Source organism: Mytilus galloprovincialis, chromosome 12, assembly GCF_965363235.1.
Source record: "Mytilus galloprovincialis chromosome 12, xbMytGall1.hap1.1, whole genome shotgun sequence".
Classification (NCBI taxonomy): domain Eukaryota; kingdom Metazoa; phylum Mollusca; class Bivalvia; order Mytilida; family Mytilidae; genus Mytilus; species Mytilus galloprovincialis.
The window spans coordinates 71,566,904-71,692,183 of record NC_134849.1 but is presented as its reverse complement, the minus strand read 5'-3'; the positions used below and the strand labels follow the sequence as shown (position 1 = coordinate 71,692,183).

The 125,280-nt window shown below is 33.0% G+C and overlaps 1 protein-coding gene and 2 long non-coding RNA genes across 7 annotated transcripts; all 3 read right to left on the bottom strand.

Moving 5' to 3' along the window:
- Positions 1–11,093: 11,093 nt before the first annotated feature.
- LOC143054737 (uncharacterized) lies at positions 11,094–16,158 on the bottom strand. Its single transcript, XR_012971810.1, has 2 exons — positions 15,923–16,158; positions 11,094–15,709 (listed from the first exon to the last, which is right to left on the bottom strand). It is a non-coding gene; the product is annotated as an uncharacterized LOC143054737 (long non-coding RNA).
- Positions 16,159–24,862: 8,704 nt separating this feature from the next.
- On the bottom strand, positions 24,863–115,638 carry LOC143054736 (solute carrier organic anion transporter family member 4A1-like). 5 transcript variants are annotated; one of them, XM_076227769.1, is made up of 16 exons: positions 115,580–115,638; positions 110,025–110,158; positions 109,392–109,503; positions 78,486–79,341; positions 50,710–51,157; positions 46,530–46,632; positions 45,297–45,335; positions 39,774–39,895; positions 36,476–36,655; positions 36,073–36,162; positions 34,769–34,973; positions 33,956–34,086; positions 33,832–33,866; positions 32,093–32,259; positions 31,410–31,474; positions 24,863–30,020 (listed from the first exon to the last, which is right to left on the bottom strand). In XM_076227769.1, the coding sequence occupies exons 4-16, from the start codon at positions 78,756–78,758 to the stop codon at positions 29,599–29,601; spliced, it is 2,280 nt and encodes a 759-aa protein (XP_076083884.1). In that variant the 5' UTR covers positions 78,759–79,341; positions 109,392–109,503; positions 110,025–110,158; positions 115,580–115,638; the 3' UTR covers positions 24,863–29,598. The 5 variants fall into 5 exon arrangements, with proteins under 5 accessions (XP_076083884.1, XP_076083881.1, XP_076083885.1 ...); XM_076227766.1 differs by lacking the exon at positions 33,832–33,866 and having other exon boundaries at positions 33,921–34,086; XM_076227770.1 differs by lacking the exons at positions 33,832–33,866; positions 45,297–45,335 and having other exon boundaries at positions 33,921–34,086.
- On the bottom strand, positions 93,548–96,792 carry LOC143054734 (uncharacterized). The gene is made up of 2 exons (XR_012971808.1): positions 96,261–96,792; positions 93,548–93,623 (listed from the first exon to the last, which is right to left on the bottom strand). It is a non-coding gene; the product is annotated as an uncharacterized LOC143054734 (long non-coding RNA).
- Positions 115,639–125,280: the final 9,642 nt, after the last annotated feature.

The window sequence follows — 125,280 nt, the reverse complement described above, 5'->3', positions numbered from 1 at the left end:
CAAGTCACATGGTCCTGTGTTAATCATTATGTTTATGTTGACACTGATATTCCTTAAAATCTTTAAACATTTTGATAGTGTCAAGTCACATGGCCCTGTGTTAATCATTATGTTTATGTTGACACTGATATTCCTTAAAATCTTTAAACATTTTGATAGTGTCAAGTCACTTGGTCTGTGGTCATCATTGTGTGAATGCTGACACTGATATTGAAAATATCAATTTGTGTTTAGTCAAATAGTTTGTGGTCTTCATTTGTGTATGCAGAGACTTATATTCCATAAAAATAGCCATAAAAATATTAATGGGGATTATCCACATGGTCTGCGGTCATCATTGTGTGTATGTTGACAATGATTTTCCTTAAAACAAGAGCATACACTGAAATGTCTAGCCTTCTTTACTAACCAATGATATTATGTTGATAGTCCTAAATATAAAGCTTTACTTCAGTATCACATAAACTTTACATGATACAAGAAAATGAGGCCAAGGTCAGATAAACCAAACTGGAAATACATGAACACCTAACAATCACTCCATACACAAAATATTGTTTATAGTTTCTAAGGGACAAACTTATACAATTTTTTATGCCCCACCTACGATAGTAGATGGGCATTATGTTTTCTGGTCTGTGCGTCCGTTCGTTCGTCCGTCCGTCTGTTCGTTCGTTCGTCCGTCTGTCCCGCTTCAGGTTAAAGTTTTTGGTCAAGGTAGTTTTTAATGAAGCTGAAGTCCAATCAACTTGAAACTTAGTACATATGTTCCTTATGATATGATCTTTCTAATTTTAAAGACAAATAAACTTTTGACCCATATTTCACAGTCCACTGAACATAGAAAATGAAAGTGCGATTTTCAGGTTAAAGTTTTTGGTCAAGGTAGTTTTTGATGAAGTTGAAGTCCAATCAACTTGAAACTTAGTACAAATGTTCCCTATGATATGATCTTTTTAATTTTAATGCCTAATTATATTTTTTACCCATTTTCACAGTCCATTGAACATGGAAAATGATAGTGCGAGTGGGGCATCCATGTACTTTGGACACATTCTTGTTTTTAAATAAACCAATGAGTCATGAAAATGAGGTCAAGGTCAGACATACATGTACACTACTACACCTTACAATCAATCTATACATTAACTATAGATTGCTTATAGCAAAAAAAACTGAACACTGAGTAATGAACCATGACAATGACGCCAAGGTCTTATAAACAGTGCCAGACTGGCATGTTTCCACACACCAAATACAGTTGACTATTGCAAATAGTATTAGAAGCAAAATCCCACCAAAACTTAACTTTTACCACTGAACCAGGAAAATTAGGTCAAGGTCAGATGACACCTTTCAATTAAACATAAACACCTTGCAATCATTTCATACACCAAATATAGAAGATCTATTGCTTATAGTATCTAAGTATAGATACAATATTAATAGAGTGTGCATAGTGCAATGCTTAGATAGTTTCCTTGATGGAGTATAACACAAATGCTCTGAATGTCAATCTTTAAGAATTGCATAGTGGTGAGCTATAAAAATGTAACTAATACATTGCTTTAATATTGATAGGGATGATTTCAACTTCACCATTTGGAATTTTTGGTTTGATAGCTTGCTTGTGAGCAGCAACCCTCTATAAAAGAAATATAATCCCGGGAATATCGTATCATTTAAATACTCCGTATGCAAGTGCTGCTGGAATGTTGATACATAGAAATGGGAAGTTTACAGTTTGAGAGTTGTAAAGTTTTGTTTTCAACCGACCCTTATTGTCAATTTCTAGAAATGGGGGCAGACTTAACTGTATCTGTAGTATCCTTAATCTCAAGTTCGATGGGATAGATGAGTTCAACATAGTAACTAAATTTCGAATTACTTAGTGAGAGAACATTATCTTATAACAGAAAGTAAAGTTAAAGGATACTGCTTACTTATTATTTTTCTAACTAAGAATTTCCTGTATGACAGCAGCCTCATACGAATAAAGAAGCAAGTCTTCAAGAAGAGGGACACAGTTGGTTACAATGGGAATGCCGTTTGTTGTTAAAAAAATGTTTAGTTCACCAAACGTAGCAATTATGTTGTCAATCAAGGAATCAAGCATCTTGATAATGTCAGTTTGTTTAAATCCGAGTGATTTTTTACAAAGTAGGATTTATCCCTCCCTGGGACAAACTAGTTGTATCTACGTTGGCCATTTATTTTAATGAAACAAAGCAATACTAAATCTTTCAATTTGCCTTTGTTTGTTGGGGAATACTTGTGTAAAGTGTAAACAAGTCAAATATGTTAATAGTATTGCAAGACGAAGACATTTAATAGTATTGCAAGACGAAGACATTTCAGATAATATTATATGTACTCTTAAAGATCTTTGAAATTTTTTTAGTATCCCCATCTGATTCACGCCACCTCCAGAATATCTATAATAATGTACCTAGTGCTATGCTATAAGAATGGACTTAGAGCTAAGCTATAAGAATGTTTCTTATGTATTGTTAAAATAATGTACTCAGTGGAATGCAATCAGACCACACCTAAGACCCAATCTCGTGTAACGATACCAGAATACGCTCAGTGTTTTGCTATATTATGCATTAAGACTACTTAATTAGTGTACTGTTACAATAATTTTTCTAGTACTACGCTTTCATAGTTTTATGTTATATATATATTGACTGATTGTTCGTTGCTTAATGTCCAGTGGCAAATATTTCATGCATGTTCATGACGATTTTTATGTTATAAGAATGTACTTATTTCTGTGCTATAATGATTTACCCGTTGCTTTGATTTCGTCCATTTTAAGTCAAGCCGGTTAACAAATTGGACCTCGTTATTTCAGTAGTATAGATGTTGTGAAAGAGGCTCAGTCATATTTCACGTACTTCTTATTTAGAATCGTTCTTTGTTGCATGATTTGTCTGTAGGCGTTTCATGAATTGACCAAAAGTTAATTGATCAACAAGGCTGTGGTCAAATAAATTTTGTGAGTAGTTTTATTGTGTAGATGGTGTGTCTTATTCTGTGGGTTTTCATTGGTTCGATGTTTTGTGATACTTAATCGAAGAGTTTTTAATACTAGTAGCATTTGTTGCCAGACAAACAAGTCAGAAATGTTATGAAGAAGAAAAGGATTTGATGTAAAATTTGAAAAAGTTCGAAAAACTACATACACAAGGTAGATATTTACCCTTTCATTTTCCTTCAGATTTTGTTTTGTTTTATGAGAGACAAATAGTGGTACATTACATTTCGAAGTGTGATAGATTACATTCTGAATCGTGATACATTCCGATTATTTTTTGCTGCTAATTTCCATCTTAAAGTTGCCACAAGGCTAAAAATAATTTTTCACAATCCCCGAAAAAAAGGGTCGATACACGATGTACAAGGGTCGGGTTTACAGAATTGAGAATAAGGGTGAGGGGGTGCAGAATAATGTGCCCCCCCCCCCCAAAAAAAAATCAGCCAAACCGTGAATAAAGTATAGAGAATTATTATCAACATTGTACATTTTATTGGTTTTTTTTTACAACGACATTGAATATTTATATTGCTATTATTTTGTTTTGTGATTTTTCCGGATGCTTTTCTTTATTACAAATGTTACATATCTATTGTCTATGTTATTATTGTTTGTATGCTACATGCCTGGACCTAATTTGGCGTATAAAACATCTATTATATTCTATTCTAATTGACAAGGATTGAACGCTGAAAACTGTGGTTATCCATAGGCGGATCCGGGGGGACCTGTGGCCGGGCCCCCCCCCCCCTTTTGGTGGGAAAAATTTGGTTGATTATATAGGGAATCACTGAAGCATGACTCGAGCCCCCCCCCCCATTTAGGTCAGTCAGCCCCCCCCCCCCCCCCCCCTTAGGAAAAGTTCTAGATCCGCCGTTGTTATCTTGTTTATTGTTCTATCACTGTTAACGGTCTTATTAAACAAACGGAGTAACTTCCCTTGTATTATTCAGATTTAAGAAGTTGTCGTATTTTCAATGAATCGTTATAATAAATGAATGAATAAATAGAAACACGTATTCACACAATTCTGAACAAATCTATAGAAAGATCTTATGTACAAGTCCATTAACGCAAATATATTTGCAGTAGAAATTAATAATACAAACCAATTTGATTAGAATTAAATTACATAGTTCATATTTATCATTTCATCGTAAGCGATTAGTCGGAGTCGACTAGTCTTTGCTCTTAAAAAGATATTTGAAAACCTGTCATCCTAAAACTGGGAGACTCTTGTGAACTGACCCCAGCAAAACATGTCCGTCGATTTTTTTTTAAAAATCCCATCTTTCATTTGCGCAACAAGGTTATATGGGTGTATGGCATTTGCGCCGATTTTTAAAATTGTCATTCTTTCATTTGCGTTGATTTCAATTTTTCATTTGCGCCCATTTCATATTTGCTCCTAAAGGACAGATTTTACATATCTAAACTTCGATGCTCGAATTTGAAGTTACCTATTGAGACGGGTAGATGGGCGGGGATCGCGAGGGAAAATAGAATATGTACATTATGGAATGAGGGAATAGGGGACGAGTTTCATATATTGTTTACCTGTAAAAATGCTGATGTTTCTGCTCTTAGATCAAAGTTTATACCAAATTACTATGTAATGAATCCAAGCAAGAACAAATTCACTGGCTTGTTGTCTATATGTAACGTACAAGTTCAAAGGAAATTATCAATTTTCGTAAAGAAAATCATAAAATACTTAATCTAATTATACCAATTGTCTTTTAAAATATACTATGTATTTGTGTTTCGTTTGTCCTGTCTCTATGTATTATCTTAATATGTTTGTATATATTGTCCTCTTGTACACAAGTATGTGTCTGAGGTTATGAATAAAATCTTGAAAAAAAAAGAAAAAAAAATCCTAAATGCATTTATAGTTAAACACAGGTGAGTAAATACTTGTACATGTACTATACCTTGCATGTATATTGGTAACATTTGGTTATAAACGTTGTTCACTTATGTTTAAGTTAAGAAAATCCATTCTGTTTTGTATGTTTTTAATGATTTTAATGTTGTACATATATTTTTAATTCGTCATTTTAGTGAAAAAAGAATATACGCAGAATGCTTTTATCTTAGGTTTTAACTTCTTGATTTCAAAGTATGTAATTGTAAACATAGTGCGTTTGAATAATGACTTATCCTGCTCAGGATAACAACTGATATGGACAGAATTTAAACTTTACTATAGTGTATAATTTTTAAAACTGTCTCTCGCAATTTTACTCCTTTTTGAATAATAATGTTGAGAGAAACATAACTGTGTTTTAACGAAGTTTTAGCATACCTTGTATGGTTTTCTGAGGAATATGTTTTATTATGCAAATCAAAACTGTCTTTATCATTAAAAAGTCTTTTTTTTTTTGAATATTTGTTTATACTTTGAAAGGTTTTATTTTTGGCGCATATAAAATATAATTGTTTGTGGCGCAAATGAAAGATTTTTTTGGTGCATTGGCGCAAAAGCAAAGCACCGTTATGAATATATGTATCATTAGTTAAAATGTAAATATTTCAAGATATTTCTCTTATATATATTCAAACAATTGACAACAAATTATTTGAGATTTTTTTGTCCTATGACTTTCTGTCCGTTTACATAAAATTAATAAAAAGTAATAAATGTGAAAATATGAAGAAAAACAAGAGGCTGTCACAACGACAGCAAATCGGATTTATTTTAACATTTATTTGTGTGCTGGCAATATCACAAGATCAATTACTGATGAATGGTGAAAGTGAAAATCGTCAATATCAAATTTGACCTCCATTTTGTCATCAGTATCAACATATTAAAATTTGAAAAGCTTAGATTGAATGGTTCATGAGTAAATGCAACAACGTGAATGGAAACGCCATTTTACGATCTTTCAAGAACCATAACTCCTGAACGGTAAAAGTCAAAATCGTCATTATTGAACTTGACCTCTATTTTGTCATCAGTAACAACATATTAAAATTTCAAAAGCTTTGGTTGAATGGTTCATGAGAAAATGCACGGACACGACGGGAAACACCATTTTTCAATCTTTCAAGAACCATAACTCTTGAACGGTAAAAGTCAAAATCGTCATTATTGAACTTGACCTCCCGGTGATTTTGTCATCAGTAACAGCAAATTAAAATTTCGGAAGCTTTGGTAGAACAGTTCATGCGTAAATGCACGGACACGACTGGAAACTCCATTTTTCAATCTTTCAAGAACCATAACTCCTGAACGGTAAAAGTCAAAATCTCCATTATTGAACTTGACCTTCGTATAGTTGTCAGTAATAACATATTAAAATTTTAAAAGCTTTGGTTGAACGGTTCATGAGTTAATGCACGGACAACATTTGATTGCCGCCCGGCCGCCCGGCCGCCCGCCGTACATCCCCAAATCAATAACCGACATTTTTGTCACAAAAATCCGGTTAAAAATTGAGTCTGTTTAGTGAAGACTTTCCGAAAAGGGGGTGGGGTGGGACAAATAAACCGTTTCACATGGGCGTTCCTTAATTTTAATGGTTTTTAATTCATAAATTGTTGTATGGGGTCACTATTAGAGATAATTTCACCTTTAATAGCTTGATTAATTGTTTATTTATTTAAGCCGAATATAAAAATCTCTATGTTGAGAGAAAATCTGTCATTGAAAATAATTAACAGGTCATATAAGTTGTGTTTGCTTGACCCATATGGGTGTATTTTGCAAATAAAATTAATATAATTCTATCAAATTACCCATATCATCTAATTAATACTATCAGTCTCCAAAATCCTAGTTTGACTGACTTTTGTTGTTAATTATAAATTTCAAATTAATTGAAGGATATCTACAAGCATAATATACTGCAGAAAAAAATTGACTCATTCATTCAGTTATGACATAAACCTATCATCTATCGAAGGTATTTCAAAAAGGCCTATTCGACTCTTAGCTGATGAAAATGGAAAGTGCTCTCGCTTTGTAGATTAATTCATTTACTAGAATAGCCACGTGCATCAATCTAAATTTTTTTTACCACACACGTGATGTACCAATATCATGAATATGCATGATTAATGACCAGACAAAATCTTATTGCTAAAATAGAGAGGACAAATCCGATACTCTACGGGATTGAAGGACATTTACTGGGTTTGGATTGTCCTAACCAATGAATAAACTTTGATTATTCACGTCTCGTAATTTCTTCCAATCAGGTAGCAAGAAAAATTCACGCACTATATATAACTGTCCATCGTTCAATTCTATAATTTTGACAATGTTTGAATGACCTCATTGAAACAGCAATCGCACAACAACAAACTAAAAAGAAAGAAAAGACTTCCTTAGTGTACAAAACATGTCATTTAACTTTATTCTTAAATCTCAGTACACACACTAAGCTGTTAATCTCAGTACACGCACAAAGCCGTAAATCTCAGTACACACTAAGCTGTGAATCTCAGTACACACACAAAGCCGTAAATTTCACTACACACACAAAGCTATAAATCTCAGTACACACACACAGTCGTAATCTCAGTACACACACAAAGCCGTGAATCTCAGTACTAGTCAACACTCTGAGACTCGATCTAAAGTGTATCGATACTTCACTGACTTGTATTTTCTTAAAAATTTAAAAGCCGTGGTCAGTTTTTAGACTAGTCCCAATAATTATGACATCTGGTACGTTTTCTTTATAAAAAAAAGTGGTGGATGCCGACTTGCAACCAAACTAGTCAATCTTAGTACTGGATGCCTCATTTTAGGAAGTTTCCGTCAGTCACATGTCCCATGTCCTTGACCTCATTTTCATGGTTCAGTGACCACTTGAAAAAAAAGTTAAGATTTTTTTGTAATGTTAAATTCATTATCACTGAACTAGTATATATTTGTTGGGGGCCAGCTGAAGGACGCCTCAGGGTGCAAGAATTTCTCGCTACATTGAAGACCTGTTGGTGACCTTCTGCTGTTGTCTTTTCTATTGTCGGGTTGTTGTCTCTTTGATACATTCCCCATTGCCATTTTCAATTTTATCTCTTATTATAAGTAACAGGATAACTATATTTATTATGCGCGTACCTTGCATGGTCATCATGCCCATCAGACAGTTTTCACTTGATCTTGACCTAATTCCATGGATCAGTGAACAAGGTTAAGTTTGGGTGGTCCGACAAGTCCATATCTCAGATACTATAAGCAATAGATCTAGTATATTGGGTGTATGGAAGGACTGTAAGGTGTACATGTCTAGCTGGCAGGTGTCATATGACCTTGACCTCATTTTCATGGTTCAGTGGTCAAAGTTAAGTTTACGAGTTAATATTGTCTTTTTTTTCTAATACTATATGCTATATTATGCAATAGGTCAACTATATTTGGTGTATGGAAATATTTTATGATCTATTTGTCAGTCGTGCATTTTTTATTTCACCTTTATCTCATTTTCACGGTTCATTGCTCAGTGTTAAGTTTTTGTGTTTTGGTCCGTTTTTCTTAAACTATAAGCAATAGGTCAACTATATTTGTTGTATGGAATTATTTTTAGCTGAACCTTCCTGCCTGGCATGGTTCATCTGACCATGACCTCATTTTCGTTTTCTTGATTAATGTTAAGTTTATATGACAGTTGTAATCATTTTTGAAAGCTTTATATTTAGGACTATCAACATATTATCAATAATTAGTAAAGAAGGCGAGACATTTGTCTAAAAAAAAAAGGTAAAAATAAAATGCATATTGGCCTATGTACAAATAATGAAGGCAAACATAGTTTAATTTTGCTACCCAAATAGGTGTCTCAGCCACTTACTAGATCATATTCCATAGGTGCTCTATTTATACACAATTATAATTTTATTATAAAATCCACATTAATTTTATATATAAATAAACTTTTTAATAACTTTTGGTATTGAAGCGACAAATTCCAATCCTAAATAAACAATAAAAACAACATTTAAGTACATAGACATTTTTTTCTTAAACCCATTTCACAGCAAATATCTTAGCATTTGAACTTTTGTCTATTACCCATTTGTTGCAACCAATTAATAAAACTCCATTTTGATCAAAATTGAGACAGAGTGGTAATTCAATACCTAAGGATTTTATATCCTTGCATACAATGACCTCCCCAACAGAATTTAACACATGTATAGCATGGTGGTTTTTATCTGAAACTAAAATCATATCAGAAGAAGTTGATGTTATGTCAGTAGGATGAAATTTACCAGTATTTAAATTGATATCACAACCGTTATATGTCCTTAAGAGTTGTCCTCCATAGTCTATCACCAAGACCCTCCCTTCCAGCTTCACATTTAGACAATCAATAATATAAACATTGTTATCTAAAGTTATAATTTTCCAAGGTTCTGTAAATAGTCTCTGATTATCTTTGTCGAACTCATAGGTATGTTGAATATCACCGTCCTGATTAAGAACAACAACTTTTCTCACTCTGTCTACTGTAGGGGGATATGTGACAGGGCTACTTCCAGACAAGCCTACATATATTTCATTATTTTTCGAAACATGAACGCTTATGGTTTTTAGGGGAGAAAATGACTTGAATGATTTGAATTGTTTATCTTTGGAATACAACTTTATATCACTTTCCCCTGTTGCTAATAGAATTTCATCATTCTTTGATTTTGCCATATCACGTACAAGGATACGGAAGTCTTCCTCTACTATAATGTTATTTTCTTCGAATTTTACTTTTTGTAGTTTTATCTCATTATAGCATGAAATGAATGTGGTATTGTTATCACAGTTTAGTATGTTCCGTACATTTGAAAAATGACTTTGATAGCTTCTGACCAGTTCTAAATCAGGAACTGCATACAGGTCACCAAATAGTGCACTTCTTGTGTTTTGCTTTTCGTATTTCCAGAAAGGAATATAGTTTTAAGAAAATCACAGTTAAGACTTTCCACTGATATTTCTGGCAATGTTATATCCAGTGCTTTTCTTGAAGAGAAAATTTCTGACGCTTGATGAGATTGCAAGGTTTTTTTCAAACTTGTTTTCCTACTTGATAGGTCCTCTTGATTCTTTTGTATGTCAGACAGTTCTGCTTTGATCTTATTTTCTGTGGGTATCCATTTTGATTCAAGTTCCAGTATAAGTTCTTTGGCATATTTTGATACTGTTTCTATTATATCTTTCTCATTTAGTAGAATTTTATCTTTTATTTCTTGAATTTTTTTATCACCATCTGTAAGATTTTTTTCTAGTCTTTCCTTTTTATTTCCAAGAAGCTGATGACAAGATTCAAGTTTATTTTGTAAGTCCTTCATTTCAGAAAAAGCGGTATCATAAACTTCATTCAGTTTTGTATAATCGTGTTTTCTATGGGAATCTATCAAACAGTCAATGCAAACTGGTTGGTCACAATCTGTACAGAATGCGCAGCATGTTTGATCACTATGAATTGTACATGGCATTGTTTTAAGGTCCACCTTATGAATTGTCCTTGCAACTTCTTCACTTCCAAAGTCTTTAAGATTGATAAGTTCATGTTGATCGGATGATTTAATTTTACTATGAATCTTAGTTATACAAATTTGACACATAGATACATCACAGTTTATACATTTCCACCGTATATCAGAGGACTCCTCACAGAACTGACACAAAGCTGGTGTCTGGGCTTCCTCTATAAGCTGTGAAAATGCCATTTCTTAATTATCTCAGAAAGTCCTTGATGCACTTGTATATATGTCTAAAAGTTACAGGTAAATTACTTCCTTGTTAGAAGGTCAAGGATAAATTTAGTATAAAATTAAATGCTATCTAATGTAGTTCATATAATGTTAACTTACTATAGTGTATAGATAATTGTTATGGAATTTCCTGGTAGTGTGTACTTCTTCTTTGCTTTACATATCCCCTTCCTTAAATTAAACAAGCAAAAATAAATATCAAGAGCAAAGAAAATGATAACAAGACGATATATCATGACATCTTTTAGTTATCACAGTTTTATTTTCTATTTATCTGTAATGGCCTGACCATTAAGTATAACCGACGATTGGGCTCAAGGAGAAAAGACTATCAGGTGCTGATACTTTAATTATGAACCAATCTGACATATGGTAAAAAGCTGAAAAATATAAATAAAATACAATTTTACAATGTGTTCAATTAATGTTATTATAACGAAATGTCAAAGGTAATTGACAGCACAGTCTGTTGAATGCGAGAAAATGTTGTACTTTCAAGAACAGATAAATTCCAGGTATTTCACGGAGAAAAGGTTCAAATATGTAGAGAGCAATTTGAAGGGTTCAAATACAATGTTGTGAAGTTAACTCACTCTGTGGTTAGCCACGAATTGTGTCCTAGATGACGTTTGTCCTTTGAAAAGTTCTCCAGAACTGGTATGACCTTGCAATGTTCAGTTTGAGATCCGTGTGAGCAGGGGAAAGGTATCGATGATACGATGTTTTAATGTTCTTATAAGGTTAAAGATGAATAATCCTCCTAGACTGGAACACATAAACAGATTAAGAATATAATCAAACGAACTATATAAATTACGGAACGGTGTAACAGAATACTCCCCGTCTGATGTCTATCTGATATCACTATTCCATTATCGAAAACAAATAAAATGTTAAATATATAACAACAGTACAAATATTCACTTAGAAGTAGTCCAACGGGAGGCTGGGTTTTTCACAGCTTCTATCCTAGATATGGCGGTGTTTCCGACGAGATCGCGGCGATCTAAGATCCAACTCCATGGCTGTAGTTCTGATGGAAGAATCTCCTTTCGACATGGATATGCAATCTAACGAGGACGTCTTGCGAGACGGATGCTTTCCTTGACGTTTACGGCGTACAGTAGACCATCCGGTACCATGTTCCTTTTCTCTGTGACTTAAGTTGGAATTGGTTATTCTGCTTTCCTCTTGTCCTTGCGTATCCAAAGGCGAATTGAAGCTTTCTATGGGAATTGAATGTTTTCGGATGTACTTTTCTTTGTCGGCATTCACTTTTGGTGGCGTTGTTTCCGAAGTGAACTTTTCGGCTTCTGCAAATCTGACGATAGAAGTCGCTGATTTCGTTTTCGGTTGCCCATGTAAATGGGGATAAAGTTTAGACGAATCAGTTTGAATTTCATTTGACTGGGTGTTGGTTTTATTACACTCAGGTAATTTCTTTGTCTGTGGTTTCACAACACTGCAAGTTGGATTTGTTTCCTTTGTAGTGAGTTCAAGGTTAACATGTTGCTTATCGGAGCGTATTTCTCCAACGATAATCCAACCCAGGTTTAACTTTTGCGCAAATGGAGCCTTTGGTGGTCCTAGACGTTGATCAAGGACATGATGTGCCTCTATAAGGTCTCTTCCAATGAGCAATAGGATTTTGCATTTTCCATCAATCGGGAGAATATGTTTTTGTAGTTCTTGCAAGTGTTGATATTGCAATATATCCTCAGGTGTAGCAATTTCGTTCCGATTATTGGGAATGTTATCGCATTCAATCAGTTCAGGCAGATTGAATCTAGTATTGTCTTGTACAGACTTCATGACAAAGCCGTTTCCTCGTTTACCGGAAGTAACCTTGCTGCCGGAGCACGTGGATAACAAATAATCTTTTGTTTCTGCCTGTACGTTGAATAGGCTGAAGAATTCAGGAGCCACGAGAGACCGGTTGCTTTGGTCGTCAATAATTGCATACATGCGAATTACTTTGTCCTGATTATCTTTGTGAAAGACATTCACAGGAAGTATCTTGGCACAAGATTTAATGCTGTTGCCGTCTTTGGAGATATCTGTGCAAGTTGAACTAACAGAGGTTAGCTTGGTTTCAGCTAACTCAAGTTGCTCCCCGCCGTCGACTGATCTAGGCGGTGAAGGCGGTGCACCCTTGGTTTGGTACACTCGATTAGTGTGTAATGCGGTGGTGTGTTGTTTACTTCCGCATTCATTGCAACTGATACTCGCGTTGCAATCACGACTTCTGTGCATAGTCGAATCACAGCATTTGTAGCAAAGATTGTTTTGCCTCAACAGTTCCTTGCGTTCCTCTATAGTTTTAGCTCGGAATGCTCGGCATTCATTCAAGGTATGCTTTGTATTGTGTAGGATACACAGACCTTGTTGTTGACTGCTGTCTTCAGTTTGCTGTTCAACAGCCGTCTTATGGACGTTGACTTTAGAGTACGTCTGAGGTGTGAACCTTGGCGTAGCGTCTTTTGTATTTGGTGTTACCTTTGAACCAAAGATGAACCCAGGATCGTTCTTAATTTTGCTCATTTCCCTGATGAAGGCAGAGAATTCTGTGAATGGCGGAAAGGCAACTTCATATTTGGACTTGTATCTTGAAGCCCTTGTGATCCACTTTTCTTGGAGTCCGTATGGTAGTTTTTCCACAATAGGATTTATCCCGGACGAAGAGTCAAAGTATGCTAGCAAACATCCCAGCTTGGGATTTTCCTTGTGATATTCTATTTCAGATAGAATGTCAGACAGTTCGTAGAGACGTGCGTTGTCCTTATTCGTCAAGGTTGGGAATTTGGCAAGTTTACTCATGAGAGAGGCTTCCAACATTTCTGGAGCACCATACCGCTCGTCAAGCCTCTTCCATAATCTCTGTATACCTATTGTAGGATTATTGGCGTTCGACGCTCTTATGCTAATGGCGTGTGTAGCAGACTCTGGACCGAGCCACTTGATCAGTAAATCGATCTGTTCTGAGTCAGAGACTTGTAACTCATCAGTCACATTCTTGAAGCTTGCTTTCCAAGTATGGAAGGATTCTGCCCGATCGTTAAAGCTTGTTAACCGGGAGAAAAGCAGGTCCTTACGTAAGAGGAATCTAGTTATCTCCGATGTGAGGTTGATTTGTTGCTGGTGTGCAACAGGGATCTCTTCTATAAAGTCTTGTTTTGTGCGTAAGACAGGGATCGCTTCTTTAACACCCTGTTTTTGGTGTTCAGTAGGGCTCTCATCCGAAAGGCCTAGTCTCTGTATGCCAGTTACTAATCCCAGATCTGGGATTAAGGTAACTTCCGGTGACTTAGTATCGGAAGGTAAGACAGCAGATGTCTGTGACAGCAAGTTCAGTGCCACTGACGGCACGAACGCTGGTGCTTCGTGACTCAGCTCGATCTTAACAGGAATTTGTTTTTTCTTTTGAGGTCCTGTTACTTCCTTAACAACAGTTGATACAGGAAGTTTATTGACGAAATCTTGCACACGCTGGAGCGGGTCTTCCTTTTCGTCAGGGAGATCGCTATACGCTTGGCTATCATCGTATTCCAGGATACGAGCCTCGGCCTCTGCGGCTGCAGCTTCTCTCTGTGCTTCAAGAAGGTTAAATTTGGCTTTAAGCTCGGCCTTTTCCCGGCTTACTCGTGCGGCTTCTTGCTGCATTTGAGCCTTCCTGCGCATAGCCTCTTGTTCTAATTGTTGTTCTAATTGCGTTTTTCTGTAAGCGGCCTCTTGTTCTAATTGCACTTTTCTGTGAGCAGCCTCCTGTTCTAGCTGAACTGTTCTCTGTGCGGCCTCATGTTTACGTTGAGCGACTTCTTGCTCAATTTCTGCCTGTTTACGACTGGCTTCCTGTTCCATTTCAGCCTTTTTGTGTGCTGCTTCCTGTTCCATTTCAGCCTTTTTGCGTGCTGCTTCCTGTTCCATTTCATTTTGTCTGAACAGGGCTTGTTCTTCTAACATTGCTTCCTGTTGTAGGATAAGGGCATGTTTTTCGACAAATGCTATCTTAGACTTTGCAGCCTCTGCCTTGGCTCGCTTTCTCCGTGCCAGGCTTGACATGTCTGACACGTTAGAGCTACCGCTGTGCGAGGTTTTCTTGCCCCTTGAGGTCTTTGTTTTAGTGGATTTGGCCTTTGTTAGAGCGAGGCGATGCTCGTGTAGTTTTTCCATAACTAGCTCCACTTTGGACAGACGTAAATCCAAAGAGAGTTTACATGCATCAATTTCTTTTTGACTCTCCAATGTTCGGGTCCTTTTCAGAAAGTCTAGGTATTCATCTGTAAGCCTACGATAATTATTACAGGCTTTAACAAGTTTGTCCTGGACTGTTAGGAGTTGCTGGAGATCGTTAGGAGGCGTTGTTACTTCCAATAACTGGGATTCAATGTCTGCCCAGAGAGCCTCTAGTTCCTGACAAAACTTGTCACGTTTTTCAGTGAAAGCTCCTTGTCCTTTTTCCGTGAGGTCACGTACTCGCCTAGCCTCGGGAGTTTCATCTGACTGTGATGTACTAGACGGATTTTCTAATAGTTCCGGGACATCTCCTTCTTGGGGCTGAATCTCTTCTTGTTGTTCCACATGACTGGGATCCATGTTGACTCAACGTTGTTGGGTTGCTGTCGAGTTCACACAAGATATGTAGTCCACTGTCAGTGTAAAGGCATGTACGTATGTACGTTGCTACGTTGTCGTTCCTTGTCTGGATATGTAAAGACAGGTTGTCGTCAATTTACTGTACGTCAAGGGATGACGCGTACATGCAGGGCTCAACAGGTAGGTTGCTGTGTAGCTGTGGAGTGGCGTTATCTGTGAGACACAACAGGCAAGTTGTAGACTTTTTACTGTAATGGCCTGACCATTAAGTATAACCGACGATTGGGCTCAAGGAGAAAAGACTATCAGGTGCTGATACTTTAATTATGAACCAATCTGACATATGGTAAAAAGCTGAAAAATATAAATAAAATACAATTTTACAATGTGTTCAATTAATGTTATTATAACGAAATGTCAAAGGTAATTGACAGCACAGTCTGTTGAATGCGAGAAAATGTTGTACTTTCAAGAACAGATAAATTCCAGGTATTTCACGGAGAAAAGGTTCAAATATGTAGAGAGCAATTTGAAGGGTTCAAATACAATGTTGTGAAGTTAACTCACTCTGTGGTTAGCCACGAATTGTGTCCTAGATGACGTTTGTCCTTTGAAAAGTTCTCCAGAACTGGTATGACCTTGCAATGTTCAGTTTGAGATCCGTGTGAGCAGGGGAAAGGTATCGATGATACGATGTTTTAATGTTCTTATAAGGTTAAAGATGAATAATCCTCCTAGACTGGAACACATAAACAGATTAAGAATATAATCAAACGAACTATATAAATTACGGAACGGTGTAACAGAATATTATCTATTGTATGACTCAAAGTGTATAAATCATGTAAATGGCCTAGCCATCCATTTAAATATTAAGTAAGAGCTTTGTAAAGAGGGGGGGCAAAGGGGGTCCCAATAACAGCAAAACAGCAAATTGATTTGGCTCATAACAGATAACAAGGAATTAAAATGGACAAAAACAGATAACAGTAAATGAAATAGTAAAATAATTCGGTCTTTGACAAATCAGTATTTCTTATTACGGATATAATCCTTTGTAATGCATTCCATTTTCTTTGACTATGTTTTTAGAATTAATTTATGTATCTAGAATGTGTTTAAATTACTACTCAATATATTATAATATTTTTTATACGCTCGTTTACGGAACGTATTATGATATACTGTTGTCCGTCTGTTGTCAACATGTCAACTCAAAAACTCTTTAACCAATTTGCATTAAACTTTGGGAAATTGTTTATATCTATTGACGTGAGCTCCCCCCTTTTTTATGAATATAAATTTTAGATTTTAAGTTTCTGGGTAATGGGTTTTCATTTTTTTTTACATAAATAAAGCCGTTAGTTTTCTCGTTTGAATTGTTTTACATTGTCTTATTGGGGCCTTTTATAGCCGACTATGCGGTATAGGCTTTGCTCATTGTTGAAGGCCGTACGGTGAACTATATTTGTTAATGTTTGTGTCATTTTGGTCTTTTGTGGATAGTTGTCTCATTGGCAATCACACCACATCTTCTTTTTTATATTTTATTAAAAAAAATTGGTGTTTTTTTTTCTCAGTTTTCTGATAATATCTCAAAAATTCTTTCACAAAGCAAGGAATTTCGGTGAACTGTTTATATCTGTTGACATGATGTCACTTTCAATTTTTATAAATTTTATATAAATTTTACGTTTCCGAGTTAACGGGTTTTATTAATTAAAAAGGGGGGATTTTAAAATGTTTTCAGCAGTTCTCATGAAAACTTTGCTGAAATGTTGGAAACTCTCTTGATTTTTATTAATTTTAGATTTTATTTTATTGAGTTAAGGGATTTTATTCATTAGAAAAAGGTGGTATTTTTTAGTTTTAAAAAATATCTCAAAAATGCTTTTAGCAGTTCTCATGAAACATTGGTGTATTGTTTATATATATTGACAGAATCTTCCTTTGTTGCTAATTAAAAAAATGACTTAAAAGAGTTTGAATATTCTGACTTTTTCTAAATGACTATTTAATGAGGTGTGTGATTTTTTCTTAATAAGACTATGAGGCAAAGTGGTATATAGGGTAGAAAAATCAAAAGTACCAATTATATGCATGCAATTTATCAAGTACTTCGAACGAATTTTGACACTCCAAAAGCAATTTATTCCACTATTTTCAAAGGCCTTAAATTATTGGAACAATTTTTTTATCAGGTACCAAGTCTACTTGTAAGTAGAATACATAGTTTTGTAGGGAAACAATAGCTTGAAACGAAATAAATCTTTGTTTGTAATGAGTTATGTCCAGCTTCGGACCCAAGTACATGGTTTGAACTTTCATTGTACAATGCATTTGGTTCTGCTTTGAAAAGAATCACAGAGCTGAGTCTATGTACCATATTATATAAAAGGTTAAGTGGTTGTTAGGACCTAGTCCTTGTGATCCTTGTCAGATATTCCTGGCCATATGTTTTCCTTTTTGTCATATCAAGAATTGTTTTAATTCAATATGTTCGTACGGGAAACAAGGAACATTATCTCATACAAAAAAATTAAGATAGTTCTAAATACATGTTCATAAAAAAAATGTAATTTCTTACAAAGGATAATCATACTTGAATTGGCCTGGACCGTATTTCTGTGATGGGTATATCGTTAATGGAATCCTTCTCTGAATATGGGATAAACATATTAGTAGTGGTAGACCCCAATGTCCAATGATCTTCAATTTATACCGAATATTGACTGTCAAAAAAATGCTAACATTCCAATTTTCAATAACAGTTAACAGCAAATACATTATCATAATAACAGATAACAAAAAAACTAAAATCCCAATAACAGCTAACAAAGAATAAGACAATAACAGCTAACAGTAAATATATTTTCAAAATAACAGATATCAAAGAATTAAATTGTCCCATAACACCATAACAGTTAAACCCCTTGCCCCCCCTCTGTAAATATTTCTTTCTAAAAATTATTTAAATGAAATGATCTGTCTACATTTAAAAGTAAATAGGGAATGCATTAGAATTCATCTTAACTGGACATATGGGCTGTATGAAACAGTTGCCATCACTATAGTCTTGGTGTCCATTGTCATCAACCTCTTAGACTTTTTAAAAGATTTCCCTCTGGTGGAATAATTTCAACCAAACTTGAACTGAAAAGATGATATACAAGAACACATGAAGAATAACAAAAAAACCAACATTGTTGTCAAAGGGAAATGAAAAGAAAAAAAGGTAAGTTTCCTGTATGTTTTTGAAAAAAGGTGTTATTTAAATAAAGCTGTAAAATATTGTTTGTCCAGATAAATAGATATCATACACCAACGGGTAATAAATGGTGCATGGTGCTTTAATGATGAATTTTGACTTATTTCATTTTTAGTTCTTGCCTTTTCTCAAAAATTATTATATAGACCGTTGGTAGAAATTGTAAACATTTAACAATATTTATACAAGATCTGCCAAAATGCTAATTTGACCCAAATCATTGAATGGTTTGTTCCTACAATGTTTAAAAGATTTTGACATCTTCTCTAAAACTATGACAAATAATTAGACCGCTGGTTTTCCCGTTGAAATGGTTTTAAACTAGTAATTTTGAGGCCCTTTATAGCTTTGTTCACTGTGTCTTAACCTATGTCTTCAACCTATGCCAACATTTGAAAAATATATATTCAAGAAGAATATATATACATATACAACTATTTTCTATTGTGAGATGCAAAATTTTCTACAACCGTTCTATATTAACGGAGAAATAAGTAAAAATGCATGTCAAAATGACGAATTGAGTTCGAACCTTAGGGAGCTACCATTTGATTTTTATGGGGGGGCTAGGATGAAAAATTTTGTCCTGCATTTTTATTTAGTTGTAATCTTTGTCTTGCCTTTTTATTTTTCACTCTATTCGGTCCTGCCTTTTTTTTATTAGTTTATCCTGACTTTTTTACCTAAATTGTCATCCTGCCTTTTTTTTTTTGCAAAGTGTCTTATCCTGCCTTTTTTTTACTCAAAACTCCTGTCCTGCCTATTTTTTTCAAATTTCATCCTAGCCCCCCCCATAAAAATCAAATGGTAGTTCCCTTACCTCGAAATTGTTTAATTTTTTCGGTCCTACTAAAAAGCGTCCGGAAGCGCCCGAAAGCGCCCGGGAAAAGAAAAAGCGCCCGGGGAAAGAAAAAAGCGCCCGGGGAAGGAAAATTAGCGCCCGGGAGAATAAAATAATAATATTTTATAACAATAAATGTTTTCCTTAAAAAGAATAAATAATCATTGCTTGTTGTGTCCTTTATATAAATGTGGATATGATGCCTGAAGTCTAATATTTTCGCAACTGCATGGTGAACATTTTTTTATGCAGATGCTGATATTCATTTATTATATCTTTTTTATGAAACTAAAACTGTTTCAATGGCTATGCTTATCAGGGTTTTAATGCTTATTTTTAAATTTAAACCAAACTCCTGCTTTTTACCCCCTTGTTTTAACTACAGTACATGTATAGTACTGCTTTATATGCTGATGTATTATGTGTAACTCTTTTAATTTTGATTAAAATAATATTTATCTGTGAAATTTAAGTCGATTTTTTTACATTTTTATACGACCGCAAAAATTTTAATTTTTCGTCGTATATTGCTATCACGTTGGCGTCGTTAGTTTAAGTAAATAGAAATCTATGAAATTTTGACACAAGGTTTATGACCACAAAAGGAAGGTTGGGATTGATTTTGGGAGTTTTAGTTCAAACAGTTAAGGAATTAGGGGCCAAAAAAGGGCCCAAATAAGCATTATTCTTGGTTTTCGCACTATAACTTTAGTATAAGTAAATAGAAATCAATGAAATTTAAACACAAGGTCTATGACCACAAAAGGAAGGTTGGGATTGATTTTAGGAGTTGAGGTCTGAACAGTTTAGGAATTAGGGGCCAAAAAGGGGCCCAAGTAAGCATTATTCTTGGTTTTCGCACCATAACTTTAGTATAAGTAAATAGAAATCTTTGAAATTTAAACACAAGGTTTATGACCATAAAAGGAAGGTTGGGTTTGATTTTGGGAGTTTTGGTCCCAACAGTTTAGGAATAAGGGGCCCAAAGGGTCCAAAATTGAACTTTGTTTGATTTCATCAAAAATTGAATAATTGGGGTTCTTTGATATGCCGGATCTAACTGTGTATGTAGATTCTTACTTTTTGGTCCCATTTTCCAATTGGTCTACATTAAGGTCCAAAGGGTCCAAAATTAAACTTAGTTTGATTTTAACAAAAATTGAATCCTTGGGGTTCTTTGATATGCTGAATCTAAAAATGTACTTAGATTTTTTATTATTGGCCCAGTTTTCAAGTTGGTCCAAATCGGGGTCCAAATTAAACTTTGTTTGATTTCATCAAAAATTGAATAATTGGGGTTCTTTGATATGCCAAATCTAACTGTGTATGTAGATTCTTAATTTTTAGTCCCGTTTTCAAATTGTCTTCATTAAATACCAAAGGGTCCAAAATTAAACTAAGTTTGATTTTAACAAAAATTGAATTCTTTGGCTTTTTGATATGCTGAATTTAATCATGTACTTAGATTTTTGATTATGGGCCCGGTTTTCAAGTTGGTTCAAATCAGGATCCAAAATTATTATATTAAGCATTGTGCAATAGCAAGAAATTTTCAATTGCACAGTATTCAGCAATAGCAAGAAATCTTCAATTGCACAGTATTGTGCAATAGCAAGAAATTTTCAATTGCACAGTATTGCACAATAGCAAGAAATCTTCAATTGCACAGTATTGCACAATAGCAAGAAATCTTCAATTGCACAGTATTGTGCAATAGCAAATATTTTCAATTGCACAGTATTGCGCAATAGCAAGAAATATCTAATTGCACAATATTGTGCAATAGCAAGAAATTTTCAATTGATTGGAGTTATCTTTCTTTGTCCAGAATAGTAGTTGAATCAACTTAAATCATTGTTTTATACAATATACAATGTATATTCACTTTTACTACCAACTGATAAATTAAAACAATCTTTACCATTCAGTGATAACAAGCACTTTTTGTTACATTTTAATATTTAATGATGTATTTAAATGAGTAGTTATTGTTGCAAACTCCATTAGAAATTTGAATGGAGATCAGTTTTGAAAAAAGGGAAAGGGGGATGTGAAAAAAAAAAATGGTGGGTGGGGGGGGGGGTAAATTTTTCTCATTTCAGATTTCATAAATAAAAAGAAAATTTCTTTTTGACATGCATTTTTACTTATTTCTCCGTTAATATAGAACGGTTGTAGAAAATTTTGCATCTCACAATAGGAAATACATTTGTGTGACAGTTGTAATAAAGCTTCATATTTAGGACTATCAACATAATATCAATGATTAGTAAAGAAGGCGAGACATTTCAGCGTATGCACTCTTGTCTAGATCACCAAAGTGTCGTAGGTTCTCTCCGAGTACTCTGGCTCCCTCTGCCATTAAAACATTGGCCGCCTAAAATAACGGGAATAGATAATCTTAGCTGGTTTGGCGAGTTTTATTTCCTTTTTGCTCTTCAAATTCACAAATTTATGCTAGTTCAAATGATTTTATATATGATTGGCGTTGGAATTTATTGGAATTATATATGTTGTTGGCTAGATCCTTACTGCGCCAATCACAGATAAAAAAAATCCAATAGAAAAATGCCATCAACAGACGATTGTCTGGACTTATACTTATGAGAGTTTTGATGGGTTTTACAGAATAGAGATTACTGGGCCAACTGCAGAAAAAAATGACACAAAGAAATAAAGAAAAGAGAAATGTAGGGGCTATTTTTTTTTTAATTCAAAGAATTGAGAAAGGGGGTGGGGCATAATGTATATATAGAGAATAGAGACAAAAATATAGAATTCCATACTCTGATGCATACATAAACGTCTGCAGTATTTAGTTTTGTCCCTTATTTTACTCAGTATATCTGTAGCTAATGTTTAGAGAACAAAGGTCACTTGCCCACTGTTAGGGCTACAAAAGTTACCTAGTTAATGTTTGGAGAAATAAGGTCACTTGCCAACTGTAAGGGCTACAGAAGTTACCAAGCTAACGTTTGGAGAACAATGGTCACTTGCCTTCTGTAAAGGCTACAAAGGTTACAAAGTTAATGGTTGGAGAGCAATGGTCACTTGCCTACTGTAAAGGCTACACAGGTTACCAAGCTAATGTTTACAGAACAAAGGTCACTTGCCCAATGCAAGGGCTACAAAGGTTACAAAGCTAATGGTTGGAGAACAATGGTCAATTGCCTACTGTAAAGGCTACAAAGGTTACCAAGCTAATGTTTACAGAACAAAGGTCACTTGCCCACTGTAAGGGCTACAAAAGTTACCTAATGTTTGGAGAACAAAGGTCACTTGCCTACTGTAAAGGCTACAAAGGTTACCAAGCTAACGTTTGGAGAACAAAGGTCACTTGCCCACTGTAAAGACCTTACAGTAGGCAAGCTAATGTTTGTAGAACAAAGGTCACTTGCTCACTGTAAGGGCTACAAAGGTTACATCATGTTTAGAGAACAAAGGTCACTTGCCCACTGTAAGGGCTACAAAAGTTACTTAATGTTTGGAGAACAAAGGTCACTTGCCTACTGTAAAGGCTACAAAGGTTACCAAGCTAACGTTTGGAGAACAAAGGTCACTTGCCCACTGTAAAGCCCTTACAGTAGGCAGGCTAATGTTTGTAGAACAAAGGTCACTTGCTCACTGTAAGGGCTACAAAGGTTATCTTGCTAATGTTTGGAGAACAAAGGTCACTCACCTACTGCAAGGGCTACACAGGTTACCTAGCTAATGTTTGTAGAACAAAGGTCACTTGCTCACTGTATGGGCTACAAAGGTTATCTAGCTAATGTTTGGAGAACAAAGGTCACCTGCCTACTGTAAGGGCTACATAGGTTACCTACCTTACATACCATTTGGGTTATTGGAAGACTCGTCTCACCGGGTCACATGTATATAAGTATAAGAAATGATTGATTGATTGATTTATGTTTAAAACAACACTTTTGGATATTTTAAGGCGGTTAGTTTTATTGTTAAAGGAAGCTGCAATGTTTGGGGTTCGAACTCACAACCTCAGTATTGACAGGATTGCGGTACAGTAGTTGAACTGCAGACGACCTTGTATCAGGAAATGCTTTCTGTCAAAAATATGTAGAGTCATAAACCCGTAATTTGCTAGTGGTTAAACTGCCCCATTTGCTTTAATTGTCTTTGTTTAAATTTATAAAAAATTAACACAGAGATATGTCTTGCCTTTTTTTTTTGATTTCAAGGATAAATACAAATTTTGAAATTAAAATGGCAATACCAAACATGCTAAATATTCAAATTCAATGAACCATGATTAAAAGTACTGGGCCTTACAATCTCATGGCAATGTGATGTACGGTACCAATGTTAATACACCTGCCTTAAGTTACAATCTCATGGTAATGTGATGTACGGTACCAATGTTAATACACCTGCCTTACAATCTCATGGTAATGTGATGTACGGTACCAATGTTAATACACCTGCCTTACAATCTCATGGTAATGTGATGTACGGTACCAATGTTAATACACCTGCATACTAATTATCTTTGTCTCTACCACCTGTGGTTCCCCATAACTGACCTTATTACAGAATAAAACATGTAACCTAAGCATACATTTCAAATTCAATAGACCATATTTGATGCAGCAAGTCAAATAATATCCATGGAATTGAGATGTGGCAATGCTAATACAACTGTATACCAAATATAATTGACCTATCACTTAGTGGTTCCCCATAAGATGACCTTATTACAGACTAATATTTCCATTCTCAATTTTAAAACATGTAAACTAAGCATAAATTGCAAAGTCAATCAACCATAACTGATGTGGTGGGACCAAATAATCTCCATGGAAATGAGATGTGCCAATGCTAACACAACTGCTTACCAAATATCATTGACCTACTACCAGTGGTTCACAATAAACTGACCTAATAAAAACATGTTAACTACCGGTCAGCAAAGTTTGAAAGTTAAGACAATAACTGATGAAGATGGGCCAAATAATCTCCATCAAAATGAGCCAATGCTAACCCAACTGCATACCAAATATTATTGACCTACCACTAGTAATTCCCAACAAAACTGACCTAATAACAAACTAATAAAATTGAGAATGGAAATGGGGAATGTGTCAAAGAGACAACAACCCGACCAAATAAAAAACAACAGCAAAGGGTCACCAACAGGTCTTCAATGTAGCGAGAAATTCCCGCACCCAGAGGCGTCCTTCAATACATTGATGCGTCCGCTGATGCTCATAACAGCATACCTGTCTCCCTTTTTGACTGAGTCAAGGCGAGACAAAATTTACAGTACCTGAGGAAAACAGTCTTTGCTTGAACTGAAATATTTGACAATCCATAAAATTACCAAAAGCTCTCTGGAAAATTCATTTTCTCATGACAAATATTTTTCTTAAAAACAAACACATAGTTAGCAAAATACTATAAATTTAATATTAATTAAACTATAACAACAAATCTTTGATAAATATAAGAGTATTTGACAAAATCTCTGCATGAATAAATATAAACAATATGATTGCACCTTTCGCACAACACTTTACAATGAATATTTTGGCATATAATAATTAATTTTGACTTGTGGTAACCAGAGAGAGCATTTTTTTCATCTGAAACCTGTCCAAACTGAAACCCAGGTCTAACTCTAAACTGGAAACATATATAATTTAACAACAAAAAAAAAAAAAATGTAAATTTACAAAATTAAATGAAACATTAACTGGTGTAATAAAAAAACTTTTGGTATCGTCTCTGAAATTCTTCAATTTGAATAGGTTTCAATAATGACAGACAAGTAAAACAACTAAAAAGCACCCCCTTTTTTGACATTCAATGCATTTGAATTGGGACATACAGTTGAAATCCCCCTTTTATTAATGGTTGGATCTGCCCCTGAAACAGGACTGCAGACTGGAGTAAATACTACAAATCTTACAAAAACACCTTGCAGTAAATATTAGATCTATGATCTCCAAGTATTTGCTTAATTCTAGTTACCACAAGTTACAACTGTGTAGAGTTTTCAACTCCATGACAAACACAAAATATAAAAACATAAGCAAATGCATGTACAAACAAACATGGTCACTTGAAGATGGAAAAGTAAATGATAACTTTAAAAGATTCTGAAATTCTGTCATTGGCAATCTAATATGGTAGCTAGAAGAAGGAAAATTGAATGATAACTTTTAACAGATTATGAAATTCCGGTGGCAATCTATATGAAGGTCATACTGGGGGTTCTTTCTTGATGAATAATGGTAAAAAAATCTGTTGCCAAATGACGTTAACGGTAATTTTTGGTGCATGATGATTAAATCTACACTTTCTTAAAAATTTGACTTATTTTGACGAATGATGTTAAACTTTTTCCAAAAATGATGGAAACGATAATTATTTGAGACATTTGACAAATCATAAGGATATTTTGACGAATTACAGTAATCTTTTAACCAATTTGAATTGAGCAGTAGCCAAAAATGACAGTTTAAGGCCAGACGGTAAGGGCATTCCTACCCTCCTATATAATCATTGAAACCAGGTTTTTTTTTAATGAAGATTTTATGGCCCAAATTGCTGTCTAGATTACTTTCAACAACAAATCCTTACAATCATATCCATAACATGCTGGAGCGTAAAATGAGGTCAAGGCTGTATGACCTTGTCAGATAGATAAATGCACCTTACAATCAAATCAAATTATAGTATGACAGCAATGACCTCTTAAAAATGGCCATTGCAATTTTTTTGGCTAAAATGCCCATTTATTTTCATATAAATAAATGATTGTACACAAGATAAAAAAAAAAACATTTCAAGACAAATTCAGGGGCAATAACTGAAAAATATTGTACAAACCTTTCTTAAATTTCAAAGAAGATAGAGTTTGTCATGCTGACCATTCTAACCCTTGCTAATTTTGGTGGTTGATCATTCTAAAGGAAAATCTCAAAAATTCATAGAAGAAACACTTTGGTTTTTATTTCATTTAATGAGAAGTCCTTAAAAGAAAAATTTAGAGTGAGTGACAAACATAAAGCACATACAAAATTAAAACTGACAATTCAATAAATTTAAATCATTCAAAAATGCACATCTAATAGCTGCCTATGACAATGCAATCAATGATGAAATTCATCCTCAGTAAATTAATGGAACTGATTATGCTGATGAATATATGGCCAGAAAATTGAAATATTGGACAGAAACCTCCCTTAACTAAGTTTTCTAAGGGAGACAACTTCTGCCAATTATATTGAATAGTATGAGTAAGCATACAAGATTGATGCAAATGAAATCTTAATAATATAACCGCCAATTTGCCATTTCAGAATCTAATGCATCATGGGTAATATTTTCAAAAGTACACCAAAAGGTTGTGATTGGTTAAAAATGTCAAAAACAATGGAAATTCAACCAATGACGTGACATTATTTTCATTTTGGGGTACGAACAATGAAATTACCCATAGTCCTTTAGATTATGAAAGGGTTAATTGGCAAACGTCAGGTGACTCTCCATTAGATGGAGGTAAAGAATCGTCCCAAGTTATGACAAATGAAAAAATTGATAACGCAGATGATGTTACTGATTAAAAAAAAATTTTAGTCACCAAAATAAATTATTTTATTTCAACATTTGTAAAATTAACAAATTATTTAAATAGATAAAATAAATCTCTCTTTTTTACATTACCAAAATGGTTGGTTGTCTTTAGGTTTATATTATGCCTTAAAAATATTATATTTAACACAATTTTTGCAAATAAAAAATCAATTAAATTCTAATCATTGACTTACACAAAAACAGCAGTTTAATTATTATAGCGATTAACTTTCTTAAATTTAAATCTTGATAACAAACAACAAATAAAAACAATATATATCATTTAAACATCATGCTCGGCTTACAATATCATATTTCTATGTACTGTACATTACAAAAAAAATCACTTGATAATAATGATCCTCTACTATTGTAGACTAGACATAAACATCCACAAATGTTTATTTATCATGCTGTATAGAATATTCAAAATCATTATTGGAAACTATTTCATTATCTCCGCAACTGACTTATGTTCCAATCTAATAAATAAAAACATATATATATATAAATTTGGTGTCACGATATCACAGTAGCATGGGTTCGAATCCCGGCGAGGGAAGAACCAAAAATTTGCGAAAGCAAATTTACAGATCTAACATTGTTGGGTTGATGTTTAGACGAGTTGTAAAAACATATATATATATATATATATATATATATATACAACTCGTCTAAACATCAACCCAACATATATATATGTTTTTACAACTCGTCTAAACATCAACCCAACAATGTTAGATCTGTAAATTTGCTGTTGAATCAATTAAATTTTTCAATATCATAAAATCAAAAAGTATTGTGAATAATGCGGTTGGGTGAGTATCAAAATATTAATAATTTGCATTATATCTGAATGCAATTATGTTTGAAATCACATTAACTTATCACACACAGTGGCGATTACAGGGGGAGGATTCCGGGGGTTGGAACCCCCCCTTTTTTTGGACGATCAATGCATTTGAATGGGGACATATAGTTGGAACCCCCCATTTGTCCTGGGATGGGACACCCCATTTAAAATGGCTGGATCCGCCCCTGCACACATGTGTCCAATTTCAAAATTGTAAAAATATTCGAATTAGCTCTCATCGCAATATAGCATTTTTGTGCTAATGTGGCGTAAAGCAAACAACAATCAATCAATTAAAAAAAATTACAAATCTGAATAATAAATGTACACAATTAGTTCTGAATTTACAGTTTATTATTTAGGAGCATGTGAATAGTGCATAGATCAAGTTAATGTCCAATAGATTTATACATATTATTGGACTGGCTGCCTTTACTATGATATGTATAAATAAATTATATAGAATATTTCTGATTTTAAAATATTAAATATATTAATCTATATATTATAAAAAGTAAAAATTCGTAAGTATGTTTAGCCTTAAATAACATCAAACTTTAATATTTACAAACTAACAAATACATGTATATAAAAACAATTCATTTTAAGTTTATAAGGCCAAAATAAAATATATATGGTTTTCTTTCCCCCAAAATGGGTAGGTAAAAATCTTGTTAAAAATATTTATTGGAGACTAATGTAGGGTTGGTTCTGGACAATATCAGACAATCATAAAAATGACTGGACTTCAATGGTGCTTAAGTAAAAATGTCCGTTATGTATAATGCATTGTGGGAAAAATGTTCATGTATGTAGTTTGAGCAGGAAACAAAACAATTTTTTTGGCTTCAATAAATAATTAGCTTTTCAGACATTTCAACTTTTTTCTAGCATCTTTTTTTGTAACAAAATCAAGCAATTCTACATACCCAGTTGAGGTATGGTTACAAGTTTACAATTGTGTTATATTGGTCAATAATCTGTTTAGAGAGCATATCTATTGGTTTTCAAAGTTATTGTTTTAAAAACCGTTGTGGCCAAGTAAAAACAGCACTAAATTTTTACTTACTTAAACAAAAATTAAAATTTGTTAGAGAAGCTAATAATCTGTGTGTATGGCTTAAAGTGTAAATAATATTTAAATTAATATTATTTTTTACTGTACATCTATTATGTTGATTGTTTCCCTGCACAGCTTTTATAAAAATGAAAATAAAATCAGGATTTGAAACGGTTTCTTCAAAAAAAATATTTGAATACATTGAATTGTCTCCCTTGTATTGGTCCAACAAACCTGAGTTTACAACATGGTTCTTTCTTGTAGGATATAACAAAAAGCTTGTTAATTACCTATCAAATTCCCCCTTATAAATTATTTAAACTACCTTTATCCCTCTACCTACCCCTCCCCCCCAAAAAAATAAAAAAAAATAAATAAAAAAAATTAAAATAATATTGTCTGCTTCTCAATCAAAGTTCTTGTTGACTACTGGTACTTTTATTTCCCAATACAAAATCAATCTTTATATCCTCAAAAAAAATCTTGCAGATAATCTTTTTTTTTTCTTAATCAAATGAAATTTAACTAAAACAATTCTAATTTTGTTAAAATAAACATCATCATGTAGAACCAGTTGATTTTTATCTGAGAAAAAAACCCATCAAATTTACATCTTCACACTCCTCCCTTAAAAATCAGTTGATTCGTTTTGCCCATTTTGATTCAATCCATTGCCATTTTTTTTGACATCACCATTGCCAAGTTTATTCAATGACGTTTCGATACTTTTGTCCCCTTGTGGATCATCTTTCAATATTTTGTCCCCTGAATTCTTGTTACTATTATGATTGGTAGAACCATTTGGTTTTGTTTTGTCTATCATTGTGCTATTTGAATTTACATCACATGGCGATGTCTTATAAAAAATAAATGCTAGAAAGAAAAATAGCGATGATAAAAATTTGCCAGATAAGGCTACTGCTAGCATGTTGTGACTCATCGAGCGATTGTCGTAGATAAAACAGGAACCATCTTCACCACAGCTGTCCTGCCACAATTTACATGTTATGTCTATCAATTTTCCGAACAAAATTGGTCCAGGAATTGAACCTGAAATATACAATAAAATTATATCAATGAAGGTCAGTGTTTACAAATGTTTTACAGGTATGCATGAGTCAATGTAATAATCCAATTTATAAAGGGACATAACTCTATAGAAAGTTAAAAGTGACACCACCCATTTTCAACCTAAATCTGTTGATAAGAAGCTAATTTTTCCATTTATAAAAGAACAGAACTTGAGAACATCAAAAGCGATGCCACCCATATGCAACCTTGACCTGTGTTTGGTGGTAAGAAGCTAAAAGTTTTCCCATTTTTTCATTTATAAGAGAACAGAACTTGAGAACTTCAAAAGTGATGCCACCCATATTCAAACTTGATATTCATTTGGTAGTAAGAAGCATTGTGTATAAGTTTCATAACATGTGGTTGAAAGAGCTAAAGTTATAGAACAGAAACTAATTATAGGACATACAGACATATATACAAGGGTAAAACTTAATGACCCCTCTGTGGCACGGGGTCATTAAAACTGTTACATTTTCAAATAAAAACCATATGTTATATTTTTGAGGCAAAAATTAAAGCAGCTATTAATGATAAGAATCTAGCTCAATGTCTTTAAAATGACACAAAACAATTTGGATCCCTAGTAATACTGTATAGTGGGTTATTTCGTGGGTGTAAAATTTCTCAATTTTCATTGAATAAGCATAGATGCCAACCCCTTTTGAGACAATCAGTAACAAACTATCAAATTTTCCGTATTTTTGAAAAGTTTTCAGTAATCATTCAAAAACTTGCATTTACCAATAAAAATTACTGACGAGTGGTTGCAAAATGATGTGCACTAAAATTTGTCGTTCAACATGTTGTCTGTAGTATGAATTCCATTCATTAATTGTTCAGATGTTCTCGAATCGTACATTTTCGTTTTGTCAAGGAGAAGTAGAGAAAGGGGGAAAGCTACTTCATAAAATGCAAGTTTTCCTCTTCGGAAGTCAGTTAGTTCCCATCAATAGGTTGATAACTCCCGAGAAACCGGAAACATTACATTGTCGTTTTCTAAATACCGGACCAGGACGGAAAAGTAATGATAAAAATCCGCTATTTACAAAATTGAACGGCGATGATTGGGAATCCGTAACTATTCGACTTTGACCGTAATAGCGTAGTTTGTATCGCAAAATCGGAAAAACTACGGAAAAATCGTAATGGTTGGCATCTATGAATAAGGTATACAAAATATTTTGGCAGTTATTATTTTGGTGGATTCAAAACTTTTGTCAATATATAATCTTTGCATGTACACTTTTAATTTGGCAAAATTTAATTTAGAGATTTCGTTCTATCAGCAAAAATAACCCACTATACAGTACTTATAGTTCAGTGTTGTACTACTACATTGGTTTTACTTTGTTCATTATATCTTACCAAGACATCTTGCTATGATCCACTGTATTCCTAATGCAAATGATCTCTCCTTTTGAGGCACACATCTGAAAACATATATGCAAACTTTTTTTAAAACATTGTATGCTAAATCATTAAGTTTCCTTCTCTGTTCCTTTGTTACTAGGTTTTAGAGAATAAAGTATTTATCCATACAAAAATACTTAATAGTACTATGAACAGTGTCAGATTGTGTTAAAGAGTATCTACTCTAAAGAAAGACAACTCTTTGAAAAACAAATACAAAGAGCAGTAACTCTAGATAAAAATTAGAAATGTTGTATGAATGCCTTCAAGACCAAACTATCAACCAGAAAACACATGTATTGAATGTAAGGGACTACAGGCAACTGAACATACTTCAACAATGATTTGATTTGATTTTTGGAATTTTAACGCCACTCTTAAGTATCGCAATTAAGCTATTTCGTGGTGGCCAGTTTGTATTGGTGGAAGACAAAATAAGTCAATTAAGATTGGAGTCAAGTGTACCAGAACAAGCAGGATTTGCACTCACAATCTCAGTGTTGACTGGCTAGTGATTACAGTAGTAACTACTTGTAGCACTCAGTGCCTTCAACAATATGCTAAACCCAAAGCTTATAGTCTACTATAAAAACTCGATTAAATCTTAAACAGTTCCTATTTGTGATTTATAAACTCACCTTAGTGTAGCAGTTAATGCAGGCATACTGGCAACAAAAGTAAGCAACATCACAAGGGCAAAGACAGGCAAAAATATAGGCAAGTAAGTGCAGGAAGCTCCACATTTGCCCATTGTCGCATGCATACCAGATGGTTCTGTAGATATACAGCTGCAATTTGCATATTGCTGCAACAAAAAATACATCTTTAAGTTATGCATGATATCATCAATACATACAATCAGGATTCTTGCAGATGTCAAGCTGAATTTTAACTGTCACAAATTCAAGTTAGGCCTTAAAGTTTTATTAAGAACCAATCAATACAAACATGATTTTAATACACAAGAATGGAGGTAATTATTTGACCACTTAAAATTCTACAATCCTTTCAAAATACTATTAATACACAAAATGATTAATAAATAGAAAGATTATCCCTGTTAATTGTCATTTGACATTAATTGTGATGAAATTATAAATGATCAGCAGCCTGACCATGCTAAATCTGTCTATGGTGCGCATCTAACAAGCATTTCAAAAAATGAGCTGTGAGGTGAGAGTTTTTGCAGTGTTTATTTTGAGATGAAAAACAGCAATAAAAGCACTTTCTTGTCGTTATTTTCATGTGCATGTAATGATTTTCTGTCATGAACAGACCTGTTTACCCACCATGATGTCTCTCAGTAGAATTGTCAGTAGTTTTGCAATGTTGTCAGTAATACTCTCGCTGAGTGCGGCAAAGCGGCACGAACCATCTAGGGGGGTTTTGGGGCATGCCCCCCCAAAATTTTGTTGAAAAATTAGATGCAATTTCCTGCATTCTGACAGTATCTGCAGTCTTATTCAGATATTTTTTGCAACAAAGATTATAACCTAATGATTTGAAAAAAAGTTGAGCTTAAGTTTGCAGGTCTGAAATATTTCATTTCAAAACACTACAGTTCAGGACCTCCTTCCACCTCCCTCCCCCACAAAAACTAAGTCCAACCCTAAAAAAAATTTCGGCAGCACCCCTCCCAGGCCAATAAAGTTGGGTTTTGTAAGAAAAGAAAATAAGAGACATGTGGGACAGATCCATTTATAAGATATGGATCATTCACATCTCCTGCCTACACATAGAAAATAGAATAAAAACTGACCTCCTGCGATTTTAGAATTGGGAAACATTAGTTTAAATGCTTTGTTGAATGTATCGGCAGATGACAGGGGTAGGTTTAGTTCTGCTATCAACTCTAACATCATAACCTCTACTTTAGTGGTGGAACGTTGCCGGTTCAGTTCAATAGTGTACAAGTCTTTGTACTTTTGAAGGCATTTCCTTTTCTTACGCGCTTGGTCTTGTTCAAAACTTTCATTGACTTTTTTGCGTTTTTGAGAAACGCCGGCATCCTGAGGCTGATCCATGCCGACCATGAAATAAACTGGATCGCTATCATTTTGCGCTTAAAAGAGCGGTGATTCCCAGTCAGAAAAGCGCCTTTTAGATACCGATTGCCGTAAACGGAAGCAATTATGATTTTTTCCGGGTTGGTAGAAAATCCGTACTTTTTCATGACAAATCCGTATTGAGTAATTTTATGAAAAAATCCGTGTAAAATACAGACAATCCGTACAAGTAAACACCTCTGCATGAATCGGTATACCAAATTTTTTACCACACATTAATCACAGTGGGGCCCCACAGAGATGGATTCCATCTCAATGATGTCGAGTTTCTACAATATTGAGACAGATATGATGGAAACACTTGTGATTACCTGAGGATTGGAGTCAGGTATCAGATTCTGACAACCTGCCTAGCTGCGTGAGTGAGGGTGAGTAGTAAACCACATTATTATCTCCTTACCTGAGGGTTAGAGTCAGGTATCAGATTCTGACAACCTGCGTAGCAGGGTGAGTAGTAAACCACATTATTATCTCCACACACAGGATTAAAATCCTCAGTGGAACAATGGCAATTGTCGCTACAAGAATCTGTCATGAAAATTCCTAAAAACTCCATCTTGGTTGACCTGAAATGAAAAAAACTTATTTAAAAAAATATTTCTTACATGATTATACATATTTGAATTCTGAATTTTAAGATTGGACAAATGAAAACTGACTTGACCAATGAAATGAGAGTGACCTCTGAGAGTAGAAACCAATTTCAAGTTGAATTTCTACGAATGAATTGAGCTAATGTCAATCAGTGTAAATGATGTTATTGAATAATCAACTCAATCTGTGACTTAAACTTCGGAAATAAACGGAAAAATGCACCAAATTGAAAGTCATCTATATTTATTCCTTGGGTACTAATTATCCAGAACTAAATGTCAGTAGAAAAAATATGATTCAAACAAATATGTGTCCCTAGTACACGGATGCCCCATCATTATCGTTTTCAGTGGACTGTGAAAATGGGGTAAAATCTCAATTTTGCATTAAAATTAGAAAGATCATATTATAGGGAACATGTGCACTAAGTTTCAAGTTGATTGGACTTCAACTTCATCAAAAACTACCTCGACCAAAAACTGTAACCTCAAGCGGGATGGCGAACAAACATATGGACGAACGAACGGATGCACAGACCAGAAAACATTATGCCCATAAATGGGGTATATTTGCCCGGTATTGTACATATACTGAAATTTGGTGATTTGCAAAGAAATATTAAGAAAACCCATAAAATAGGTTGAATTTCCTCACCCATTTAGTGCTTTCGGATAGGGTATATTCACTCCAGCAAATGGCACATTTTCACAATTAATTAAAAAGATCAATACACAAGCAAAACATGGTAAAGTCACACCAAGGCACAGTCCAATTATTCCTTTTATTCCTAGGTTAAATCGTTTCACAAGATATCCTCCTAAAAACGTCCCTCCACCACCACACGGTACAGCAACGTAACCTGAAAAAACAAATAATTAACATTTTATCTAGGAACTTAAAAAGTTATTTTCATGAGCCATAAATTATGAAATAAGCCAAACAGCCTTAGGATTTATTAACTCTGTATGGATCTATGGATTTGACCCCCTTTTTTTGGACGATCAATGCACATGAATGGGGACATATAGTTGGAACCCCCCCCTTGTTCACACTATATACCCCAATAGATGTTCTATGGCTTACAGTAGATAACTCCCTACGGATCCAGGGGCACCATGTGATGGAGTTTAACCAATCACTATAGAGGCAAAAATAAATTGTTTTATAATTAGTAATTCTTACTTCAACCCCACCATTTTGTGCTCTAACTTCAAAAGCTGCATACTTTGCTGATTGATTGGTGTTTAACCCCACCATCAGCTCTATTGTGCTATTTCATGCAGTCAGTTTTTACATATTTAACCTTAGTAGCAGCTAACTCTAATTTAGGTTTTCTATTCCACTCAGTGACAGATCATGTTCCCTCCCTACCACAAGACCACCAAAAGTTGGCAAAATGTGATTTGTTCTAGAAATAAATAAATGGGAATTGTGTCTATGGGACACAAATGATGCCCTCACTTGCATTAAAAAAAATTCCAGTTGTAAAGGGGCATAACTCTAGAAAAATAAAAGTGACACCACCAAACTTGATCTGTGTTTTGTAGTTATAAACATTGTGTATAAGGTTCGTAACATTTAATTGAAGCAAACTAAATTTAGAGAACAGATACCAATTTTGAGCCCTACTAACAGATGACTGATAAGGGTAAACTAAATTCCCCTCTGTTATGCAAAGGCATACACATATTTGTAAACTTTCTTTGTTAGTCTTGTATTTTTTTAATTTTAGTTTCTTGTGTACAATTCGGAAATTAGTATGGCATTCATTATCACTGAACTAGTATACATTCGTTTAGGGGCCAGCTGAAGGACGCCTCCGGGTGCGGGAATGTCTCGCTACATTGAAGACCTGTTGGTGACCTTCTGCTGTTGTTTTTTCTATGGTCGGGTTGTTGTCTCTTTGACACATTCCCCATTTCCATTCTCAATTTTATTCTTATTACAATTACACCTACCTATATACATAGCTGCTGTAGAAGATTGTAAAGCAAACTGGTATTCTATAAACTTTGGTGCAAATGTGGCAAATCCTGCCAAAATATTACCTAAAATAGAAAAAAAATATTATTTCAGTGGTTGTCACTTGTTGCTGTGTTACATGTTTGTCTTTTTGTTCATTATTTTGTCAATCAATTAGGTGGAAGCATTTTTCATTTGAATTTGTATACATTTGCTAAAATCTTTAACCCTACCCCTTCATTCTCAATTTATTCATAATTAATGAATTGTTATAGTTTTCTTTTTGAAAATTTTATTCCATTTTATGAGGTTTTTAAAAAAACTGGTAACCATATAAAATCCACACAACTGGTACTCTACACAATATAATACAGGGTGATCTTTTTGCTCAACACATACCTTCTGCTGCAGCTGCTAAATTTAGACACATAAATGTTGGATTTGTGAGCAGGACTTTCACTGCAGACCAAACATGGAGTAACTTCCCTTTAGTACCAGGGACTATTTCTGTTGTGGCGACTTTTTTGGTATTACTGCTATATACTTCCTTTTCTTTCTCTGCTTTGTACTTTTCTGAACCTAAATAAACCACAAGATAAAGAATTATCAAGAGTAACATTACTGTAAATTCAGAAATTATTGCCATGTTTTTATTATTGCGAAAAATGCAAGATGGTTATTATTGCAATCATCTAAACTTGCATTTTGAAATTTTTTACATGAATTAAACAGGATTTTTCTAATATCGCAAAATTTAAAATCGCATTTAAGTCTTACTAATAAATGACAAAATTGCAATAATAAATGAACGCAAATAAATTCTGAGTTAACAGTTTATAGTACCCCTTAAAAAATGAGGTACATGTAATTTTGTAGGAGTTTTATATGATTAGACTAACACTCATGTAAGGTTAGGTTGAATTTATCCCAATCTAGTCAAAATACGGAGTCTGTGTCCACACTTACAAGGATATGACAACACTTCAGTGGGTGTCCCATTGGGGGTTCTGATCCCGGATCCCGCTCATTGTTTTGTCAGATTCCTGTATCCTGCTTACACTATGTACATAAACAATTCTCATTTTTTTTGATAATTTCCTGTGTCCCGTTAGACTTCATTTTCCATTTTCACGGCACAATAATTTGATTTTCACGTGTCACATTTTAAACAAAAAATTGGCAATCCCACGTCACGCTTAGACCCCAATGAGACCCTCTTCAGTCTGGAAACTATTCCATTAGCCCATGTGTGCCCATAGATGGATGGCTTTGTTAAAATAATTCACAATTTTTATAATTTCAAATGCATAATTTAAAGGTTAAGATGTTGTAAAGACACCTGTATATTACCTGTTAATGTCTTATTCGTTTGGCAACAATTATTTTTTTGATGTTGACTACCAATACCTTGTAGACCTGGGTAGGTTGGTATGGATTTTATTTTTTTGGCCAACAACATGAGTAAAACATGTTTTAGATTTGCAAGAAAATGTCACGAGAGAAGGAAAACATTTTAAAAACAAAAAAAACAAACTAGAGGCTCTAAAGAGCCTGTGTCGCTCACCTTGGTCTATGTGCATATTAAACAAAGGACACAAATGGATTCATGACAAAATTGTATTTTGGTGATGGTGATGTGTTTGAAGTTCTTACTTTACTGAACGATTTTGCTTCTTACAATTATATCTATAATGAACTTTGCCCATTAGTAACAGAGAACTATATTTGGTAAAAATTTACATAAATTTACCAAATTAATGAAAATTGTTAAAAATTGACTATAAAGGGCAATAACTCCTTAAGGGGTCAATTGAACATTTAGGTCATGTTGACTTATTTGTAGATCTTACTTTGCTGAACATTATTGCTGTTTACAGTTTATCGCTATCTATAATAGTATTCAAGATAACCAAAAACGGCAAAATTTCTTTAAAAATTACCAATTGGAGGGCAGCAACCCAACAACCAGTTGTCCAATTCATCTGAAAAATTCAGGGCAGATAGATATTGACTTGATTAACAATTTAACTTCTTGTCAGATTTCCTCTAGATGCTTTGGTTTCATAGTTATAAGCCAAAAACTGCATTTTACCCCTATGTTCTATTTTTAGCCGTGGCAGCCATCTTGGTTGAATGGCCAGGTCATCGGACACATTTTTCAAACTAGATACCCCAAAGATGATTGTGGCCTAGTAGTTTCAGTGGAGATTTTGTAAAAGATTACTTAGATTTATGAAAAATGGTTAAATATTGACTATAAAGGGCAATAACTCCTAAAGGGGTGAACTGACCATTTTGGTCATGTTGACTTATTTGTAGATCTTACTTTGCTGAACATTATTGCTGTTTACAATTTATCTCTATCTATAATAATATTCAAGATAATAACCAAAAACAGCAAAATTTCCTCAAAATTACCAATTCAGGGGCAGCAACCCAACAACCGATTGACCGATTCATCTGAAAATTTCAGGGCAGATAGATCTTGACCTGATAAACATTTTTATCCCTGTCAGATTTCCTCAAAATGCTTTGGTTTTTGAGTTATAAGCCAAAAACTGCATTTTACCCCTATGTTCTATTTTTAGCCGTGGCGGCCATCTTGGTTGGTTGACCAGGTCACGCCACACATTTTTAAAACTAGATACCCCAAAGATGATTGTGGCCAAGTTTGGATTAATTTGGCCCAGTAGTTTCAGAGGAGAAGATTTTTGTAAAAGATTACTTTAATTTACGAAAAATGGTTAAAAATTGACTATAAAGGGCAATAACTCCTAAACGGGTCAACTGACCATTTTGGTCATGTTGACTTATTTGTAGATCTTACTTTGCTGAACATTATTGCTGTTTACAGTTTATCTCTATCTATAATAATATTCAAGATAATAACCAAAAACAGCAAAATTTCCTCAAAATTACCAATTCAGGGGCAGCAACCCAACAACCGATTGACCGATTCATCTGAAAATTTCAGGGCAGATAGATCTTGACCTGATAAACATTTCTACCCCATGTCAGATTTGCTCTAAATGCTTTGGTTTTTGAGTTATAAGCCAAAAACTGCATTTTACCCCTATGTTCTATTTTTAGCCGTGGCGGCCATCTTGGTTGGTTGACCGGGTCACGCCACACATTTTTTAAACTAGATACCCCAATGATGATTGTGGCCAAGTTTGGTTTGATTTGGCCCAGTAGTTTCAGAGGAGAAGATTTTTGTAAAAGCTAACGCCGGACGACGACGGACGCCGGACGACGGACGCCGGACGCAAAGTGATGAGAAAAGCTCACTTGGCCCTTTGGGCCAGGTGAGCTAAAAATCATACTTTTTTTCATGATTAAATAAATTACAGGTAAACGTTAGTTTTCTTGTTTGAATTGTTTAACAGTTTTACATTTGTGATTCAGGGCCTTTAATAGCTGACTATGCATTTTGGGCTTTGCTCATTGTTGAAAGCTGAAGGGTGACCTATAGTTGTTAATTTCTGTGTCATTTGGTCTCCTGTGGAAAGTTGTAGGAGAGGTGTCTCATTGGCAATCATACCACATCTTCTTTTTTATAAAAAATAAATTAGAAGGTAGGCAACATCCAACAATATAAATTATAATTTTGGCCTTATTTCAGTCATTTGGCTGCAACCTCATTCATTGATATATACCCTTTAACCCACCATTTTATTCACACGAGTACAATAAATACCTGGTAAAGATGTAGGAAATCCACAGATTGGTATTGAGATCATTAAAGCTAAAATTCCACTCAGCAAAAAACCAACCCACCATGCTCCTACCCATCTCGGACTCAGAGAATTTATTGATAAGCTGAAAAATAAATAAAAACAGAACACATTAGCAAAGTGCATACCAAACCCACCACACTCCAAACCATCTTGGACTAAGAGAATTTATTGATAAGCTGCAAAAAATAACTAGAGGCTCTAAAGAGCCTGTGTCGCTCACCTTGGTCTATGTGAATATTAAACAAAGGAAGCAGATTGAAAATTGACTACAAAGGTCAATAACTCCTACAGGGGTCAATTGACCATTTCGTTCATGTTGACTTATTTGTAGATCTTACTTTGCTGAACATTATTGCTGTTTACAGTTTACCTATATTTATAATAATATTCAATATAATAACCAAAAACAGCAAAATTTCCCTAAAATTACCAATTCAGGGGCCGCAACCCAAAAACAGGTTGTCCAATTCATCTGAAAATTTCAGGGCAGATAGATCTTCACCTGATTAACAATTTTACTTCATGTCAGATTTTCTCTAAATTATTTGGTTTTTGAGTTATAAGCCAAAAACTGCATTTTACCCCTATGTTCTATTTTTAGCCGTGGCAGCCATCTTGGTTTGATGGCCAGGTCACCGGACACATTTTTTAAACAAGAAACCCAAAAGATGATTGTGGCATAGTTTGAATCAATTTGGCACAGCATTTTCAGAGAAGAAGATTTTAGTAAAAGATATATAAAATTTACGAAAAATGGTTAAAAATTGACTTTAAAGGGCAATAACTCCTAAAGAGGTCAACTGACCATTTTGGTCATGCTGACTTATTTGTAAATCTGACCTTGCTGAACATTATTGCTGTTTACAGTTTACCTATATCTATAATAATATTCAATATAATAACCAAAAACAGCAAAATTTCCTTAAAATTACCAATTCAGGGGCCGCAACCCAAAAACAGGTTGTCCAATTCATCTGAAAATTTCAGGGCAGATAGATCTTCACCTGATTAACAATTTTACCCATGTCAGATTTGCTCTAAATGCTTTGGTTTTTGAGTTATAAGCCAAAAACTGCATTTTACCCCTATGTTCTATTTATAGCCATGGCGGTCATCTCGGTTAGTTGGCGGGGTCACCGGACACAATTTTTTAACTAGATACCCCAATGATGATTGTGGCCAAGTTTCAAATAATTTGGCCCAGCAGTTTCAGAGGAGAAGATTTTTCTAAAAGATTACTAAGATTTACGAAAAATGGTTAAAAATTGACTATAAAGGGCAATAACTCCTAAAGTGGTCAACTGATCATTTTGGTCATGTTGACTTATTTGTAGATCTTACTTTGCTGAACATTATTGCCTTTTACAGTTTATCTCTATCTGAAATAATATTCAAGATAATAACCAAAAACAACAAAATTTCCTTAAAATTACCAATTCAGGGGCAGCAACCTAACAACGGAATGTCAGATTCATCTGAAAATTTCAGGGCAGATAGATCTTAACCTGATTAACAATATTACCCCATGTCAGATTTGCCCTAAATGCTTTGGTTTTTGAGTTATAAGCCAAAAACTGCATTTTACCCCTATGTTCTATTTATAGCCATGGCGGCCATCTTGGTTAGTTGGCGGGGTCACCGGACACAATTTTTAAACTAGATACCCCAATGATGATTGTGGCCAAGTTTGGTTAAATTTGGCCTAGTAGTTTCAGAGGAGAAGATTTTTGTAAAAGTTAACGCCGGACGCAGGACGACGACGACGGACGACGACGACGGACGCCGGACGCCAAGTGATGAGAAAAGCTCACTTGGCCCTTTGGGCCAGGTGAGCTAAAAAACAGAACACTTTAGCAAAGTACAAAACAAACCCACCATACTCCATCCTATTTCAGAACTGAGAGAATTTATAAATAAGCTGTAACAGCATCAACAATTTTAAAGCATAAAACAAGGATGTGTCCATAGTACATGGATGCCCCACTTGCACTATGTTCAGTGGACCGTGAAATTGGGGTCAAAACTCTTACTGTAAACCAACTTATTTTCTTGGATACTTTATTTCGTTTTATCCTTTGAAGTTTTCTTCGTGGCTATTTAATTTTTAATATTTAATTATTTAAATTTATATGATGCAGTTCAATAAGGAAAGATCCAAGTATTACATTTTCACGATTTATAACCGCGTTATTTTTCTACTCGCGAAAAATAAGTTGGTTTACAGTATTTGGTATTCAAATTAGAAAGATCATATCATAGGGAACATGTGTACTAAGTTTCAAGTTGATTGGATTTCAACTTCATCAAAAACTACCTTGACCCAAAACTTTAACCTGAAGCATGACAGACAGAAGAACAAACGGACGCACAGACCAAGCCCATAAATGGGGTATAACAAATCCACAACGCTCAAATACATCATGGACTGAGAGAATTTATAAATAAGCAGTAAAAACATTAATAATTTTAAAACAAAACAAAACTTCCATGCTCCTACCCGCAGAAAACAAACCCAACAGGCTTCAATCCATCTTGGACTGGTAGAATGTATTGATAAGCTTTAAAATATCATAATTTAGTTGAGCACATAACAAACCCACCACGCTCCAACCATCTTGGACTGGTAGAATGTATTGATAAGCTTTAAAATATCATAATTTAGTTAAGCACAAACAAACACATGTTTAAAGCTATCTCAGACTGGTAGAATTTATTGATAAGCTTAAATACATAACAATTTTATTAAGCACATAACAAACCAATCACACTTTAACCATCTCAGACTTGTAGAATTTGATAAGCTTGAATACATAACAATTTTATTAAGCACATAACAAACCAATCACACTTTAACCATCTCAGACTGGTAGAATTTGATAAGCTTAAATACATAACATTTTTATTAAGCACATAACAAACCAATCACACTTTAACCATCTCAGACTTGTAGAATTTGATAAGCTTGAATACATAACATTTTTATTAAGCACATAACAAACCAATCACACTTTAACCATCTCAGACTTGTAGAATTTGATAAGCTTGAATACATAACATTTTTATTAAGCACATAACAAACCAATCACACTTTAACCATCTCAGACTTGTAGAATTTGATAAGCTTGAATACATAACAATTTTATTAAGCACATAACAAACCAATCACACTTTAACCATCTCAGACTGGTAGAATTTGATAAGCTTGAATACATAACATTTTTATTAAGCACATAACAAACCAATCACACTTTAACCATCTCAGACTTGTAGAATTTGATAAGCTTGAATACATAACATTTTTATTAAGCACATAACAAACCAATCACACTTTAACCATCTCAGACTTGTAGAATTTGATAAGCTTGAATACATAACATTTTTATTAAGCACATAACAAACCAATCACACTTTAACCATCTCAGACTTGTAGAATTTGATAAGCTTGAATACATAACAATTTTATTAAGCACATAACAAACCAATCACACTTTAACCATCTCAGACTGGTAGAATTTGATAAGCTTGAATACATAACATTTTTATTAAGCACATAACAAACCAATCACACTTTAACCATCTCAGACTTGTAGAATTTGATAAGCTTGAATACATAACATTTTTATTAAGCACATAACAAACCAATCACACTTTAACCATCTCAGACTTGTAGAATTTGATAAGCTTGAATACATAACAATTTTATTAAGCACATAACAAACCAATCACACTTTAACCATCTCAGACTGGTAGAATTTGATAAGCTTGAATACATAACATTTTTATTAAGCACATAACAAACCAATCACACTTTAACCATCTCAGACTGGTAGAATTTGATAAGCTTGAATACATAACATTTTTATTAAGCACATAACAAACCAATCACACTTTAACCATCTCAGACTTGTAGAATTTGATAAGCTTGAATACATAACATTTTTATTAAGCACATAACAAACCAATCACACTTTAACCATCTCAGACTTGTAGAATTTGATAAGCTTGAATACATAACATTTTTATTAAGCACATAACAAACCAATCACACTTTAACCATCTCAGACTGGTAGAATTTGATAAGCTTGAATACATAACATTTTTATTAAGCACATAACAAACCAATCACACTTTAACCATCTCAGACTGGTAGAATTTGATAAGCTTGAATACATAACATTTTTATTAAGCACATAACAAACCAATCACACTTTAACCATCTCAGACTTGTAGAATTTGATAAGCTTGAATACATAACATTTTTATTAAGCACATAACAAACCAATCACACTTTAACCATCTCAGACTGGTAGAATTTGATAAGCTTGAATACATAACATTTTTATTAAGCACATAACAAACCAATCACACTTTAACCATCTCAGACTGGTAGAATTTGATAAGCTTGAATACATAACATTTTTATTAAGCACATAACAAACCAATCACACTTTAACCATCTCAGACTTGTAGAATTTGATAAGCTTGAATACATAACATTTTTATTAAGCACATAACAAACCAATCACACTTTAACCATCTCAGACTTGTAGAATTTGATAAGCTTGAATACATAACATTTTTATTAAGCACATAACAAACCAATCACACTTTAACCATCTCAGACTTGTAGAATTTGATAAGCTTGAATACATAACATTTTTATTAAGCACATAACAAACCAATCACACTTTAACCATCTCAGACTGGTAGAATTTGATAAGCTTGAATACATAACATTTTTATTAAGCACATAACAAACCAATCACACTTTAACCATCTCAGACTGGTAGAATTTGATAAGCTTGAATACATAACATTTTTATTAAGCACATAACAAACCAATCACACTTTAACCATCTCAGACTTGTAGAATTTGATAAGCTTGAATACATAACATTTTTATTAAGCACATAACAAACCAATCACACTTTAACCATCTCAGACTTGTAGAATTTGATAAGCTTGAATACATAACATTTTTATTAAGCACATAACAAACCAATCACACTTTAACCATCTCAGACTTGTAGAATTTGATAAGCTTGAATACATAACATTTTTATTAAGCACATAACAAACCAATCACACTTTAACCATCTCAGACTTGTAGAATTTGATAAGCTTGAATACATAACATTTTTATTAAGCACATAACAAACCAATCACACTTTAACCATCTCAGACTTGTAGAATTTGATAAGCTTGAATACATAACATTTTTATTAAGCACATAACAAACCAATCACACTTTAACCATCTCAGACTTGTAGAATTTGATAAGCTTGAATACATAACATTTTTATTAAGCACATAACAAACCAATCACACTTTAACCATCTCAGACTTGTAGAATTTGATAAGCTTGAATACATAACATTTTTATTAAGCACATAACAAACCAATCACACTTTAACCATCTCAGACTTGTAGAATTTGATAAGCTTGAAAACATCACAAGTTAGTTAAAAATACAACAAACCTACCTTGGTACAACCAATCTTGGACTGATGGAATTTGGTATACTGGAAAAATCACAATTAAATCAAGCACAAAACCTATTGTGCACAGGCAAAAGTGCCAGGCATGATATATGCATGAAGGCCATTACATGCAAAAGTTGTGCATAAATCATGCGAAATATGAAGTATGCATAAATCGCATGATTTTCACATGTGGTTTTCACACGTTTTAAACATATGTATATCGCATAATTTCTTAAAAGCATGATTGACGCATGATTTTCGCACGATTATTGTGCGTGGCAAATTTACTAGTATACAACAGACTTTTATCAATTTTCCCAGAAAGACCCTGGCCGTTATGAAACAAAATAACTTTTTTTTCCTCCAGTTTCAAGGAGCTACAAAGAGGTGTATACCTGCTTGGGATGTATGTATTTTATGCACTTGAAAAAGATGGCAATATAATGGAAAATGAAATAATGCATGAATCACAGCAGAGTTCTTGATAAGTGGTGGTCCTAGGGATTTGTCCGTGGTGGTCCTAGCGGTTTGACCGTGGTGGTCCTAGAAATTTGACCGTGGTGGTCCTAGGGATTTGACCGTGGTGGTCCTAGGAATTTGACCACCACATATTTGGGAAGGATCAGCACAATTTTGGTAATTTACAATGGAAATGATAGTGAGGACCTGCCGATTTTCTTTAAGGACCACCAGGCAAAACAGATTTCCAGAACTCTGTCACAGAAGGTTGTGGATCTAACATTTTAAAAAGAGTGGTCCCGAAAAGGCAACATAACCAGTATAAATGCATTTACAATACATGTAGTTCCATAAGCCCCCACCCCCTTCCTAAAACTGTCTCTGGTAGCAGCTTTACATGAATTTGTTGAAAATGTCAACAAGATCTGAATTTGGGAAATTTTTCATTCACTAAAAAAAAGTCTGCAATTTAATAAAAAAATATCCGTAAGATAGGGTAATCACAGAAAAACCACAAATTCAAATGTTCAGTTACTTTAATAGGAGCATATTAAGAAAGGAGGCAATCCAGTTACCTCGAAGTTGATAAATTTTTTAGTTGTTAAGAATAGTTGTAGATTTATGTACAAGAATATTAATGGTTCTTTAATCATTGTTAATGGGACACAACTCCTTACTTTTTTCTGTATTTTTTTTTAACACAGCTGTGAATATATATGAATATTCATACATGTAACTGCTATCATATACATTATATCACATGTCAAAACATACCTGGTAGTACTAACTGAATCAAAATCTACATATAAATTAAGGAATGCTCCTCCTGCTAAATAACCTATAGCTGGTCCTACTATGGCAAAGGCATAAAATATACCTGCAAGTACAAATATATCAAATATTACTCATTTTAAACGTGGTATGTGACACTACAGGGAGGTAACTCTGTAAAAATCATCAAAATAAATATATCAAATATTACTCATGTTAAAGGTGGTATGTGACACTACAGGGGGGTAACTCTGTAAAAATCATCTAAATAAATATATCAAATATTAACCATGTTAAAGGTGGTTAGTGACACTACAGGGAGGTAACTCTGTAAAAAATCATCTAAATAAATATATCAAATATTAACCATGTTAAAGGTGGTATGTGACACTACAGGGAGGTAACTCTGTAAAAATCATCTAAATAAATATATCAAATATTAACCATGTTAAAGGTGGTATGTGACACTACAGGGAGGTAACCCTGTAAAAATCATCTAAATAAATATATCAAATATTAACCATGTTAAAGGTGGTATGTGACACTACAGGGAGGTAACTCTGTAAAAATCATCTAAATAAATATATCAAATATTAACCATGTTAAAGGTGGTATGTGACATTACAGGGAGGTAACTCTGTAAAAATCATCTAAATAAATATATCAAATATTAACCATGTTAAAGGTGGTATGTGACACTACAGGGAGGTAACTCTGTAAAGATCATCTAAATAAATATATCAAATATCAACCATGTTAAAGGTGGAATGTGACACTACAGGGAGGTAACTCTGTAAAAATCATCTAAATAAATATATCAAATATTACTCATTTTAAACGTGGTATGTGACACTACAGGGAGGTAACTCTGTAAAGATCATCTAAATAAATATATCAAATATTAACCATGTTAAAGGTGGTATGTGACACTACAGGGAGGTAACTCTGTAAAGATCATCTAAATAAATATATCAAATATTAACCATGTTAAAGGTGGTATGTGACACTACAGGGAGGTAACTCTGTAAAAATCATCTAAATAAATATATCAAATATTAACCATGTTAAAGGTGGTATGTGACATTACAGGGAGGTAACCCTGTAAAAATCATCTAAATAAATAGATCAAATATTAACCATGTTAAAGGTGGTATGTGACACTACAGGGAGGTAACTCTGTAAAAATCATCTAAATAAATAGATCAAATATTAACCATGTTAAAGGTGGTATGTGACATTACAGGGAGGTAACCCTGTAAAAATCATCTAAATAAATAGATCAAATATTAACCATGTTAAAGGTGGTATGTGACACTACAGGGAGGCAACTCTGTAAAAATCATCTAAATAAATAGATCAAATATTAACCATGTTAAAGGTGGTATGTGACACTACAGGGAGGTAACTCTGTAAAGATCATCTAAATAAATATATCAAATATTAACCATGTTAAAGGTGGTATGTGACACTACAGGGAGGTAACTCTGTAAAAATCATCTAAATAAATATATCAAATATTAACCATGTTAAAGGTGGTATGTGACACTACAGGGAGGTAACTCTGTAAAAATCATCTAAATAAATATATCAAATATTAACCATGTTAAAGGTGGTATGTGACACTACAGGGAGGTAACTCTGTAAAAATCATCTAAATATATATATTAAATATTAACCATGTTAAAGGTGGTATGTGACATTACAGGGAGGTAACTCTGTAAAAATCATCTAAATAAATAGATCAAATATTAACCATGTTAAAGGTGGTATGTGACACTACAGGGAGGTAACTCTGTAAAGATCATCTAAATAAATATATCAAATATTAACCATGTTAAAGGTGGTATGTGACATTACAGGGAGGTAACCCTGTAAAAATCATCTGAATAAATATATAAAATATTAACCATGTTAAAGGTGGTATGTGACACTACAGGGAGGTAACTCTGTAAAGATCATCTAAATAAATATATCAAATATCAACCATGTTAAAGGTGGAATGTGACACTACAGGGAGGTAACTCTGTAAAGATCATCTAAATAAATATATCAAATATCAACCATGTTAAAGGTGGTATGTGACACTACAGGGAGGTAACTCTGTAAAAATCATCTAAATAAATATATCAAATATTACTCATTTTAAACGTGGTATGTGACACTACAGGGAGGTAACTCTGTAAAGATCATCTAAATAAATATATCAAATATTAACCATGTTAAAGGTGACACTACAGGGAGGTAACTCTGTAAAAATCATCTAAATAAATATATCAAATATTAACCATGTTAAAGGTGGTATGTGACATTACAGGGAGGCAACTCTGTAAAAATCATCTAAATAAATATATCAAATATTAACCATGTTAAAGGTGGTTAGTGACACTACAGGGAGGTAACTCTGTAAAAAATCATCTAAATAAATATATCAAATATTAACCATGTTAAAGGTGGTATGTGACACTACAGGGAGGTAACTCTGTAAAGATCATCTAAATAAATATATCAAATATTAATTAGATATAGGAAGATGTGGTGTGAGTGCCAATGAGACAACTCTCCATACAAATAACCATGTTAAAGGTGGTATGTGACACTACAGGGAGGCAACTCTGTAAAAATCATCTAAATAAATATATCAAATATTAACCATGTTAAAGGTGGTTAGTGACACTACAGGGAGGTAACTCTGTAAAAAATCATCTAAATAAATATATCAAATATTAACCATGTTAAAGGTGGTATGTGACACTACAGGGAGGTAACTCTGTAAAAATCATCTAAATAAATATATCAAATATTAACCATGTTAAAGGTGGTATGTGACACTACAGGGAGGTAACTCTGTAAAAATCATCTGAATAAATATATCAAATATTAACCATGTTAAAGGTGGTATGTGACACTACAGGGAGGTAACTCTGTAAAAAACATCTAAATAAATATATCAAATATTAACCATGTTAAAGGTGGTTAGTGACACTACAGGGAGGTAACTCTGTAAAAAATCATCTAAATAAATATATCAAATATTAACCATGTTAAAGGTGGTATGTGACACTACAGGGAGGTAACTCTGTAAAAATCATCTAAATATATATATTAAATATTAACCATGTTAAAGGTGACACTACAGGGAGCTGCATTGGATAGAAACCTACCTTTTGAAAGTGCATGTACACATATATAAGACATTGATGGATTTCATAACAATGAAATACAAAATATAAGATGAAGTTTGGTCTATGTTTTACGGATGCTATAACACCTCAAATTTAAAAATTGTTAGACTTTCTGTAGAGATTTTATCAACCCCAACTAGGTTAACCATATTTACAGATGTATTGATATTCCTTTGCATATTAAGGTATATTTTTTTCCGACACAGCTCAAATATTGCTCAAGTTTAAATGGAATTCTATCATAAATATAGCAGTTTTGTGTTGTAGGGATGTATATATAACATCAAATGAATGAATCAATACAATGGAATCTTCTTAACTAAAATCGTGTTCATAAAAAAATTGTTGCATTTTGTAACTTTTCAAAACTTAAACATGGGAGATAACTCTTCATATTTATACTATTTCAAAACTGTTAAATGGGAGATAACTCTTCATTTTTGTACTTTTTCAAAACTGTAAAATGGGAGATAACTATTCTCTGCTTGATGAGATTTTTTTGTGGTTGTTTTTATGTTTTTTTTACTGTCTCATCACAGAGATCATGCTATTCACTTTTGATCAAGTTTTTCCCCGATTGACCATGTTGACATCCAAAACTGCTTACAATATTATTAAAATAATCATCTTAAATTAATTTAAGCATACTAGAAATTAAACTAGAATATTGATGGAGATGTTATATCTCTATACAAACTGTTTTTTTTTTTTTATTAAATCTCCTTCAAGTACCGATTTTTTTTCTTCTATTTTAACCTTAATGTGTATAAATGAAACATTCTAAGTTTTATTCTGTGTGCAATTTTAATAATATTGGTGTAACATTGTTTATGTTTAAACATACATAAAAAGGCATAATATACTTAAAAAATAATTGATGCAAGATATCCTTTATTGTAGTTTCAACATGGCATTATATTCGTGATTTTTTTTGCACGAGCGATAGTGAGGGCTAAGATAACACGAATATAATGCCATGTTTTTTTTACAATTTATCTTACCTATATACATTGATGATGATCTGAGTGGTAAGTTCTCATCAAGGTAGGTAACTCCTAACGTATACAAGGGGGCAGCACCTGCCCCATGTAAAAATTGTCCTAAATAAAACACCCATTTATAACTCGATAAACTATCTATTTTATTGTCACACTCCGTTGATCTATTATTAGATAAATGACACAAGTCTCCACTTGAAATAATCTCATATTCAGCAGCGGTAAACTTTGGTATTGAAAAAACAAATGATCCAATTGCCATGATAAATACACCTATTCCAAGATATCTAGGCTTACAACCGAGTCCTCCGAAATAACTAACAGGTATTAAGCAAAGGACAGAGGCAATGTCATAACTACTCGCTATAATCCCCGACTCTGTACTGCTCATGTCGTAACGACGCTCCACTGTAGATATCACAACATTTACGAACCCATTCACAACCATTCCCTGAAAAAAGAAATAAATGTTATGTTAATACATGTGTTTTTAGATGGCTCTCTTTCTTATTAAGTTTTTTATCCCAGCAAGTAATTTTTCAGAGCACATGAAAACTGTCAGTATAAATCATTACTGATTAAAATTTGAAATGTGTGAAATATGTTGTTACAATTTCAGTCCAATTGTCTGAAATATGTTGTTACAATCATCCATTGATTTAATTGTTTTATTTTGAGGTCCTCTATTTTTTTATTTTATTTTTTTTTAAATTACAGCGAAAAAGATGAAAATAATAGTTGATTGGGAAACAAGTCATTGCAACTAATTTCATTCCCTTTCCACTTTGCGGGTGCGAGCGCTGCCTTGTTGCAGCATTAGCCTGCTTTGTTTCAAAATCTTTTACATGTAAATATGGCTCTGAGTCTCTCTGAACACAGGTCAGTCATTTATCACCCCCTTAAGATACTAATGAAAGCCTTACACTGGAAATATTTGACAAATAGACAGTAATTCAACAGCACAAAAAGGTACAATGCAAGAATTAATTCTTAACAGTAGATTTTTAAAAATCTTTGTTCAATAAGCCATGACAACTAGTGACTGAGATCGTCAAAGTATAAGGATTAGACCTCAGTGGCGGATCCAGGGTTGGAACCCCCCTTTTTTTTTGGCCGATCAATGCATTTGAATGGGAGCATATAGTTGAAACCCCCCTTTACTCTGGGTTGGGAACCTCCCCTTTTTTTTGGCCGATCAATGCATTTGAATGGGAGCATATAGTTGAAACCCCCCTTTACTCTGGGTTGGGAACCCCCCCCTTTTTAAATTGGCTGGATCTGCGCCTGGACCTAGAGGATTACACAAGAAAGAAGTCAATGAAAATATGAAGACGTGAGAAAATCATCAAAATTACGTAACCAAACAGCCTTCAATAACGCGACTTATACTTTTACAATGAGGCAGTGTCACAAATTAAACTTCAATAACGCGACTTATACTTTTACAATGAGGCAGTGTCACAAATTAAACTTCAATAACGCGACTTATACTTTTACAATGAGGCAGTGTCACAATTTAAACTGATTGTATCGTTTGTAAAACCATCTGTTTAAAAGAGTTTTTTTAATCATCAAGAACTGAAACTTTTTGCTTGTCATTCCCGTGTTTCTTTTGGCTTGGATCTTGTCTTTCAATTTGGCAAACAGTTTTTATAACACTTATATTAGCCATTTTCACCATTTTATAAGATCAACAATCAGCTGTAGGTAATCAAATTTTAATTTAAAACTATCCAACTTTGAAATAAAATTGGTAGCCGTCCAAAATTTTTAAATTTAAAGATTGTACTAAGATATACAAATCAAAAGACATACTTAAATATAACTAAGATCCCAGCATGTTTGTAGTTTGAACACACAAATTTAAAGTACATCAGATTAAAATAGTAGAGAAAGAGAGAAAAAATAATCTTTCGTTCTTCATTTATCAATTAAACTTGGTTAAATAAATGGTATCGTGGCATGCATCTCAAATATACAAATTAATAATACATATTTAAAGTAATTTTAGCAAATCATACTGTTAAAGAGGGTGAAAAAGGGATATTTTCGTGCAACATGTTTTGTCATTTTTATTTCATGTACAGCCGTGAAAGATGTTTGTTATTCACCGTGTTTCATGAAATCAGTAAAAAGATCATCGTGCAAGACGTTTTTTTATTGTTCATTCATTAAGAAATGGCAATTTTATTTCACATTTTTCCTTTCAAATCCCCCCCCCCCCCCCTTTTACACCCCTCGTTAAAGAGTTTTCACATTAAGTTTCATTTGAATCCATTTGAAGAATTGATCTACACTTGTTTTAAGATTACATATCCTGAGGCTCAGATACTGTGATGAAAGAGTATCGCAAACTTAATGTTAAATTATGCAATTATATGAAAAAGAGGTTGCACATGCTTTAGTGCTATTAAAGGATACCCGACTTCTTATTGAAGTACATGTAATTCATGCTTTCATTACACAAGAGTGCACACGCTGAAATGTCTCGCCTTCTATACTAATCATTGATATTATGTTGATAGTCCTAAGTATGAAGCTAAGCTTTATTACAACTGTCGCATAAACTTAACATTAACCAAGATAACTAAACAAAGACCAATGAACCTTGAAAAAGAGGTCCAGGTCAGATGAACCATGCAAGGCAGACAGGTACAGCTAACAATGCTTCTATACAACATATATAGTTGACACATTACTTATAGTTTAAGAAAAATAGACCAAAACACAAAAACTTAACAATGTGCAATGAAATGTGAAAATGAGGTCACAGTTAAATAAAACCTGCTCGACTGACATAAAGATCATAAAATATTTTTATACACCAAATATAGTTGACCTATGGCATATATAGCATTAGATAAAAAGACCAAAACTCAAAAACTTAACTTTGACCACTGAACCATGAAAATGAGGTCAAGGTCACATGACATCTGCCCGCTAGACATGTACACTTAACAATCATTCCATACAACAAATATAGTAGACCTATTGCATATGGTATGAGAAAAACAGACCAAAACACAAAAATTTAACTATAACCACTGAACCATGAAAATGAGGTCAAGGTCAGATGACACCTGCCAGTTGGACATGTACACCTTACAGTCCTTCCATACACCGAATATACTAGCCCTATTGCTTATAGTATCTGAGATATGGACTTGACCACCAAAACTAAACCTTGTTCACTGATCCATGAAATGAGGTCGTGGTCAAGTGAAAACTGTCTGACAGACATGAGGACCTTGCAAGGTACGCACATATCAAATATAGTTATCCTATTACTTATAATAAGAGAGAATTCAACATTACAAAAAATTTGAACTTTTTTTTCATGTGGTCACTGAACCATGAAAATGAGGTCAAGGACATTGGACATGTGACTGACGGAAACTTCGTAACATGAAGCATCTATATACAAAGTATGAAGCATCCAGGTCTTCCACCTTCTAAAATATAAAGCTTTTAAGAAGTGAGCTAACGCCGCCGCCGTAGCCGCCGGATCACTATCCCTATGTCGAGCTTTCTGCAACAAAAGTTGCAGGCTCGACAAAAAAGGAGAAAGAGAGAGTGAAAGAGAGTAGGAGGATATTATCAATGAGAAAAAAAAGAATTTGAAATGATTTATATCTTAGTTTTTCATATCTTGGTAAAACAATATTCTTTTGTTGTTATATTCTTAAAACCCTAGTCAGGTGGTGAAAGGGTTATCAGCACTCTCAGATAAAAACTAATCAATGACAAGCTGCTGATCAAATATGAAGCATTAGTATAGTACCAGAGAAGAGCTACAATAATATTTGTGAACAAACGAGCGGACAGACAGACAGACAGACAGACGGGCGGACGGTACGACGAATGGATGGACAGACAGACAAACTGAATACAATATAGTTTCAAACCTATTTGATACTACTCAATTTTGTAGTTGCATTTCAAGCTTAACTTCAAAGTTCTGTTGCCAAGACCCACAAAGTTCTTACATTTTTTGAGATTATTTTCATGAACACTGCTATGAAATACAGGTGTGCAATGTATGAACCAACAGTTGCATTGACCAAAATATTCCATGCTTGAATAACGACATATGACATATGATGTTTAAAGAAGTGACTGCCCAGCAGATCCAAGTTTTTGAGAACAAAATATTGAAACAAGGTGTTCTGAAAGTTTTGACTACCACATTTAGTGTAATTTTAGTATTTTTGCAACGAAGAAAAAATAATGAGATCCAGCAGATTGTCTTGAAGGACCACCACGGAAAAAAAGATTTTGACACTTCCAGCAGACTTAAAAAATATTGTTTACATGGTGAAACTTAACATTATTAAGTTCTTGACTAATTCTCATATTTGTCTGCTTAACAGCACACAAGCCAAATCAGCTCCATGTAGCTTCATGTACGAACAGTTACAGACAGACAAGGTGATTGCTATATCCCCCACCGTGTATTGAGGTATAATAATACAGAAGCAACAAAATTCAGATAAGTAGCATACACAGCATAGGAAAATATCTCTTCAACTAATTCTCAATGGAATTAGTATGGATTTCTTCTGCAATAGTATGCATAATATATCATTTACGATTCTGATTGTGATAAATTCTGTTTCTGCAATAGTATGCGTAATATATCATATACAATTGACATGACTGACACTAACGTAAATTATGTAAATCTGAAGACGTTGTTTTCATCACTCAGTTCGTCAGTTTCTTATCCTTATCAGATAACTGATGTACTTCACAATTTTTTTTGTTTTTTTTTTTGGTTGTAAATTTTCATCATTTTTTAAAGCATGCAAAGAAGAATTTAAATTAACAGTTTGTAATTCCACTCTTGACTTCTGGCTGTTAAACTACAACAACTTTCATCAATTCATTCATTTTTTGTAGAATAATTTAACATTGAGGAATTTAAATTGACATTTTCAGAATTCTGGCAGCAGTTTTCATCAATTTAAACTGGTTTTTTTTTGGTGGTAAATAAATTAATTTCAAAATCAAGTAATTTGTTTTCCAACTTTTGTTTGACTTATACTTTTGTGAAAAATGATGCATTTATTGTTAATCCAGTTACAGATAGAACATGAATACATACGTCACTAAATATAATTGGAGACAATTGTTCTGTATAATGACCATATTGATACTTTTTCACAAAATTCTTATGCTTTATCAGCTCTTTGGTGGGGTTGTTGTCTCTTTGACATTCCCAATTGCCATTCTCAATTATATTTCATTAAGATTAATATTGATAGTAAGAAATGCTGAAATGTGTATGATCGCGAGGTACGAGAAATTTTACTCATAAGATTTTTTCTGAAAAGAGCCACAAGTCCTCCCTCATAAGCCATATAACTCAGAATTTTTCATCAATTTTCCAACCATATATTGTAGAAGGATTTTACAATTACCAAACAACTATAACTATTTTATCAGTTCTGCGTAATCTTTAAGTCTAGTTTTTTGAATTCATACTACAAAAGTCATAAATTTACTGATTGCACATGAATGAAGATAAAAACAATTTTAAATATTGATACAAAATAAATGCATATGGATGATATCTTTAGCCTTTTCAATTACCAAGGGACATATATTAAGTCTGTGTTATATCACTAGTATTACATAACAATCGACTAAAAACTTCCCCACAACGAAAAACAATTCTTTGTATATTGCATAACAAATGGGATAAAAAACTTCTGAACTAGGAGAGATGATTCTTAAAGGGATAGTAGCTACGATTTTGACAAAATTATGAACAAGTTTTAAAGCTGCTAAAATCAAAGATATGTACTAAATATAAGCAATAAGATCGCTAAAATGTTTTCATAAAATACAGAAGTGTTAATAATTGATAATTCATATCGTGTAGTGTGCCTATTCATCTCATTAATTATGCATCGGGTTTACTTCTCGAACTTTGCCGACATAGCGAGTGAGCTAACCAAGATATATATAGATACGAACACGTGCTTTTTGTTTTCTTATATATTTGATAATTACTCTTTATTAAACGTACATATTTGACGCCATTTATCAAATTATGTAAATAAAAAATATAACAAATACCGTCATATTATTCCAACCCAAGATTCTCCAACAATGGCGATATTAAACACTTGTTATTACATTTGTATGACCAAACCATGTTGATAATGTATACACGTGTTTGTGTGTTAAATCGGGGCCTCCATGAAGGATACACTTGAAGAATAATACTTAAGTTTAGGAAGTTGATTTCTAATTTCTTCTAAGGTGGGAGATTACTGCCCGTAAATTTATAAACATATTTTTGACAATTATGAACACGTTGAGATTTTTTTTTATGTGATCTGGAAAATTTAAGAAATGTAAACATTATGCAAACCGTCGGCTACTTTTGTTTGACTTTGCCTGCGTCGCAGGTGTTTCGAGTGATTTTAATGACCGATCTCATCGACGTTTTTTTTATTTTTAATTTACAATAACTTGTCTGCACCTCTTTTTGTTTCTTTTCTCGCTGAAACTGTTAATTCGCGTACCATTTCCGCGATAACATTCCCCTGTTCGACCATTTTCCCTTCGAGGCACAATGTGCGATTGCGCATTGGGAACTGACGAGTAAAGGTCACATGAATAAGGGTTGGGCTTAACATCGAATTATTATCTATAGATAATAAATAAATGTAGGTGTTAAACGTTAAAAAACTTCTAAATGCTTAATGGAACGTAACCAGTAATTGTTTTAATCATAATTATTTTACTTTTTGTACAAAATCCGGCATATAGATTAAAAAAGTAATTTTAACGAAAATCGTAGCTACTATCCGTTTAAGTTTATTAAATAACAATTCTTAAGTTTATTTCATAACAATCGACTAAAAACTTCCCACTATGAAAGATGATTCTTTAGCATGACTATAATTTAGTATAAAGAATGTCACAACATTCTTGTTTGTCTTGTTCTATCAATCCTCTCGAACAACTAGCATTTTATTGTATTACAGCATTTCCATCCCTGCCACCAAAGTTTTGTTAAAGGCAGATAACCCAGGTTAAATTAAGCATCTATGGCATGTGCACTCAGACTTAACGAATGAATTTTATTTTTACAGGACATTCGGTCTGGTAAGCATCCTAGCTTTACCAGACCAATTTTTTTTTACATCTAATTGTATATTATCCGACAAAAAACAACAAACATATGACTTTGTTGTGCCCTACTCCTCCCAAAAATGCACCAAAAAAAAATGATGAAAGTTGTGCACCTTTGCTTGAATGCATTTCAGTGAAGAGTAATGTCCCATTTTATTGGATTTTGACAATGTTTGTGAACTAAACATAATTTAGAGTTTCTGTATAAAATATTATTTCCTGTTTCTTCTTTCTTTTTCATATATCTTTTGGTTTTCAATTCTAGTGTTTATATTTCATAGCTGAATTTTGTGATCTGCTTGGATTTTTATTCATTTATTGTATTTAATCGGCAAACCCGGAATTATCCTTATCCGTTCCAAGAATCTGATCCGGTTTTATTTACATTTCCGGTTGTGCCAATGATGGCAGCCATTGTTGTTTTTGACAGTCAGATATGTTTTTATCCGGATTTACACATTACTGGTTGCCGATTTTCGTCATAAAGCTAGCGGTTGAACAAAATAAACATCACTGTGATGAATAATAAAGATGAAAATAAATTTGAGATCGTTTGGCAATTTTGCTAGAATGTTAGAAAAATCCATGAAAAAAAACACTGGACATTCGGACCTGAATTCAACAAAAATTTACCAGACCGATCCATTATTCACCGGATTTGTCCGACATATTTGGTGTAGTCTGTGCACTTTGACTATGTTTTTTTTTTAGTTGCAAGTCAATATTGGGCACTTGGTATATGAAAATCATGACTATAAAATAAAATTTATTAAAATTCATTTGCTGAGAAAAGCACTAGCCTAAAACCATATAACTTACTTCAATTATTGATATAAAACAGGAGTGGTGTACCCCTATGTACAGTTTATTTCATGAAGGCCATGGGTTCACCTAAATTTTAAATTATCATGGTACAAAACTTCCAAGTGTCAGGTATGGTGACCTTAGATGGCCTGATATGAATACTAATATGACAAGTAAGATTTTATCTTAAAACTTTCACACAAATGAATCAATTCTAAAGTGATGATTTCTTCACTTAAGGAAAATATATATATTTCCAGCCATCTTGTCACACTACGAAGATGAGGAATTGATCTACTCACATAAACTCATGTACTCAAGGCAAGCTTGCTTCTAGGAGACCCCAAAAGCAGCTGAATGAGTATATGCCTATAGCATTCCCATGCAGTGACAATATACAAATATTTATAAAAAATAAGATGGGGTATCATTGCCAATGAGACAATAATAAATCTCCACAAACAGAAATTAACAGTCAATCAATGTTTTGAATAAAGAGGACTTTTTGGGTTCTGCTGAATTAACTGATCTTCTACTATTTGCCATAAAACCATACCTGTCCACCTGTGACGATGAAAATGCAGGTCATGACCTGCATTGAAGAATCAAATCTCAGGTCATAACGCGTACAAACTTTTTCGAGCTGAATTTCAGTATTTATGGTACATTTTCTTATAATGTATATCAAAGATACCAAAACATCAATGCATGTTCACTTGGTTAAGTCATTTTAAATCTTATTTATTATTATTTCATTGCACTTTTAAAGATTTTTATAAATTTGTGTAACACAGTCTTATGTTCTTTACTTTCTGTCATCATCTAAAATTTATTTTTCAAATGTAATTTTAAAATGAGACTACTGGCTATGTAGCCTTTAAACATACCATGTAGAGGTATTACATCTATGAACTATTTCTTGACAAGGAAATTAGACTATGATAAAATATAGTAATACAGTTAAAGGAAGTATAAATGTAAAAAATAATTTTCAACTTTAAAAAAAAAATTATATAAAGGTATAAAAATAATGAAAAGTTATTTTTCAATATGTATTTGAATTTTATATTTTTATGATTTAATCTTTTTCACCCATAAAACGTAAATATAAGGAATAATTTTGAATGGTGACAAATAAGGGGAAGTAACTCTAGTTCAAATATGTTTGTAAACCAGTAGTGCAATTTATTTACGACCTAAAGCTAAGGTAATTGGTGTTAATTAACAGTGTGTTTGACACCAAAGCTGTCAAGTGAAGCCATGCACTTAATGGGTCACTTAATTTGACAGTTAACATAGCTAGATGAACTGCATGTTCATGGAAGAATTACGAATTTGCCGGTATTTAAAGGAATATTACTTATGAAAATCAATCTCAAGGCTAAGAAATACGGGTGAAATCGGGTCATTTACGGAATTCCCGGGTTATTTCAATGACCCGGCGGGTGTCCCAGGTGATCCCTCAGAATTGTGAAAATCTCGGGTCACACCCACAGAATACGGGTCAGTTGACAGGTATGATAAAACCAGTGTTAAGAGTGAGCCTTCTTGATCCCTCCCCCTTTTCAACACAGTTGATTCAAATCCTCAACAAATTATAAATATGCACTCAGAGAAGAAACAAATTTATATTCAATTACTTTGAGACTATTACATAACAAATGTATATCATATTATATATAACGAATGTTACATAATCCATTATTGATAATGCCCTACTGCGACTACTTAAGAGTTTATAAACAGAAGTTTCAAATTAAAGGAAATAGAATGATCTAGGTTAACCTCTACTAATGGTTTATGAATATAATGAAGTCTAGGGTAAGAAAATCCAAACGTTATCAGTCTGATGTTAATAAGTGGAACAGGAATTAATGTCTGTCTCAGTACCAGAGTTCTATCTGTTTTTGTGTGGTTGATGTTGCCTGGTTCTATAATCTTAAGTTATCAGTCTATTTATTGTTATTGACTTGTTGTATTGACCCCCAGCACAACTAGTGCTTTTTTCTAACATTACAACAGTTCCAACCCTGCCACCAAGATTTTAGTTTTATAAGAATTATTGTCCCCCTGCACGACAAATGCTTTTTTCTGACATTACAACATTTCCAACCCTGCTACCAAAATTTTAGTCTTATAAGTAGTTTTTGTATTTACTATGTGTTTTCTATTTTTCTGCGACTTTTTTAGCACATGTACCTCCTTGCTATCCTGCCTTCTTTATACAGTATAATACAACAGTACACATTTTCAAAGGTCCCTTAAAATCAAAAGCCTTAAATCTTAAAAGACCACCCTCATTTAGCAGCTAAATGGGCTTCAATCCAGATGTGCAAATTCTTACAAGAAGGAATGGGCACATTATTATAATAATTAATTTCAGCAATGATTCTTACATCACAACAATTAGAATTCCACGTAAACAATCCATTGCCCCTCTATGATTATAATAATTAAATTCAGCGATGATTCTTACATTACAACAATTAGAATTCCACATTAACAATCCATTGCTTCCTCTATGTTAAAGTCATTTACAGATATATATATATCATATGATAATCGCCTCTAATGAAGAACGGAAATCAAATCTAGATCTAGAAATGTTACAGTTATCAAAGGACACACACTATTATCAGGTGCATCAAATCTAATTCTTCTTTTTTGAAGATGAATCGATTGAAATCAAGACAAATGCTGAAAATCTGATTCAATAAAGGTACATATCATGTAATTAATGAACTCTGGGCAAATGGGGGAGGTATGTCTTGCGCATCAAATCTAATTCTTCTTTTTTGAAGATGAATGGATTGAAATAAAGACAAATGCTGTGAATCTGATTCAAATAAATGTATATATCAGGTAATTTATTATGAACTCTAAGCAAATGGGGGAGGTATGTTTTCTGCAAACATTACACATAAATTTGACAAATGAACCATGAAAATAAGGTCATCAAACAAAACCTGTCATCATGGTCATTTGGACATAAAATTGAGAATGGAAATGGGAAATGTGTCAAAGAGACAACAACCCGACCATAGAGCAGACAACAGCAGAAGGTCACCAACAGGTCTTCAATGTAGCGAGAAATTCCCGCTTATATGCATACAGTACACTAAATACAGTTGACCTACTGTTGATAGTTTATGTGAAAAAGACCTTATCATGTAGTATTAAACTTAATCACTGATCTAAGAATTGAGGTCAAGGTAAGTTGAAATCTGACAGAAAGTTTATTGTATCCTGCAAGAATCCATTATACCAAATATAATTATCCTATTTCTCACACGTGAAAGTTAACATGACAAAAATAAAAAAAACAAAAATACATTATTTTTAAGCAGTCGCTGAACCATGAAAATGAGGTAAAGGACAGATGACAATCATGACACATGGAAACTCTGTTACATAAGACATCTATATATATGAACCTTTTGAACACAGCAAGGCAATAATTATTTTGGGTTCAAAGACAGCTTCTTGCACAACAGATGACGGAAGTCTTGTAATTACTGTCTTCGTAGATACACGTCGCATCTGTTATGAGATGTCACTAATTATTACGATAATCCTCTCTTACAAAATTCCTGAAGATGACATTGTATTAACTCTACATCATATTCTTGTTTATTTCTGGAATATGTAATAAAATGTGACGTTGTTTTTTCAGTTTGTAGCAAATTGAGGCAAAAATGTCTTCTACATTTCAAAATAAAAGCTTTATACAAATACTTTCCACTGCCTCAGTCAAATAGGGCTCTTCATGGTTAGTTCGGCCACATTGAATAGGGGGCAGATTTTTTTGAAAGATTTGGAGATAGTATGAAAATACGGAAAATCCTATGCATGTTTCCAAGCAACTGCTCTGTTTTTTTCACACTGTATTTGACTCCATTATGAAAATCTGCCCCTATCCAATAGAGCCTAACTAACTGTGAAGAACCCTATTAGCACACCTTGTGTGGCATTCTGTGATTTTTGTTCGTAGGAAAGACCATAATGGACAAACAAAAGTTACCCATACTTAAGACTAGACATATCCACATTTTACAGCCTGCCCTTAACACCAGGTGCTCTAGTTATGGCTAATTAATTATAATGATGAAATTAGGATAAGTCAATATTTATACAAGCAGTAACTCCATAAACTTTTAACTACAGTGCAAGCTGATAATCATGTTCTATCAACAACTTATTGCTAAGCAAAACATAAACATTGTAGGTAATGAAAAATACTGGTGTTTCTCACCGTGCATGTTAAAATCTGGGATGAAAAATTAAGGGAATCGACAATCTTTTTATACTAGACTTATCCCTCCACCAACCCCAACCCCCCAAAAAAATATACCATTTTTTTTATAAAGTAATTTTAAATTAATTCCTGATAAGAATGTGAAAAAAACTATTTTTCTTAAATAAATGTGAAACAATACAAGATAGGTACAAACACTTTATTTGTAGATCTCTACTATATGTGCGTGATACAGGGTGATATTTATGTTTAAGAGCAATACACCTGAAATAACAGCAAGCAATATTTTAACACACTTATATATAAGTCAGCACAAGATAAACCTCAAGCAGACTTAATTGACCCATTTCTCTGTTGATATAAGATAAATTATAATTTCAATAAAAAACCTTTAATATGAAAAAAAAATCTTGATCTATGACCCTAAAACACATCTTTCTAGTTTTTTCAAAGAAGATATATAGATTTTCAAGATTGAAATCTTCACAAAAATACAGCCATGAGGTATCTTTATTCTAACATCTGAAGATGAAAAGAAAAGATAAAAGATGAAAAACATGTGAACGTTGGATAAATAACCCTGGTTGATATGTGTGTTTATTTACTATACAAATCAGCCTCATTAAAACTGATATCAGACATACATGTCAATATTTTGAAAATGCAGGTCAAGTCATACAGGCATGGAGTAAAAATAAAACATTTTTTGGTGTTATAATTAATAGTTTAGATTTTCAGAGATTACACATCTTTTCCTCCTTTAAAATATTCTTTTAAAAAAAATTTGGTCTGTTTTTAACTGTACATCAAATTCTTTATATAATTTTTTTAAATTTCATTTTATATTTTTTCATGAAAGTTGGAAAATTTTAACTTTGAGAAATTAAACATTTCTATGTGCATGTGATGTAAGTTTTTTAAATGTCATTCATAGATTTATGACTGCAATAATTGCTATCTTAACTCTTCATACAATTTTTTTTTCTTTCTTTCTCATAAATCAGTTGTTCCTAAGCACTTGAAAACTTGCAGTTTAGGTGTTAAAAAAGATGAGAATTTGATTAAAAAGTTAAAGCAGAGTTGGGTATGTTTTCATATATATTCCAAGTGAAAAACTACGAAATGTCCTCACATCTTTTAAGCAGCATTAGTCCTGCTGACCAAGGGGCAGATCCAGCCATTTAAAAAACTAGAGGCTCTCAAGAGCCTGTATCGCTCACCTGATTCTACTTGGGTTTTTGAAATCATATAAAAAAATATAAAATTTGGCTAAAAGTGACAACACAACCTCATTTATAAGGAAAGGAACATGTTTAATTTCATTCAAAAGTCCCCCACTGGCGGCCATCTTGGATGACGGATCGGCTACAAAGTAACAACACTTGGTCAGCACCTCATAAGGAACATTCATGCCATGTTTGGTTTTATTCCATTCAGTGGTTCTCTAAAAGAAGTCATTTGTATGCATTTCCCATAGGGTCCTATGTTAAACTAAGTCCCCTGCTGGCGGCCATCTTGGATGATGGATCGGCTACAAAGTAACAACACTTGGTCAGCACCTCATAAGGAACATTCATGCAATGTTTGGTTTTATTCCATTCAGTGGTTCTCTAAAAGAAGTCATTTGTATGCATTTCCCATAGGGTCCTATGTTAAACTAAGTCCCCCGCTGGCGGCAATCTTGGATAATGGATCGGCTACAAAGTAACAACACTTGGTCAGCACCACATTAGGAACATTCATGCCATGTTTGATTTCATTCCATTCAGTGGTTCTCTAAAAGAAGTCATTTGTATGCATTACCCATAGGGTCCTATGTTAAACTAAGTCCCACGCTGGCGGCCATCTTGGATGATGGATCGGCTACAAAGTAACAACACTTGGTCAGCACCACATAAGGAACATTCATGTCATGTTTGGTTTCATTCCATTCAGTGGTTCACTAGAAGAAGTGATTTGTATGCATTTCCAATAGGGTCCTATGTTAAACTAAGTCCCCCGCTGGGGGCCATCTTTGATGATGGATCGGCTACAAAGTAACAACACTTGGTCAGCACCACATAAGGAACATTCATGCCATGTTTGGTTTCATTCCATTCAGTGGTTCACTAGAAGAAGTCATTTGTATGCATTTCCAATAGGGTCCTATGTTAAACTAAGTCCCCGCTGGCGGCCATCTTGGATAATGGATCGGCTACAAAGTAACAACAATTGGTCAGCACTCCATAAGAAACATTCATGCAATGTTTGGTTTCATTCCATTTAGTGGTTCTCTAGAAGAAGTCATTTGTATGCATTTCCCATAGGGTCCTATGTTAAACTAAGTCCCCCGCTGGTGGCCATCATGGATGATAGATCGGCTACAAAGTAACAACACTTGGTCAGCACCCCATAAGGATAATTCATGCTATGTTTGGTTTTATTCCATTCAGTGGTTCTCTAAAAGAAGTCATTTGTATGCATTTCCCATAGGGTCCTATGTTAAACTAAGTCCCCAGCTGGCGGCCATCTTGGATGATGGATCGGCAACAAAGTAACAACACTTGGTCAGCACCTCATAAGGAACATTCATGCCATGTTTGGTTTCATTCCATTCAGTGGTTCTCTAAAAGAAGTCATTTGTATGCATTTCCCATAGCGTCCTATGTTAAACGAAGTCCCCCGCTGGCGGCCATCTTGGATGATGGATCGGCTACAAAGTAACAACACTTGGTCAGCACCTCATAAGGAACATTCATGCCATGTTTGGTTCCATTCCATTCAGTGGTTCTCTAGAAGAAGTTCAAAATGTAAATTGTTAACGACGACGACGACGGACGACGACGACGGACGACGGACGCCAAGTGGTGAGAAAAGCTCACTTGGCCCTTCGGGCCAGGTGAGCTAAAAAGGAGGTGGAGGTGTGTGTGGGGGGTGAAAGGGGTTCCAACTATGTACCAATTGAAAAGCATTGATCATCAAAGATTTTCATACTCTTAAATTACTTCTTGAAATCAAAATATTTAAAGCTTCTTTCATTTTACTCTATAAAACAGTTTCAAACTAATCAGATAGTTTAACATAAACAAATTGCAGCAAATGTTTTTACAAGTTAACATTTAACATGCAATCCATCATTCCAAGTGCAAAATAATTAAAAGCAGTTCCTTGATCAATTTCATGTCAGTTTCTGACCCATTAGTAAATAATTGTCTGTTTCTATAACATGTTTAGTCTATTTTTTTGAATTAACAAATCTATGGCCTTCATCTGACAAGAAACAATATACGAGCTGCGTTTGGATTGAAAACAACCTTCTGCAAGTGCAGTTATACATGTAAGTGCATAAGACTTTGAGTAGAACATTCAAGTACAAGGTAAAACATGAATATTTGGTCTGTTTTGTAGGGGTCTTCATATAGCAACTTATTTTTTAAACATTTACCCACTTTGTATAGAGATTTTATACAATCCGAAATAAATAAAGGCAACAGTAGTATACCGCTGTTCAAACTCATAAATCCATGGACAAAAAACAAAAATAAATTAAACTGTCAATTGTTCTTGAACAATTGAGAGGTCTTTCCTTTTGTAATGTAAAATACATGTTCCAACAGACGTAGAATGTATTGAAGAGGTCAAGGTCAACCTTAAAAAGCTCGAAAACACATTAAAAATCCTTTATATAAGGTTAAAAACACTAAATTCGCTATTTTGGACATGACCTTGACCTTTGACCTTTTGACCTTTGTCAAGGTCATTAGTCCCCAATGCCATTACTGAAGACCCCAAGGGTCTAGGACCTTTGGTTATATAGTAAAAGCTGATTTTGTCTTTTCAGAAACCTAAAACAGGGGTTATGCCCCTTATAGAAAGGTCAAATCTCTTTGGTCAAAATGTAACAAAGTTGCGCCATAATGACCCAAACATTTTCCACTATTTAAAACTTCTGTAATTATAATGGTTTCTGAGATTATCCCATAACAAGGTGTTAGGTCAAAGGTCAAGGTCAACATACAAATTTGACCTTGAGGTATTTTTTAAAGATACATGAATTGATGATGATTGGTGAAGATCCTAGGTGTCTAAGACTTACGGTTTCTGAGTTTTGGTGGCCAACCGACACCGGTTAATTTTGATAGGGGCATAACCCTACCAATGAGTCGTTGAATCTTTTCGATCCAAATGTAACGAAGAACCGGGGTCTGGTCCTGAACAAATTTCACCCTTCGTTTTTTTTCTACCTATTACGGTTACGGTGTTGGAACGATAACAAGGTTTTTTGGTTTCGGAGGGATTACTCCGAACCGACAAAATATTTCGACTCACAGGGTGAGTTCCGGATAGGTATTCATGAAACCAATACAAAGTTTGAACATGAAAGCGACTTGGTTTACGGTTACGGAGGGAAATTTTGTCAAAGTTTGGCGGAACAAGAAGAATAATAATTAAAATGTCAATTGTTCTTGAACAATTGAGAGGTCTTTCCTTTTTGAAATGTAAAGTACATGTTCCAATAGGCGTAGAATGCATTGAAAAGCTCTCAAACACACATAAAACCGTTACAAAATGACAAAAACAATCAATTCGATAATTTGGACATGACCTTGACTTTTGACCTTGTGAACTTTGTGAAGGTCATTGGTCCACAATGTCATTGTAAAAGACCCCATGGGTCTAGGACTTTTCGTTCAAGCGTTAAAGCTAATTTTACCTTTTCAGAAACCGTTAACGGCGGTTATGCCCCTTAAGAATATGTCAAATCCTTTCGGTCAAAATGTAAAAAAGTTGTGCCTCAGTCACCTTAACATTTTTCACTGTTTACTATTTCTGTAAGATTAACCGTTTTTGAGATATCGACTAAAAAGTTGAAAGGTTAAAGGTCAAGGTCAACCTTAAAAACATTTAAAACACACTAAAAATCATTAAAATAAGGTCAAAAACACATAATTCGCTATCTGGGACATGACCTTGACCTTTGACCTTGTGACCTTTGTCAAGGTCATTAGTCCCCAATGTCATTGGTGAAGACCCCACGGGTCTAGGACCTTTGGTTATATAGTAAAAGCTGATTTTGTCTTTTCAGAAACCTAAATCAGGGGTTATGCCCCTTACGGAAAGGTCAACTCTCTTCGGTCAAAATGTAACAAAGTTGCGCCATAATGACCCAAACATTTTCCACTATTTAAAACTTCTGTAAGTATAATGGTTTCTGAGATTATCCCATAACAAGGTGTTAGGTCAAAGGTCAAGGTCAACATACAAATTTGACCTTGAGGTATTTTTCAAAGATACATGAATTGATGATGAATGGTGAAGATCCTAGGTGTCTACGACTTACGGTTTCTGAGTTTTGGTGGCCAACCGACACCGGTTAATTTTCATAGGGGCATAACCCTACCAATGAGTCGTTGAATCTTTTCGATCCAAATGTAACGAAGAACCGGGGTCTGGTCCTGAACAAATTTCACCCTTCGGTTTTTTTCTACCTATTACGGTTACGGTGTTGGAACGATAACAAGGTTTTTGGGTTTCGGAGGGATTACTCCGAACCGACAAAATATTTCGACTCACAGGGTGAGTTCCGGATAGGTATTCATGACACAGATACAAAGTGTGAATATGAAAGCGACACGTCTTACGGTTAACGCGGATAAATTTGTCAAAGTTTGGCGGAAGAATAATAATAATAATAATAATAATAATAATAAACAGAAGAAATACAGTAAGGTCTTTCCTTATAGAAAAAGGAAAGACCTTAATCAGAAGAAATACAGTAAGGTCTTTCCTTATAGATAAAGGAAAGACCTTAATAAGTTAGATGTATTGATATACAATTGAATAAAGATCAATTTCTATCCGACACAGCTCATATATCTCTTTAAATGAGACTTGGGTATTACAAACTTTTATAATCCATCTGAGAACAAAAAAATATTAAAAGTTAAAACATATATTTTAATAATAATCAGGAACACTGTATATCGGTAATCCATTCAAAAAACATAAACAGAACAGTTTAAATAAGCTTGTCAACTTTGACTGGAAGTTTAGTCTTTCAAGATAAAATTTTGAAGCCAAAGTCTTGAAATTTTTGTATAAAGTCCAAAGGCTTGTAGTAAAAATTCTGACAACCTGAGCTGGAGTGGCTAAGAGTTCAGAGCATTAAGACTGAAGTTTTACACCTTACTTTTAGCAAAATACATAATGATATGGAATGGAAATTTACAAATGAAATGTGTCATTTAAATCATAGAAATACAGAAGCATCCATAGTACTTTGTGGATCATACTTCAGGTACTGATAGTCTACCACATGGGTAGGTACTATCAGAGACATATTATATGTCTCTGGTACTATTATGTAAAGAAACTATCTTTAGTGACTATCTTATTGCAGATAACAATGCAACAATTTACTACAAACTGACAAAAGTATGTTATAATATATTACATATTCCAGAAATAAACAAGAATATGATGTAGAGTTAATACAATGTCATCTTCAGGAATTTTGTAAGAGAGGATTATCCTAATAATTAGTGACATCGCATAACAGATGTGGTGTGTATTTACGTAGATAGTATACAAGACTTCCATCATCTGTTGTGCAAACTGTCATAGAACTCAAAATAAATATTTAGAACAAGGATGTTCATTTTTCTGTTAAAATTTTGTAACTTCAAGCTTTTTTTCCTGGCAAGAATAACTTTTTTGTTTTAGAACACTATTTGCCAATCACAACATTTTGGTGTATACTGTTGAAAATATTACCTAGAATAAATTAAATTCTAAAACCATGAATAACTCCTATATTTCTTAATATTTTGTTAAACTTTTGTTTTAAATATGCAATGGGTTTTTTTCCCATCCACTTTTGATATGGATTGACATGGCTTTTGGTTCCCCCCATCTGATAAACTTCAGGCAAAATATTTGAAATTTTGCAATATCTGATTATTCTGTCCACTCTCTGTGATAGTTTTATGCCCCTTGCCTTACTATTCCTTTTTTGCACATTTCCTACCACAATTTATTCAAATGCCAATACAATTATCTGTGCAGTAATTTAATACAGATAGCAAAAATATTAACTTATCCTGACAAGACAAAGAAGACCATCCCGTTGTCATTCTTAATTCTCAAAATATGCAGAATATGATGTAAGACTAACAAATCGTTATGAATTAACGTAATCACAACAGACAAGAAACATGGGTTAAGATGTAAGATTTCATTGAAATGTGATTTATCTAGTATACCATCAAAGCAGAAATCAACCTTTATTACTTATATTTGTCATGGTGTGTTATATGGCTTACATTTGTGTTAGTGTTATTTTGGATAAAAAATATGTTTTATTTTAAGAAAGAAAATTTTATGTTTGTATTTAGTAAAATTTTAATTAATGTGTTTATTTAATTTTACCTATGCTGTGGCATTAGTACTCAAAATGTCACAGTTTGCTCAAAGCACTTTATTTTGAAATACTAATTGTAATTAGCATATGTCACTTTGAAAGTTTAAGATTTTATCAAAACATCATAGGATTAGGCTTTGTTAATTAATGTCTATTTTTTGCTAATGAGAGTATTATTAACGTGTCGGGACAAAGTGAGTTATTTCGGATTTTAGTATAAATATTGTTGGGAAATTTTGTAAAAGCAGTCAGTGTTTCGGAAGCGTAACCTCACACTACTCATGTCATTATACTGGACCTATAAGACTGTCTACCAGTCTACCAGTTGACTGTGTAGTGTGAGACAAAATTTATCTCTGACTCATAATTTAACTTTAGAAAATTATACTTTTGAGAAACTTTTATTTTGAGACTTTTACATTCTGAAATTGAGATTAAGTACATTTTATGATTTAGTAATTTTGGCATTTATTTTATATTTTACATTTTAAAGAGAAATAGTTTTACTTTGGATTTGTTATTTTGAATTGATACTTTGTACTTTAATTAGATTATTATTATTTGGCATTGTTTATTGATTGATTTGTTATCATTCATTTAAATCATTATCGTTAATTAAATTATGAAAACCTTCCTTGCGTTTTAGCTATGCCTATCAGAACATTAAGTCTAGCGATAGACTGACCCCCTGTCCCTTGGTTCCAGCACATACGAGTGGACCTTGGTGACATATTCCTTTGTTATAGACCTTAGTTACTTGACACTACATTCCAAACATTTTAGCTTCGTCTTTAATAGGTAACCTTTTTTTTTATTTCCGCTGTTTCTGCAAATTAAAGCATTGTCCAACAAACTGTAATTTGTTGTATCTGAAGGAATTTCTTTTTTTTTATCATTCTTACTATTTTATTCTTAAAAAGCTGACATGATTGAGATTATGAATTGATCTTGGGTATATCAACCTGATAGGTGATCAAGAGATAGATCCCCTCCCCCTAACTTATGTCCTGAAATAAGTATATGTTTTAGTTCTTACATATGATTTTTGACTGCTTGATCCCCTCTTATTCAAAGTCCTTTTAAACATCTGCCTTTGAATTTTACTCTTATATTTTCCACTGTGTGCATGAAAATGGGAGTTAACTTATATTATGATAGGTTCCAGTAAATGGTTTCTTTCCTACATTGTTGGATTGAATGTTGGTTGCTTGACATCCAGTGGCAAATATTTCATGCATTTTCAGGACGATCCTACATTGAATCTGAAAGCCTTACAAAACTCGAGAATCAAACCATGCAATGATTTTTTATTGCATCAACTGAAAAAAAAATTGAATTTCATTAAAGATGCACTATAGAAAGATAAACAGTCCTAGCCTTGCAGGAGTACAAACGGAGCTCACACGCGCCATGTTCATAAATATTTTTTTAATTGCCCCAGTAATCTCTAAAAGGATCAAAACCACCACTTGTCATAGTATCTTCTTCATGCAATCTTAGATATTAAAATCATCACCGCTTATCATCCTTATGTCACGGCAGACATAAGAAAGATGGAAATCACAGCTGTTTGGTTGTTAACTTTACAAATATTTAGGTAGAAATAAGTATTTGGAGAAAAAAAAACTTTATTTAATTTGCTGCAAAAAATATTAGAAAATTTGTAAAGGATTGTTGCATGTCTAAAAATCTAAATAAAAAAAATTGTGCACAACAGTGGTATGATTGTTCTGTGTCATTATCCTAGAACTTCAATTTTGGATATATGCTATACTTGAGATGCTATAAAACATTAAATGTGTATGTAATTTGATCAAAATTTCCAATATAATACATTAAGCACACACAGATATGTACTCTTAGACAATTAGATCAACATCTCTTAAAATGTATAATTTAACATGTATTTTAGGGTTTCATTTTTTTTTTCAAGGGACATTATAACCTCATTATTAGGTTAAAGTATGAATCAATTCTTATAAATGTTCCCAAATCTGTTCTTCTTAAAACAATGTAAAAAAGTAAAATTTTCAAAACTATTCTAAAGTACTAATGCATGTGCAACCCTGCGTTTAATAAAAAAATAACATCTTTTAAATGATTGAAAAATGCAGGCGCGGATCCAGAGGGGGGGGGGGGGGGGGGGGGGGGGGGTTTCCGGGGGTTGGAACCCCCCCTTTTTTTTGGACGATCAATGCATTTGAATGGGGACATGTAATTGGAACCCCCCCTTTGTCCTGGGTTAGGAACCCCCCTTTTTAAAATGGCTGGATCCGCCCCTGAAATGTAATGTCAGCCATGAAGTTGAGAGGAGAAATAAAGAACTGAAGAAGGCCAATGGCTAAAACGTCTTAAAAAATTGGTTTTTTGATACAATTATATAAAATATGATCCCTATCGGAATTTTGAAAACAAGAAAAAAATATTCATAGATTGTCTCCCCTTAATATTCTGACCCTAATTTAATAATCTAGGTAAACTATTATTATAATCAAGATAAACAAGAACATCAGAAATAATATTTCCACAATAACACCTTAATAACCAGATGGTGTTGAAAATAGCACATTATAAACACAAACAAATTAGACATAATGCATTGTTCAGGAATGTCTAATAATTAACATCTCTATAGGTAGGTCATCTGTATAATAGCTTAATTCATTTATTTTTCATGGGTATTTGATTTCCTGTTTTTTCTAAAGTCTCAGTCGAACATTTAGTTCCTATGTTAACTCATATAATGCAGGAAAATTTGTATCTCCAGTCTGCACCAGAATCATTTTGGGAGACTAATATTTCAACTTTTCTTTGCATCTCTAACAAAGTTTGTAAAACCCTGATACAATTTTACCAGTCTTATGTTGTACTGTTATACCACTGTCCCAGGTTAGGGGGAGGGTTAGGATCCCGCTCACATGTTTAACCCCACCACATTATTTATGTATGTGCCTGTCCCAAGTCAGGAGCCTGTAATTCAGTGGTTGTCGTTTGTTTATGTGTTACATATTTGTTTTTCGTTCATTTTTTTAACATAAATAAGGCCGTTAGTTTTCTCGTTTGAATTGTTTTAAATTGTCTTATTGGGGCCTATTATAGCTGACTATGCGGTATGGGCTTTGCTCATTGTTGAAGGCCGTACGGTGACCTATAGTTGTTTATGTCTGTGTCATTTTGGTCTTTTGTGGATAGTTGTCTCATTGGCAATCATACCACATCTTCTTTTTTATATTATCTCATGTTAAATAATGAATCTACTGTATCATCTTCATTGTAAGGACAGACACATGAATGGTTATTGCCTTGCCAGAAATGTATTCCAAAACTTCTATAAATATGCATAAAGTACACAGTTTTTCTTGTAAATCAGTATCTAGAGTAAACTACAGAATTTATAGTGTAAATGGGTATCAGACTTGAAAAATAAAAGATTTTCTGGATTTTTTAGATATAAGAAAAAACAAAATTTACCTCATACTGACTGTCTTTTTTGAAACAACTGATTGAGGATGGTTAACAAACATATTATCATACCCTCCCCCCTCCTTTATTTTTATAGGACCCCAAACTTTTTCACTTACTTTATAATTTTCAGAAAGAACACTTTCAATTATATTGAAGTTACTTTTTACTTTATATGTTAATCGAAACGCGCGTCTGGCGTACTAAATTATAATCCTGGTACCTTAGATAACTATTTACACTTGGGATTACAAAAAAATATTGACTGTGCTTCATAAAATTAATATACATTTTTGTAATTTGAAAATAAGCATTTTGACCAAATATATCTATGGCCAATTGGTAACAATCAATATGAGAAACTTTGCTGCTGTCTGATCAAATTTATTTTTAATATAAATGAATTATTGACCTACATTATGTACATAACGTAAGTCTGAGATTTTTTTCTTCTCTAATAAATGTGGTAATATATTTTGTGCATCACTTTATGGAAGGGGTGCATATACTTAAAGTGGGTACAATTGATTATTATTATATTACAGCAACAGATCCAGGTTTTTCAAAAAGAGAGGGCTAAAATGGACCAGAGGGAACAATATAGTATTAATAAATGGAGAATGTGTCTCCATAGACACATGATGCCCCAGCTTGCATACAACATTATAAAGTTCATAACTTAAGAACTATAAAAGTGACACTACCAAAGTTTGTACTTGATCTAAGTTTTGTCATAATTAGTATTGTGTAAAAGTTTTATAATGTATGGTGGGGGCAAACCAAAATTAAAGAAAGGAAACTAAAAAAAAATACATTTTTTATCAATTCATAAAGGGGCATCACTTGAGAATGGTTAAAGTGACCCCACCAAAATTCAAACTTGATTTGTATTTTGCAGTAGTGAGCATTGTGTATAAGTTTCATAATATTTGGTTGAGTCAAACTCAAGTTAGAGAACGGAAACTAAACATTTTGAATTTTCCATTTATAAAGGAGTATAACTCTATAAGGGTTAGAGTGACGCTACTAAAATTCAAACTTGATCTGTATTTTGTGGTAATAAACATTGTGTAAAAATTTCATAACATTTGGATGAGGCAAAATCAAGTTTAGAGAACGAAATTTTGAGACGTACATACGGAAAATACAAAATATTGCTTTTTCATTTTCATGCCCCCACTGCTACGGCGGGGCATGAAAATGAAAAAGCAATACAAAACACAATTCATAAACATAGGGCTGTGTCCCCTGGCAATGCCTAAAGATAACTGTACATGAAATTTTCACATGAATTGTATATTGACAAATTTCACAAATCAAAACACACATTAACAACCTACTTGACAAACAATTTATTGCTGCCAGTCTTTTGAATAAAGTCTAACTTCCTGGATGCATTATGATTTACAGCTTTTTTATAACACGATTGTTTGAAGAGATTTTCATAAACCTACTAACAGATATTTACAAATATATACATATGGACGTTGATTTTCAAGTTTCCTTGGAAAAGACAGTACAAGTATGTCAATTAGTATATATGTAGCAACCCAACAACAAAACATATAAAAAGGCAAGGAGCATTCTTGACAAATAGATAGGTCTCTCTGCTTGAATAAAACATTGTAAAGGGACACAGTGGCGGAACCAAGGGAGGGGGTTGAACCCCCCCTTTTTTTTTTAGACAATCAATGCATTTGAATGGGGACATATAGATGGAAACCAACCCACCCTTTTTTTTTTAAATGGCTGGATCTGCCCCTGGGACATGACTAGAGAATCATATGAGTGATGCCACCCAAATAATGAAATTCAATCATTGTCTGTGTTTTTGTTAATAATCATTGTGTTTAAGTTTAAGACCATTTGGTTGAGCCAAACTTCAGTTAGAGAACGGAAATCAATTTCAGAGTAACAATTTATGTCCCTTCCTGACACCACTTTCATAAATAACAGGACCTCAGTAACACTTGAATTTTAGAATGATATTCATTGCATCTGATGTCTTGCCATACAATTTTACCAAAATTGTGTGCTTGGGTATCAGACAATAAACTCAGATTTTATCACTGAAAAATTGTGATACTTTCAAACTAAAATAAACTGTTTATACCATACCTTACTGTAGACAATTTGCTTACTTAACGAGTGATTTATTTCAAATTTGATGTCTTTTCCACTTACAAAACTCGTTAAATAATTAATCAATATAAACTCCCAAGATAAACTGTTAATAACTTTACCCATTTATCCAATCATCAAGATCATGTATAACACTTTTCAAAATAAACTTTAATGTAAATTCAGGTATAAGAGTTATAAGGTGTTAACTAAATTTACAAGTTATTAGATGTCTGGCAGGAGGAATTTTATACTAGATGCATCATAAGTGGAAGTTTTGTTGTATATAACTATAATAGCAGCAATAGCAAAGCCATTGTTATGATTGTAAATGAAAAAAATAAAATTCATTTGGAAAAAGTACAAAAAAGTTGTCTTGACCATCTATACTATTTTTTAGAAGAAACAATTTCATAGTATTTTTAATTTTTTTTTCTCAAAACCTCAGATGATTGAATGCGTCTGCAATTGAAAAAAAATGTATGAAGTCTTTAAGCAATCCCAATAATGGTTTTATTTTCTCTATACCAAATGTATCAAAGGAAATCAAAATAAAAGGGGCATTAACTTAAGTGGGGATTAATATAATGTAATGTCATTTACACTAATATCTCTTTTTTCATGTTTTTATCAAATTAATAAATCAAAATCGGTAATGATTTTTGTTGTTTGCCTAACATGCCTAAAGTCCAGTATCAAGTATTTCCTTCATTAAACCTGTTTCTTGGTTATTTGTGATGTTGAGTTACTGTCTAATTTACTTTATTCATTCTATCAATCTAATAGGTAGGTTACTGCAATGTGGGATTACCTTTATGCAGCCACAAGAGCTGGACATAAGATTGAAGCTAGAAAAATAGCGTGTTTGATAGCAGAAACTTTGCAATTCTACAGAACAGAGGTGACTTGGGTTGATGGCACATCTATCTTAGTTCACTTAAACTCATTTAATTATTTCAATATTGAATAAAAATCATTTTTTTCATCTTTTTATTTAAAAAAAAAAATGTACAGGTAAGATGCACCATGTTTGTTGCATTTTTTTCCTTCTGCAATGAGTAACGAAACAAAATAAGCACAAATTTCTCGTTTGAATTGTTTTACATTGTCTTATCAGGGCCTTTTATAGCTGACTATGCGGTATAGGCTTTGCTCATTGTTGAAGGCCGTACGGTGACCTATAGTTGTTAATGTCTGTGTCATTTTGGTCTTTTGTGGATATTTGTCTCATTGGCAATCATACCACATCTTCTTTTCTTATATACAAATAATACACCTAGTTCAAATTAACCTTAAAATTGACTGGATACTTTGTCAATGTCAAATCAGTATTTGTTTCTAATTTTTTCAAAAATAAGCATGCAGTAGTAAATAAACAGCAATTATTTACAAGGTCATAACAGATCAACAAATCTTTTTCACAATTCCGTGTTAAATAAACAACAACTAATAGTGTTCAATACAGGAAAAGGTTTTAGATAGATTATTATGCATATGAAAAATCATTCATATATTTTCTTGCCAGGAATATTAATAAACAAATGGAGAATGTATACATGGGCACAGATGAAGCCCCCACTTGCGTTTAATGTTATAAAGGTACATATTTCGAGAACTGTTGCAGTGACGTCATTCAAATTTCGAACTTGTGTTAAGTTTTGTGGTACATATATATATGTATAAATGTGTTTCATATCATTTGGATGAGGAAAACTAAAGAGGACGGAAACTAATTTTGGCAGGGGCATAAACAATCAAAATGAAAAATGCCAATGAGACAACTCTCCACAAGCATACAAGAGACCAAATGACACAGAAATTTAAACAACTATAGATCACTGTACTGCCTTCAACAATGAGCAAAGCCCATACCACATAGTCAGCTATAAAAGGCCCCAAAATGACAATGTAAAACAATCTAAAATCTATTTGACAAAATGTAATTAGTCTTTAAAAAAAAATCTAGATTCTAAATCACCTCATGACCTTGCACTAATTTGAGTCAAATTTTTTATTTCATGTAATCAAGTTATATTTGTACATTGAAGAATCATGTTTTAATTACAAAGCAATTTAAATAAAGAAAGTGTGAGTCACTAGTCCAACCAAATTTTATTCAAGTTCAACTGTGAACAATTTAAAAAATATTCTTTTCAAGAACTATTACAATTTTTCTTTTTATTATATATATATCAAATATATAGAAATTATTGTGAATAATAAACTAAAATTATGCAAATCAGTATGTTTCAAAAATAAAAATGAAATGAACATCAAAACATTGTCATTTAAACAGCTGAGTAGATGTCAACACAATGACAGGGCATATTAAGGTAAAGAAATATCACCTCATTACACTAGTAACACATGTTTACAAATGTATGGAGCAATCATGTGTAAGAAAATGTCATTCATAACAAATAACAAATTAGTTATATCAATTACAACCCTAATCATATTGCACTATCAATAAATCAATACTACTTATACAAAATAGTAGAAATTTGTGAATTGATTTTTATCTCAAGTTTCATTCATCATGTTCATGTTGTAAACAAGATTAAAACATTTATTAAAAAAAAGATAATTTACCTGTATTGCTCCAGCCCAGCATAGCCAAAATAACATCCACCCAGGCCTTCTAAACACCTGACAAATTTGAGGCTGGCAAGACCTCCAACCACAGAGTTCACTTTCCTCATCAGAGGGTTTTTTTCCCTCCTCAAGTTCTAATGGTTTGACTTTAGGGTCCATATCTTCCTCAGAGCAAGGTATCATAAAGTAATCTCCATTTTTCACAGGTAAAATTTCTTCTTTCAGCATGGGAGAGTTTTCATTGGAGTGTGAATTGTTTACAAATGTCATTGTTTATTGATTTACGGTCGATCGGATATTGATACTTTAAATAGAACAGGAAATTTACAACTTTCCCTTTCTGAAGTGTGAGTACTTATGTTCAAGTCATTAATTAAATTTCAAGGAGTAGTAATATATAGCCATGCTTCCTGATTTATTTAATCACAAGAAAAACAAATATCACTTTTTATATCCTAATCAGATCGTTAATTGAAAATCTGAATGTAATATCGCATGAATGAAACTCAGTTCTGGCAAGGATTTTTACTATAAAATTTACAAATCCTTGGTTCTGTGAAAATCATCTATTTCTATAATTTAACTGCAAAAATCATATCTCGTGTATATCCAACTTCCAAAGTTAGCTTTTTGGAATTAAATCCTGTTTCTTTCACAAATTAGGGTAATCACAAAGTCCAGCTGATATCAGGATTATGTAATATTTGGAAGATCAAATCTCATGCTGTGTTTTCATTTAATTCGTCAAAACTACTTCAATTTTTTTGTCTGATTCATTCTCTTTTTCACACTAATTATGCAACTAAATCTTGACTTTAACAGCTATCCAGCGAGCCAAACATCTGCCTGGAATCTGTAATATACAAGAGAGAATAGACAGTTATAATGTGTTTCCATGATGATGTAATAGACTGGATAATTGTTAAATGATAAATATTCCATAGAATTAAGCAGGGAACCATTACTCATTGACCAAACTATGAGTGTCGTTTGCGACATCTTGTAAACTGTAAATTTTAAATAATTGATGGCTAATTTTTAAGACATTGACATTTATCAGAGACACTAGATCGAATTGGTATCAAAAACACCATGCAGGATCCAGCCATTTTTAAAAGGGGGGACCCAACCCTGGATAAAATGAATGGTTCCAACTTTATATCCCTATTCAAATGCATTGATCAGCAAAAAAAGGAGGTTTCAACCCCCCACCTCTTCCCCTCCTTGGACCCAAAATATTTAAATAGGGGTTATAAGGGTTCAAGCCGCTGCCAGCCTATATTTGAGAATTATAACAATTCAAATTTTTGCAGTTGTATAAAAAAGGTGGTTAAGCTTTTCATAAAATGCAGTTTACTAAGCTGGAAAAGTGCAAAAGTGGCATTTACTCTAAATTTAAGCTGCTCAGACATAGGCAGATTTAGATTTGGGGAGGGGGTGTAGCAGTCAGTGGGCCCTCACTTACGAAAGTTTCTTGATCAGCACTGAAAAGCACTGCTATTAATATTGCAAGATTTGCATATGACTATTAAAGTAAATTCTCTCAAGAAAAAGAAATAAATACTAGTAATGTCTAACAATTAGTTTTAAACCATTTAGATAAAACACATCCTTCTGTAATGAAAATAAAAATAAAAATATATTTGCACCAGTTTTTGAATATTAATAGCCATAACAGATTGTCTGTAACCATAAAAATCCAAAAGTGTGAACATTTTATAGCTAACGGCTTATTAATTGTGGTAATAAGCCACACCTGTTAATTGCAAATGCATGCTAAACATGTAATTTTCACCTGTTTTTTGCAAACATTTTATCTACCTTCTGAAGTTTTAATAGATAATAAATATTCTTATCCAGCTGTTCAATGGTCTAACACTTGGTGGTCTGCCAATAACGGAACCAGAAAATAATACTGTAGGTACTATTTTGATTAAGGTGGACATGTTGGTCAGTGCCCTATTGTGTTTTCTGTTCTCTTCCTTTGGTCTCAGGTGGTGAGTTGTCTCATTCATTTGACAATCATACCACATCTTATTTTCTCAGGCATCTCACTTTTGCGAGGAAAACTTGTTCAACTATATAGGGAATCACTGAAGCAATGACTGGAGCTGCCCACGGCCCATCTTATGAAAATTTCTGGATCTGCCACTGATTGGGACAATAAGAGCTGAAATTATGCATTGCACTTTATATTTTAGAGGACTTTTTGGTTATTTTTGGCATAGGGATGCAGTTATTGATCGACACCTCTTAGCTATAACTGTAAATTCAGGATCCCTTAGTTGCATGCATTTTTATATATATATATGATTCTGATAGTTCCGAACAATGGACAAAAATGCAAGACAATATAGCAACTTGAGGAATATAATGCTATCAAAATTGAAAATGTTAGATTTGAACTTTTTGTGATAAGATATACAGAGGCGGATCCAGGGGGGGGGGTGTTCCGGGGGTTGGAACCCCCCCTTTTTTTGGTCGATCAATGCATTTGTATGGGAGAATATAGTTGGAACCCCCCCCTTTACTCTGGGTTGGGACACACCCCCCCCCCTTTTTAAAATGGCTGGATCCGCCACCAATCCCAATTTTTCAATAATAAAAAATATCACAAAAATATCTGATTTACAGCATAAATTGTATTATATATTTTTTTTTTTAAAGTACAGATAAAATGAAATACACAAAAGTGAAAAAAAATAAACAATTATTAGAGGATCATCTAAGTTATCTTCACCAAATAATTTTACACTTTTATCATACAAATCAAGCACTTTATATCATAAAAATTGGCAAAATATCTATTCCTTGACAAAAAATCTGATTCTAATCAAGTTTTAATCACCTAAACTTTATAAACAACTGATTAAAACATTCAAATGATTAAGAAATATCTATGAAGGTCAATCAAAGAAAAATAAGGGTCTTCATCAAAAATCACTTACTGTGAGATCCTCATGGGTAGTAAAGGTCTTGAAAAAAAAACCCACCTTGTATTCTATTACAAGTTTTTTCCATGTAAAAATGTTCTAAGTACTTTAATGTTGAGGTGCGTTTGATCTTTTGATCCCATCAATTTGTTTGTAATAACTTGAATGGGATTTTAAGAGCCTCGTCTTATTAATGAATTTACAAATTGCACATTTATCTACGATAACAGGAAACTACACATGTTCCTGTCATTTTTCGTACAAATGCTTTTTCTGATGTAACTTGGTCAGTCACGTAACATATTGTAATATTGTTATGTAAGTTTCACGTAAGTATCAGATGTATAATAGGTAAATGATAAAGCATTTCTGTGTCAAAATTAATAAAACATTAGGGACAAGACTTCTGTTTGTATCACCTTCACAAATGTACATGTTTTGTACATATTTATTACCTCAAAGAGGGGTTAAAAGGGAGTCTTTACTTTCTAATATTCCGTCAATACAAGAGTTGTCTCACTTGCCATGATACTATATCTTCTTATTTTTATATATAAAAGAAATTTCATTTTCTTATATTTTTACAATAAGAGGGGTTCAAAGGGGAGTCATTTTCTAATATTCTAGTCTATAAGAGGGGTTCAAAGACAAAGGGGAGTCATTTTCTTATATTCTCGTCTATAAGAGGGGTTCAAAGTGGAGTCATTTTCTAATATTCTAGTCTATAAGAGGGGTTCAAAGACAAAGGGGAGTCATTTTCTAATATTCTCGTCTATAAGAGGGGTTCAAAGGGGAGTCATTTTCTAATATTCTAGTCTATAAGAGGGGTTTAAAGGGGAGTCATTTTCTAATATTCTCGTCTATAAGAGGGGTTCAAAGGGGAGTCATTTTCTAATATTCTAGTCTACAAGAGGGGTTCAAAGGGGAGTCATTTTCTAATTGTCAAGTCAATAAAAAGGATTCAACACCAATTTGTCAACATTCATAATTCATTTACATCTCAACTTTTGTTTAAAGATATGTACAAGAAACATTTTTAACTATGAAATACAAAAGCCACTCAAAACAGACTTATGAGAGCCGATAAAAGCTACATAAGATAAATTAAAAGTATATTATGTGACTGTAATAAAACTATGTCTAGATCTACAAAGAATATACAAAATCTTTTTGAAAAAGATCAGACGGCAGGTTTTGGCACAAAATTTAATTACACTAATATTGAAAATTAAATATACATGATGAAAATGTAATAATTAAGGATCAAGAAACAAATAATGAAATCCTTACTTTACAGGAATGCATCATCAGCATGTTTGATATGAATACAGACCTAAAGAAATCTTTATCACTTTATAAATTTATATTTTTTTTAACTTCATATCAAAACAAAGTTTTATATATTGCCTAATCAACATATATACAAAATTTATTTGTATGCATAATTACTATCTTCTATTGACAGATTTTTTAAATTAATTATTTTGCTTATTAACTTATGTAAGAGGATTTCATGAATGATAAAGCTATTTCCTACTGGCAAAATAATCAATAAATGTTAAAAAGTTTTCTAATAATGAGGAGATAACTCTTATGACCCTTTGAAAGTTTAAAAAGTTTAAATCTCACTGAACACTGACAAAATTCATTTATTTTCATGTACAAAGTTTCAATTAAATTATAAATTTTTCAAATTTCTTTTCTGATAACCAACTGAATTATAACTTCTTTATTTGCAAAACAAACAAAAATTGTTTTAGTAATGGCAAATACAATTTTTTAGACAAAACAAACATATCAATGATTGATTGATTGATTGTTGGTTGCTTAACGTCCAGTGGCAATACATATCAATGAAAACTCAACAATATTATAATAGATATGATAAAAACAATTATGTCTCCTCCCCTTTCCTCAGCTCTAATCAGACTAATGATCTTTACATAAAAGAAACAACTGCTTTTACATCATTTGGAGTTAGTATAATCACAGGTTTATCAGTAAAATTAAGTGTATTAAAATTAACATATTTTTGTATATAATATTTTAGTATAAATAATAAAGACAAAAAAAATATTAAAAAATAACTGACCTCATTCTTTGACCCCTTTTTAAACCAGGTAGCATCATTTTGAAAATGCTGCTCACAGCTTCATATTTATTTAACCATTCAGTATGTACCAGTCAAAGGAAAAGTTAAGCAAGCATAAAACTTTCTGATAGCAAATGTCAAAATTAGTCTTATCTACTATCAGACTTGGAATAATCTAAAAACCAAACCATTAAGTCAATAAAACATAGACAACCGTCTATCTAAATCACCATTAAAAATCTTCATTATAAGTTTTTTATAACTAAAACATTGATAAATCTCATTCTTTTGAATTAAAGTAACAAAAATTTATAGCTATAGTCTTTTGATTGTTAATATAATATCCACTCTATCAGCATATTTTTTCCCCCTCTAATTTAATTGATTTAAAATGTACTGTTAGCAAAAATAGAGTACATAGCTAACCTGCATGAAAATACATTAAGTTCAGAGTCAAATGTATTTTCATATCAAAATAAAGTATTAAATTGTTTGTGTCATGCAGCGGTCTTTAATTGTTTCTATTAAAGCTATTTTTTAGTTAAAATATATTTATTTTAGGCCAAAGATTTTCAAGTTGGGAAGACAACTCCTTTCAAACCAGTATGCATGGAAGTATTTTCCATTAGAGTTTTACAGGATGTGTCAAAGAGACAACAGCCAGACCAAAGAGCAGAAAACAGCTGAAAGCCACCAATGTGGTCTTCAACATAAGAGAGAAAACCTCCCACCAGGAGGCCTGCTTCAGCATGTTAGCAATTCTATACTAATCCATTGTCATTCTTGTAATACTCTCTAGATTCATAAATATTTGTGGGATACTGGTTTTTTTGGGGGTTCTTTTTACTACGAAGCATATATGCAACCACTAACTAAATGAAAGAACAATCCCACATTATCAAAAGTAACACAATAAATAACCAATGGCGGTCAGTTTATTTTCGATTAATGAGTTTGATTGTCCCTCTTTTAGTATGGTGTCAATAACCAATCAAAAAGTATTTAAAATACCACCCAAATTTTCATTACAGCCATAATACATTCACTGTTTAGAGTTAAATAATTGTAAAATTTAATCAACTAATGCGATTAAACATTAATTTATACCATATAACCATGATAACACAACTCTTATCTATTTTCTGTGAAGATATCATCCATTTAAAATTAAATCAAGACCTGCAAGTCAAAAGCTATAAATTATTTGGATAATTAAAATACACTTATCATGTTTAGGCCAAATTAAAATATATGTGTGGTTCCAGTTACACTACAGCTACCTACCCTACTTTATAGTCTTAATTATAGCCTATACATTAAAGATTTTTTGGTCATTTTCCATTAAGCACTGTTAAAGTCAGAAAGTTGCTCCCAGATAAGACTTGATGAAAAAAAAAACACCATAAAACTAGTATCTCAATTGTTTGTAAAACAATTGAAAGGTCTTTCCTGTAAAAGTGATGTTTTCGTATTGTACTTTGTACGACCTTTCGTTTGATATACGACAAGCATACCTTCTGAAACTTTTCGCTTTTTACACTAAATGACCTCATCCGCCTACATTTTTGAGATCGGAATTATGATATATGGAACAGAGTAGATGAGCTTTCATTTGATATGCAACAACACCATGTTCTAGAAAGTTTGATTTTTGCACTTAATAACCCTATCCAACTCATTTTTGGAGGTCGGGAATTTGATATTTCAAATGTACACACCATGACCTTTCATTTGATATACAACAACCCTACCTTAAAAGAACATTTATTTTTTGCACTCAATGACCCCATCCAACCCATTTTTGGGAGACGTCAATTTGAAATTTGAAATATACGCTTTATATTCTTTCATTTGATATGCGACAACCTTACCTTCTGAGAAATTTGAATGTTTGCACTAAATGACCCCATCCGTCCCCTTGGGATAAAAAAAGGGGGTTTAAAATTTTCATTTTTAAGTAGAGTTTATCAAGACCTTCAATTTGATATGTCAGATGACCCCTTTTGACAAAGTGCAAATAATGATGCAATATCAACTATATAAATAGAAGTTATGAAACTTACAAAGTCAATGCAAAACTTGAAATTTTCAAATTGAATTTTTGGCGTTTTTTTTCCATGGAATGTTTTTGGTATTTGTTCAAACATATAACTATGTCAACCTCTTTAATTTCTAAAACATTTTAAGTGATAAGCTCTTGTTGATTCAGAAATACATGCCTCCGCTCGCAAAACTTCAAACTGCATTATCTCTAAAACGACAATAGATATCTCAAATATGTTCAATGATAAATGATGTACAGTTGAAGGACAACAGTATAAAAAAGAATTGGGACAATTTCAAAGTTCACCAAGGTCACAATTAATCATCAAATATATGATGCAATACCAAACTTAAGAACCGGAAGTCGTAGAGACATGGGACTAGCACCATTCAACTCAAGACCGCTTAACCTTTAAAATATCACAAGGTCAAGGTCATAGTATAATGTGAAGGTCAAGGTGAAATTTCATCATGACCTGACATTGACCTCAAATTGAAGGTCTTGAATTACTGATCATCTTTGCAGTTTATAGTAGATTGATATCTGTTACCTTTAAAAAGATATACACAAAATACTATACTTTTAAGAATCATCTCGTTGTAACTTTTGAACAGACGGTCGGACATTTTTGGGCTTATTATATAAAATGTAGAGCTCGTCGAGAGGAACATTTTATACGCTGTATGTATGCAGCAAAGTCTTATAGTTTTCCTAATATGACATCTTGAAATTACAGCGTAATTTTATTTTGCACTCTGTGACCTTTGACCTTGGGTGCGTATTGAAGGTCACATGAATTAAAGATAATTGGTGAAGGTCCCAAGTCTCTACGACTTCCAGTTTTGGAAATACAATTTTTCTAAAATTATGTACAATTTTTCAAGGGGAATAACTCCTTATAAGGGTTAATAACAAAATGATTGTACATGTTCGTTAACATTGCCATCTGTTCCTGTACATGTTGCCGTTTTCAAATCGATTCTATCTCTTATACTTTTTGAGAAAAATGCAAAGAAAAGAAATTGTTTCAAGGGGATATAACTCTCATAGGGGACGATGAAATCCTATTCAGCCTCACATGGTAATACATCATAATAAGGTCTACATTTTGTCTAATTAAGGTCATGATATCTTTAAAACCAACGAGGGGGGACCATGTTGAAAAAAATCAATAAAAGGGAGATAACTCCTAAAGGGGATGATGAAATCCTTAACAGAGTCATTTGGTAATACATCTTGGTGAGGTCTAGCGATGGTCCATATTTGGTGTTAATAACTTCAACAGAAACAAGAAGCGGGCATGTCAAAAAAATGTTGGAAGAAAAAAAAGAAAAAAAAAAAACATTAGAAAAACAATAAGGTCTTTCCCATGTAGGGGAAAGACCTTAATTAAAAATAGAATCCATCCTACCCTAACCATTTTAACATATTACTGGAACCACACATACTATTTTATTTGGCCTTATAACCAATGTACAGTTTAATTAATCAATTTCAAATTTGAAATACATTTTTAAGTATTGGCAACAATAACATTTATAAATCATTTGATTTTGACAAGCGTCATTAAATACATATATATGAACAGAACAAACATATCTAACGATCTTAAACGGAAATACCTGGTCTTATTATCTAAATTGTAAACATTTATATTCATATAATTCATTTGTATTCTTTTCAAATCTAATGCATCCAGTTAATTGTATGCAAATTTCTTGGTGATCAAACAAAACTCAAAACTTAACTAAATGTTATTATAGTATGCATGATCTCTCAAACTTGCACAAATTTTAAATTTATGTACATCAAATCACGAATTGGAGTTTGAATCCTGCTATCATACTTTATTTTAGTATGATACTCAATAATTTGTCATGATGTCACAAACAAAATTTCCTTGATTTTTTGCATATATCAATGGTTCATAATTCAGTAAACTGCAAAAAATTACATTTCCCTGGCAATGGAAAACCAAAGGGAAGAAAATTTAAGTGTTCAATGGCTATTGCATTCTGTTTTAATTGAATGCATATATGAAAAATTACCACAACAATAAGTGGTTAATGTCTTTGCTAATTTATCGTGGTAGAAAAACAATTAAAATACATGTGGACCACCTAAACTCAAGATCACTGCAATCTGTTTATAAACATAACAAAACCCTTACTATTAGTATGTAATACAACTATGGTACACATGGACCACCTTAAATTCAAAATAAATCCCCCCGCCCCCCTTAAAAAAAAAAGAAATAAAAATTTACATACAAAACGATAAGCTTAACGCTATAATGTGGAATTATTTTTAAATTTTAAACTACCAACTGCCCCAGTTTTCAGCAAGAAAAACCAATTTAACAAAAATGAAAGAAAGAAAAACATACCTGATCATTAGTCCAAATAATTATGACGTCTTGTAAGGCTATTTCAAGTTTTGGCTTTGACGCCTTCCTGCGTATGTAAGATGTAAGGGTCGTCAAAGAAAAAAATATAACAGCCTTTCAAGACATCATAATTATTTGGACTAACCTGATCATATAAAACTTTTAAAATACACTGATCACTAACTCCTGTTTACTGTTTTACATATATTGAAAAAAAAATGTGACAATCTGCATTCAATAAAAACAAAAATTTGTATACCAGCAAAATAAATTTAACATACAATCTTACAAAAAGAAAGAAAACCTTACCTTATTATATAAGACTATTAAATACACAGATCACTAACTCATGTTTACCTTTATAATTTAAGCCTGTGATTATCTGCATTTAAAAGACAACACTTCGCTAGTGGTATAAATAGCACTCGTTATGTTAAGATTTATAATTCTATCTTATTATCTCTGTTTCTTACAAAACACATAAGAGACCCTGCTAAATTAAAGGTAATCCTCTGTAATTATTTCGTTTAATTAATTCAATCGTATAATTACCAGTTCAAGTTACACAAATAGCCTATTATCGGTAAACTTCAACACTGATGTAAATCACAATGAAAGTATCTTGAAGTATTAGTCTTGTGTTGGTTACATAAAATTACATGTTTGAAGTGCCAAAATGACATTGAAGTGTTGGCTATTAATTAAAATCGACTACCCTTAGAACACCTTCAAATATATATTTCTCATGTAACCAAATATAAATTATTGCTCATTTGATGTTTGTGGCCACAAGATAACACATATTTAGTCTCAAAAAGACCATCAAATTGTCAACTATTCAAATAGTCCACTGGAAGTTCACTCTCACTTTTGCAATGTAATACCTTGAACATCAAATCTTATTTTTGTAATTTAAGTTGACTTTATAGACCCCACACCCATAAAAGTTTTTGAAATTCAATATGTTTCAAAATTTTTAAACAGCTACGCTCTTTGTTGGATTTCAGTAGAAAAGTTTTATACTAATTTCACATTAAAGTTAAAAATCTATTCAGATTTCAAGATTTTGGCGTTGAAAGGTGTTCAAATTCCGTGATCGTAACACTTAAGATATGTTATTTTAAAGGACATAAAAATGTTTCTACCTCTCAATTTCAACTAGAGGTGGCTATTTTACTGCTTTCAAAGCATATTGAACAAATAAATCACCTTTTAAGGATCTTAAACTCTGATTATCTCCCTTCGCAATATTTGTAAATGTCTCTTTGAATAAAGAAAATACAATGAACCAATTGACATCAATCATTTAGTGATCATTAACTTAAATCAGGCCTTTGTTTTTCTCCTTGAAATTTTTACCCATTTCAAGACATTTTGGAACCTTTAATCACTTACAATAGTGTGGTATGGTTTCACTCATTATTGAAGGCTGAGCAGCGACTTATAGTTGCTTAGACCTATGAACAGATATAGTTCTGCATTCTTGCATTGCAGCCTCACTTATTATAATATTTGTTCATGCCTACCGGCTACCCTACCATATTCTTTTTGACGTTTTCATGTTTTTAAAGGATCATTAACAAGAATGTGTCCATAGTACACGGATGCCCCACTCGCACTATCATTTTCTATGTTCAGTGGACTGTGAAATTGGGGTTAAAAATCTTATTTGGCATTGAAATTCGAAAGATCATATCAAAGGGAACATGTGTACTAAGTTTCAAGTTGATTGGACATCAACTTCATCAAAAAATACCTTGACCATAAACTTTAACCGGAAGCGGGACAGATGGACGAACAAAACGAATGGACGCAGAGTCCAGAAAACATAATGCCCCTCTACTATTGTTGGTGGGGCATAAAAAGTATAGAATTATTAATAAGCACTGTAAAAGTTGGGACATTTTTGGTATAAAAGTGATTGCAGCAGTCAAGACATTTTTGTTGATGCTTATAAATGCACCTTGCAAGTCCAGAACTTTTCTTTATCAAGTCAATGTAAATCAAATTAGTTATAAAACTACCAATCCTATATTTTTCTGCCAGATGACAAGAAACAAATATATATATTGGTTGGTTGGTTTTATTTTTGGCCATACATCTACTTTCACTTATTTGCTGGTATATAGTCATCTTATTTGCAATCATAACGTACCTCTATGTCATTAAGTCTCTCAGGTGGATAATTTGACTTATTTGCAATTGTACCTTTTATGAGGGGGGATAGGACCTTTATCGGGACTCTGGGATTGGGTGTTTTAGGCTCGGGATTTCGGGATTGACCCTTTTGGGATCTGGGAATTCTTTCTTCGAATTTCGGGACCTCGGGATTTCATGTTTTTTTAGCCTGGGATTTCGGGATGTCGTGTTTTTAAGCCCGTGATTTCGGGATCAGGACCCCTCCTACCCTCCCTCTTTTATATCTAAGTACAAATATTGCATGTATTGTCTCTCAAATAACAGTTTTATAGCATATTATGCACAGAAAACAAATCATTTTTGGCCAAAAATATCTTAGAGTTAAACAAGATCTCTTTCAGTTAACATGGTTAAGTTATACATAAATCTTCACTACTGAATGCAAGTATTTTTACATCAGAAACTTTCTTGTACACGAAGTTCTTGTAAATATTTAAATGCAATTGAAGTATTGCATGATGTGTAAAATTGCAAAATTATGCTGAAATGATATAACAAAATTTGTATGTATCATATTAATAAATTCATGCTTAGTCGTTTTAAAGTAAGTTCATTTTCAGGTCACTTTATATTTTCATTAAATTCAAATTCAGTCAGTTTAGGTATGAATTTGATATGAGATGAGATTTAACAAAATGTATAAAAGAGATACCTATACTTTTGAAGGCACACACCTTTAAAAAGTAATAAATATCCTCTAAACATAAGAAGTAATGAAATATTCTCTAAACAAACAGACGTGCACCTTTCACCACCATGTCATTAGAACAGCATGCATTTAATCTGACAAAAAAATCTTTACACAAAAATATTGTATTACACGGCATGTTTTAAGTACTTTAAATTATAATATTAAAACTAAACTAAATACATTTGGTTGTGGATTTTTAAGTTCATATGTAGTTAGATGGCAGATGAGTTGACATTTAGGTACATGTTTAGGGGGGGGGGGGTGAAAAGACTGCATGATATTTATACAATTATACAACTAAACATGTGGGCATGTATCAATAAAACAGCATCCTGAGGACACCCCCCCCCCAAAAAAAAAAAATCTAGCAAAAAGACATATTTACATTTAATATACATGTACCATCTTCTTCAAATATGATTTATTGAAGATAACTTAAATTTCAAGAAACCAATTCATTGGCAAATCATTGAGAAGTTTGATTTTCAAAGACAATTTTAAAATAAACTATTCTTCAGGGAAAAAAGATTTCCTACCTGGTTCGGGAGTCGAATTTTGTGAACTCTTATCTCTAAAATCATTACATATCAAATTAACATAACATGTGGTCAGTAAGACCTATGGTAAGACAGTTTTACGATATTTTAAAAACATGCAAGTCAGTCTCCTATCTGTGGCATGCTGTAAATACGGACTTGTAAATTTTTAATCATTTGATATTAAATTAAATGATTGACAAATACTATTTGTGTAGGTTACAATGAACAGGTATTATGGTAAATTGGCTTATAATAAAGGTTTATTAAACCATTAGTTTTACAATTTCTTTTTGATAACAATGATATTATAGTAAACGTCTTGACATTTCAATACCGGTACATTGTGTAAATGCAAAATAAAGAACAAGCATAACTACTTAACTCTATAAGTGAACTTTAACTTTCTCATTAAAAAAAATGTAATTCAATGAACAGAAACGTTGGAAATAAAATAACAAAAAAACATAATTTTTTATTCCAGATAAATAAAAACATGTGAAACAAAAACATTACGAAACACTTTTTCTGTGTTTATTTTTATAAATACATATTGAAAACACAAATTGTTATCTTAGCAAGAAACCAGATTTTCTAGGCTTAGTGCACAATATCAGAATAATAAAAGGAGCGGAAAAACAGATGCATTTTATTAAAGGGACATTGATTTAGTGCTATGTTTACGATCCTAAGATAAATCTTGACTGCAGACTTGTGCAGTTAATTAGCTTATCAGTTATTCTATAGATATATTATGCATCTGTTCTGACACCCTTAACAAATTACATGGCACTTTGTATGTGTCTTGGTCAATATATTTAACAAGGTAATTGACATAAAATGGACATTCTGTTACAGCCAAACAAATTATCAAATGGGTCAAAATCTTTAATTGTTTTTACATAGGCGGTAATGGTAACGTTTTTTCCTGTAGCTCAGTCCATATCGTTAACTTGGATATGTATGATAGCTTGTTTCGAAACTGTGACATTTTCACATATGTGGTTAAATTTTCGGGGTACGAAGTGAGATTACTTTTTCCGTAAATTAGCAAACCCAGAACATCCTGTTGTGATGCGGCTCCTTGTGGTAAAATATCCCCTTTTTAACACAATAAGTTCTTTGAAAATTTAATACTTTGAACACATTCAATAGCTCCATAGTTTTTACACATTTATTCTATGTTCCTCTACTTTCCTAATCACCACAAATAATTAAGTTCAGTCATTTGCTAAAAATAGAAACATGTCCAATATCACTACACAGAGATTTTTTCTTTACACGTGACTTTTGAGTTCCTCATTTCAAGGCGCATTAGGGATGTTGTCCCATATTGTAATCCATACTTCTGATTTTTCCAAATATTTTTATGTGATCTTCATCGGTATAATATTCTGAATAAATCTTTGTTTTTTTGTCCATTTCTGAAAAAAAATAAAGTTGTTTTAGCACTATAAGGCAATGACACTTTCGTCGCTATATTCATTTATTTTGAATACAATGAGTATGTATAAGTAATTTCTTCCAGATTACCTCCACTAGTCAAATCAAGGACAAAACTTCTGATTATAACCTTTAATTACAATACACAGACCCTGATAAAGCATTCTATAAAATTTTCTTGTGCCTTAAAGTGCATTTTGACAGAGAAATTATGCAAAACTGAAGGTTTTATAAAAAAAAACCCACCAAAATAATTATTCTTACTAGTGGAAATCTTGTATTTAATACTGTTGAAACCGCTCTAAACTACTGGGAAAGTCATCCGTATCATATAATTAGAGTGCAATATAGTGCAAATTTTCAAAACTTGTCCTTTCACATAATTCCATTTGAGAAAAAATGTTTTTTACATGTTTTTCAGTGAAAACCTTTTAACAGTGAGAAATCCACATGAGGTCTTAACGGAAACATTGTGACAGCACATGTATTATGGCGTCATTAAATAACGACAGATCAAAATAGCGCTGAAGATAGTTTGCAGTGTTACACGAGAAACAGTTGCCGCAAGATTTAACTCGAAATATTGAGTCCAAACGATCTGTAACTAAGCCTTTTCATTTAATACCAAGACCATAGCAACAGTTTTCATATTAGCATATTTTTAACATACCGACTGTAATTTTAATTGCATAAATACCAGAAATAAACAATTAGAGCTTGTTTAATAAAACAAAATGCTTTCCAGTTATTCAGGACTTTTCAAAACCTCTAGTTTGCCATCTCAGGTTGAAAAATAATGATATGTCTGGAACTGAAATAAGACACACAAAAAATACTCAGGCTGTGTTATCATTTGATTTAAATACAAAGTATTATTGAGAGAGAAAAATCTATTCTTGAAAGTTTAATCACAAAGAAAGACAAATGCTTCTCCCTTGTGGCTTAGCCACCTTCATTTAAACCTTTTGTATTAGAACCAATGGTAGTAGCTAACTAGCTTAATAGTTGAATAGGTGCAGAAATATTGTTTTCAAGAAGGTTTGACCCTCCCCCTTTTTCACTGAGAAATGACAATATCCTTTGTTTTGCTCATGTGCATTAAAATAATAATTCATGATTTTCTTAAAGCATGTAACTGTTTTTGTCTGTTTTTTTGTGCATATGATATCTACTGACCAGGGGTCAAATCATTGGATAAAGGCACATGCGATGATGAATCTCACATTACTCGTATAAAGTGTGTTATCTCCCTTGATTATCAGGTATTCCTGTAGACCAGAGTGATATTACATAACAAAGACTATATTGTGTGATGTTTACTTACAATTTAATAATATTTAAAAGTTATTTCTTGCCTTTTCAATGTAGTAAACACATTCCTTTTGGATCTCTCGGAAGTAAACAAATTTATGATTGTGCCTAAAACAAGTGTTCAGCCCCGTGCTAGTGATGCATTTTAAAAGCGAAAATTTTCTTGAGTTTTTGCTGATCTTTATCAATAACATTTAGCTTAAACAATTTATAATATCTAGGTATAAATAAACAAGAGGCTCTCAAGAGCCTGAATCGCTCACCTGAATTTTTTTGGTTTAATCTCTCATCAATGATTATTTTGGCTTTTCAATTTATTTAAATGTTCTTTGAATCATCCTATTTTCTTCAAAAGCAAAAAAAAATCATTTTCTCCTATGTTCTATTTTAGCCATAGGAGCTATGTTTCTTGACATACAAGGAAATGAAATATAAAATTTATACTAGATACTCTGAAACTCTGAAACTCATTTAGCCTAAGTTTGGCTGAAATTGATACAGCAGTTTCATAAGAGAAGATTTTTTAAAGTAAGTCAACATGATGAACAAATTGTGAAAAAAGTCTTTAAAGGGCAATAACTCCTAAAGAGGTCAATTGACAATTTTGGTCAAATTGACTTATTTGTAGATCTTACTTTGCTGATCATATTTGCTGTTTACAGTTTATCTTTATCTATAATAATATTCAAGATAATGACCAAAAACTGCAAAATTTCCTTAAAATTACCAATTAAGTGGCAGCAACCCAACAATTGGATGTTTGATTCATCTGAAAATTTCAGGGCTGATAGATATTGACCTAATGAACATTTTTACTCCATGTCAGATTTGCTCTAAATGCTTTCGTTTTTGAGATATAAGCCAAAAACTGCATTTGACCCCTATGTTCTATTTTAAGTAACGGCGGCCATGTTTTTTGACGGATCAAAAATCAAAGCACACACTTTGTGCAGGATAATCTAAGGAACAACCATGCTAAGTTTTAACCAAATCCATTCAGTAGTTTCAGAGGAGAAGATTTTTTAAAGCTAGCAAATATGATGAACAAATTGTGAAAAATTGTCATTAAAGGACAATAACCCCTTAAGGGGTCAATTGACAATTTTGGTCATATTAACTTATTTGTAGATCTTACTTTGCTGATCTTTTTTGCTGTTTACAGTTTATCTTTATCTATAATAATATTCAAGATAATGACCAAAAACTGCAAAATTTCCTTAAAATTACCAATTAACTGGCAGCAACCCAACAATGGTTTGTTTGATTCATCTGAAAATTTCAGGGCTGATAGATCTTGACCTAATGAACATTTTTACTCCATGTCAGATTTGCTCTAAATGCTTTCGTTTTTGAGATATAAGCCAAAAACTGCATTTGACCCCTATGTTCTATTTTAAGTAACAGCCGCCATGTTTTTTGACGGATCAAAAATCAAAGCACACACTTTGTGCAGGATAATCTAAGGAACAATCATCCTAAGTTTTAACCAAATCCATTCAGTAGTTTCAGAGGAGAAGATTTTTTAAAGTTAGCAAATATGATGAACAAATTGTGAAAAATTGTCATTAAAGGACAATAACCCCTTAAGGGGTCAATTGACAATTTTGGTCATATTAACTTATTTGTAGATTTTACTTTGCTGATCTTTTTTGCTGTTTACAGTTTATCTTTATCTATAATAATATTCAAGATAATGACCAAAAACTGCAAAATTTCCTTAAAATTACCAATTAAGTGGCAGCAACCCAACAATGGTTTGTTTGATTCATCTGAAAATTTCAGGGCTGATAGATCTTGACCTAATGAACATTTTTACCCCATGTCAGATTTGCTCTAAATGCTTTCGTTTTTGAGATATAAGCCAAAAACTGCATTTGACCCCTATGTTCTATTTTAAGTAACGGCGGCCATGTTTTTTGACGGATCAAAAATCGAAGCGCACATTTTGTGCAGGATATACTAAGGAACAATCATGTTAAGTTTCATTCAAATCCATTCAGTAGTTTCAGAGGAGAAGATGTTTGAAAAATTGTTAACGACGACGACGACGACGACGACGACGACGACGACGACGGACGCCAAGTGATGAGAAAAGCTCACATGGCCTTTTAGGCCAGGTGAGCTAAAAACTACTTACCATCATTTTCGGTGGTGTACAAGGTGAAATCATCCATAAATCAGTCTGACAACCTCTGGAATTGAGCTTCTAATTTGGGTCAAAATCTTTAATTGTTTTTACATAGGCGGTAATGGTAACGTTTTTTCCTGTAGCTCAGTCCATATCGTTAACTTGGATATGTATGATAGCTTGTTTCGAAACTGTGACATTTTCACATATGTGGTTAAATTTTCGGGGTACGAAGTGAGATTACTTTTTCCGTAAATTAGCAAACCCCGAACATCCTGTTGTGATGCGGCTCCTTGTGGTAAAATATCCCCTTTTTAACACAATAAGTTCTTTGAAAATTTAATACTTTGAACACATTCAATAGCTCCATAGTTTTTACACATTTATTCTATGTTCCTCTACTTTCCTAATCACCACAAATAATTAAGTTCAGTCATTTGCTAAAAATAGAAACATGTCCAATATCACTACACAGAGATTTTTTCTTTACACGTGACTTTTGAGTTCCTCATTTCAAGGCGCATTAGGGATGTTGTCCCAAATAGAATTCAGTATAATAAAATAAGGAGATGTGGTATATTTACCAATGAGACAATTCTCCAATTGACATAGATGTTAACAACTATAGGTCACTGTACAGTACAGCATTTAACAACAAGCAAAGACCAATTGATCAAAAATTTATTTTTAAATATAAATTTTAGATATAATTGTATGCAAAAGACTTAAGAATCAAAGTGCATGATTATGCAAGGAGTCCGGTTTAATGCACTAGATCAACAAACAAGCTGGTCTGAAATTGAATAATAAGTTTATATGGCTGTAGTCCACAAGAAGACAATAAGGGGCAAGCATTATATAGCAGGAGACAAGCAAGATTGACACTGCACGGGGGGCCATTGGTTGTAAGTCTCTGAATTCAAAAGTAAAGAAAACCTCTAATAATCAGATGCACTCCTTGAATAATTCTTTGATAAAATACATTGAAATCTACTTTTTTTACTACAAAACAACCTAAAGTCAGTTTCTAATTCAAACATTTTACACATTGCCATTTCAAATAGCTAATCAAGTTCACCTAAATGTCCATCTTGTTCACATTTCTGACAGCTATGACACAAACATCAAAACATGCCATAAATTTTACATGCTTTTACAATTTGTTAACAAATAAACATTAATAATGGTCTTACTGGCTAGCACTTAAATTTATGGTCATTCTACAAATGTAAGTGGCCTTAACTCCAGATGAAAACAAATTAAATATGCATGGGTCAAGGCAATTTCTTGTTGGCATGTTGTAAAATATTGACTTGACCTGGAATGTTCCTATACAAATTTCAAAGTCGCATAATTTCAAAATTCATATGATCGTATTGACAAAAATTTTAGGATGGCATATCTTTTAAAAGACCATATTTCAAATTTTTTTTTTGTGGTATGTTTAATTTTACTCTTACATCAAAGGCACCAAATAAAACAAAATAAAATATTAGCTCATGGACTTAAAATATTTCAATTTTTCATAGTAAATGACCAGTACTTCATGATATAATTTACAATTCATTAAATTGGAGGGTCCAATGTGGTTTCCCTTCTCTAAATTATTCTTTATATCTTTATTCACAATCTGAATGCAACAATTTAGAGCTTCAGTGGCGGATCCAGAATTTTTCATAAATGGGGGCCCACTGACTGACCTAAGAGGGGCCCGCTCCTGTCACGCTTCAACGATTCCCTATATAAGCAACCAAATTTTTTCCCAAAAAGGGGGGGCCCGGGCCCCCTGCCCCCCTCTAAATCCGCCTCTGAGCTTGACATTGTATAGATCCTTGTACATTGATGAAGACATTTCTTCATTTATCATTTATTTAGGGTTATTGTCTTATTTGCATATAAATCCTTGATCTATCTTTTTATAATTATACAAGGGAAAAGATTAGCACAAGCTTGCGTTTCACAAAAATACTTATTATCAATTTTAGTATTAAGTTTTTTGTGAAATGCAGACATTGGCAGATTAAGAAATTTCCATAAGTGGGGCCCACTGACTGCTCAAAAAGTTGCCTGCTTTAGTAATGTGTCAGTGATTCTCTATATAATCAACCAAATTTTCCAATAAAAGACATCCTCCCCTCCCCTCAAATTGATCTCTGCTTGGCTCTAGCAGCTGCCAGGGTACCTTAATTTAGCTGAAATCTATAATACTAAAATTACGAGGTCCAATTTGTCAGCCGTCATCACGTAAAAACGACGAATCAAAGAATTCAACTTTATATACAACTAATATAGTACAAAGGTATTGATTAAAAATTACACCACTCCAGGCCCTTTTGTTTTCCACGTAATTAATATCGCCAATAATTAGGAAGTTCCGGGTCGAGTCCGATATCGATACCAATAGTATAATCACCTGTTACCTATTACCTTATCTGTACGTTCCGCATCGGACAGGCGCACCACCAAACGGTGTATTCAGGATTAATATGCTATATAAACGGGTCATAATCACAGGGTTGACAGGTGTCTTCCTCGAATGCCAACATTTTATATGTTACCTATTCCTTGAATGCCAACATAAATATTTCAAGGTATGTTTATATAATAACAATAAGTGTTTAACTGTTTAAAATAATTAGTGAACCTGATAAAATTGCAACATTTTATCACTTTTTGAAAGAAAAAAAATATATTATATTTTAGGATGAAAATTATCATGAATTTTAAAGAAATAAAGAAAATGAGAATATTATTTTATTAAAAAAAAAGATAGTTTGGGAATGTACATGTTTATTAACATAAGACGCATCAGAAATATTACAGAAATTTTAGTTAAATACAATTATTTCAAACTAAACAAGGATATTAGAGATTTATTTAATTCCATATTATTTTAAATATTATGTAGTTAAAATGAACTTTATGAAACTCTACAAAGTTTCAAGAAAATCACAAGAATTCTGGTGAGTTGCAACATAATAAGCACCTAAATTATATATTCTATGAATGAATTTCAATAAAATAAAAAAAGGGTGTAGTATTATTACCAAGAAAATTATCATGAAAAAAAAAACCTGAACAAAATAAAACATAGTTATCTAACACATGATACAAAGCTCCAAGAAACTTCATTGAGTAATATGGGAGGATGTTTCAGCACAGACAACTATAGACTGAATATTGAAAAAAACACAATGATCTAATCTAAAAAAGGAATGAGAAACAAATGACAACTACTGAACATCAGGTTCCTGACGTAAGACAGGTGCAAACAAATGCAGCAGGTTTAAACATTTCAATAGGTACCAACCTTCACCCTTACAGAAACAATAGTGTAACATCACAACATAGAAAGACACACTATAAGATATCAAATGTTGTAAATATGTTTTTGTTGCTATATAGATATAGGAAGATGTGGTATGAGTGCCAATGAGACAACTCTCCATCCAATTAACAATTTATAAAAATAAACCATTATAGGTCAATGTTCGGCCTTCAACACGGAGCCTATAGCATATATATGCTTTTTGCTATAAAGTATTCATTCATTCATTCATTCATTCCATTGAAATGGCATGAATTAAATTTAGCTACCTGTAAAATACCTATGTGTTTAATTAGTATGATTGTTTTGACACTTTTGTTGTGATAACTACTTGCACCTATTCCTCGAACGCCAACATTACTTTACAGGTAAATTGTCGGTGGATCAAAGGATGTTGGCATTCAAGGAATAAACCTGTTGACACTACTAAATTGTCAAATTGTTACCTATTGTAGTATTTTAATCAGTAAGACTTTTTAAGATAACAATACGAATACTAAAAATCTGGACTAAAAATAAGTTTCAATTTGTTAGCGGGCATGACGTAAAACAGCGAATCAAAGAATTCAACTTTATTTATAACTAATATAGGACAATGCTGTTGATTAAAAAATACTCCATTCCAGGACCTTTTGTTTTCCAAATATTTAATATTACCAATAATTGATAAGTTCCAGTTCGACGGGTTCAAACAGAAAGATTTGAAAGCTCACAGGGTTGACACTACTAAATTGTCAAATTGTTACCTATTGTAGTATTTTAATCCGTAAGACTTTCTAAGATAACAATACGAATACTAAAAATCTGGACTAAAAATAAGTTTCAATTTGTTAGCGGGCATGACGTAAAACAGCGAATCAAAGAATTCAACTTTATTTATAACTAATATAGGACAATGCTGTTGATTAAAAAATACTCCATTCCAGGACCTTTTGTTTTCCAAATATTTAATATTACCAATAATTGATAAGTTCCAGTTCGACGGGTTCAAACAGAAAGATTTGAAAGCAGAGAAAATTGTGTATCGGCATGACTTTATCAGATGACAGTACTAATACTAAGATAAGGCTTGCGCATAGTTATATACTTTAATCCAGTCACGGACCCGCGATATCACGGGTGTGTTCTAGTAGTGCATAAAATTATATATATGTTCTTTAATATTGATAATGGTTTGGTCTCTTCTAGATAGATAATGTTTCCAGCCTAATACAAGGTACAACAACATGGAAAAAGTTATCTATATGATCATAATTGCGAGGAAAGAAAATTTAAAATAAGTTTTAAAATAACATAATCTACAAAAAATAGACCAACCATGTTTGAGCAAAAACTTAAAAATTTAACAATGTTTGTTACAAAGTCTAAAGTTCTCAATAGAATTGTGAAGCAATTAAGTATCAAATACAACGCTATTTAATTTCCATTCAATCACCACTCAACTTTATTTAAATAAAAACCTTGAGGACCGATACTTGTTTGCATGTTATTTCAATATTTTCAAAGCAGCAACTCAAAAAGAATTAGTCAACATTTTGATTTCATTCAAATTACGAGGATATCAATGTAAACTATTTAATTCAGCCTTTTAGTAATTTGAATTGGATTTTGTGATCATTCATATCACAAATGTTTACTCAAGGCGTGGATTATTTGCAAATTTATTGAAATCTTAAATGAAAATTCAATGTTACACATGCATACATTTGTCTATTTGAATCTTTACATTTTTCACTGAGAACTCTACCTTTAGGAGATATTATATAACTCTTAAGAACCATGTACATGATATTGATAACATTACTTGATATTTTCAATATGAAAAATCAATGAAAAGTAGTCTAGAATTCCCCTATTTTCAGGATTTACCCCCACCCCCACCCCCCAAAAAAAATAAATAAAATAAAATCAGATAACAGTTTAATGACACTATGTTGGAAGGCTGACATTTGCAGGTGGTACCGTTTTAACCCTTTTTATGATATCCTCAGAGGATGTGCTTTGGCCCAACAATGTATCATGTAATTTGAACCATCTCTTGATCTAAGCACTGGAAAGTATTGAAAAACTGTTTGGAAAACCATTTCATAAAAAAAATATAATGGTTTTGACATAACCATGGAAACTAATGACAATATATATTTTTCATATATGAATTTTTGCTTTGGCAAATCATAATACGTACAACAACAGTATTATAAATCACTACAAAAATATTCAGTACACCTTAAACAAACCCATTTCTGCTGTTATAACTTATCTTTAATAGGATAATTAAACCAATTTGATATGTTGCTGACCACCTGTTGATCCCTATCAACAAACTGCTGAAGTATGATATGGTCACTTGACCAACAGCATAACAAAATTTAAGTGGTAATATAGAAAACAGCAGCATATTCTAACATTTATTAATTTGATTGAGTTTGTGCTCTAAAGTGACTTCCACCAAAATTTATTTGTGTTAATAGGCATTTCTGCTACGGCAGGGGCATAAAATTGAAAGCCTGTATGCAAGAATACTAATTACGGAGAGCTAGACATACAATTTAAAAGATACATCCAGAAACCAAATTCTTCCTCAAATTAACAGAGATGGAAAAGATACCATACAGACATCATCAATCGAAAAATAAACTGACAATGCCATGATGGTTAAAAAGAAATTCTATAAATAGCTGCTGTGACCTTGACTATTACCTTACACCCATAAAGATACAGGTCTTTGTTAACCCATAGGGTGGTATCAAAACCAAATTTTGATATATATGGTTTATCCAGAATAAATGCTTTAATGCCAAGAGATTTGGACAGAAATCATCTTATCATGGGCTCCACAGATATATGAGATATTATACTAATAAAAGCTAAAACCTGATTTGGCAAACCAATAAACCAGAACCTAATAGTCCTCTTAGGCCAAATAAAAATAAATGCGTGGTTCCAGTTACCCTACGGTACCTACCCTACTTTTTAGTCTTAAAAATAGCCTACCCTAAAGATTTTTTTGTCTTTTTTAATTAAGCACTTTAAAATTCAGAATGTTGCTCCCATAGACTCAATGTAAAAATAAAACAGAAAATAAAAACAAAATCCATACGTAACTTTTTTTAGATGTAACTAGAACCACACATATTATTTTATTTGGCCTTAATTAAGTATTATTATATATAAATATACACAAATTATGAATCTTAACATTTTCAAAACTCTTTTGATCAATTATTAAGCTAGCTGATCCCTTGACACTAAAAATATAACTTATCAATAATTAAAATATTATCTTAATAGATACATACTAAATAATGATAACGGCCTCTAATTTACTTTATATTTTATCAAATACCAAAGTTAAACAGACTAAATGGAAGCAAGTAAGGCCTAGAATAAAATATTGTTTGTTTCCCCAATCCCGACCGACCCTGCAAAAATGGTACTACTCATAAAATTTTATTGTCAAAACTAAGTCAAATATTATTTTATTCATTTCTGATTTACAGGCTTGCTGGATCGTCTGATAATGTTCAAGCTTTTTGGAAAAATAAAATTATTTCCCTACCTACCTACCCACACCTGGCTCGGCAGGGTCGGGATTGGGGAAACAAACAATATATTAATTTAGGCCTAATAAATTAGCTTTTTAAATCTAAATTTTTATATTTTCATTTAAAAATAAAATAACCAAGAACTAACATATATGATATGTTTGTTATTTTCTTTTATATATTTTAAATGAACAGATGTACTGATATTCATGTGAATAAAGTCAATTTCCAACAAAGACAACTCATCTATTATCAAAGGAATTTTTTTTTTGGGTGCCTTTTTTTCTACCAAGATTTTTTAGGTTGAAACTAAAAATGTTATAGTATAGATGTTCTATCGCCTTTCTGATTATCCAAAATTTATATAAAAGGCATACCTGTCAACCTGTGACGATGAAAATGCAGGTCATGACCTGCATTGAAGAATCAAATCTCAGGTCATAACGCGTACGAACTTTTTCGAGCTGAATTTCAGTATTTATGGTACATTTTCTTATAATGTATATCAAAGATACCAAAACATCAATGCATGTTCTCTTGGTTAAGTCATTTTAAATCTTATTTATTATTATTTCATTACACTTTTAAAGATTTTTATAAACTTGTGTATCACAGTCTCATGTCCTTTACTTTTTGTCATCATCTAAAATTTATTTTTCAAATGTAATTTTAAAATGAGACTACTAGCCTTTAAACATACCATGTAGAGGTATTACTTGTATGAACATTTATCTCTCATTTGACAAGGAAATTAGACTATGATAAAATATAGTAATACAGTTAAAGGAAGTATAAATGTAAAAAATAATTTTCAACTTTTTTTTAAAAATTGTATAAAGGTATAAAAATAATGAAAAGTTATTTTTCAATATGTATTTGAATTTTATATTATTATGATTTAATCTTTTTCACCCATAAAACGTAAATATAAGGAATAATTTTGAATGGTGACAAATAAGGGGAAGTAACTCTTAGTTGAAATATCTATGTAAAACAACAGGGCAATTTATTTACGTCCTAAAGCTAATGTATTGGTGTTAATCAACAGTGTGTTTGACATCAAAGCTGTCAAGTGAAGCCATGAAACTTACGAAAATCAATCTCAAGGCTAAGAAATACGGGTGAAATCGGGTCATTTTCGGAATTTCCGGGTTATTTCAATGACCCGGCGGGTGATCCGGGTGATCCCTCAGAATTGTGAAAATCTCGGGTCACACCCGCAGAATCCGGGTCAGTTGACAGGTATGTAAAAGGAGCTGACAACTTGTTTGAAAGATATTTCAATATTTCAGCCCACTTAATAAATTTATACAACAAGAAAATGATAAAAATTGTTGTTGAATACTAATTAATTCAAACCAAGATTTAACATTTAAAAATTCTTTCTATCACCTTCAGTTTAAAATATAAGATTTGAAGGATAAATTTTTTGGCAGACGACACATGAATCCATCCATTTTATTAACCAATTGAGTTTATAAGTCATGGATAATAAATTAAATCATGCATTTTATTTAAAGTATTCAAAGTCACTCTCCAAATGTACATCAAATGTTAATTTTAACTTTTTATCAGTAAAGGTATCTCACCGATTTCAATAGAGATGAAATATGCTTTGTCGAACAAAATACTTTCTAATTCAATGTTGTTACGGTATTGGCGATAGCCTTGTAGAGCAGTAACATTATAAAATAGTAATCTTTTTTTAATTTATTGTAATTTTACTCCACAACAGGAATGAAATAAAGCAGTGAAATTCAAATTAAAAGCACTATCAATTCAGCAATTTAACCCTCAGTTTAACCATGCTATTTTTCCATGTTTTTTTTAAAGTCAGGCCTTTTACCTTTTAACCTAAAGTTCTTTCTATATTTTCAAAATTTTCATGGATACATTTTTTCTAATTAAAACAATATCCATGAAATTATTGATTGATTTGATTGTAGGTGTTTTAACGCCACTTTTTTGGCGACCATTTTTTTTATTGGTGAAGGAAGTTGGGAGTGGCTGAAGAAAACCACTAACTGTCTATGAGAAAACTGATAATCCTAGTTAATTAAGATTGGAGTCAAGGAGGGTATTGTCTAAATTGTAAAAAATAAACGGAAAATTTAACCCCCCCCAAATGATGATGGACCAAAGTATGTAAATGACATTAATAATAATTTCCATGACAAAGTAAATAAGCAGTTTCAGGATATAACAATGAAATACTCCTTTTTTAATGGTCCGTTTTGATCGTGACAGCAGCTGGAAGGTCAACGTTAAGATTTAAATGTGGTAGTTTAAAGCATCTATATATGTATAATGACAGCCTCTAGCTAGCATTAACTTAATAGAAAACTACACTTTTTGATATTTGGTAATTTTTGTTGTCAAATGTCCAGTGGCATGTATTTCATGCACATTAAAGACCAATATCCTCAATCTACACTACAATAAAAGAAAAAAATCACACCTTTTTCAAGCAACTAGATTTGTTTAGGTATTATACTTGAATACAGTAAATTCAGTCAACTTTGCCAAAATTGCAACTGGTTTGGTTTTGCTAAATTAAAAAGTTGAGTTCAAAATTTTGATAGCATTATTTCTATGCAAAATTTCCTCAAATAAGAATAATTAATCTCCAGACCTATTTTAATCTATCGTTCAAAAATAGCACTCATATTTATGTGCACATAGTAAATTCTGAATTTCCAGTGAACAATATGAGATAAATTATCCAGCTAACAGTTACCAAGAATTACATAGAGTTAAAGTGACATTTAACATGTTTATTCTGATGTTTCTTCATAATTCATTATAATTAATTAACATTGTCAAAGAACAAAGCCAATACACAATTAATAATGCAAGATGCAACATTTATTATAGAATACAGGTAACAGCTGGATACAGTCATACTGTCAGGAATTAACAATGAAAAGGGGGGGGGGGGTGTTGTTATGGGGAGATTTTTTTAACTTTTCGTTTGTTATTCCTACAACACGGCAAGACCATCTTTTGTTATGTTTGTGTTGTGAAAACCATTCTAGCCATACTTTGACCTACAATTGTTTATACCTTTTACATATTGTGACTTGGATGGAGCGTTGCAATTATTTACAATTTTTTTTAATATTTCTATTTCTTTTATTATTACATATCATTTTTGAATGTCCCTTTGGTATCTTTCCCTCTTTTATTCTGTGAAATATTTTAATTACACAGGGTTTAAATGTCTATCTATCTGCAAAGTTTAATCTAACAAGCTTACTTAAATTGGAGTAGAATGCACCAGCCACATTGGATTTAGGGGGGTCTAAATCACAGCCTCTTTGTGACAACTAGTGATACAAAAGACAAATTACTTGGATGTAGACAAACTAATTGGACCGCTGAAGAGCTTACCAGAAGTTAAACTTCTTGGACCACTTGACCTTTGAAGAGCTTACCAGAAGTTAAACTTCTTGGACCACTTGACCTTTGAAGAGCTTACCAGAAGTAAAACTTCTTGGACCACTTGACCTTTGAAGAGCTTACCAGAAGTTAAACTTCTTGGACCACTTGACCTTTGAAGAGCTTACCAGAAGTTAAACTTCTTGGACCACTTGACCTTTGAAGAGCTTACCAGAAGTTAAACTTCTTGGACCACTTGACCTTTGAAGAGCTTACCAGAAGTTAAACTTCTTGGACCACTTGACCTTTGAAGAGCTTACCAGAAGTAAAAGATCAGACAACAGCTAGGACAAAAGAAAAATGAGGAAGGTAAAAAGTTCACTAAACATTATCAAGGAAATTAAGATCTAACAATCCCACCATCAAAAACAAGGGATAAAATCAAAAGCCTGTTTCTTTTTTATTAGTTCTAGCAAGTTCAATTCTTATAACTGATTTTATTTCTAAAAAATTTCAAGGTTCCTGTTTCACTTGTGGCCTGCACCTTTGTGTTTCTTATGTGTCAAGTTCAATTCTTGTAACTGATTTTATTTCTAGAAACTTTTAATCTATATCCAATCTAACATTCCCATAAGTAGTATTTAGTTTACAGTTTATTACATCAAAGCTACTAAAATCTTAACCATTATCTGCTTATATAGTTATATGGTTAAACAAATGTAATAAGCTTTATAATCTAAACCAATTAGTTAAATATGGGTATATGTAAGGCCATTAAAAAGAATAGGTTTGTTTGCCCAAACGCTACCAACCCAGAAAAAAAGCTGCCTACTCAAATTCTTTTATTGTCCTTATTTGAAGAAGTTTTTTTTTAATCAGATAGGCATGAAGACTAATAAACACCCGATACTTTAATTTCTCTTTTTGCAAAAAAAAAGAAAATGCCTACCTACCTACCCACTGTCTCAACCTTTGGGTAGGGTTTGGGCAAGCCATAATATTTTTAATTGTGGCCTATTCTGTGGTTCTTTATCCAATTGATCATACCATAGGTTTAAAAACAAAACACTCATGCTGGGGATTCTTTTATTGTCCTGGGTATCAATTTTGATTGATTTCATAAGCAATGCATTTTTGTTAATTTTTAAATTTTAATTTTGTGGATTTCCTAAAGTCAGCATAAATCTATATAAAAACATTTGTAATTCGTTGAACACTTGAATTCATGGTTCCCCTGGTCATAAAAATTGGTATCAAACAAATAATAATGAATCCACAATATATAAGATGGTATATTCCTTCTGCTTCTGTTTTCTATAAAATGTTTAGTTTCACTAAATCAAGATAAATGACAAAATAGAAAGATAAACAAAATAATTTATAAATGCAAGACATCCCTAAAGACTAGCCATCATCTCTGTAAATCAATTAACAGAATAGAATTAACAGTAGATCTATACAGCTGTGTTTACTGTACAAAATCTAGACAACCTTCAACTTAATTGACCACTTCAGACACTGACCACTGGCTATTCTCCTTGAACTAAAGACAGATTTACAAAACAGAACAAAAAAAGCATCTATCCTCTTCATCATAAATTGTTAAAGGTCTGTAGGGGACAGGTGTTTAATACCTGCTTGTTTTACAAGGTAGTAACTTGTCTCTCTTGTCAAGAAATACAATTAGATTTACGTTTCTTTATAATTAACTAGATTTGGCCAAAATAAAAATGTCACACAGTTCATTGGGAAAAATTAGGACTTTTAATAAAGGATAATTGATTTACAATGAACACAATGATAATTTTCAATTCCAGTGGAAAATATTACATGATTATTTGAGTGTTGGTTGCTTAAAATCCAGTGGCAAATATTTCATGCATGTTAAGGTTAAAAATATTATCTCCATTCCAAGTCTTCACAATAACTTTTTGTAGGTTAAACTTGATGCTGATTTGTTTTAAGAAAAAAATTGTACAAGATTCTATTGGTCTGTAAAAGAAATTCTTACAGGCCCCATGTGGCCCAACATAGAGACTGCATTTTATAGTGCACTTTTCTTTTATAGTTAAATGCACTTGAATAAAAAACCTGTTAAAGGTCTATAATTTCACACTATCATTTGTATAGACTTTATACACTTATAAAACATGTAATTTGCACCTGTTTTTATAGACTGATATGAATTTGTAATTTGACAATAAAAAGATTCACCTATTTGAAATCTTCTTCAGTCAGACGATTAATCTTTTAAATTGACTTTTTCATACATGTCTTCTTGACATCTTTAAAATTTACAGTCTCTATATAACAGATAATAAATAATAATTTTTTCCAAAACAAGTTGGATTTCAAATTATTTTAATATTACGAGATGGGCATTTATCAGGCAGTTCTCTCTGCAGTGACATTGACACAGACATTTTTTTGAAAATCTAAAGCCTATTGGCAGTATTGCAAATGTGACTTGAAAAGCTGAGTTTATAAAACCAAAAGAGGCTAATATACATTTGTGGATCAAGGATTTTGAAAAAGGGGGAGGGGGACCCAAACAAGGCAATGTTTTGAGTGAGACATGTTAAGTTAATGCCATACCATAATGTAGCCTTATGCATGACAACCTACCCTCCTTCCTCTCCCCCCCCCCCCAAAAAAAAAAATCTGCCTCTGCAAAAGTAGTCAATCCCAGGCAAAATTCATTATTTATAACATGTTTCCCTCCCCCTTCCTCTTTGCAAAAGAATAGACAAACCCAGACAAAATACATTTTTTATAACAATTAATCAGGTGCTTATAAATAATTACACGGCTTGATTACGCCTCATTACATAAAAACAAATATTTACAAACAAATAACAATTAATCAAAAGAATACTCCATGCATCTTACCTGTAAAGTTTTCTCTCTTTAATTTGTATATTAAACCAAAGGATAATATCATATTATGATTGGCTTAACATCTTTAAGGCATGCTGTAAAAATATCTGTGTAGCTAGGCATGCTGTAAAAAATATGCATTAATAATTAAATAGGAATGAAATTACAGGTATGGAACAGGTGACAAGAGCAGACTTTCAAAATGGCGATTTGATTTGTTTTTTAAAACGTTGAGTCAGAGTAGTATAATTAAATGAACAAAGAATATATACGATATCATTGTAAATTTTCAACTTTCGAATGGGTCATTTATAAACACATGTATTCATACAGTACCAATTTTGAAGGCTTGTATGCAGCACCAATAATATAAAATTTTCTTCAATCCAAAAAATTTGGATGAACAAAAATAAAAGAATCAAAAGTATAACTGTCTTCATCTGTAAATAAAAACAACAGGTTGATTCAGAAAACTATAGAATCTTGATAGCATTAGCCTTTTAAAAATGCTCATTTTGAAAAAAATGTTTTAAAATTCACTAATACGATGTTTTCCTGTGCTCAATATTTAAACTTGAATGTATCTAAACGCATGTTATTTGTAAATACTTCACATGTGGACAGGTGTGAAATTTAATTTAATACCTTTCCTCAAAACAACAGAATTATTGTCCCTCCGATAAATGATGACCTATCAACTTGTCTTTTTCAGCAACTTTTCAGAATCTTAGCTGATGTTTCTTTAGGGCATGCAGGAAATTGTGGCCACTTGAAATCATCTGAAAAATAAGGAAGACTGAAAACTGCTTTATCATGCTTATAAACTAATACAATTTGTACAAAGATTTATTTAGAATAAACACTCACATCAATTACATAGTTGTGACAAAATACTATAATTGATTGGTTGATTATTAGTTGTTTTTCTTGTAAGTTATAAGAATTTAACAACATTTAAAGGTAAAACTCTACACTAATCATAAAATAAATCATTATTTCCTTGAACAGAACTCTTCATGTTGTGAAATTTGATGAAAAAAAAAAAATGGATGATGTATACCTAGTACCACTCCCAAAATCAACATTTTTATGTTTGAATAAGACTGATAGGCCCTAATACTTTATTCATTCTTCCACCTAAATAAAACTCAAATTTCTTGACAGATAAAATATTCATAAATAATTCTCCGACCAGTGGTCATTTAAAAACTTGACCATAAATCTTAATGTCAATGTACAACACTTGACCTTATGCTGGCCTTATATATGTCAGTAATACAATCTTTGTATTTACTTTTGACTTAATCATGTTAATGTACTTAAATATATTTTTATTATATATGGTATCGAGTTTATACAGGATAGCTTAGAATTCATTCTACAAAGACTCAAATCAAACCATTTTCAAAATAAATTTTAATCGTCTTAGACCACTTTATATTTTTTCAATAATGGTCAGACAGGAAGTTTTAATCTTTATTCTATAAAACAGGTGGTCAAGTTTACTTTTGATGAATGATAGGTCGATCAAATAGATATAGGAGGGTCTGGATGGGGGGGGGGGATCTGTTATTCTGTAAACATTAAATTTTCACCCTTTTTTTCTCTAATCTTCAAAAATTAGACCCTGCATTTCTCTAATCTTCATTTTTTTGGCCCATTTATATTCTCTAATCTTCATTTTTTAAGGCCATTATTCTTTAATCATTTAACCCCATCCAAACCCTCATATAGGAAGATATGGTGTGAGTGCCAATGAGACAACTATCCATCCAAATATCAATTTATAAAAGTAAACCATTTAAATATTCTATTGAAAGGCTGGATTTATCTCCTTTGAAAGTTCCCTTCAGTCAGCTGCATGGTTTATCATTGACATTGATTTCTGCTCCCTTATGTGTAAGTCTCATCTTTTACAGCATGAATTTTTCTCTTGTCCAACTGGACAACTAACTGGACAACTTATATATGTTAATTCTACTTGTCTAATGGCTATGTCCACTTATTGTGGACAATGGGATTTGCTCATTGTTGAAGGCTGTTAGTTACATAAACAGTGACCTACAGCTGTTAATTTCCGTCATTTGGTCTCTTGTGGAGATTTGTCTCATTGACAATAATACCACATCCAGAGGCAGATTGCCCCCTCCCCCCTTTTGAGAAAAAAATTTGGTTGTTTATATAGGGAATCACTGAAGCGTGACGAAATTGGGCCCACTCTTAGGAAGCCAGTGGGCCCCCACTTATGAAAATTTCTGGATCCGCCACTGACATCTTCTTTTCTATAAATTGAACAAAACTGTAATGTTGAGCTCTGCATGTATAAAAGACCAATGGTAAAGGAAGGGAGATCAGAAACTTCTGAAACACAAAGGTTCCAGTCCAGAGGAAACCAGGTCACAGACCTCAGACCCATACTAATTATCTTTCAATGTTATTTTAAATGATTAGCACCTCTGAATTGCTTGTAAGAGCTTCTATTTATATATAACAAGAATGTGTTCATAGTACATAGATGCCCAACCCACAGTGACCACTTCCATTATCTATGTTCAGTGGACCCTGAAATTAAGGTCAACACTGTTATTTGGCATTAAAATTAAAAAAAGGTCATGTCTAAAGGAACATGTTTACTTAATTTCAAGTTGATTGAACTTCAACTTCATCAAAAACTACCTTGACTATAAACTTTAACCTGACGTGGAACAGACTGATGAATAGACAGACGGTCTTTGAATGCACAGATCAAAAACATAAATTGATAATGCTCCAAGGTGGGCCATAAAAATAGCCATTTATGTGAAAATACAAGGACACACTAGGAGCCAATTAGCTCAAATAAGTCAGTTGCTATACATTTTATATACAGTGTTCATTCAAGATGTTAAAGTTGACAAATAAATTGTGACAATGTGATTAAGTACAGCTGGACACTGGTCAATGTGATTAAGTGGACCTCTGGTACAGCTGGACACTGGTCAATGTGATTAAGTGGACCTCTGGTACAGCTGGACACTGGTCAATGGCATTTATACAAATCACTTTGTCATAAGTACAAATGTAATATATATATGATCTTATAATACATGTAATAGAAATGAAATGAAATTTGAAATAAACACAAACTGCTTGCCATCAGCTTTATCATATGTATTAAAACTTTGTGGATTTTTTTTTAAGGCAGGTAATAGTAATCTTTCATCATTTTCTTTCAAAAAATGCCAAATTAAGTTCAAGAAAAATCTGAATTGTGTCTAAATTTTCCCAAACTTTGCAAAAATATAAGCATCTCTGGAATGCCATAGTTTAAATTAATTTTGAAAATGGTTTCAGCACATTTGTAACAAGAGGCTGTCACAACGACAGCAAACCGGATTTATTAACATTTATTTGTGTCCTGGCAATATCACAAGAACCATTACTGATGAATGGTGAAAGTGAAAATCGTCAATATCAAATTTGACCTCCATTTTGTCATCAGTATCAACATATTAAAATTTGAAAAGCTTAGATTGAATGGTTCATGAGTAAATGCAACAACGTGAATGGAAACACCATTTTACGATCTTTCAAGAACCATAACTCCTGAACGGTAAAAGTCAAAATCGTCATTATTGAACTTGACCTCTATTTTGTCATCAGTAACAACATATTAAAATTTCAAAAGCTTTGGTTGAATGGTTCATGAGAAAATGCACGGACACGACGGGAAACACCATTTTTCAATCTTTCAAGAACCATAACTCCTGAACGGTAAAAGTCAAAATCGTCATTATTGAACTTGACCTCCATTTTGTCATCAGTAACAGCATATTAAAATTTCGGAAGCTTTGGTAGAACAGTTCATGCATAAATGCACGGACACGACTGGAAACTCCATTTTTCAATCTTTCAAGAACCATAACTCCTGAACGGTAAAAGTCAAATTCGTCATTATTGAACTTGACCTCCATTCTGTCATTAGTAAAAACATATTAGAATTTGGGAAGCTTTGGTAGAACAGTTCATGCGTAAATGCACGGACAACTCCATTTTTCAATCTTTCAAGAACCATAACTCATGAACGGTAAAAGTCAAAATCGCCATTATTGAACTTGACCTTCGTATAGTTGTCAGTAATAACATATTAAAATTTTAAAAGCTTTGATTGAACGGTTAATGAGTTAATGCACGGACAACATTTGATTGCCGCCCGCCCGCCCGCCCGACCGCCCGCCGTACATCCCCAAATCAATAACCGACATTTTTGTCACAAAAATCCGGTTAAAAATCATAAATTTACCATTTTTTTTTTCTTTAGGTCAAACACCTGCTTTTCTTATGAAATATCTTTTATATAAATTACATCAATAGAGATGGTAATTTAATGGCTCATTATCAAACAATAACAAATTTGATTGTGTGTGTATTTTTATAGTTACTCTACTGAAATAAACAGCTACTTACTTTTAGTTACAACTCATTGAAACTGGGGAATCTGCAATCATTTGTTTCAATTATGAAGCAAAAAGACATTTTTCGTCTTCTGAATTTTTGTCTAATTATCCTATTTTTGTATAGGTGAGGGGTTAGGACCTAATCATTTTTAATTTACCTAATTAATCAAGAAAGTATTAATAGATCTGCCTGATTCTTGTATTCAAATTACAATTAAAATGTCCAAAATCAAGTCAGAGTTTTTGCTAAGAGAAGACACTTTTTTCAACATAGTTTTAATGATAGTATAATGAGCTGCTGATTATAGATTAAAAACATTAATTTCTTTATAAAAAATAGATTGTAATGCACCATTTTTAATAGTTAACAAACAGTACATGGCATATGTATTTCAAACTTGAGGATGTTCAGGGTCATAGCTGAAGTATCTGAGTTATCAACCCTTTAACAGCAATTTTTCAGATTTTTTTGTCAGAAAAGTTATAAAAATGTATTAACCATAATGAAAAATATCACCAACGAAAACATGCATAAAATATCATTGATAAAATCATATAAATTTCTGAATTTAATTGTACAAAATAACTTCCTGATTTTTTTGGTGATTTGGGTTTTTTAAAACAGCCTTCCATTGTCGGAGGCTGTACAGTGTCCACTGGTCTTCAGAGGATAATTAATCTGTTGGCAATCATACCTTAATTACCAAATCTCCCGTTTTTACACTAATATCAGTAAGACCTTTTAACATATATACGTTTGTAAAAAAGAGAGAATTAGCTAATTTATGTATGATTGCAAATAAAAATAACAAATTAATAAGTGTATCAGTGGCAGATCTACGGCGGGTCAAGGGGTTTGGAACCTTCCTTTCTTTAAGACAATCAATGCATTTGAATGGGGACATGTAGTTGGATTGAACCCCCCCTTTTTTTAAATTGTTGGATCCGCCCCTGCATATAATTTATCTTGCATTCAAAATTAAGTATTTTCCTAATTCATTCAAGATTTTAAACATTTTTCAGTTTGTCACTTTGAGTTAGTTATTCCCCTTTCATCATAAAATTTGCAAAAAAATGATTTTGTAACTTTTTTGTCCTAGATGTGATCAGGAACATATATATTAGATATACTGTTCCCAGATGTGATTAATTTCATAGGATCATCATCAGATCAATAATCAATTTTAAACTTATCAAAGGGAGCAACTATTTGATTTTTTATGAAGGGGGTGGGGATTAGCTACCTTTCTCCTACCCCCGTTCTCCTTTCTCCCATTAAAATAAAACATCTCCTTTTGAGATATTTTTTCTTGAAATATTAGAAATTTTTTTAAAAGGAGAGATATCTCATTTTTTCTCCTTTCTCCAACTTTTTCTCCTTTCTCCCAGCCTTCCTCTCCTTTCTCCTACCCCCTTTCTCCTTTCTCCCACCCCCTTTCTCCTTTCTCCCTGTCTCCCTTACCCCTGTCCTCCCCCTCTACATGACTAACATGTATGTTGGACCCCTTTTTATTTGGCTGATCAATGCATTTGAATGGGGACATATAGTTGGAAGCCCCCCCCCCCCCCCCCCCCTTTTAATTTTTTTTTAAAATGGCTGGATCCGCCACTGCAAAGTGAGATATATGATTAGGGGGGTTAACGGACCCAAGGTCACTTGGTCTTGAAGACTTGGATTGTCATGGACATGTTTCAAATGAAATGTTGGCCTAAAGTGTGGCAGGACAAATAACAGGAAACCATGAAATATTTGTTTAATTCTACCTTTAACAAATTGTTTCAAAGAGATTTATCAATGTGATGACCACAGGACACTCTCTGAGTCTCAGGAGTCTGTTAACGTTTGTTGAGCTCATCAAGATGTTGTTCCCGCCAAAAATAATACTGAGAATTTCCCCTCCAAACAGAGAATTTCGCTAATGACCTAAAAGGAAAGCGATAACGTACCCGAAGTGAGGTTTGCTGGAGTCTCAAAAAATAATCAGCACCAAGAGATCTAATAAAATAAAATATATTGCTTATGTCTCTGACAGTATCAACAAGTTTGTAATAAAGAACCCTGCCGCTCTGGTTTGTGTTGTACAACTAAACCTCAGTCACTTCTTTAAATTAACTCAATAATTCTGCTACATGATAAAATAATTTATTTGTAATTAACCATATGAAATAAGGGCCTTAACTTACCTCTTTTTAAAGTGAGGCAAAATGTATTCGTCAAGAGGAGCTGAGCAAGGAGAAAAAATGTCGCGGACAAGGGGTGAGGCTCCCGCAGGGTAAAAAACGACCTGCGACCTCTGGGCTTTTTAGAGGCGACTTGCGACCTGAGGGCCTTCTAAAACCCACCTGCGACCTGTAAAATTTAGAAAAAAACGACCTCCGACCAACTTCCGTCCTCTGTGTTAGGAAAAACGACCTGCGACCTGTACATTTCCCTTAAAAACGACCTCTCGACGAACTTAAAAGCGACCTTGCGACGCGAGGGAGGTACCCTGTGGGAGCCTCAGGGGTCTCTTACTTTCAGCATTTCAGACTCCGAAGCTTTGTTAAAAGAATCGACAGACGCTGAAATGTCTCGCCTTCTTTACCTAACATTGATTTCATAATGATAGTTTTAAATACACAGCTTTACTATTAGTATCACATAGTGATATTTATCTAAACTTAACGTGATCCAAGAAAATGAGGTCAAGGTGAGATAAAACTTTTTTTTTAGTTTCGGTTTGCCAAAAGACGTATTGCTGACCTTTCAATTGAGTTTTTTTCCCTTCAAATTAAGTTATCATTATCACTGATATAGTTATTAATGTGAATTCAGTTTTTAAAACACATATCAATTACAACTTTCATGCAGAAACAAGAATGTGGCCATAGTACACGAATGCCCCACTCGCACTATCATTTTCTATGTTCAGTGGACCGTGAAATTGCATGGGGTCAAAACTTTAATATGGAATTAAAATTAGAAAGATCATATCATAGGGAACATGTGTACTAAGTTTCAAGTTGATGTAACTTTAACTTCATCAAAAACTACCTTGAACAAAAACTTTAATCTGAACTTCGCACTATCATTTTCTATGTTCAGTGGACCATGAAATTGGGGTCAAAACTATAATTTGGCATTAAAATTAGAAAGATCATATCATGGGGAACAAGTGTACTAAGTTTCAAGTTGATTGGAATTCAACTTCTTCAAAAACTACCTTGACCAAAAACTTTAACCTGAAGCGAACGGACGAACGGAGGCACAGACCAGAAAACATAATGCCCCTCTACTATCGTAGGTGGGGCATAAAAAAAGAATTAATAATTTGAGTTTTTTTCTATGTATTGTGTGCGATTCTTTTATTTGGAAATTTCTATTTACAGTAAGGGGCTGAACACGGTCGGCTTGATGCAAGTGTATCCCTTCACTGTAAAAGATCATTATGGTTATAAAGTATTTTCTTTTCAAATGATTTGATACCGGAATATTGAGTTGCATGTCTCACTAGTACTTTAACCATGTCGGCTCACGGGCAGCTTTTAATTTTATTTACAGAAAAAGAGCTAGTTTTGTATTTTTTTTTTAATAAAAGTTGTATTTTCAACGTAAAAAAACCCGACACATTTAATTGTCAATGTTCTGTAGCATCGTATATCTTCTCAAAACATTTTCTCGAATAATATCCGGATTTCGGTGGGTGTAATATTGTCAAACCTCTCTTGACCGTTTACTAGTCATCAATAGATCTTCCCCAAGTCTTAATTCTACGCAAAGCAGAGAATGAACGTCCACATCCAGGAATTCATATTAAATAGCTGAAGCCATAGTCATATATTTTGATTGATTGATTGATTGATTGATTGCAAATTTGGTGTTCGCTTTACGATGCCTGAGAGAAAAAAAGGCGAGCGCTTATTTCAAATACTTTTATAATTTAAAGTAAAAAAGGTCCATTAATATAATAAAACTCAAGTTTAAAACAAAATTTCCAATTTGCAAATGAGATTCAACACTAGGAAAATAGCCACAAAGAAGGGCAACCAATGGACAAAAGACAAACGGTACCTGGGAACTGATACTAACCCAGTTTGACTAACAATAGACAATCATCACTAAAAAGTAAAAATAAATACGAAACATGGACCCCGAAAACACAGAGGCGACGTCAGAGGGTGAACAGAACTCCTGCATGACCGTGACTCGCCGTGAAAACAATTTTATGTATACTAAATCCCAAAACAGTTAACAAAAAAAAAAAGACAAAAGTCATGAAATACCGATTGAAGAGAAAAAAACTAGTGTCTAAAAGTTAGTTCAAACTAAAATTTCAGCTAATTTGAAAACATATTTTCCCGACCCCTTGCACTATTCGGACGGTTCTTGGTATGCTCCTTGTTAGCCAATATCATGGAAAGATTCTCCTTTCTCAATCTAAGTGTCTGTGTAGTGTTTTATTGACTTGTTCCACATTGTGAGTTTTTTCTCATCATTATCATCTTCCAATAATGGTCAGGAGTCGTAGACGACTGTAAGTATTGACCAGGCGTAGGTCTGAGGAAGCCACTCTCCACACAGGTTTAATATGTACAAATAAAAAGCTAGTATTTACAGTTAAAACTAAATAAATCAAATGGTGGTTTATGTGGTTGTCCTCAGGGCCGCCGCTGCCTGGAGGCTGGCCTTGAAGTCGTCCAGAGTGGTTGAGTTGGTCACCGTTGTTGGCAGCTGGTTCCAATTCTGGATAGTGCGAGGAAAGAAGGATTGTCTGTACACTTCTGTTATGGTGTAGATCTGTCTCAATCTGTTTGCCCCTCTGGTTCTGGTGTAACTTTTGTTGATTATACTGTCGACTTCTGGTATGGAAATCATGCCATTGTTTGCCTTGTACACGATCAATAGGCGATGGTCCTTACGTCGGTCTTGTAATGATTCCCATTTGAGAAGCTGAATCATGTTGGTGACACATCCAGGGGTTTTACCTCTATAGTCATTACAGACATAACGGGCTCCCCTTCTTTGCACTTTGTCGAGTCGGTTTATGCCTTCCACTTTGTACATACAGCAGACGCATACTCCAATGATGGTCGGACCATGGATCTGTAGGCTGTTTCTCGGACTGTTTTGTTACAGTCCCTGAATTTGCGGCGCAAGAATCCTAGAGTTCTTGATGCTTTGGCTGCTGTTATCTTTGCGTGCTTTTTTCAAGTTAGGTCTTCGCTAAGAGTGACACCAAGATATTTGCTGCTGTCCACAATTTCGAGTTAGTGTCCATGTAGGTGGTACTGTGTCTCCAAGATGTTTTTTTCGGTTTGTGCCTATTCTGATGACTGTGCATTTAGCAGGGTGAAAGCTCATCGGCCATACATGTTCCCATTGCTCTAGGGCAGTCAGGTCTTGTTGAAGGTTATTTGCATCTGCTTGATTCCTGATGTGCTTATATAACTAGCTGTCTTTGGCAAAAAGGCGAACTGCAGAAGATGATACTGTGTCAGGCAGGTCGTTAATGTATACCAGGAACAAGAGTGGACCTAGGACAGTGCCTTGAGGAACTCCAGAAAGAATATCTAGCTTCTCTGAGGTGGAGCCTTCTACTATCACTCTTTGAGTTCGAGCTGACAAAAATGATGAAATCCATTTTGGGTGTTTCCTCTTATCCCATAAAGACCTAGATTGTACAAAAGGCGTTGGTGTTGCACTTTGCCGAAAGCCTTGGCAAAATCCAGTAGTATTATGTCAACCTGATCTCTCCCTGCTTTCAGTTTTTCTGCTATTCCTTGGATCGTTGATATCAACTGTGATTCACACGATCTTTTGGAGCGGAATCCATGTTGGCAATGTCAGAATCTAGAAATTAGCTAGATGTCTCATGATGGTTGAATGAACGACATGTTCAAGAGTTTTGCTGACAACTGATGTGAGGAACACTGGTCTGTAATTTGATGGATCATTGCGCTCTCCTTTCTTAAAAAGCGGTGTAATAAGAGCTTCTCTCCAGTCTGATGGAACAGTCCCTGAGTTGATGGAATACTGGAATAGTAGAGTGAGTGCTTGCGAGATCTCAGCTGCACATATTTTCAGGAACCGGGTTGGTATTTGGTCTGGACCAGACGCTTTGTATTGAATAAGTCCTTTCAATAGCTTGATGATGCCATGCTTTCATATGGGCTTGGGCCTTTATCAGGCATAGTGGTTAAGTCCTCTTCTGTGTACACAGATTGAAATTGGTGGTTCAGGATTTCAGCTTTGGAATGACTGTCACTGTGTAAAAAAAAAGATGATATTCCAGCTGGTTCTTGCTTCTTACTTTTTACATAGGACCAAAAGCGTTCTGGGTTGGTTTTAGTGTTATCGTTAACTGTTGTTTTTATAAACTCACGCTGTGCTGTTCTCATTAATCTCTGTGTTTCTGCTTTTAATTTTTTATAATTAACGTGCCCAATCCTTCAAGTTTTTGGTGGTGTTTGCTCTTCTGTAAGCTCTTGCTTTACTTCTACTTAAGCGGCGAGTCTGGGTTTTAACCCATGGGTGTGTGTGTTTTGATAATGACATCTTGGATGGAATATGAGTGTCAATAAGTGATATTACTCCTTCCTTAAATGCTTGCCACATCTGGTCTAGATTTTGGAATTTAGAGCATCTGAATTGTGTAGCGAATTCTGTAGTTGCAGATCTTAGTGCTGTTTCATCGATCTTTTTCCAAAGATGAATTTTCCTACGTTGGGGTTTTTTCCTTGAGACTTGATGGGTACTATTATAAAGGACTATGTCATGGTCACTTTTGTCACCAAGTGGTGGTAGTTGTAATTTATAACGTAGTTTAAATGCTGGGTGACTAGTAAAAAGAAGATCACTAAATTGTCTTGTCGAGTAGGCAAAACCACAATCTGTTCTATTCCTAAATCATGGTGTAGGTCTAAGTATGGTTGATTGACTTTCTGTGAATATTGACGACCAACTATGGTGTTGGTTTTGCAGCAGATTTTCTCTTACGATTTTTCATAGAACCATGATTGATGTCACTTTTTTTCCTTGACTTAAGCATCAAACAGATTTGAGATTTGATTTGTGTAAAAAAATGAATAAATGCACCGTAGAAACTGTCCCAGGTTAGGGGAGGGTTGTGATCCTGCAAACATGTTTAACCCTGTCATATCATGTATCTATGTGCCTGTCCCAAGTCAAGAGCCTGTAATGCAGTGGTTGTCGTTTGTTTATGCCTTTCACATTCGTTTTTCAATAATTTTTTATTACATAAATAAGGCCGTTAGTTTCCTCGTTTAAATTGTTTTACATTGTCATTTCAGGGCCTTTAATAGCTGACTATGCGGTATGGGCTTTGCTCATTTTTGAAGGCAGTACAGTGACCAATAGTTGTTAATGTCTGTGCCATTTTGGTCTCTTGTGGAGAGTTGTCTCATTGGCAATCATACCACATCTTCTTTTTTTATTTGTAAGAATCGTCCAAATTAGAAAAATATGCCGACCTAACCATCCTATTTCAAAGTTACCCCCATTGTGAGTAAGAATTGGGAGATATTTCGTTTCTGCGTGTCTGGTTATTCGAGAAATCACCACTGTTTGAATCTTAGAAAGACTAAGCACTAGCTACACTCGAATTACCATTCTGGTGAAATAGATATGTTGAATTATCCAAAAGAAAAGGGAATTTAATTTGAAATGTTTTTTTTTTATGAGTTTCATGTTGTTCAATTTATGTGTATTATTTTGCAATGTTGAGTTTTGTTGGACTTTTGTAAGTCTTCTTGTCGTTACTTTCTCTCAAACAAGAGAACAATGTTTTCAGTCACTCAATCGTAACACATTGAAGTTAGTCTGGGTTTGTTAAAGTTTCTCTTTAATTTAAATCATTACAAATCGGAAATTTGGCAAAGAATGAGAGGTTACCACAGCTTACTCTGATGAGTCGTACCAAGGCTTTAAAATTCAATTGCATTGATTCAATAATACAAAGCAGATAGTAACTGTATTTTATTGCACCACCTGCGCATTTTGACGAAAGATGAGATGAATTCAATTTTTCCCTTTATAACTTCCCATTACTATGTATCAACGTTCTAACAGCCTGTATACAAATTTCTTTTTATCTCCAAGTTCATACGATTTTTTCAGATTTGCGTTTCATATCATGATTTTTTCTATGAGGTTACTGCTAACAAGGCAACTGTATCATGGAGGGGTCTAAATATCATTCAGATACTGTAAACTGAGTCACCCTAACAGATTAACACAGATCTATTCCTTATGCCGTTTCAACATTCATATTGGACTGTCATTTTCTTTGATATAAAAATAACTTTATACGAATTATCCTTTGAAAATTCATCACTGTGAGGAGGCACTATATGTAAAGCAGAAATACAATTGAGAATTGAAACGGAGAATGTGTCAAAGATTACAACCTGACAAAATAGCATTCAACAACCGAAGGCTACAAATGGTTCTTCAACACAGCCAGCAAATACCGAACCCGGAAGTGGGATTCAACTGAACCACAAACAAAAATATCAACTTGGACACCATACTTTTAACTTTAAAACATATAAATGAGCTAAATTCAAAATTACTACAAGACTAATATATAGGCTAGAAAATGCTCATTTGAGACAGGGGCAGAAATGCAGTGGGGGTTATACATGTTTAGTGAGATCTCAACTAGTTCCCTTAAACATCTAGCTAATGTAGAAGGAAAAAAACCACAACAGTATGCACAGTCAAATTCAGTTTAAAAGAAGTCCGAGTCCGATGTCAGAATATGTAACAAAAGAAACTAAATAACAATGACAATGATACATAATTCAACATAAGACCACTAGCAGTTACTGATTTGACAGCGCCAGACCTCTGAGTCAGTTAAACTGATTGGAAGATTATATATTCATCATTTGAAAATGAAGCGCAATCCCTCATGTTAAAGTTCCCTTGTTAATCCTACTTTTTGTTCGTCGAAACAATACAATGGTAATATTTTAAAATCGGTAGGTCACATTTGACGACTGGATGACGGAGTTATAGTTAAGATAATTGGAACGTATCCGTCGTTACTGTGACATGAATATTTGCATAACAGTTTACCAATGTTTCATGACGTCCATATCAACAGTGTCATTTATTGAAACGGCACGTGTATTTGTTAAATGTTTATGGATAAGACATTGTGGTATATATATATCTCTGAAGTACCAACATTCGTTTTAACATGTTTTTTTCCAAAGAGGTTAAACACACGTTTTAGATTGCAGTTTAACATCTATGTCGTCGATCTGCTAATTACCGAACGCGACCTATTCCCGCATATGACTTTTTTGTCGAGTGTAAATTTGCATTGCTATACGACGTGTCTCGATATTTTTTACATCCAACATTCATGTTTTTAGTTATGTTTCTTTAGTGGGTTTGGGTGGATATCGTGTTACATTTTATCGTTTGTTGTTTGCATTCTATGTTTTCGGTAGTCTTGTTTGTCAGTATAGTCGAATTGATGTCTATTTTCCGTTGATAAAGTATTGTTTAAGGCCAAATAATAATGACTTTGGCACAGCATTAATTCAAAATAGACATAATCTTATTTGGACTTGTATTGTGAAAATAATTGTAAATTGTTTAATTTCATTTCGTATATAATTAAATGAATTTCAGGATTATGTATACAAAAATACGTCATTGTTTGTGGTTTGTGGTCTACTGTTATTAGAGGTAACTCTGTGGTTTACATGTTCAAATTTACTTTTATGTTATATATTTATGCGTTTCTCTGTGCTCAGTGTCCTTGTTTATACTGTATTCCTGTCACATACTTTTTTCGTTTTAACGGTAATTTTTAACATTGACACAGAAGCGGAAGGTTTGGTTAGACATTTATTCCACCTTTGGGTCTTAAAATGTTATGTACCAAGTTACTTATATGGCAGTTGTGATCAAATAGTACGTTCCTATGTATGTTGACGTTTGGTTTGTTGCACTTCAGTGTTTCTGTTATTCCGTTCTTTTCATCTTATAGTTGATGTGTTTCCTTTGGATTCAGTTTGTAACTCGGATTTGTTTGATCTCAATAGATTATACTACTGCTGCCTTTGTTAGATATAAGCACACTCTTTATATTAGTATTTGAATATTAACAAAATTATAATAAGAAGAATACAATTATTTGATAACAAAAGAATCTCAAAGATTCGATTCACAGTTTTCAGACCCTACAATGGATATTGATGCACTATTTTTTTTTTCAATATAAACATTATTAAGTTAAGTTAGTCACATAAAAATATCAGATAAAAGTTTGTAACTTCACATAATAATCTACGGAAATATTGATCGTAACTGTTAAATTATTTAACATTCCAGAAGACTATAACTTCACATAATTTTTATTGTACGATACCAACGTAGTAATTCAAACATGTCAAAGTTCAGTAAATATCAATCAAGTTTAGGTAATTAACAAACATTTTATCAAAAACACAATAATGATTCGACGTATTGGCAATGCTCTATAGAAATGGTCACATAATTGCTTACATCCACTTCATTTTAACTTGGCTGGATATTTGTCGTATTGGTTATCCAAACATATCTCTTTTTTATGTATATAGAACTTATTTAAAAATCAGAACATGTTACCAAGAATTTTATAAGTATACTGACTTCTGCAGTTGGCACGAAGCAACGGGACAAATTTCAACAGCTAGGGTGATCATCTAATACTCTGACCAAATTTCATTTTCTAGACTACATGTTGCACACATTCTTTAAAATAAGAATTTGTAAATAAAGATGAATTTTCGTAGCTGTCCAAACATCCAATAGTTCTAGGGAATCACTTATTCAAAGATAACTTTTTTTATATACCTAAGCCTTATTTGGAAAACCTTTCATGCCCTTAATGCTTTCAATTTTGTACTTGATTTGCCCTTATAAACTTTTTGATACGAATGTCACTGATAACTCCTTTGTATACGAAACAAGCGTCTGGCGTACACCTTTTAATCCTAGTATCGATTATTAGTTTTTATGAATTATATGGTCATTGTTATAAATTAACTATTCGTTAAAGTATGATTTATTCGAAATACAAGGGACTTGTTTAACCCAGGCAAAGATTACTTCGGCACTTTTTTTGGAATGTTGGGTCCTCAATTCTTAACAACTTTGATACTTGTTTGGATTTTTTTAATTTATCTGCAAGTCACTGACGAGTCTTGTGTAGACGAAACGCGCTTCTGGCGTATCGAATTATAAAGCTGCCACCTTTGATAACTAATCATCCGTCATTTTATACAATTCGGATTGATGCTTTTCAGAGAGTTTCATATGACTTCTTGAATAAGAGGGATGATAGGACCTTACATGTTCATTGTGGAAGGTCTTCTGATATAACATTTGATTCGAAACCCGGCAAAGTTTGTTTGATATCATTTATAAGGGTCGGTTGAAAACAAAACTTTACGACAAAAGAGATGAT

What these genes read in the sequence shown, in the direction of transcription:
- LOC143054736 (XM_076227766.1), bottom strand. Translation starts at nt 78,758, where the DNA reads ATGACATTTGTAAACAATTCACACTCCAATGAAAACTCTCCCATGCTG. An exon ending in ATCATCATCAATGTATATAG is followed by an intron (nt 46,633 to 50,709) that starts GTAAGATAAATT and finishes TTGTACTTGCAG; the next exon opens with GTATATTTTATGCCTTTGCC. An exon ending in GATCATAGCAAGATGTCTTG is followed by an intron (nt 30,021 to 31,409) that starts GTAAGATATAAT and finishes TGTATATTTCAG; the next exon opens with GTTCAATTCCTGGACCAATT.